Genomic DNA, 134663 nt, shown 5'->3' with positions numbered 1-134663 from the left:
ACAGCACGCCCGCTCACGGTCAGTCACGGGTATCAGTGGGGGAAAATGTTTTCCTCGCTATTGCCGTACCTGACGTTGGGTTTATTTTGTACGGAGGAATCTTCGTCTATTATTGCCCAGGGTGGTGTAAATTTTTTTCTGTCAACCATTTGTCAGCGCTCCATTTCAAATCATTTCTCGCTATAATTATCAATTGAAGCCGACGAAAAGTTATCAACCAACGGAACACAAATGAAGATGATTTGTTTGCGCTCGTAAACCTTTGGGCTGTTAAGTTAGTTTTGGACGGTATTAATTGGCTATCTTGGAGGTAGATTTGAAGATTGATAATTATCAAAAGAAATTGATTAAGGTTTAAATGAAGTAAAACCTGTTAAAATATGTGATTTACTTGAAGCATTATGTTTAATTTTTTTTTAAAGATATATGCACAGTATTTCGCCTTCTCGTACAGGAAGAGATGTATTTTTCAAATTTAACATTTTTCATTTGAAATTTAAAATGTTAAATCACATTCGAAGAGTCTGATAACAACCTGCCTTTCCCTTTAGCTTGAACCGCGCTGAAAATTGACTGCTCCGAAATCCTACTGAACCACAAAATCGGTGCACTATAATTATCGAATTAACATCCCCACCTTTGAAGAAAAAAAAAACACAACCCAAACCACTTCCAATGGCCACAGTTTCCCTCTTACCCCCTCCCGCACCACCCCCGGACCATCGGGAGTTATGAGAATCGATACTGTTATTTTCGTCTTCCACCGTTAACAAAACGTTTGCGGAAATTGAAAAATGATCCCTTACCGTTGTCCCCCGTGCACTCGTACACTCATTAGGTCGGGGAAAAAAAGGGAGCACCGGAGCATGGGAAAGATTCGCGTGTGGGATTTGCAATAGATTAGCCTTCTGCAGGCGGGTGAAGCAGAAACCCACCAGCTAGTTTCCCGCGCTACACTTGCCAGACCTACATTAGACCTGTCTAGCCTGTCTTGTTCGCGTTTTGGGGAATAGTTTTTAAAAATTGGAAATTTATTGTCATCACGCTCGTGCGGGGCCCGGCCGGGGGCTGGCAGGAAATAACGATCAAAAATCAATCTCCCAATGTCATCGTCGGTGCCTGTCAATCCGGTCCGAGCCGGAGTGGTGTAGCGAAAGAACCGATCGAGTAGGGCGACCGTTTGAGAGCAATTTGCTGAAGCAACGGGTCCGCAAACTAATTCGGCCTGCCGTTTCGGATGGATAGTTATCACAAAATTTGGGTTTGGTGGACCGAAAAAAATCACGAACTGAGACAATCTTTAATTCCGGTTGCACGTCACATATGAGCGGAGTTCGTAGAAAGGAGGCGTTTAATGGAAGCGAATTTCCGGAATTCAAAAAGTTCTGCCACTGTTTACCAATGCATGTCGTGAGAGAGCTTTCTGAGCGTATTTGAGCAGGACCCGGGGTAACGTAAATTTGTACCTGAATTTCTATTTTTTTGAGGGACCAATTTGCTGTTCCTAACGGACGTTTCCCACCATGACATCATTGCTAATAGGGGCTTTAGGTCATGAAAGAAACTAATGCTCACCTGGTTCATTTATCATCCCTATTTTGACTTAGAGCCTTCCTTGAGTAACACCGCAACAGGGAAAGATTATAATTTATCAAAGCTTACGCAACAGTAAAGCAGACGATAAACGAAGAAAAAGAGGGTTCAAGACAGAGCGCGTACAAACCAGATTTCGGACGAGCTTTCGTTCTACTCTCTCCGACCGGCAGAGCAGCTTCATCATTCACTTTAAACGTTGAAGATGAGGTGGCTTAGACTGGCATTAGTAACGGTAATCGACAGGCAATAATGAAGAAGGACAGATAAACAGAATTGAGATGTTGATATTGAACGCCGATTGACATGTAACTTTGGACAAACGAAGACCATTTTGATATTGCCAGCCTTTTTAATATAATAATTCGATTTTTTTGTTTCAAAACAAAACATTTTACTTGTTTCTTATAAAATATGACCAAGTTTTTTACCTACCGGCATGTACTTGTGACGTAATGGGAAACGGTCTGCCTTTCAAGTATGACTGATACTTGTTTTAACCTACCGGAGGTGCAATTCGTGCTGCTACCAATTGTTTCCACATTAAAATGAGAAATTTTCCTCACCGAAACCATATTTTATCTCCACCGTCTTTCACCGTCGGTCCGATACTATCGCCGAAATTAATACGGCGCGTGGAAAACAAAGCGCTGGGCGCTTGGAAAACACAACCGGAACACCGAGGAACCGGAATTGAAATGTTAATAAACATTATGATCGGCCGGAGGGAGAAACAAAACAAAACCAGAAACGAAACCAGAATTGAAACCATAACGCTCCAACGGCATCGTGATCCCAGGGAAGCAATTGCAGCGCACGACCAAATCAACCCGGTACGGTACGTTAAAAAGGGAAAGCGGAAAAGCGCGCCCGGCACGGATCGGAACACACACGCGCGCTCTCGATCTTCTCACGGCGGGTGGGGGATGAAATCATATTTCACACCTCACCAGCGTGAAATTGAATGCCAAAATGTCAGTTTGAATTTTTCACCACCGCGAAACCCCGCCGTCCCCGGTACTGAACCCGTGATCGTGATTCTTCCCCGCATGGGGCGACGGATGCTGATCTCGATATAATGCGCCGCCTGCCTGCCTCTCCAGGGCGGCATGTTTTTCCCGGGCTACAAATTGGATGCTGAAACAGGCCCTCGGAACGGAACGCACACGGCGGTGTGTTGCAGGCCATAATTCGCACCTGGCATTAATAATATCGTTTCGCTCGACGCCTCTGCCCGCGGCACGTTCGGCACGATCCGCCCGGCCGATTCGCGATTCGGTACGCGAAAGTGTTCCGGGGTGGCGCCCGGGGGAAACGTGCCCCGAACCGGAAGGAGGGAAGAGGAGGATGCCCAAAACCGGATAATCGTATGCATTTTGTGGTCCGCGAAAAGTTAAATGCGACCAAACTGGTCACCGAGCGCACGAAGGAAGCGAACGAGACCAAAACATAGTAGGATAGTAGGGTTGAAAAACTCAAGAAGAACTTTAAATCGAACAAAAAATCGTAGCAACTTTATAGTATAACAGTTGTAACGAAAATTTGGAAAGGAATGTAAATACCATAAAATAAATGTTCATTTCACAAAAGAATTCAATAATTTTTAAATACGATATGATAATGTTTCTCGGAACATCATTGTAAAAAAAATTCTAATGAATATAATAAAGTACAAATTTGGACTGTTGTGGAGGACACTGTTTTTCCAGATGCTTCCCACATTGTAACTCGTGGGTGTTGGAAACGGTTCAAGTGACCACCTGTGCTAATTTTACCCTTTTAAATCGACCCTTGCCTCCGTGGTGGCTATATCCGGAATAACTGGAATGGTTTTGAGTGCCAGGTCCGTGGGCCCAACCGGCATGAAAATCACGTGTGAACCACGGAAGAAACCGCCTCCGTCGAAAAAAAACGATCGTTCGAGCCGGGTTCGTCGCTTATCGCGGGTTGGAAGTGCAACCACAAGCTCAAGTCACTGTTGGTGGTGGGAGCTGCAGCCACCATCCTCTACCGGGCGTTGTCTTGCAGAACACGATCATCACGACATTCGATCGTGGGCCGGTATCGTCTGCCCCTCCTGGAGGGCAGCCGGTTCAGTTTTAGTGGACTTCAATTAGATCTGGAACGATCTGGACTTACCAGCCCCGCCCGTCTTGAAAACCGCCAAACGCTTCAGTCGGGAGAAAGTGGTCCCTTTGGTGGAGATTAGGGCAAGAGGGTAAACCCTGGGCCAGCTTTACCCAGCATTCGAGGGAATGACGTGCCGTCTGCGCAGGAAATCGATTTGATCGATCGGCACAGGGGGGCAATCCTGCAATGGAAAACATGGTGGAGCAGGGGAAACCCCTGCAGAAAATAAACACCCCCAGCAAAACGGCGGTTCCCATTGTGACCACAAAAGCTGATACCATCCCGGAGCGAACCGACCGGAAAATGGATCTCTGTTAAGCAGCTAATTTTCCACTTCGACGCCACACCTCGGGATGTGATTCCGTAGAGGTTTTCCAGCAGCCATGCTGTTTTTTTCACACGCTAAGAAACAAGTGTGGTTACGATGACATCTAATGAGAGTTATCAAATGGAAAAAAGTGATGCTGGCGCTTTGATGAATGTGAAAATGGAAAATCAATGCGGTTTGGTGTAGGATGTTTTGGTTTAAAGAGTCATTTAAATTAAATTTCTATCGGTAACCGGTTTCACATTTTTTGTTAACAGATTTTTACTTGTTTTCTAGAAAAACTTTCACAGATATGGTTTTAAACGTTAAATACAATAAAAATAATAACCTTACAAAAAATGGCCCTTTCCCTTTTACTATCACCACTATTACTAGTCGACTTTGTTCTACCAACATTTATTTTCCATCTTCCTCAATTTTCACTCAAGAAACAATAGAAACCAAACAAGCCTACATTAAATTGAAAGCAAACGAATAAACCAACCTTCTACGCAGCGCGATGAATTGACATTGTATCCGAGAAATAAAGATCATTCTCCCAACGCATTCACAGGGAAGCACGTGCAACATGCGTACCATAAAAAGCTCAAACAGGGCAGTATAATCATAAAATTAGGGCCGAGAGCTCCTGTAAATCCAGACGCCAGCCTGTTCCAGCCTGGTTCGCTGGTCATTATCAACACCGGGGTCGGGAAATGGGCAACCTGTTTCCTGCGTTTCGTTCGCTCTCAACAAGGTCGATGATAAAATAATTATCAATGTGTGGACCACAAGAGGAGAAAAACAAACAAACCGGGAACAGGCATTGTTTTATCCACACGGAAGAAATGAAAGGTGATTCAAATAGACCATTGTTACGGATATCTATTTGCGTCATGCTTTTGATTGCGACAGGAAAGTAAATTGTTTTGTTTCATGCACGAAAACACGCCTTCTTAAGAGGGAAACAAATTAAAAGAGAGACACATTTTTCGTGAAAGCAATGACTTGAAAACAAATAGAAATCTTCCTACGGAAAGAACAATCACGAACAGCGAAAATGAATTCAGTGTTCTTTCCTAGGTCTGTTGTTTCCTTCCTGATTGGTCTTTTTTTTGAATTCATGTTGTGCATCGTCATTGCGTCCAATCTTCCTCAAACATCCATTTAACATCGCGATTTCAATGGCAGAACCCTCCAGAAACGATTGACAGTGCACTACTTTCATGAAAACGTGTTATTTCCTCTGAACGGATGGGCGATGGAAACTCCAGAAAAGTTCACCAAATAAGAGTTTCAATGCTCCCTCAGCTTCGTCATCTCCGGAAACGATCGGTTAACAACCTATCAACCTACCTTCAGGCCCAACATCGGAAGAGGACAAAGGTCAGTCCAGCTTATAGTTGCTTTCCAGCACTCCCTTTGGGGCGGCACTTGCATTGCCGAAAACCGGAACGGATGCCACTACCCGGATGCCCCGGGATCGGCTAATCGCAAACTCCGCCCGAAAAGGTTAATCGATCGATTGGGGCGTGTGTTTTGCGCAAAATCTGGGGCCACGATTTGGACGCAACCCCCCGAAAAAAGCGCACTCGATTTCATCCTATCGAAACGATCGATCGCACGGCTGACACAGACTTCGTGCGAAAACGAAACGAACAGCGACAGGCGGAAACGGTACGCACAAACTGACCTTCACCTGATAAACCGCTCTTAAAACCGGTACGAGGGGGAGCGGGTGGGAGAGGGCACTTTTTGGGCAGCGGTTCGAGCGGGCGGAAAACCGTGTCGTGGCTGCGAAAAGATCTCATTTCGGGTGGAAAAAAGAAAGCGATCATGCGAACGGAAAGAAGCGCAATTATGCTTAAAACGCCTTCCGAGCCGGTGTGCGCGCACTCGTTCAATGCAAATCTCGCTTTCCGCCTCGCGATCAACTATTTGTGCGGTTTTTCGTTTTGGGGGGGAGGAAAAGTTTGAAGGCGAAAGGTTATCGAAATCGAATCGACCCTGATCGTGATGTCGTTCGCGTGATTTCCATTGCGTCCCAATCCGGTGCTCGATGGTTTCACTTAAGGCTTAAGCAGCGATTGGGAGCAAGTTCGATTTCGTTTTGAGTGCGAACCAAAATGTTGGGCCGAGAATGCTTGAGTGTTGGAGAAACTGTGGTTTTATCGTGGAGCGCAAACAGCTTTTCCGGTGGTTATTAAAAAGTGGATACAATTCTGGTTTAAAGCTATCGAATTGTATTCGAAGCGCAACAAAACTCAACGAGAATGTGAGGTTAATCGTACCTCACATCATTTTTCTTAATCATCTTTAATTCCCAAATCACATTTTGGACTGATTAATCCGTCATAACAAATCCCCCTTGCCTTGCACTTCACCCCATTCGCCTATATTTGACCCAAATTTGTCAATGTCACCTGAAGGAACCCCGAACGGGGTGACACCGCCGCTGCTGCCAATTGGACTGGAACTTTTTCCAACATACATTTTCTCATTTTCCCCTGCGACCGCCAGCCCGTCACACATCGCAGACAGTGAGCTTTAATCTGCTGACCCCGCGAAGGAACGTGTCGGAAGAAAGGGGATCGGAAAAATGGAAAGAAATGCTGCCCCATCTCTTCTGCATAAGGGACTACGAGTTTGGTGCAAAAGCAGGTGGAATTATCCAACGATGGCGTGCGAGGGGTGAATGCCAGCATTCGAAGAAACATCGAAATATAAATCGAACCCACCCGTTGACGTTCGAGTGATACGGTTTGAATCGGAGTGAACAAAACAAAAATGGAAAGGGATTCCAACCTGGGATCGCAATTTGTGGTTGCGCATATTTTAATGGCATCGATTTTGCATCCCTTTTTGTTGCTCCGCGTTCGTTGACAAATTTGGATGCGCTCTCGGATTGCGATTGTTCGCGCTTTTCCCTTTTCACACAATCACCCAAGGGGGGTATCTTCTTGTTGTTGAAAAGCGTCCAGGCAGGTGAACTCTTTATTGGCCAATTTGCAACGGAAGCGACCTGCCAGCGCCAACCCCCGGGGGTGAGTTTAATTTGGCCGAGACAGACGCCCCCCGAACGCTCACTTTCACGCACACAATGCGGCACGTGTCGTTTGCTGTGCTGCCACATGTAAGTGTAGCGAAATAGTATCAAAAATAATGGAAAATAATAAAAGAAAAACCTTTGAGGGCTCGCTCAAAAGGCCTGCCAATAAGTGAGTTAAATTGTCCGTTTCAGCCATGTCTTGTCGAGGTTTCAACCGAAAGGTCGCGTATTCGACTTTCACGCTGAAATGATGTTGTTTGATGACAAACATTGAATTGTGCTACCGTTTTTCCGCAAGCCTGCAACTCTATTGCTTCTTTTACGCGAATTGGCCGCCATTTAGGGAATCAAATCTCCTCTCAAGTAATAGCGTACAGTTTGGTTGACTTGAATAAATGTGTACGTTGAACGTTTTTACTTAGAAAATGATAATAAACTTCATCACCATTTGTTTTTATAGTATACATTTTTAAGAAATAAACATAATCGTTTCGTTTTATTCCTTGTCGTCATTACAGTGAGATTAACAAATGATGGATCCCAATGAAAGGGAGGATAAAGATCATTACTGGAGCTATTGTCGCAATCGTCATCATGCCAAGATGAGTGTCAATTATTTTCCCTTCGCTGCGTGGACATACGAAAACTCTTTTACCGGCCGACAACGATGTTGAGAAAATACCGCTCTTGGGCGAAATCAAAAACAAATCTTCATTCGTGCCTGATGCCTTCGGAAAGATATTGATTCATATTTGGACAGTTTTCTTTTTTATTAAGCACTGGCATCGCTTTGCTCACTGACCTTCCACCCTCCACACACACACACACATACACACGCACGGAGAAAGGCACCACGGAGAAAAAAGAAGGAGAAGAAGGAGCAAACCAAAAAAAGATGTATGTTTGAAACCACAAGAAAAACAACAGTCAATTTAGCTGCCTCCTCTTTAACAGTCATCATTACTCGAAATCTCATGCGATGTGTATGTTTCCATATTGTTTTCTGTGTGCCTTTTCCTGCCGATTTCGCTTCACAGCAGCTCAGTTTTCCCACAAGCGGGGGGGGGGGGGGGGGGGGGGGGGGGGGGGGGGTTGTTCCTTTTCTAGCGAGCCGGCCGGAAAGTGGAAAGTCCATTTCAATGCTAATGACCACGCGGAAACGGAGCCAAACCGATGCCGAAGCCGAAGCCGGCGCCGACCGCAGGCTCTCGAACTAACTCAAATTACCTGTCGTATCGGATTTATGGAGTGTCCATCGCGCATCCGCACGCTTCCGAACTTGCCGGGCCTGTGTCCGTGACTTCACTGGCGCTGCACGTTCCCCCCGGCCGAGCTGAATGACATTTTTGAGCCCCAAAGCTGACAACGGTGACGGCGAAAAAGGAAAGGCCGCACGGAGCGAAGGGAGCCAGCCGCGAATGGAAGAATCCCTTTGCAATCACGATGCAATACCCGTCCGGAACGTCACGTGACCTTTGGGGCACCGGCTGGGATCCATCCTTTTCCGCCCTTGGCGCCCTTTTCCCGTTGAGCCTTAGATCAAGGGCTCAGTTAAAGATGTTTTTTTTTCTTGCCCACCACCAACGACAGGCGCACCCCTGCTGGCTTATCCGCCTCGTCCATATCGTCTGCTCTCGACCCGCTTACCCTTATCTGCCCTTCAAGCAGTGCAGGGCTCGACCCTAATATCCGGCCCAGTGTGGGCTCAAGTGAGGGGCGGCTTGTTCACATACTTTTCCCATATTTCCCGACGCCGACCGGGCGTGCTCTCTTTTGCGAAGGACCAAGGGTGCTTCGGGCGATGGAACCGTTGAAAGTACATTCCCAGAAACGCAATCGTGCAGCTCGTGGCCGCAAGCGTCGTTCCCTAGTGATGCAAAGCGAGATAAGTGCGTCAATTGTTCGACGCTACATCTAAAAGCGATAAAAATCAAATCATAATTAAATGTTCATTGTAAATCACAAAAACGACATTTTTCCAATGAAAAGTTTGAAAAAGAACTTATTAAAAAAAAATACATTCGATTTAGAATATTATCGAACAAAAACAGTTCACTGTTTGAAACAATTTTACCATTCGAAATTTGCTGTTCAATATCCATATTTAAAGCTTACAAGGACAAGCAACAGTAAAAACATACATGAACGTAATACGTAAGAAAATTAAAACAGTTTGTTTAATTAAAGAGCGAGCAGCAAAGCGGTAGCATTGCGTCGGAGTACTTGACTTACGCAAGCGGTTCGTAATTAATTGCCAACTTGTTGCGCTTATTACACCACCACTTTCTTCTCGGCTCAGCCGCTAACGGCTGTTTGCAGTTTCATCCCGTTGCATCGCCGATGGTTCGGAACGGTTTATTTACGAGCCGAAAAGTGATCCACAGCGCGGGCAAACTCGGCAAGAGAGTGAACGACTAAGGCATACTTGACCACGCTGCGTCTAGACACACATATTAACACTCGGGAAAATGGGAATAAATTTATTATCGACAACCATTAGACGCGATTTCAAGCAATCGGAGCCATTCCGGTCCGTTGGAATTGATGATTTCAAGCACCGAATTGCTGACCGAAGTGGAAGCACTCATGTTGACCCGCGATGTGGAGAAACAGTGCCGAGAATGGAATGCTCAAAAATGCTCGTATCATCCTTCACTTCTTCCCAATCGAACCAGTAGCTCTTAGGAGGATAAATATAGTTAGATGAAACGCAGTGTGAACTGAAGATTGAAAAAATGGCTACGAAGATGAAAGCAGCAGCAGCATCAGCAGCTATAAGAGGACCCGATCAATTCCATGACCATGCTCAATTCTCGATTTCCGATATGCTTCTGCTGACGAGTTTCCACCGAAAAGTGGCGTAGAAATGGAAAAGAAAACATCCCACCTCGCTTGTGTGTAAGTGTGTATGTATGTGCGTGTATGTAGCAGGGCGTTCTGGACAATCGATTAAGCTATCGAATGGTGATCTATTACCGTTGCGACGGTGCTCGCAGTAACGGACCCGGATGAGTTTGCGAAAACGTTACGATCGTCCAGATACCGCACCGTTTGTCAAGATGCGCAAGATGAATCAAAGGAGATGATTCGGCAAACGCATCACAATGGGCTTGGATGAGTAACCAGCGACTAACGAGTTCTGCTGGGCTAACGACTTTATAATTAATCGGTCGAGCGGCCAGTTAGTTCTCAATGAGTTGCACAAAGCTGAAAGCAGTTGATCCAGTTCTAGAACGAGCTTGGACTTATGCAACTCAGTATTTGAGGTTATAATGAGATAACGACGTGAATTGTCAGCTTTCTCGACAGGGCTTGTCAAAACCCCATTCTAAATGTAAAAACACGACAAAATTACCAACCGATGAGAAATTATCGGTCTGAGTTTTTGTTTACTTTTTGTACACGACTTTGACAAGACGTGTCGAGAAATATGACAGATGAAAACCTAAATTGTCTTCTTTCAGTGCTAATATCAACCAATCTAAATAAAATGTCCCAGTAAAGGAACAGTTTGTAACAAAATAATTATTTAGTTTGTAACTTTGGAACGCGCTGAAATGTTTTAAGCAAAAAAAAAAATGCATTTTTGTATATTGGACCAAAGATTTACGGTCAAGACTCCTATTAGGAATATGGAAATGTATGTTCCTTGCAACTACATTTATTTTAATTCAGCCTTGAAAAGGTTCACCCGTTTCCTCTTCCAACAGTTCGATGATAAAAACGAAAGCAGCTTCTCGGACTGGATCACCACTGGGATACCGATCGAAAATAACCAAAAATACCAATCTACTTTCTGTGGTTGATGTTTTGGCTAGTGTAAAAACTCCTTCCCCGGATGAGACATCTGATCCGGAAGCACAAAATACCACCTCTGATCGACCCTATCCGGCCGATAATCATTGCGCATTTCAGCGGCCTTCCGGTACCGGCACCATGGAAGCGCTTCAAATTATACTTTCGCACCCGCGATCGGGAGGGAGAAATTGCGAAAATATGTTAAATCACATAAAATCGACATCTGTTCAACGTCGGTGCGCAAGGCACGTGCAGTCCTCCCTTCGGCGATTAAACATCGTGGTACACGGCTTTGGCGTAAGTAATTTGTCCCGCCGTAAGAAACATAGCCGGCGGGCAGATTCGGTTCATTTGTGTGCTTTTACTTTCACGTGTCAAAGATGATTTTTGTGCCACCATTGGTTGTAATGAGCGTAATTTGGGTGAAACATCGGCTAAACGCCCGTCGTTGTGCCGTTTTGCCGAGTCAAACCCGATCGCCGTCAAACACCGTATTAAGGGATGAAAACGGACGTCTCAAAATTAATCTACCCTTTGCCAGTTCGATGCTCATTTTGTGAAAACAAACGCTCAAGTATCAATTGGTAATGACGATGGGGGGTTTTCATTTCTGAAGCAAACCCTCAGAAGAATGTAACCATAATGCCAGATTAATTAAAATACTTACAGTACATCATTTCGCGGCATTACAATGCCCGAAGCCGGGTGGTTACTCCGAAGGCACCCCCTTTGTAAGGCGAAGGTTCTTCCGGTCCGCCTCGGGCGGAGGAAACAAAGTTTCCCTTTCGAGTTAAACGATTCGTTTGTTCGTTTTTGGGAAGCATCCACATTCTGTACCGCATCAAAGGGCTACCTTCGCACTTAAAGATTGCTTTGTTGGAAACATCTCTTCCCCGCCTCTTACCTTCACACTGAAACGAAACGAAAGCCCGCCAACGCATTCAACTTCCGCCGCGTGCCGCAACCTGGTTCGCTTCCATTTAATGACAAAACAAACAATTTGATCCACGGGAAACAGCGGGTTTTACATACGCTTTAGAGGGGTGGGCCCGGTGGGTTAAAGAGGGCCAAGGGAAGCTACCAAACCACAAAGCATTTTCACACTTTCTCTTCACGCGCAAAGAAGCGACGCGCGCCACCAAAATGACAGTTCGTGGTCGGTGGGCTGGCAGCTGCTAAAGGGCAATTGGGTGCTTCTGTTAAATCGGCGCTCGTCTTAGCTTAGAGGTTGTTTTTTTTTTCAATAAAAGGTTTTACGACTTCATGATCGAAAGAACCGGCAGGATAAACGGCAAACGCAAAAGGGTGTGGAAGTGAAAGAATTCCGCCTGTGGTGACACATTTCCGGCACGAACGCGATACTTCGCATCTCGAAAGGGGTAAAAAGAGTCGGTTTGTTAGCTGCATGAAACTACGCCTTTTTTGCTCGGTGTCCCCCGTCAAATCTATTTTTAGCATCTACATATCTACAGTAAGGTTGAAGTGAGATCTTGCAGCATTTTATATTTCATGAAATTTGCAACATTCCTCAACCTCCCACCTTCATTAACGGACGCGTTCGTCGTGGAAAAACTTCGTCTATCGTCTTCCCTCCCATCGCATATCCTCGATACAGTGTTACTTTCGCGTTTTCAGCCGAATTATTTCCATACAATCGAGCACTTTCAGCGACACTTTACGAGCCACTGTACCGCGCCGGGCTGGTGGGGTCATCGAATTGCAGGTGAAAAGTTTAAAAAGGAAAGTTTTGTACCAAAACTAAAACTGCTAAAACTAAAAAAAACTGTTCTCACATTAAACTCCGAAAGTTTGAGTAAATAAATGCAAATGGCTTTCGCAATGGCTTGTAAATGTGAATTTTTCACAAACAAACAAGCAAAAAATCAACTTGTCAACACACTATCCGGTGGTGTCTTAATTATTTAGTTTAAGTCGGTTTTCTAAAAAGATGCAATTAACCCCACAACCAACTAAGGTACTGGCAATATTCAATCAGTAAAACTGTAGAATTTGATAACCCTTGTTAAATAATATTTGTATATTATGCAAATAATGAAGACTTGGGAAAAATGATACACATGTATGTACACAAACCATTTTAAAAGAAAAGACTTGTAATTTCATAAAAGCCCTGTTTGAATGTTTTTACTATTCCACGTCATACTTCTCTGAAGCACCCATCAACCAAGTCCAATGCTTGTGCCATATTCAAATCGGGTTTCAATGTGTATGAAATTGTCCACTTTTTGGCTCCCGAAGAACACTTTCCGCATTCCATCGACGAACGGAGGAACAGATTAATTCCCTGCATCGCCCCGTTGTGATGCAAATCTGGACGACACTGGAAAAGCAGGTTAATTTGCACTCCACCGAAAGAGGAATGCGTTGGTAGGAGGTTATGTTTATTGTTTATTGTTTATCCGTAGAAGAATGGTCAGGATGGCTCCGAAAGCCGGCGGATCGATGGTGGATTATGCGTTTCGCCACCGGATCACGTACCGTAAGCACTCGAGGCAACTGAATCATCTGAAGTGTTGATGTCGAGCGGTTGCGGAGATGGAAAGGAAAGGAGTGCAATGTGGGGCCAGGGAAACGCGGGAAACGTAAGCATGGAGAGTATGAGCATGAGCATCAAATGCTCACGGTGGATCTTGCGAGGCAGCACAGATTCGCTCCATACGATCTTTTGCACTAGAAACTGATAACCGACGATGAAAAGGGAGGGATAGTGAAAGAAAACCTAGTAAATAAAAGAAGAAGAAAGAGAAAGAAAGAGAGGGAGAAATCAGAATAGTAAAAAACATCATTTGTGCGAAAACGAGATGAAGAAAGCGAAGAAGGAAGGAAAGGTTTGCCTAAGTGTTAGATTTTCTTTCCGACCAATGCTTTGTCGTCTCCCTCACGCTGTACTTAGATTACGTTTGAAAGCATGTATCTTTCCTCTTTACTCCGCCACACCACTTCTGCTTCCGCCCGTTTGGTTATCTCTTCGTAAGTCTACCACCGATCATCACGATCATCATCGTCAACATGATCGTGCGAAGCATAGTATGCTCGGAGATGCTGCTTGTTCGGCATTCGCTCAGCTAACGGCTCACCCATCGGCTTTCTCTCTTGATCCCCTGCACGCTCTCCTTCTTTCTTTTCTCCTCGCTCGCTTGGTCGATCTTTCTCCCGAGATTATGCTCCAAAGATCGTCCGTTTCGCGCACTTGCAACGTCTTACGTTCGACTCCCCGGGTACAGTTTTTCATTCATGAGCAGCTTCGTAGCTCGCCACCCGCCATCCACGGCGCCTCTTTTTCCTCCCCTTTACGATCACGAGTTCATTCGTGTTCATTCGCGGCTGCCCGACCGTTAGCCCCGTCCCGACAGCCGGGGGGAAAGACCGCGAACGCCAGCATTAGCGCCACTACCACAACCATGGTCCGACCGTTCCGTCCGGCATCATCACGATCGTCACGAGCATCACCATCATCATCGTCATCGTCAGCATCTGCAGCGTGAGCATCGGGCGCCGGGTAAAGCTAACGGAACGGACCGTGCGCGAAGTTCCCGGGCGGATCCGATCCGACGGAAACCTGGACGGTGGACCGCGCGCCTACCGGGCTTTCAGTTTTCCAGCTGTCGTTGGCCAGAGTGCACGTGCGCGCCATCGTTCGCTCCCGATTTTTCCGACACCACACAGAGTCGTTTTCCGTCGTTGTCGCCGTCGTCGTGCGAAACATCGTCACCGCGGCCAAGTGCAGCCGACCGGGAAAATCAACCGTGGCGCATTACGTTTGTCCCCTTTCGTCGTTGCGGTCGTCTGCCTAGTCGCGTTCGATCGTCGTGATCGGGAAAGTGTTTTGGGTTTTGCTTTTCCTCAAGCAGATCGGTGGAAAAGTGTGTCACTAGCATTCAGCTTACGCTCGTCAACGATTGAGAGGAACGGTAAACGGTTTAAATAGGAAACCCAATCTTGCATTTTTCTTTGCAACGAACGGTGCAAGAACACAACGGAAAGAATGTTTATAGAGTGCTAACGTGCGAATCCGTCTAACCACGCGTAAGAATCCAATCCAGTGAAGTTCCTCCACCCCAATTACGGGTACGGATTCTTCGATCTTGGCCGAGCGTTAAAGTGCGAAAATTAATCGTTCCCCGTTCTAGAAAGCTTGTATTGATTGAATACTGCAAGAAAAACAAACCCGAGCAACGGATAGTGGAAAAACCTACCGCGTTGGGTTAAAACTGCAAGGAAAAACAAATCAAATTAGCGTAAACAAAAAAGCTCGTGCTCAACGTTCGTAACGTTCGTCGGCTGCCTCAAACGGTCATCTGGAGAACATCGGCGCACCGCTACTTAACAGAACGAGGTAGGTGATTCGATGCAACCGTCCGCCGTTTGCCAATGATTGCAGGAAAAGCTCCACCCCGTAAATCGAAAGACTGCAGTGAATGTTAACAAGCGACGAACCTTTTTTTTCCTGCTGGCAACCTGGTTTGCCTCCGCCGTCCGCCGTCCAGTCCGTCGACTGTCGACACCGGGAATTATCGATGCGAACAATCTTAATTAATCATTACGACCATCGGTGTTCGGTGGAGGTCCGGAAGGGCCGATTCGGAAAAAAGAGGCAAATCAATTGCGAGCGCACTCACTAAAACCGATGTCGGTGCGATAAACCCCCTACTCTCTGGGCGGGAAAAGGGTTTTAAAAAAGAACGAACTGCCGTTCCGCTTCTTTTTTATTTGTGATTTCCTTCGACACGAGCGGCAGAACAATTACAATTATTAATTAAAGTTTAACTGCCGACGTTAACTTTATGAACTCGGGGCATGTAGCACATGAAGATCGTTTAGGGTGTGCCTTTGCGGAAAGCGTGCCATAAATCATTTGTGCAGGTCTCCCTAATGGACCTGGTATCATCCATAACCCCTCTCCAAAGGGCACATATACGACACACCAACACAATTATTCTATTGTTTTCCTTTTGTTCCATCCTGATGCATATTCTTCTTTACCGTAGGGAGGAAATAAAAGCTAAGGGCAAGTTATGGCACCTATCGCCTTTGTTTGGCATTTATTGTGTTTCATACTGTTTTATTGCCAAGATTAATTTAAACCAAATTAAACAAGTGTGAAAAAGGTACAATTCCAGCCATATTGTGTTTATCTGGATTCCAATACAACGCTTGCACAGGACAATGCTGTGGTATTCCTGTTACACGATACCTGCCTTTTCTCCCCCCCGGGGGAAACAAGAAATGATTGCAATAAATTAGCGCACGTTACATGCAGTGCAGAATTCATTCACTTCGATTCCCTCGAGCTCTGCACCACCTTTTTTTGCCGCGCTTCCATAAATAAATTCTCAGTTCAATCAACCATCGTTGCGCGGAAACGACCACATGTTGCATCGCAAAGGCCACCTGGACTGCGAGCGGAAAAGCTTGAAGTCGGGGCGGAGAAAAAAACCCAATAAAATAGAACCCAACCCGAGCCGAGCTCTCGTAGCTTGGCGATTACGTGAGCAAGTGGGAAGCCAGCGCAAAGCATCAAGAAACAAACAAGTAAAAACCGAGATCAATTTTACCAGCTTTTTTTTCCCCGACCCCTCCCGCACTTCGCACTCGTTCGCGGGCCACGAAGGTTGAACTCGATCTCGGCCCGGTCAGAATGCAGCCTCCAAGATGATGGCCTCCAAGATGGCTGTAAGGCAAGTCGGCGGGCAGGAAAGCAGACAACGGGCCAAGAATTCGCGTCAGGCGCGTCGTGAATAACACTGGGGAGGGGTGGGGCGTTGGCTTTATCGTCGTCGGTTTTCCCATTTTACTGCGCACGGGCGCACGGCAAATGGGCAACGACAACGAACGATACGATCGAACTAGTTGCAATTGGTGCCTCATTTCATGTAATGCGGTGGAAAATTGAGTTCTTTGATCGCACACCGGTGACAGTGTGAGCAAATCGCTCTCGCGAGCGTGTCGAACCGCACCGCGCTTCCTTCGCCCCCGGGGAAAGGTTTAAAAAAAACGGCAGCTAAATTCCCGGGCGGAAACGCTCGAGGCGGTAGGAAAAATATTGATCGTCTTCGAGTAGTTTTATCGATCGTCCAAGGGGTTGTAAAATTTGATACCAACATTTTTATGGGACCAATAAAATGGTTCCCTCAATGTGATAATGTAAATTAACTGACCACTTTAGCGTGTTCAGGTTTGTATATTTTAATATCGTTCCTTCACGTTTGGTGAACAATGTAAAGGGAAATGTTTGGGCTCTTTTAGCCAACATTCACTCCCCCCCAAGTATTCCGTTTCGCACCATTACCAAATCAAACAAATAAAATGTAATAGCACTTTCGCTTCGCATAAAAATCTCTCTGCCTAAATTCGACAACAGCATGCAGAATTATGCTGCATAATTCATGCCAACCACGAACAAAAATGTGCTTCCGACCGGTGTTTATTAACTATTCATTTCCCTGCGCCTAAACGAAAGGGGCGGGGGGAGAGGGTGAGGAGGGAAGCCCACTGTTAATAGACGCTCTCCATTGTACGGCCAGCAGCTTTCACCACTTTTCGGCAGCGGCCACCATAATGATCTAAGCGTTCGCGCAACAACTGCCAAAAGGGAGCGCAGCATCTGCGCATGCATGTAAAGCTGTCCGTATCGTCATAAAACGGATCATAAACTTGTTGCCACCCCGTGTGCGTGTGTGCCATCGTTCACCCCATGATGGGCCACACTGAATGGTGATTTTCGGCCGGGATCGTTCGCCGTCGAAAGCCTTGTTCAAATCTCATCACACATTTTAAACCACGTAAAGTGGCTCGTGGAGGTTTGGAAGGACGGAAGAAACGACGTACGTTTTACGCAGGTAAAACTCCGAAAAGGGAGGAATTCCAGATGGTACAGTACGGTTTTTGGTTGTGTTTGCTTCCTTTTCCCCCCATACGGCACCGTTTGCGAAAAACTCGACGATCGATTCGAATCCGTTTATAGGGGGGGTCCGCCGTTAATCATTTGCGGAAACGGATCATCGGTCTATTTCGTCCAGCGGGGCCCGCATAGTGCACGGGGCGGGCTCGATGCGGTAGGTCCGGATGGGATTAAAATGCGGCTTAATTTGCCTCCCAACAACACCAACCATTGAACGAAACCGCAAGCCAGGGCATGCCAGATTGTGCCACGGCGGTCTTAAGGAATAGAAACACAAAAATGGAAACAAAGCAACATAAGTACGCGCGGCACATTTGGGCCACCGGCGTAGAAGAGCATCGAAACTGTCCCCGTTTTGGCGGCGGAAGAAATTAAAACCAAACACACGCCGGAATCAAAAGTGCCGCCGGGAAAGCGCCCATGCTTTTCTTTTCGAACGAGATTAAATTGAATCACACCCCGCGATCGCACGGAAAGCGATTTTCCATGGGCAGCGTATTGAAGCTTTTGGTTGCATCTCAGCAAATAATACCACCGCGTACTTATTAATGGAACACTAACGAAATCGAACGAAAAGGATGATCTAATCGGAAGCCTTTCATCAAAGTGCGTGACGCAGGCCGAGGCAGCTCAAATGACTTTCCAAACAGCGTGTACCTGGTAAACTTGATGCCTTCTTTTCTTACTTACATTTGTTATTCGATGTTCATGTTTACGGTTTACGGATCTCTGACGGCATCGTTTACTTTACGCTCGATTAGCAGTTGCCCCCAAACAAAATCCACTCCGTTCCAAACGTTTGTGCGCCATTTCGGGGGGACTCAAACAGGCAACAACAAAAAAAAGCGGGTGCGAAACTTTGCCACCAAGTCCAAGGCTCCGATGCCAGTGGAACCTCAATTCCTCAAAGGTACCGCTAGCTTTATAGCAAAAGCAAGTATTAGACGCCAATGACGGTCTTGAGCTCGAAATAAAAAGTAAATGGCAGCTAAGATCGACTGTTACACTTCGGGGGCAAATTTGATGACCACGGCGATGGCGCATCGGGTTTAGGTTGGTTCAACATCTTCTCTCGGTTGCCCCCAATATTGTGAGCTCCGTCCCGTTCCCGGTTTTGTTACCCTGCCGTCCCTGTCCCCTGGTGAAGAACCGGGGGAAAACGTGGCCCAGATGATGTCAAAATAAATACATTCTCCAGAACCGCCGATCGTGGAACGTTCCCAAATTGTGGGACAGTTTTTGGCGAAAGTTCAGTACGCCACGCTGAAATGCGATTATCCCGATTCGGTTTCGCCGTCATACCGCCGATGTCACAAGAGGAAAAAAAATATGCCGCGTAAACAAACGCTCGGCAAATAGATCGCAACTCTGCGGACCGCTGTTGTTGGTTGAAAGGTGTCAAATTGCAGGCAAACAGCATATCGACCAGAAGAACAGTTACGTTAAACGATTTCAAACGATCGAAAAAGTTCGCAAAAAAGTCCTACCTGCTTAGGTTTTGTTTTTTCACCACTTTAACAACGTACTCCCATGTGGCCACTTGGTCAGTAATCGTTCGGCTTCGGATTCCGCGATGGCTTAGGGGATGGAACGGAAAGTAAATGAAAAGCAAACGAACGAATGACCACTTTGGAAATAAAAATTAAATCACATCCAGACGACATAAGCGAAGGTAGAAAGGGGGAGGGGAGGTTCATATTAATGAATAATTAATTTATTCTACCGCCCTATCTCAATGGTTTCTTTAATCTAAAGCGTCCAGCCGAAAGCCCTCAAGATGGACGGGAATGAACCGAATCAAATGAAACAACACGTGAGCATGCGGAATGAAAACATACTGAAAAGTCAATTAGTTGAATAAACCATCTGCCTAACTGTTCGCCAAACGGTTCCGGATGCATTTGAAATGAGCCGGGAAGACAAAAACCACCGTTGTCAAGGACCGACAATGGCTAGACCGCCACGCACCGGGAAACTGAGCGCGTAATAAATCTACACCGTTTTCCATTTGAATGCAAACAACCCGCGGTAGAGTTTATTTACTCCTAGCTAGCTTATTATCAAACAAACTCGAGCTTTACTTCTGCCCAGCTGTAATCATTATCACCTTGGAAGGTGCTTCCTCCTCTTTGTTGAATCTACCGGATGCACAAACAAGCGCATCTTGTGTTAGTGTCAATAAAATGTCATAAAATATTTCTCCAGCGGTGATTTGGGATCTTCCTTGGCAGCTTGATGTCTTCATTTTCATCGGGGGTTGGTTTTGTTTTGTTTGCTTTTGACATCAGATATCGCGGAGGTTGTGATAATAATGTACAGAAGATGTCTTGCACTGTTGACGGATGCGGTCTAGAAAGATGTTTCAACTCGAATCTTCCTGCTATAAATTAAATGATTCAACAATACGGTGCTTTCTTTTCTTCAAAATATAGTTTCAAAACCTGTTGATGCTTCCCTAAAGTCAACTCACCATCAGAACAATCTCGTGAGAAGCTTTAATTTATTCCTCAATCCAACGCTTCATCTCGCCAATCCAAATGTCATCTTTTACGAGCCGGAACCTCGTGCAATTCCTTCGCCATTGCATCCGTGGCGGGCAAAAGTTTTACGACTTCCAAGCTTTATCCAACCGAACAACCTCCCTTTCGGCACCGTTCCCGGGTAAAGCGAACCTACTTCCTGCCCGGGATCGTTCCCAGGCCAAATGATTCCTCCGATTTCGATGCTACGTTGCCGGGTGCCTTCTGCCGACCGCCTCCCCCAAAACCACCCACGGGGCGCTCATGACTGTAATCATGATGATCATGATCGTAAAACTCGTCTTTCCAATTCTCGCGAGCGCGCGCGCGCGCGCACGTCCGACTGGCGCAGGCTGGAAAGTCTGATAGTCTGGAGGAAGTAAGCAACGCCCGGGAAGACCCCTGTTCCAGCCAACACAACCAACTGCTAGGCCACGACCTAACTGCAAAAGTTTGGAAAATGGATGGTGGCACTGTCGGGAGGAGGGTGGGGGAGGGACGAAAACTTCGATCTAATTGCACTTCGCCCGCGAAATTGACCGCTGCCTTTGCCTCGATCCGATAGCCTCGGTCTGGCCCGGAGCGGGAGGAAATAATATTTCATTTTCTCCGGTTCGGTTTCGGGGGAAAATGGGAACCATATCGGGTTGGTTATCTAGCTGGCGTACACCAAACCGAGGTGCGGCTGTTGTATCCATTTTGGCTCAAGAAATAAAGCAGATTTCTTTACCTTCTAAGCGCCATTGGTTATCTCAAGTATAATACCTGAGTTTTCCAGTTCCAGCTTCAGTAATACCTTTGAATTTAAATTATTTTTCACACAAAGAAAGGTGGAAAAGAAGAAAAGGTCATTTGCAAGAAAAATATATATCACCATCTAGCCTAGAATATAATTTATGCCAATGGTTGCTTATCTAGCATCAACGCGTGCAGCCAATAACAAGCTTGTCATGAATTAGCCCTCCACTAAACGGTTACACAAATCGTAACAGGAAGCAAAACGATCTGCGTTAATGTCTACCCGTCCGGCAACCCCACTCGGCTGGAACGAGAAACTGGATGCGCCACTGCTCGAGAAAATAGCCCGCGGCATCCGAACGCATCGATTATGGATGCAATCACGAAGGAACGCATGGGATCGTTTGTTAGCACGCCTTCGGGGAGGGAGAGGAAACGAGGCTCCAAATTTATTGCCCCAATCGAACGCGACGCTCCGAGGCAGCAATGTTGTATTTTATATTTTCTTGACACCTGCGAGTGGGTTTTCCAGTTTTGGGCACTCGGAAAGGGGGCTTCGATTGGACATTTTCACCTCGACATTTGCTTAATCGAACGCTTCCCAAACACCTTCTCGGGCGTTTGGGTGAGCCGTCTGGGAAAGCATTGATGGTGACCGAGTGGTCGTCAAATCTGGATCCATTCCATTCGATTTGAATTTCATTCCAAAAGGTGGAGAAAGCCTTCAAACGGGGCAAGGTGCCAAGCGAGTGGCTTCTGAGGGGCAGCAGATGAAAAACGGTGGCCGTGAAAAATGACCATAAATAAAATACTGCCGCTACCGGACGCTGTTCAACTGTGAACCTTCGCTCGTTTCAAGAAAGGGACCATTCTCGTAAAACGCGTGAGAGCGCTATAAAAGTGTCTATCCTTAACTGATACAACGGCTTTCGGGAAGGTTCAAGGCCCCCATACGTTCGAACTTGACCGTGCTGGCTGGCCAGCTTTGCAGGTGTTTTCCGAGTGGGTCGCTGTGCATTTTCTCGTTGTGATTGATTGGAGTGAAGGTGTGATTTACTGCCAACCCGAGAAGAAGGGATTTTTCTTCTCGAAGACGGCGCTAAATGGGGAAAGCAAAAGTTCGACAATCTAGGTCGATGGAATTGGTCGTTTGAACGAGACGTATGCGTAAGTTATTTACTGGATTTATGTTGATTAATTCTCACAACAAGAATGTTTCAAACAAACAGTAAATAATATCGTACACTAAATTAACGAGGGAAATAATTGGATACTATTGAGATAAAGATTCATTAAATCTTAAACAAAACTTCGCCAACGTGATACAATTTTCCGTTAAAAAAATAACATAATTCAACAAAAACCTTATATCAAAAAAAGAAAAAGGAAGGTAAAATTGAACACGCAACTTCACTGACAGAATGACCAAAGAAAGTTACGCAAAATCTGGCATGGCGCTTGACATAATTCCATTGCAGTGCTCCATTGTACGGTTTGCATGCCTCTCTCGTCGGCCATCTCAGGGATTAAGGGGGTACAGTAGGAAAAGCAGATCAATTCGTTTCATCAGGTTCCTTCGGAAGACGCCAGAAGCTTGAAAAGATAAAAAAAGGAAAAAGAGAGAGATAGAGGAACTCCAGATGCAAACGCGTGCCGATGAATTAGGAATCGCATAGGCCGAAGTGGCCGATTGCGATCACATGGCTTTACTCATGGCGTCTCAACGCTGGCGCCAAGGAAGCGGAACTCCAACAACAAAAAACACACACATACACGTAAGCCTTGAGGCAATAAAATAAAACAAAAAAAACAGTCTCTGGAGTGGAGCATGACAAGTCAATTAAGCAACTAGAGTACGCAAATGGGTCTGGATCTGGAATGATGCCCCCGACGATCCTAGCATTGGATGTCTCTGCGATGGCTCTGGCATCGACTTTCCCTTCGGGTACGCACCTGTGCCGAGCACCTAGTGACGACGCGGTGTGGAAGTAGCGGTTTGATTTGATGCGTTCCTTAAACGCGATGGAAAAAAGGGAACGGCCTTATTGCCCCGACGTTGGCCTCTTCTGGAAGTGCGTACAAGATGCCATTTGGGTCGTTAGCGGCGTGAATGGTTTCGTTTGAGGTGTGCCATGTTTTTAATGATAACACTCATAGCAGGCTGTATCTAATAACTTTATTTGCGTCCTGTTTAGATGAACGCCAAAACGAAAAAAGAACTAAAAAGCGAGTTATGGGCTTTTCTGACATTTAGAATAACTCATTACAATGCTCCGTAAACAAATCCGAGATATTTAGAATAAATTTTCCTTGGTGTATGTGATTAACAACACATTTATTTCAAGATATGACACTTTAGATTGCTATTATGGACAGCAAAAATAACATATTATTGTAATTATAATACGCCGTAATGGAGCAAATGGGCCATTCAAAACTCTTAAATAATTAATACATTGTCTTTGATGTAATTTCCTAACCCCTTTAGCCTGGGGCTTATCGTAATGGCATCGATAAACGATGCGTGTTTTCCTCCCCCATCGAAGATTAATGGATACAGAGCGCTCCGATAAGATCTCCAGAGGTCGGTGTGCTGTTCCAAAAACTGACTACAAATTACTTTCCACCTCCATGCCGGCGACTGTTAGCCTAGTCGGTGGTCTCTTAATCTCCAAGACAGTATGACAAACCACAATTGTGCATTTCATCATCATCTTCATCAACTGTTTTTTTTTTGTTTTGTTCTTTCCCCTGACAGAAATAACACTAACCTATAATTTCGTTCTCTGTTTACTTTTTCTCTTTCGGTCGCAGGTTCAACACACGGTTTGGGTTGAGTGACTTTGAAGACCCAGACGGAACGATCACCGGCATTGTCTTACGACACAGGAACAAGCTTGCCGACAGATTTTAGATACAGCCATTTTATAGCCTCTTACGCCGCGGAACTAGCGTGGGACAATGTGGTACTGTTGAGCAAGCAGTCATAGCAAGTCAGTTCACCTTTTGCAACCCTCCCCAGTTCCCTCGGGAGCTGTGCAAAGTTCAAGTAATCTCCGCGCAACTGGAACGTGTCGCCTTAAGTCGGTGCATTTAGATTACGATCGAATATCGCTCGCCGACAAAGTCGAACCCCAACCCGCACAGTTTAGTCGACAAAAATGGTGACCTGTCAAAAGTGGTTGGCGCTGCTGCTGAGCGTGCAGTTGCTAGTGGTGGGAATTCTCGCAATCCCATCGGTGCCGAGCAAAGTGGATCCTGCGCAACGTAATGATGATGATGGTTCGGTGACGCCGCTCGACTCCGACACCGGTGACGATCGCGAGCTGAAGAGCGACGATGACGGGTACGATTTTCTCTCGATCGATCAGCTGTTCCTGAACAATCCACAGTACCGGCAGCTGATCAGCGATCTTCAGGCGCACACCTTCGGTAGTAACTGGCGCCGGAAGCGAGATGTGTCGGAGAATGAGCTCCCTGAGGCGTTGCGCAGTGAGGAGGCGCAAAGTTCACCCCGGACCTCCACGGTAGCGTCGTCGACGACGACTTCCACCGTGACATCGACCACGACGACAACAACGTTGGGCTCGAGTACGTCCACCGAAGCGCTCACGAGTGAAGTGGCGACCAACCGAGACATCACTTCCGCGGCGCCTTCATCCGATCTGCCCCGTGCCGAGGCGTTGACCAGCACCCCGACAAAGTCTGAAGCCACCAAGCCTTCCACCACAAGCGCGGCTACCAGCAGCACAACGGCGTCGACTTCCACCCCCATCCGTGGATCGACCGTCTCGACGAGCGCCTCCTACGGGTCGTCCGGTTCGACGGAAGTCCCAACGGCACGGAACGCGACCCTCGAGATGACGACGGCCGCCGCACCGATTCGAGCGAGCACCCCTCGACGTCTGTCGCACAAAAACGGCTCCAACAAAAACAAGAACAAGCTATCGGCGGCTGCTGCTGCTGCACAGGCCCAGGCGGCCAACAAGCCGACCACCAATGCTGGCGTTGGACCGAGCACGATCAACGTAAACAAGGTCAGTGTCAGCAGCAATGCCGTCGCAAGCAGTAGCAACGGCAACGGCAACACCGGCGGCAGTGGCATCAATGGCCCTCAGCAGACTCCACCGGCGGTATCGATTCCGGCTCCAGAAAATGGCACCGCCTCCGGACCGGCTGGGAACAACAAAGACAAGGTAGGATCTTCGATGACAGGGCAGTTTGTTTTTCCCCACTTCCCTTTTTCCTACCCCATTCGGTGTCTTGCCCAAAGCTATTAATCTCGCCACGCCGATATTACGTTATGTAGCCCCGAAGCGATCCGAGCACATATAGCTCAAGGTTCCGGGTAGTAACCTACAAGGTGAGATGGAACACGGTTGTGGAACACCCCGTTTTTTCCCAACAGCCACGAATGCCACCATCGTCGAGGCGCATTCGGTTCGGGAGAGTTTAACCTAATTTTCGTGCCCTAACGAAGAGATGACGAATAACCAGATATTAAAGCCACACCAGATCGTAGAAAAATAAACCAGTTCCAGCGTTTTCCCGCGCTCCAGATGCTCCAGACATATTTCGTTGAATGACAGTCTCAAAATATTTGGGTCCGGTGAGACACTACTAGAACTGTGGGGAACGGGAAAGCGTTGTTGATTGGATTGTGTACGGCAGGAGTAAAGACCCACAGTGAATTGCCGTTTTATGGACCGAGAGATTGTGTAAACATAACCTCAATAAGAAATATATGGTTTGCACTGGTACAATCTGAAGAAAAGTTAATTTGTGTGGTTGATATTACGCGATTCCCTTGGATAGAGGTGACAGTTTTATTGGTCTATACATAACAACACGGTTTTTATTAGATTAAACTAATCGTAGGCTTAGCAGTCAAGTGGCTATAAATTGTTTCTCGCACTGGGTGGAATTTGTTTCAAGTGCTGTAATTAATAGCAGCATCATATCCACTCACCGGTGGAGTGGTAATAAAATATAGAACAAATCAGCACTCTCACCCACATTACAATATCGGTCGGCGGAGGAAAAAGTAGGTTCCACCGTAGTGCACTATGAGTTGCGGCTAAATTTATAGCCCAGCACTCGAACCTAGCTCGTCCCGTACTAGAGAATTCACTTGCGTTCGTGTTGCCACTCTCGCCACCTCGTCTAACCGAGGGGCCAGTTTTGCTCAGGCCTCATTTAAACCGGCAAACATCAACACACCACCAGGCGGATAGCTTTCGTCGGCTCGGTACGATCTTGTGAGTAACTTACCCGACCAATGCCTTCCACTTCGGTACCTCGTTGAGGAACGGTTCCTTAACGGTTTATTCTCGGGCTGCATAAATCCCAAGCCGAAAATCTTATCCATCCCCCCCGCTGGTGGCTGTAGTGGATGAGGTATTTGCCGGCCAGTTCCATTAAGATCAACTACGCCGGCAGGTAATCCCGTAGGCCGACAACCAGACGCGATCGCACTGATCGCAACCGGTACAGTCTCCATTCGGCTCCAAGTCGACCCCGAAACCCGCGGAGTTTGCGAGTACGGAAGCATCGGAAAGGTTTTGTCCAGAGCGCGATCGCCAGGTTGGAGGAAGTAACCTTCGCCAGTTCGCGTCCGACTCCACGAAGTGGGACAGCTCCATTACCGATCAGCTGGGCAAAGGAAAGTGCCGCCATCACGCGATCCTCGCCGTAATCGCCACGATACGCTAATTAATCGCCCAACTTTCAGGACCGGGGCAAACCGGGCGTGTCCGTTGCCCCGCGAGCCGATAAATCTTCTCCCGGATCCTCTATCTATGAGGCGAGCGTGCACCGAAAGGAACACATCAATCACCATGATCTATCGGTCGGTTTGATCGGCGGTCCGGGTATTTATTGCAGGATGCACCATGTTGCCCGCCGGGAGGTTCTGCAGAGAACCGGAGCGAACCGTAGCAGGTCATTAGAGGGTCCCCCCCCCCCTTTTTCGAGAATGTCTTCCGCATCGCAGCGCAGAACTGGCACTTGGAATGCCACATCGCGTATAATGAGCCGTAGGCGTGCCATCACGGTCAGGACCTAGCCGCGGTCCAGCCTGGTCCGGGCCCATCATCTGGAGGGCCTACAGCGCGTGCGTCGAGAACTTTGCGGTCGTGCAAGAACAACGGCGACGCAGTTGTTCGCGGCACAATTTACGAGAGGCGTCTTTTAGTGGCCGGGCGTAATTTGTACTTAACAGCACTAGCGCCCGTTGAGACACCGTTAGGATTTGTGGTCGCCCTTGTCACTCTCTGCCGACCGCAAACTTGGAATTTGTGTCACTTGGCGGCGTACGTGGGCCGATTGTCCATGGCCGTAGGGGTGGGGGGGAGGGAAGGGAAGGTACCGGGATGCCCTGTTATGAAACGGTCATTATGCAAACGAACCGCAGCGCGTTGCGTTGATGGGCCATTCTTTGGGCCAGACCAGAACGAACTGGAGTTCGCTTCTCTTCCTTCCTGGTTTGGAGAATGGAATCGCACGGAGGCCTCGGAGGGCGTAAACAGTTATTGAGAGCTCCGGGCCAGAAAGAACTCTGCGGCTCGTTGGCGTAGGTCAATATTAGTTCTCCAGTGTGTCGCTGCTACTGTTAGCCATACATCTTCCAGATTCTCGTGAGAAAAGACCTCGCTCGGTCGTAAAGGACCCGTTTTATGTTGCCCAATAGCCCAAAATAATATTCTACCCTCCGCGAGCTAATTTATGGCATGAAACTACTGCAAGAACGGGGAGTTGTATCATAAAGCGTAAGATTTATCACTGAGCTTATGAATAAACAATTAGGGGTAGGAAAAATTCTAAACAACACGGAACAGCAACCTGTTCTAGGTTTGAAAAATGCGAATCTGAGGAAAACTTGTCCACCGGATAAGACATACTTAGGGATTCATTTATCTTCCCATTTCGTCTGAAGAAGAGTTGCGATAATAATGAGGATCAATCTAAAGCTCTTTAACGATTTGACTTTCTTACACAAAACATGCCTCCGATAGACACTTCAGTGGACCATGAAACCTTCCCTCTGGACGCACCGTTAGAACGATAACAATGGTTGCTTCTAACATGACCCCCGAGCTACCGTTCGTGGCTTCACACACGAGAACTTTAGCTGTCCAGTTTTGACAAACTACAACAAAAGGGAAAATATTACCTTCATTTCGAATTTGCCAAACATTCTTGAGAAACGCCTCTGCGGGCAGTCCGTGACTATTCTGTGAGTTCGGTGCGCCATCTCTAGTTCATATAATTAGAGTTCTCTGGTCTTTTACATCTTACTCGCCAATTCTTTAAAACCCCTCGCCTGTTGAGTGTATGGTGGTCGTTCTATTCTATTCTTGGTTTTCTCTCTCACTTGTAACAATCTTCCCTCTCAATCACATGCTTGCGCGCCGGGAACCGGAGCGAACGCTGGCCGGAATATCAGCTCGCGAACCGTGAATTTACCGTCCAATTATCGCCCGACTGGCCGGCCAGCGATGTGGACACAACGAAAGTGATGTGTAAACAAACGGCCACCGGGAGGCCGGACGAACGGGAACGGACAACGCCAGATGAAGATACGCATTTGCGAATCGACCGAGAACGCAGAACGGGAGTAATTGACGGGGCCGCGGAGGGGGGGCCCCCGGAGCTGGGTCCCGATCGGGACAGAATGAGGAATGACCCCGAGCACTACGGTACCGGTCTAATTGGATAATCACCATCCGCAGGAGCATCGGTAGTAACGTGATGGTGCTGAAAGAATCACATTAGGGCCGGCGGGGGAACCGGGCGCCCGGGGAAACCTACACGTTTGGCCCTCCACGGAACGATTTGTCGAGTAGTTCGGGTGGAATTGGGATGGGTACGAAATTAAGCCATTGGTGTGCCATTTGAACGCTCCGCTTGGGAGATACCGGGATACGCTTCGAATTAAATTTAATTAAACAAAATTGGATGATCTAATCAAGCCAGTACCGGTGCCGTGTCGTTCTGCCCGATTCCGGACCTGACCGTGGTATGGATCGGCGGTTAATCAACGTTCAGCCTCCCGGGGTGCGATCGAACATCACTCGGAACCCCCGCGGAATGGACGCTTCCGTCAAGTTCTCCACTGATCCATTCATTCAACCACCTTCAGTGGTAATGATCTTCACTGTCGCCTTTCGTCGGAGAAACTTAAGAACGGCGGGGTGAGGTACCGCGTAGTCATGAGCCCTTACGCAACACATTACCCGGGAGTTTAGCCACTGCAACGGCCCGGCTAGTACAGTTAGTCACAACCACGGTTGACAGTTCACGCCCGTCGCAAACGCAGTTCGCCACACCACGAGCGACGAATTTCCGGCGTTTCTCCCGTGCTTTGTCTCGACGGTGAATGCGGGCCGTAAATCCCGCGGCCGAAGGGTTTTCACGGAAAAACGCAGGAAAATGCTCGTCGCTCGTACGTGGTTCCGCCGGCGAGGGCAACTGGGCCGTTGGCACCATTTCGGTATCGTCACCGACGAAACCGAAGCATCAGTTCTGCATACACCGGTCCCAGGGGGTGGGGGAAAGGGTAGGGGAAGGTCTGGAAAACCTCCGTATGGGGTTTGGGCCCGCACGGGCTGCGCTTCCCCACACTGACACACTTCACACGCCACGGAGGTTGAGCATAAAATTTGACGTTTATCATAAACGCCCTTTGCGAGTGGGAACACTGCCACGGGGAGTGCACCAATAATGGTACCCGAACGTTGCACTCCCATGGGAAACCGACCGTTTCATCGGTGTTTTGCACCAGCAGTCGGAATGAAGCCATCGACAGCCGTTGCTTCCCTTTGTTCTTCAATGACTTCTGCCAACGAACGCAGAACGAAGTGGCCACGATCCAGTTTTTTTTTACGACAATTACAACAGCCCCATCAAAATCACGCCCTTTTTAATTAGTTCAATTTTGTAGCAGCGCACTTTCCCGGGACGTTATCTGTGGCTGTTAGTTAAGTTGAGTGTTTTGCTCGATGGGCGTGTTTAAAGGGCACCTCAAAGGTTGAGGGAAGAACCCAGAGGAGGTATAATAAAAGTCCACGCAATAATTTGTTATGTCAATCTTCTTTATGATGTCAATAAATTTATCGTGTTGTTCATTATTGAGATTAAATAAGAACCTTTTCATTTGTCAATTTTAAAAGATTGAAAACTACTTACGACTTCAAACATCATAAATTTGTTTTATTATTGTTAAAGGCATATAACAGTAATAAACACAACAAGAAAAAGACGAGAAACATGTGATAAAACCATCAAACGATTAGAACAATTCCTGACAAAGATTTATATTCATGCGCAAGTAACAGCACCTGAATTGTTCCACGGAACCGATACATTTCCGATAAGCCCATCATTGATGCACATAAATCAAATTAATCTTAACCCAGTGCACAAATCGAGACCGTTAAAGCCCCCCGCCCGTCGTGAGATGGCTTCATCCATGGAACCGCTAGGCATCAATGCACTTGTCAGCTGCCATCGCCTCGTGACTCCTGTCTTTTCTTTTATCGTTCTTAGCGGTAACAAACGAGCGGGAAGGTCGTTTACGTTCTGATCGATCGGCGCGGAAAAGAATGCCTGAATGAAAAAAAAAACAAACTGGTCGGTTGTAAACAGGGTTCTCGTGGCGGCAGGACCAGTTTCTGGGCCCTGGTGTGCGTGCTTCCCCCTATCGGTGTACCAACATCGATGCGCACCGACGACGTGCGCTTGCGCAACCCTGCGTGCTGCTGCGTGGTGCAACAAATGTTTCTGATTGCATCGGCTGGCCGGTGGGCTCGGTCTGCTGAGAGGAGACCACCGAGGCCTTCCGGCCGCTGATCGACACATCCACCACCGACGTTCGGCTCTCGACGACCGGCTCGGAACGTGCAGGCATCGCGCCCGCTAATAGCCTTCAAACTGCAAATTAATGCCGACCGACGGACGGCTGATGGACGACCGCCACGCCGGGCGATTCCCGGCTGCTCCGGGGTTCTTCGCCTAACCCGTTTTGGCAGCTCATGCCAGCGTTACACAATCCGCAAACCCACGGCAGAAGTTCTGTGCGATTGGCAGTGAGAGTCCGGGAAATACTTTCCGTTTTCCCGTTGTGCGAACAGGTTCATCAACTCAATCGGTAAATGGAGAAAATTGAATTTATCCACCCGACTTGCACGCAAACACGCATACAAATATAAATGGCTGTCTTCAGAATGGAGGGAGGAGAGGTGCGGAAGTTTAATGTTTTCTACGAATCTGAAGCATTAGAATTTCTCTTTCCACTACCTCCCTCGAGGGGTAGCATTCGATTTCAGTTAGCGAAATTATGAATCGGCTCATTGTGCCCGTGATCGAACCCCCTTCTTTCACTTTCCACCTCTTGTGTGATGGGAAAATTGAATTCTACACCGATCCGTTCCGAGCAACCCGGCTGACAGATGGATGCAGCTTATTTACGGTGCCCGTTGAATGATGAGTTTTCTTGGTGCGGCTTTCCCATCCCCGCGGGGACCAATTTCTTTTCTTTTCCAGGAAAAATGCTAATCATTAGCAATTCAAATGGCACAAATATGCGCTCGGTGCGCTTCGTAAACACTCATTCCAATCCATTCCGGTTCCCATCGAACGAATCCGAACGTTGTCGACGGGTTCGGAATGTTTTCGCAACAAAAAAAAACAACCCTTGGGGATGAGAAGTTGACGATGTCATGCAGCTCGCCGCGTCACCTAGGCTCTGCAAGAAGGGTTGATAGTAATGATTATAATAACTACGCGGGAAAAGATGGATGGGTTTATGTTTATCTACAGCATTACCGTTCCTTCCCCGCGGAACCCCGCGGTATCCTTGTACTTGCAATGGTGGTATTCTCGATCGATTAACTCGCACCGCTCGGATGACACGCCCTAGGAGGTTCGTCACCTTCGTCGCATCGAGCTCTTTCTTTCCTTACGCAACGACCACTCGTACCGGCTAAGTAAGCCACTAGTAGGCTCTACTACGATCGGAACAGTGAACGGTATGCAGAAATGATACCCGTTGCACGGCAATATTCCTTCCCAGCACGACAACCGTTATTACCACGTTGGCGATCGGGATGATCGAAATTAAACTTTAATGATGATGGTTGAAGCCACCAGCAGTACCGCTTGTAGATGATGAGGAGCCGGGTTCCGAAGGTGTCCGCACAGGTTTCGTTCGTTCCGGCCACCCGTCGGTTCACACCTTTGTCACCAACGCAGAAAAGTCAATCTTGGGAATCAATCTTCCGGCTTGAAATCTCGGAAAAATGATGCACAATTCGTGCAAACAATGGACGCTGTGAATTCTACTCTCCTCAAGGTGAACAAATAAACAACAAATCCAATGTGTTTCGAGCTGAGCGATGAAAACAAAACTAGTATGACGAGTCAAAAAAAAAGGTTTCGGATGCGCTACCGTTAACTGAATGTTTCTGCAGGGGCAAACACATTGTAAGAACGTTTTCCAAACAGGTTGCACCGTCAAGAATAAATCAATTATCCTCGTCTGCAGCTGTCAGTTGTTCTGCCACATCACAAACCAGTGAAGTGTCGGTGGAGTTCTTTTAAAAAATTACCTAGAATCTTCTCGCAGCATAACCTCAACAAAAAATTGAACCACGGAGGACGGAAACGGTCCGCCGTCCATTGCATGGAAGATTTTGCCATCCGTTGACACTTTTCACGCGCTTTTATGATGCTTTCCTACATCCACGCCAAATGGGCTGCTTTACGATTGTAACGGCCGGAGAGATTCTGCTCCAACACTCCCGTAGCTTAAACATTCCCGTGGGATAGTTTTCCGCAAGTAGTCTAGAATTCTGCGGAGTACCTGGGCGAACGTGCTGCGAATTAAAAAAAAGGGATGATTTTTACACCCCTTCAGCCCCATCTTGCAATGATTTCTATTGGCGGAATCAAACCATTCTCCACCAAGGCCATTGTGAGCTGGAACTTACGAAACTCTCCCAAAAAAAAAACGCAGTTCTATCGTCTGCCCGTGTACCATTACACCAATGACCTAGAAATAGTATCCGCAAGTAACACACCATAAAAAAGAACAGCTACACCTAAACCGTTCCGGAGCATTGCAGAAGAGAAGATCGCGGGCGAAGAAAAAAGCGAACGAATTTCCTCCACAATCACACGGCGAGCCATTGTCCGGCCCTGAAACGGTAATTAAAATGAAATGCTTACCCCGAAATGAGAAAAACGTTCTTGATTTGATAAAAATATGGGAGTAGAAGGGGGGTAAAAATACAGATCAAAACTGGTGCCTTTTGGGATTACTAACCCACCAACCGAAACAAACCCGTTGCGGTGTGGAGAAAATTCCACTTTTCACCCTTCGGAGTGTGGCAACAATGAAGCAACCGAAAAGTTGGCGCAACTTGGCGGACTTTGGAGCTTAATTCTCACCCAACAATGTCTGACGTTTCGGCGGGGAAAAACCCGAAACCCCGCTCCACCCCGAGGGAGTGGTCATTGTTTGGGTCGGGATAAATATTATGAACGCCTCGCAAAAGATTGCGCGCGACCCGACGAGAGATGCGAATCAACGTAAACGTTAGCCATTACTTCCACACTTCCAGCCCGGGGATCGGGTGCGCGATTAGGTGATTAAGATTAAGGTCAGGTGTTCCCAGGTGGTCGGTCGGAGCGTGCGGTGTCCGTTACGGGGAAGTTGGTCAGTATTTGGGCCCTCGGGCTGGGTAGGTCATAAAACCGGCACTCCATCGAAACAATAATCGACGCTTAACGCCACAACGCCAGGGATTGGTGGTTTTTTAAACACATTCACGCACGTTTTTGTTCTCAATCTTATTTCCTTGCGGGAATCAATTACGCCGTACACTTTAACGTAGTATTAAAATGGGCTATTAACTAAAAAAGTAAGACCTGAATAGATAACATTTTAAACATTGTTCAGCTCGTTACCAAAGAGTGACTTGATAGCTGTTCGAACGATAAGCGTCGAACCGCTTTTCGAATAAAATAAAACAGATTTTCCTCTAACCACGTCACACCCTTGAAAAGAAAAAGTAAGCTTACTCCAGTACCACAGATAAAATAAATGCGGGTCGATACTCATTTTTTTACTTTTTAAAGAGGGTACTCCTGACATTAATGCGCCAACCGTTAGCCGTTCGGTGGCAACACACCACAAACCAACACACATTCTGTACTACAAAGGAAACAAAACTCCGGAACGGAACTGATGTAACTTTCTATTTGAAGTTGGATTGCTCCCCTCGTGTTTAAATTGTCTGTGTGGCAAAGTCCGTTGCTTACTGATTACTTCTTCCTCTTCTTCCCTTCCTGCTGCATCAAACTGGAAGCGCAATTTGGTCGAACAAATCGAAGATTTTTCGGGTTCCGAGACATAATGCAATCAGAAGGAACGGCTTGAACGGTGGAAGCAAAATAATAGAGTCATGAAAATTTAAACTGAAGTGTTTGTTGATTTTTCCCCTTCCCCGTTACTTCCACAGGGGGTTGCTCGTTCTTATACCAGTTTATACGCGTTAGATTCTGGCACACAGAAGAATTCCCGTTTGGATACGAGATGTCTTTTTTTTCCCCTACATTCACGTTCTACCCTGGGAATAGGTTTTTGGGTCGATTTATCCAAACAAACCGGAATCTTCCACGGCCCAGAGACGCACCCTAACTGTGGTGATTATCGTTTTTAATCGCCACTCTTCAAATTAACGGTCCACCCGTCCGGACGCGACCGTGTGTGAGACCTTTCGGGTGTGTTGGTGTACGTATTGACCGCTACGACTGCATCGGTGGCCGGTGGATGTAATATGCTGCAGCTTTCCTCGCCTACCATTAGTGGGTCGAAAACATCTCGATTATGATTGGTTCGCTTATTTTTGTGGTCTCGTCAACTTTTTTTTCCCATCGTGAATTAGCATAAAATGGAAGGTAAAGGTCAGCCCAAGGCGCTAACGTTGGGGCTGCAAGTCGCTCCGGGATCTGGTCGATCGGGAACCTATTTGACTTCGTGCAGTAGGGTTTCCCCCCGGATCATTACAACGCTTATAATGCCCAAAGACGGTCCCGTCTCCGAGGGAGACCGAACTAATAGGGTGATAACGATCGTGTTTGGCCTCGGCGAACCTTGGATTATTCTAGCATAAATTACTTCACGCTGTGTCACGGACTCGGGCTGCATAAGGCTGCATTTTCCCTCCGCCAAACGCTGCAGATAAAACAAGAAAAACTGATCGCCCTGATCAATCGGGACAAAAAACCAAAACCCTACATTTGGAACCGTGTACCTGCCCTTAAAAGGAGTCCCTCCTAGGGGTATCGTTCGCCGCCGAGACCCTCCAGTCTCTCCCCCGGACGGCGCGAGATTAGCCACGATTAGGGAAACAGATTACGGGGCCGCACATTTTCCCGCCCAACTCCACCCGGCCATTGTTGCCCGCGGTGGAGCCTTTACCGAGCAAACCAACCGACCGACAAGAAAGCCAAACAATCTAATGACCTGGTTGGCGATCAACAGCTCGCGACGGCTAAATTCTGATGGTTTCACTCATATTTCCATCGCATCGCCCGGCACTTTTCCACTTCGCGGTTCATTTGAGACAAATGCCGTACCATTAACTTTCCACTTCGGCTCCTCCACGACACCGAACGCAGGCGCATCGACCGTTTCGTTCGCCCGCTGGCAGGGAAGGAAAACGGGCCTTTTTTGCGTACGCCCCCATCCCGGCGCGGAAAAAGGAAAACCTCCGCAAACCGGCCGGGTAGTGAAAGTGGATCTGCATAGTTCCCGCTAAAGCACCATCATCGTGGTCAGCGAATCGATAGAATTGACTCGTTGCGAATCCGATGCGATCGAGAGCAACCTCCCGGGGTACGCAACGATCCTGCGGTTTTAATCTCGTTTTCAGCCCGCAGGTTTGGCGGTCGGGAAAAGTGTGTTACGATGGCCAACGACCGGTGGAAATGGGCACGCGAACCGATTGGTCCGATTTTGATAACCGAACGCTAATGGTTTGCACAGTAAATCAAGAAAATGTGGTTTTGGTTTTCTATCATTCCATCATTTCGATTTCAAATGTTTGTTAAGGTTTCGATGCAACACACGTTCAAGGTTTTCTAACAAGACAACGACAGGTTGGATCGATCTATTCAACTGCGTACACTTTCCCTTCATCGCAAACTTTCGATCGAAACGAAACAGAACGTTGATTGACCATAAGTACACCAATCATTAAGCGGTTGATCGGTAACATCCTCCCCAACTCAATACTCCTCAAAATTCTAACACATCCACACGACACACGGTTTGAGAATTCGATCGGAAGTAATTTGCCTGCCATCGAAGAAATCAACTCCTAATTATGTAAATTATCGGAATTTATCCGCACCACACATCGTTCTACATCGAAGCATTGAAATCTCTCAGGTGATATTCACGGGGGACGATAACCTTTCGTGGGGGTATGTTCGCCGATCGCCGTACCGTTGCAAGCACCATCGATGCTCATCATGCAATTAATCGGCGAGAGTTCATTTGCCTGACGAACGAGTTTGAACTCTGGTGCGTGGAAAGTTCAACTGCTTCGTGGTGGAGTTTCACCGAAGCATAGAAAAGATATACATAAAGAATAATTGATAAAAACTGGACCACGAAGAAGCAACTGGCGGTTTCGTGAACGATAGGCAAAAATGGCCACTAAGAATTGATGTACAAAAACACCTGAACTGACCAAAGATACATATTGATGACATTAGAAATTAAACTTGTTAGCATATCTCAGACATAACGCTGCACAATAAAAGTGCAATCCGAATCCTCGACAATAAAAACGGCATTTACTGTCCATCGTTTATAGCACTGATGAATAAAATCAGCGTATCGCCTAGACCTAACACAAAATTTAAACTCACGGAAGACGGAACTGCCATCACTCGTGCAGTGCGGAACATTTCCATCTAATCCATATTCAAACGGCGAACACCTTGCAAACGGCTTCCATTTATTTGCGATTGATTTACGGCCGAAAGTGTGGAGGAAACAGCGCTGCTTATCCTTCCAAGTTCAAGGCAGAGTAGAAAAACAGGCGGCACCGTTTCGGACGAAAATCAGCATAATCACAATGCGAACGCGAAACCGCGATGTCGAAACGCGCCAAAACGCAAGGGTGGATCCGGAGGCGCCGTCGAAAGTCAAAGGCTAAACGATTCGTCTGGTCGATCGTCGACGGCGTTTGCAACATCCGTGACTGAACTGCAGAAAATGCCCGTTTGGACGTTTTTGTTTCCACACTTCCACATCTCCACCGAGACTTAATACCACCGACGGACGGCGCAGGTGTTGAGAAAGGAGAGGAAAACTAATGCAAGATTCATTTCTTCGGCATGTGGCGTCGTCCAGCAGCCTCCCGCATGAAGCTCCGCGCGATGCCAAAACTGGTCCCACCGGTTTCGACAGGTGAAAAATCAATCAGCGAATTTATCGTCTCGTCCGGATGAATCTTTGGTTTTTTACGCTTTGTTTTCACACCACTTGCTCTCACTTTCGTTCCCGTTCGCCCGCGCGAGGTTACGATCTTTCGGGAGATTTGGTTTAGCTTCCCTCCTACCAGAATGCCACAACTAAATCGTGCGCACTAGATAAACCGAAAGCTAAAGCCCGGGAAAAGCATCTGCTAGCCGGTCCGGCAACTGATTGCAGGCTAATGGAAGCGATGCGAGGTCATGGATTGCGATAAGCGCACTTTCCGATAATGCTGCACGGGCGCCATTAGCTGACGGGTTGAGAGTGGCTTTTACGCCCCGAATGCTGGACTTGAACCTGAGATTAGAAAAATGTACAGGGTATGGTATGGGTATAAAAAAAAGGCTCATCCGTAAAATTTCACTTTCACACTCACCAAAGAGCCACCTTTCGACATCTTTTTCTTGCTACTTAGTAAGCTTATTAAGCAACTACAATGTTTGTGTGGCCTAACGCACCCGGTTCACAATTTCTCCTACAAATTTCGTCAAACCCAGGGTCAAGCAATTTGTCTCAATTACTTCGCAGCACGCCGTCCTGCCTCAGCTCAATTAACTCATCATGATTTTTCCTCGCCAAACGAGAGTGAAAAGCATAAGTAATTGCACCGGATAGATTTGATCGAACAACAGCAACAATGTGTAAAATGTGGCATTCATAGACTTACATTCCATCGTGTTTGGAAATCGTTAAATTGAATTATCATTCGAATTAATTGTAAAAGCGCACCTTTTTTCACGAAATTTTTCACTCCATAGAATGTCTGTTTTCACTGTCGATCGGGTCAATCATACTTTTAGAAAACACCCACAATTGATGGTAAATGTTATCGCCCTCCGCTTGAAAAGGTAATTATTTAATTTACTTTCGAATTTTATCAGGAAGAAAGAAAATCACAAAGGTTGCTTTTAACATCAACACCAAAATCATTGCATTGCCACCCTTGCTTCATGCGAACAACGGGAAAAAAGAGTTCTGTTTTCTTCTCCCTTGAAACCAACGCACCCCTAGCTCTAGATCTCTCGTCTCGTGGTGAAAAATGTCTAGTATCACTTGGACCGACTTGTTGACACAGCTTCCGCCGATCGTCAAGCGGCAGGGCAGCGTTGTTGAAGTTCCGGAAAAACAAGCACACAAATAGTTCCTGGTTGCAGCGAAGGTTGAAGCCCTCTTCAGCCCCAATGCAGCTCGCGTTGAGGCAACTGGAATGGGTAGAAGGAATGCCCGGCAAGATTCCACCACGGAACTGGAAGTACCGAGGGGAAAACATGAGCAGGGGAGGGAAGGGTGAAGGAAGGGTTGTTGGGACGGGCGCCCGGTGGGTTGATTGATTGTATGACTGTGGGCGATTATCATTAAACTCAACGTAGCCGCCATCGCCGCCGTCTTCGATTGGCGCCAAAAGACTTCAACGATCGCGCAAGCGAGGAAATCATCCTCGTAGCAGAACCCCGGCGTGCCGATATCAGGGCCGATCGGGCGATTTTCTTGCGTCTATTTGCAGTCCAGTCTCCCTCCGCGGTTCGCCACTTTCACCCACCGCATCATCTCCCCCGGTCCCATATCGATGTTGGACCCTGCGTGTACATTTGCGTGGTCGAGCGTACCTTCCGCGCGCGGAGAGTACTGTTAGTTTTATTGTTCCAACGGACCCTGGGATGCGCTCCGCGGTACGTTAGACGTCAAAGTGTCCGCCGGCCGGTTGTGGTAGTTGTACCGCAGGCCAGGCACCTAGCACGGGGCTGCGCTTGCAAGACAGAAATTTAATGAAATTTATCTATTAACAAGGTATAATTCAGTTAGGCCAGTGGAAGTTGCCCCACGGTCCGGCCCCCAACACGGACAGAGGACCCGGGTGGCCGCAAAAGGGTTTTCTTTTTTCTTCCCTCCCTTTATTTGAACTAATCCACGCCTCTTTAATCTGTCTAGCGGTCCTACAATGTGGCTTGAAAGTGAAGGAGGCTCAATTTCATCGCCACGAACACTAGACACGCGGGTTTTTCTGCAGCTCGAAACCGAACGACTCCGATGAGCGCGGCTGAAACAAGCTGCCCAGCGGACCTAAGGGCTTTTCCGGAGATAAATGAAGAAACAAAATCAATTTAAAATAGAAAATCACAATGAAGAGTTCTTCAAGCGCATTTGAACTGCGTACAAGTAAACGTACTCCGCTCGGTAGCGCGGGTGAAATGATACACCCGAAAACTTTTCCGCAGCTTTCCGCGGGTGGAAACAAAACCCGCTCGCGAAAGGTCTTCCCTCCTCATCGGCGTTCCCTCTTCCGGATCCGGCCACTGAGCGAGTCGGTTGCCCAGGTTTTGATGGTAATTGACTCGGTAACCGAGCATCGGCCGTGCATTGAAGCCATCATGATGCGGATGATGATGAGATCATTAGCACCTTTCTCTCGTTCATTTCGTTTCATTTTGGGTGTGTGTGTGTTTGTTTTTTTTTCCTACCCTTTATCTTAACTTTAGCAGCTTTTCACCACCGCGTTTCTTAGATTCGGCACATCTCCCGGTGAAGCGATCTTACCGAGGGGAAGACGGGGCGCGGGATGGATTGAGCGAAGCATAAACCACGAAGCATAAGTGATGGCTTCGATGGCCGCATTGGCATCCAAATTTAAAAGAAGAAAATTCAACCAAAAGCCAGCTGTACTGCTTGAATGCTATGGGATGGGCGGTAAAAACTCCATATTAATAGCACAAACCTAGTTTCGTCGACTACCTTTGGGTAACTGACGAAAAAGGGTGGTTTTTTGCTTTAAATCCCTCTTCACACCGTCTGCGTTCCTACTTCACCGTCAAAAAGGAGGTAATGGTGACGAACTGCTTTGGAAAATGACGGCGCTTGGCGGAGCTCACAGTCGGCCATCCAAAGCCAAGTCCTCTTCTAACCTATTTCCGGTGGAGGGGAGAAAAAATGGTGCGAGTTCGACATAAAATGATCTCCAGGGAACGAAGCGAAGGCATTGATTATGCTCTAATGAGCAACGCAAGGGGAACTGTTGTTCCCGTGCGTTCGTTGGGTATTCAATTTAGATTTTAATTTACTGGATAATTAGGTTAAAGATGGATTACGTTCATTCGTTAGTTCTGCTGAACGCAAAAAATAAACCGAACTATTTTTTGTTTATTAAACATGAATAAAACGGTATAATTTAAAAATTAATTTCAATTTAAAAATTAGTTTAACAAGGCAAACATGTTCTATAAAAACTTATACATTGATTACAAAATAATGCAGAGGCCAAACGTTGGATTGCGTTACATAAATCATTATCCACTGCAAGTCCAGAAACAATTACGATTTAAAGCTAGCATTTTCCAGCCACATGATCAATTATTCAATTAGATCAGAACCCTGAAGGGTAACATTTATCTGCATAGAGTAATCTACGTGAAAGATCTGAATCATTTAAAGGGGAAAACATCCATCGGGAAAATAAAAGAGGGTAAGGGCGTTATCCAGTAGGAAACGAAACTACCTTAATAGGTGAACCCTGCACGTCATTATCGTTAAGAATCGGAATGAATGTGCTTTTTGTGGAGGGAAAACTAACGATCTGCCGCATCATGGCTACCACTTTCCTTTCGCTGGAATTACTAAAAATGGTACACCTCCGGATCATTCTTCTCCCGTTCCACCCCGTCATTCTAACGGGGTCTGATCCCCGTTTTCAATTTCTATTATTAGCACATTAGCATCTTTGCGCAAGGCTGATCTGAGCTTAACCCCCCTCTCCCCGTCCGTCAAGGGCTCCCATTTCACCTTTCCATCGCTGGCACTTTTCACTTTCAGACTTTCCGACGCGAGAGGAAAAATAAATCTTTATCCACCCGATCCTCCATCCTTCCGCCGAGGGGTTAGCGAAACAGTTATATCCTTTCGTCCGGCCCTCCCCTTTTTCCGCGTGATCATGCACTCATGTTTCATTTTTATGTTTCCTCCCGCAGGTATGCCATCAAACGAAAGCAAAATCAAAACGGGAGCGATTTGTTGTGGCGGGCGAGTTATGGCTCATAGGTATGTTTATGAAAAACCCATCTTTGTACGATCGCAGGGGAAGCTAATGGGAGGCCGGGGGTGGGGGTGTAAGTAGTGACGATCGTGGCAACCGTGGCGCTGCAGCGGGATTAGATTTCACCCTTTTGCGATCGGATACCAGGGAACCATTCTAGGCGCCCGATGGGCAGGAAAGCCATCATTAGCGAAAGCATAAACCGCCCCCTCCGTTTGGCTAATCCCCCCCCTCCATGCTTCCCTCGAGCGGAGATCGCGCCGGCGCACGTGCGTTTATTTCTTGCGTGCGCAAACACCAACCCGTCCCCTCAGGGGATGGCGATTTTTCTTACGTTTGCTCATTTAGATTCCGCGCGGCTTCCCCGATGCATAATTAGAGTGCAAACTCGGCTCGCTTCGAGCAGTCCGACGCGGGGGGAAATGCCGCGAAGGCCAAAGGGCTGCTGCTAAATTGTTCATTTAATTTCTTCTCTGTTTATCTTAGCCCGACCATCGGTTGCGGACGCTCCGAGCGCACGGTTGGAATGAAACGGACGGATTATGACCCGCTCCCCTTCCCCAGAAAGTAATCCCCGCACTCGCCGGTTGGAGACAGATGTGGGAGATCATTTAAGCAAAGACACAAACGGAAGACAACTCTCATTTTTCTTAACCCCTCGCCTCCGGCGCCCGGAAGCAAACGTGGTAGCAAACCTCAACAAATGCCACCGTTAGCGAGTCTTTGAAAACAATTTTAATTAATCCCTTCCGAGCCTTGCCTTGCTAGTTGCTGTTGAGGGACCAATTTCGCCCACGCAGCAGCAGCAAACAAACAACACACAGTACGGTCCGCAAATTAGGCCCGCAATGGAAGAGGTTTTATTTCAACTCGAATTAAACTCGAATCGCGGTGAATGCGCCGGCGCTTGGATTTAAACCCGGCCGGAACGCCGGTAACAGGGTCAATCGCGAGTGGAATGAGCGATCCGGTACGACACTGGGTGGATGTGTGTGACTCGCTTTTAATTGCTTTTACTTTTATCCTAAACAGCGTACAGCGTTTCGCTGGCAATTAAGCCCACTCAAAATTGATGGCGTTTGGCGCTTTTCTGCCATACCAATTTTGTTTAATTTCAACTGACTTTTGAAACCCCTCTCCTTCAAAAAAGGCTTCTTACAATCACAACAGAAACAAGAGAAAGTTTTAACCTATCGACCGGCGGAAATGTAGAACAAGCCGTCTAGGAAACAGAAATGAGGAGAGTGCAAGAATGGGTAATGCGTAGGCGCTGAACGGTGGCCACGAAATTTAAAAGGAGAAACGAAAGAGGAGGACCGGGAAGTGGGGGGGGGGGGGGACAAAAATCCAGATCGTCTTAAGTACTTCGAGTGACTGAAGTAATTCAATGGGGCAATTAAGAGTCCAGCAGCAGCTCGACGCACGCAAGAAAGTGACGACAGCCACTAAACGGGCGGAATGTAAAAACAACGGCACAAAACTTTCGGAAGCATAATTATGTGGCCTCCTACGGTGGACAGCACATGTGTGAGTTTGCGCGTATTTTCATCTCCCGCATGCCTTTGCCTTTTACCTCTCAGCAGGTCACTTGAACAAGTCCGATTTCTTGTCCGAGCGCCGCTACTTCGCGAGACAAAAGAAATCGCTCGATCTTACGATCAATGGCCAGGTTGTCCAGGTTCGCGGTGATATATCTTTCCCCTACCTCTTCCTCTACCCGCTTCCGAGGTGGAAAAGGTAAACAAATCGAGTGACACGTTAAATAATGTCCCCTAGACGTCGGTCTCTGTTCGAGCATGGTGAAAATGGTGATAAATTAAGGACTTGTTAAAGCTGTCGCGTGACTACGATTGCGAACGAGCACGTGCTGCCTGTCGTTGCCGTCGACGTTGTCGAGTTTGTTTGACAAGGGTCGCTGATTCATTTACAAGATGGAAGGGGACAAGATCGCTGAGTGAAGTGCTATATTTTGTTCAGTCGTTGTTTGAAAGATAAAATGTACACGTCGTTGTCAACATTTCTTTTACGCAAAGACGTGTTGATAATAAAGAAAAGTAATGCAATCAGTTTGCTGATCACTCTTCCACCATTGATTGAATTAAATTATCATATTTGCTATATTAAATTACGAGTTATGAAAATTGTATTAATCGATCGCATGTTAGGAAACCCTTGAAATCAATTTTGAAATGATGCGTGCGAAATCGTACAGCTACAGATTCCTCCCAATCACTCCACATTCCAACAACAATGCGGAAGAGAAAACAAATGAACCATACCTACAGCGTGAAAATCAAATAAATCGAAATACCTACGGCGCGCAACGGTTTCCGTTTGTTTGATGCCAAAAAGTAAACCGAAAACCAGAACCCGCAACCGTTAGAAGCGCGCTGTTGGCGCTCCCCGCCAGTGCGTTATACATTTCCACTCCGGTTTGTTGCTCCCTTAGGCCTGCCATATGATGGTTTTCATCTTCATTACACCCCATTGCCACAAACACACACGCGCCCTTCGAGTGATCTGCGAAAGAGAAAACGTACCGCAGACTGAACCCGTTTGGTGTTGATTTTATTTCAACCATTTTTTAACCAACCACAAGACTTACGCTTGTATTTATTTAATGTGTTTACCGTTGGCTGTGCCAACCTTCGAATGCCATCGCCGCTGACCTACCCGTCGGGGGTGATCTCCGGTTGGAAACAAACAAGTGAACGGAAAGTACTCTCGAAAGAATGGGAACAGTTTGTTCGATTTCGACGTGTGCAACGCTGGTCAAATGGTGGACTTTTAAGTTGTTTTTGAAATTTCCATTTCATCTCCAAATGCCTTCGCGAGCAAATCGATCGCCTTTGTTGGTGAATGTTTTCGAACTTCAATCACTTGTACATCGAAGGCGCATGGACGTAGACGCAGACATAGAATTAGCATTAACACTCGAGCGAAACACAGTAGCAACATTCAATCAGCACGAGGGTTATCGTACCCTTTTTCACCCCCAATGGTGCTCCAGTTGGCCGCTCAGGATATCTTCATCCCCTAGGTTCATCACCCGAGCGGCTCGATGGTCGTTGTTCTCGTACCCCGATCGTTGGAACGATAGCGATCGCAGCCGATATGTATCGCCGATGCTAAACATTACTTCCAATTTGCCGTACCGGCGCGATAAGCGATCGCACGAAACGGTGGAAAGCGTATTTGCAAACAGTAAACGCCCGCCAAGTTGGGCTGCCAGTGCTGGCCACCTTGGCGGCTGTTTGGCCGAATGAAACTTGTAGCAACAAAAAAAACCGAACACGTTTTATTTACGACGAATCTTCTGCAGAATTCTGAGGATTTGTTCCTTCGCTCGCCTTCATCAACAAATTGCTGCAACTTCATCCAAACTGGGAAAAAAAATCGGCACGCCATCGAGTAAATCAGAACACACACACACTTTCAGAGAGAAACGTTCGATATCTAGCCTTTGCCATATCCCGCCTCTTCTAAAAAGAATAGTTCTACCACAAGAATTTCCATTCTCATTCCTTCACCAGGCAATGTAAAGGTTAATGTGCGGTTTCTAACCAAAGTTACAATTAAATTATGGTGCGCGGATGAGGTGGGGAGTAAAATAATATAAAGAGCGGTAGGAGAGAAAAGGAACACCAATAAAAATGCAAAATCCAATACCATCGATCCATCCACCCGAAGACGGATTCTTGAGACCACGATCGAGAATTTCTACATACATACTTCTCCAAAGGGTCTTTTATGGGGTGAGTTCTTTGAGGTGGTGGGAGTGATGGTGGTGGAAAACAAATTGCTTTCCCCGAGGGCTTCAATCGGCACACGAACCCCGCTCAACCGAATGCGCCGTGTGGAACGATTTTCTTTAGATTAAAATGCTAGCTCGGTTGGAGGACCAAGGAGCTTCGAGCGGACGCATTCTTCCGTGGTGCATACGATTTATATGCAAAATATGCTGTAACAAAGTAGTTCCGTTCGTTCGGCTTTTTCTTTTATTCTCTTAAGCAGCGTTCTAGAGCGGCATCTAACAATCTAACCGAAGCCAAAGACGATCAAGCCCGTTTCGGTTGGGTTATTTGCATTGATTGACTGATTACTAAATTTGTGCTTCATGGTTTCGAAAGTATTGTCTAGGAAGTTTCCAACGGTGCTTAGTAATGAATTGCACCTTGCAAAAGAGATTTGTGTTTGTTAATTTCACAAACCATTTCCGTTTCATCCAGGAAATATATGGCGTTTATCCTCATTTTCCTTCCTTCAGAGAGTTTTTCTTTGTACATTTAATGATTCGCCTTCGTAGTCATAAAAATATCATTGCTTAATAACTCATTTATTTGTCACGTTTGAGTATGGAATGTAACCTTGCTATTCACCCCGCAAGGGAATAGTGTTTGACCCACTAAAAGAAAATCGTAAACAACCGTTGCCGAAGGTCGAAATACTGAGTTACATGATGAATTTTTATTCTTTATTCCATTGGAATTTTACTCTCGAAAAACATGTTTCGCAAATCCATTCAATCCATTCCATTTCGCCTCCGTTCGACCAAACTTTGTCTCGTTTCGTGCAGCAATCGGCCATAAATCAAACAATCAATAAAACTGCCAACCGTTACATGTTCGGTCCATGTTGACCCGTTCCGGGCATGATCATATTTTCCGTAACATCGCGTCATTGGAAAGTGGTTCTTGGAACTCAGTCGCAGCTACCGGCCGACTGGCATAGGAGATCGTGATTTTTATCATGCACCTGGACGTTCGAAAACGGATACAAACGTACCAAACATACCAGCTTAGCTTCCGAGTTTTCCCTCCATACTTCGTATCGTTCTGCGGTGAATGTTTCTTGGGGCAGCGGAAAATCCAGCTTCATATCGCTGTGTGGTAAAACAACGCCGGCGATAACCGAGCATCGCATTGTGTGGAGAAAAATTAACAAAAACCCCCATGAAACCGCACGAGGAGCCCGGAGCCGAACCAAATCTCGTTTGTTGCTCCAATAATGGAGCTATCGTTATTTTATGTACCGGCGGCTGTTTTCCCTCCCCGCGGAAAGCTTCACCAAACAAAACCGATCGATTGTCTAACGTTCTACGGAGTCCGTTCGCACTCCGCGGGAAAAACATTTATGTTGCGCCGCATAGATCCCGGCTCATTGTTTGGCACTCGAAGGAAAATGCTGTAGAAAAGGGCCCTTTCGGTTCGATTCGTTGAACGTGGGTGACGGTCGATTCGGTAAGGAAAAACTAAAAAGAGTTGGAGAGCAGAAAAATGGTTGATCGTTATCATCGCAATTGAAAATCATTGCTATTGGAAATAGGCTACATTCTAAGCGGCGAAGGGTGGCCCCTCCGAAGTGGTGAACGTTTATTAGCACCGCCATCATGCCGGAAGCGCCGCAAGCGACCGCCATGGATGCAAATATGTGCTCTATCCGGTGCACTAGCCGGTCGGAAGCCATGGGTAGTTGAGGAAAGTACAAGAATGGTCGGTTGCAAAGGGTAGGAAAATGGAATGGAAAACAGAAGCAAGAAGCACTTTGGGTAATCAACCGTGGAATGGCATGGAGAGCGATATAGAGTCATTGCACCAGAAGTCGTGGCGAAGCCAGACGGACCATAGTTGTGGTGGTGGTGTATGTGTGCATAGTGATTGGAAAACTGATCTCCTTTTTATGCGGCGGGAAAAAAGATAAATAAATTAGCATAGCTCATAGATATATCTTTCTCTTCGCGGGTCGTTGCCAGTGTGTGGCGGCACTCATCGATCGGCCCTCCGCACTACCACCACCACCCCCAACCATCATGGATGCCCATGGATAAGGATGGATTGTGTTTTGTTTTCCATTTCCCGCCACAACTCTCGTTTTTTTTCCACTCGCGTCTCCTCAAGAAAAAGCGATCGGTCGATTGTTTTACTTTGTCCGCGACTTTCGCGCGTTCTTATTAAACGGAACGTGCGGAAAAGATTACTTTTTGTACGGGACGAGATCAATGAAACCTAACCTCCCCCTCTCTCCCTCGTCTTGTTGGCAAAACATGGCGATCCAAATCGGAAGCTAATATAGTTTCCGCACGACACGGAAAAGGCGGTGACTTTGCGGTCGGCTTTTACTTCTGCCCGCACCAGGCAGTGGTGAAGATTGGGAAAAAATGGTAGACTGGTAAAGAAAAAGAAAAAGGAAACCCTCGGCAAATTGCTCCATTTTAATCAACAAGATTGGACGGCTATTATATTCTGCCGAAACTTGGCATCGGAACATGATGGACATGAATGTTAGCGCGAACATCTATAAGCCGTGTCTTTCGACGCCGTGGATCGTGGTTCCCGGGTTGTGTGCCATTTTTTTTTTTTTTTCAATGAAAGCGGGCCATAGACATTCGGTTGACAGAAAACCTAACAACAAGCCTCCTATCGGCATCATAAATCTTCAACCTGTGGTCCCTAATTGGGAACAGCTGATCGCCAAACATTTAATACGGTTGGCATTAAATCATTGCCAAACATTCCCGCACCCGAAAACATCGCCAATAAATTGAAAAACATTTTCTAAACCCATTTTACCAGATAAATAACGAGCCGTATGTTGCGAAACATTTCTCTTTTTCCCCGGACCCCCGTTACGTGCGATCTCGGCGAATGATTAATCGCATCTTTACCGCTTCGCACGCACATCGAAAAATGTGTCAGTAAGGTCGTTCCCAAAATTATGCACACACTTCGGCCACTTGAGCGGAGTTCACTGAGGGGCAGATTATCCCGCAATTTACGAGTTGAAGTTCACCGCCCTGATTGTAAGTCGAGCGTCGGGGCCAATTCGTCGGTTATTTATGCACCTTACGAGCGGGATCTCACACCAGGTGATCTTATCGGCGGTCTGTTTTCACGTTTTTCCCCAAGCCGGCACGCGGTAGCGCGGGACAAAACAAAGCGGAACGATTAAACACATGCCATTCCCCCCCACGGCAGATGCCGACGATCGCCGAAAAGCCCCCTTCACCCTCGGGTACGGAAGCTACTCGAGCTGTCTAATTTGTGTTTTCGCCTTCCCGCGTGAACGTGCGCGAAAACCCGCCGCTCGGCCAAGAGTCGGTCTACCGTCGGATGGTATTTGATTAATGGTTTCTTTGGCTGTCCGTCGATGCCGGGCGTGAACCGTTGGATAAGGTTGGCCGTTCGATGCCGTGCCCCTTCGTTTACCGGTGGAGAGGACTGTCCAGGGAGGCTATTGTTTTTCGAGCCGCGAGCCTTTTTGGCGGCACGGACGGCAGAACACGTGGCACCAAATTTGGCGTGAAAATAAATTAGCACCGGCATCGGACGGACTGCTGCTGCTGTTGGAGGGTCATAAATTTTCCCTCGACACCGCACAGGGATGGAAACAATCAGCAAACCGCGACGACGGTTTTACGCCCGTTTGGAAGGGACAAATATTTAGCAAACATCCGATTGGACGCGGGAAAATTTGAACACCGTTTTTACAGACACCACAAACGAAAACAGAAGGTTCCCTTAAGAATCACCGCATGGGACGATTTGCTTACAAGCGTGTTGGTATTGTGCATTCATCTCGAAACACCAGAAGGGGTTTTCTTTTGCTTCATTTTAGCTTCTTCAGCCAAGATGCCACTCGATGCACCTCCGGAACGACACTTGAACACGTTTGCCAACACTGCACGTCGAGTTGTTTACTTTTCCGCAGCGTAATGAAGCATTCGAAAAGCTGTTATGTTTGGGCTTTTACCGCGCCAGATGACTATCGCCGCGAAGAGACACAGTTTTTCGGCACTCGAATGTGTGCCACCGTGCTTTGCATGAGCAGGAAAATCACCGGCAGAAAATGTGGAAAGTGCCTGCCTACATTGGAGGATTTTGTGTGCGAGTACATACATTTATTGTAACTACAACCAATTGACCCCGAATGTACGGCGCGGTCGTACCGCGCATGTGGATCAGTTTGAAGTACAAAAACATGGAAATATGTGCGGAAGGAAAAGAAATTACAGAAAGCGACCGAAACAAACTGCTGCTTTGCTGCTCATCAGCCGACGAGCGTTGAAGTGGTGGCCCGGTGGCCAAACGGCACAACCGAATTGTGGGGCGAGAAGATCGACAAAGTGAAAAGAAGAAAATCACATCCTTAACGCATACCTTCGCCATCAATTAACCAGGCCTGACCGGGGCGTTAATTAATGGCCAATCATTAACCACCCCTAATAGACGATAATTTAGACATCTGGTAAGCATGACGGATCGGTTTTCTCTTACGCGCATTTGATTGGTTTGGTTTTTTCGTGTCTCGTAACACTTCGACCGTTCTCTTAAACATCGATATTCTACGTTCCCGAAGACACGCGGAATGGATTGCGAATGCGATTGTCTAGAGGTGACGACCAACACACGCTACGTTGCGAGGACACACCATCGACTTGTCATCAACGAGGGGACGAAGTTCAAGCGGCTAATTAAATTATCATGACCAGTCTCTCGATCTCTCCCGCCGGTCGATCGGTTTTCCCGAATGACGCCACCGGGCGCAGAGTGTGATCATGATTATCTCGACGATGACGATTATTAAAACACCGGCAAAGACTGTAATCTTGGGCTGATGAGTGTGTGATGAACGAGGCCGGATCGAGCTTCGACCGACATTTTATTTTGCTTCGAGCCTTCAAAGCTAATGGAAACCTGATTCTGTGCAGCGCCGAAGGTAGCGAAAGTAATTCAATCAATGCCGGGTTGTGTTTTTTCTTTTTGTAAAGGCAACTCTTACTCGCTCATTAAGTGCAGGCAATGAAGTTGTGGCCCCGAGGGTGGACAATGAAAGTAAAACATGAGCTGAGCACTGATTAGATCCCGAGAAAAAGAACACATGGATGTTAGTGGCTGGAGTAGGTCAGTTGGTTGATATCTTAAGGGAGATAAGACAAATAAATACGTCGTGCCTGCAGCGTTCACTTTCTTTGATCTCTCGCTAAATCACATGACAAATTAATACTCTGCATGATTATTAAAACCAGTTGGTATACTTGGAAAAATTGTATAGATGAATCAGGGTGAAACATTTGAAATGCGTCATTTTGATCTTTTAATGCTCGAAAACAAAACAATAAACACAATAATAATCAAGCTGTTATATGAAAAACTTTTCCCTGGAGATTAAATAACATAATACAATACACCTACACGATTTTCTTACAACCAAAACCAACCCTTACAACGGAGACTTCGTAACGAAATCTTACAATTGCAGCGAATCCGTTACATTCCCTCGCTCAGCCAATGGGAATGTGTATTATCGAATAAAAGTACACGCTCCGGAAGGCAGACGACACACCAATCGACGATCTAAACATCCATCCGAAGAGTTTAGTAACCTAACGGGGTCGACCACTTCCTCAAACTCACGAACAGTTGAAACATGTGGCATAACATCATCCCGGTGGCATCATAGGTTCACCCCCGGGACACACCGAGCCAACGGAAGGCACTGTGTCGGTGTCACACTGTCAACCCCGAAGCTCATTAGGCGGACACGATATCGATGCCTTCCCTTCGGTTTTCCTATCAGCAAGGGAAAATCATGCACGGTGGTTAACAATCCACCGGGAAAACTGCCTCCCACTGAATGACGGTACGGTGCACCGTGCTATACGTGGATACCCGCTTCATTTGTCTGACGCCATGCTGAACACGCCACCAGAATCGACCCGGGAAAAAGCACGGAAAAAAGCCATACTGGAATCTATTTTAGATGTTTTTTTTTCCTCCCCCAGCCGTTGTCTAACCAGACATAATAATGTTCCCTTTTCCGCCTATTTTATCCCGCTGTCTGGTGAGGGGGAAAATTCAAACCCAAATGGTGAACCATCCGCAAGCGAATTGCACTTCGCCAAACGAAAGACTTGTACGCCCGCGCAAAGCGACGAACCCATTTCCCGGGAACTGTCGACGAACGAAGCAGGGACAAAGGAAAAGCAACGACTGTCAGAAACTCGACTCGACGATGATCGTGACATTTGATTCCGTGGCCTTAGCACAATATCCACGCTACCGAGCCTCCGTAAGCCCGAACGAATACAACACCCACAGATGATGGCGCAAAAAAAATATGGCTGCCATAAAACCCGACCTGTGTGCCGAAGTTCAGTGGGTTGATTTGAGGCTATCGCTGTGCGCACACGATGTGCCATCCTTCCCGTCCCGGTGTGCAGATCTTCATTACGTGATCGCAGCCCGAGAACACGACCTGTTAACCAACCCCGACGGACGGGAGTAAGGCGTTGGTTTGCAGAGGAACGAAGGTTACAATGTTTGATTTATGAAGTATCCCCATTTTATCCGCGACGATCCGGCTGGCTACATGGATACGAAGATGATTCTGGGTCAACCAGCCGCAGGAGGGAACGGAAAAGTCTCTCCTCGAACAATGTTTCCACGGCATCGAAGGATTTTGGTGTGGGTTTACTTCATTTTATTACGCGTATCGCGATGCGGTTGCAAGGAAATAATGATTTGTTTTGGGGTTGGAAAATTTGCATACCATGTGTTGCGGTTTGCGAAAGAAGTATGTTGGAGGGAAATTTAATTTCTTTCGACGAGTTTATGCCTCATAAAATCTAGTGCATCGTAAACTCACATTGATTACCTTTTATTGTTGCCGTAAGTAATTGATTATTTATTAATTTATTTGATTGAAAAAAGAATCACCATCAAGCGGTGCCCTCCCGAAACAGGACTTTCGCCGTCGACGTCATTTCCCATTAGCTCGATCCCGACTCGATCGACCCCCGACATTGACACAGTAATCGTTTCAATGATACCGGTAATTGAGCCGCTATTGCCAATAATTTCGCGGTCTCCCGATTCGCCGGCTGGTTCGATCGTCCCTTTCCCGATCTCGTGCCCTGATGGACAGTTAATTATTAATTTCATGCCCATTCCCGCCCCCGTGCGCTCGCGTATCGCGACGTTATAATCACCGAACCAGTCCGGTTGAAGTTGGAAAACAGGCACCACGGACAATCACCGGCTAGCCACGGTGCAAACCCCTTGCGAAAGCAGCCCTCCCTCTTGCAGCTCGTTAAGAACTCCCACCAGAAACGGGAGCCGGGTGGGGTTTGAGCGACACTGAACCTCGTCTCGTGAAGGAGAACCGCTGGGACGCAAGGGAAAACGCGGCTACTATTCGCCCACGTCCACGCCTCGGGGAAGAATCTGCAACCGTTTGCAACGTGGAGTGGAACGGGTCGGTTACCTTTTTTTTTTGCGAAGTTTTTTTTGCCAACCAACTAACGGGCGTCGCTCATCGCTGGACGTGTTTTGCTTCATGTTGGTGGGCCATCTTTCCACCGCGTTACCTATTATTCCACGGTGTCAGTGTCTCGACGAACGGTAGCATTGTGGGAGAACGTTTAGCATCTGAAGAATCCGTTTCACGTAGGGTAAAGCCGACAGCTTCAGGCTTGATAAGTCACAGTAGAAAAGGCAACGGCGTAAACTGTTGCAAATTTTGGACACTGGTTTATTCATCAACTTCTTCTCGTTATGCTTCGACTTGGTTACCCGTGCTTTTCATTCCACTTGCAAAATGAACATCCGTTTATCCCAGACACTTATAAAACAATCAGTTTGTCGTTTTAATGAATGGAATGTTGTCCGAACCATCGTATCCCATCACAACATAAAATGCGCACCGCCGAACATGAGCCCAAGACTGACCCTTCCCGACGCATCCATTGCCCGAGCTACAACCAGGCAGGTTTTTCCCGTGTCAAAATCGCGGAAATGTAATTAAAATAGCACTCAAACGGTCCCACACACCTTGCGAGATAATATTTTTTATTACATTCTTTCGCCGGTTGTTTTTCTTTATAGCGCCGTTGATTAATATGATTGAATAAAATATTCCTCCGGTTGTGCAGGCGCAGGCAAACCGTTTTTCCTTCCGCACCCCGGCCGGGTGATAAAACCAAATTAGAATTACAAATTCCACCTGCCATCGGGGAGGGGGGTCAGAGGAAGAATTTTCCAACCCATTCTTCTGTCCATTTTCCCTACGCGTCAGCTGTTGTATGTTTGTACCGGTCGAGTCCGTTAGCGGAATGGACACTTGTGCGCGGACGAGATGAACCCGTTTGACGCAAGTAAAGCATGGCAAAAGGTTGAAAATGAAATCCGCAAATCAATTGCAATGTTGCTTCGTTGATTGATCATTCCTTCTTTTGCCTTTCGACCATCGCTCGGGCTACCACTTTTCACTTCCTCCTCTGTGTGGAATGTGTGGAAATGACATCGATCCTCGATCGCTTACGGCAACGGGTGACCTTTGCACTCGGCTGAGAAATGAGAAAAATGTCTTGCATTACAACCATCGGGAAATCGAGTGTGAAGGTTCTTGTTTATGTTATCCTACATGTTTTCACACTCACCTTGCACACTATCTCCAAACAAGCGTACGGCGATAGTGACGCTGAAGATCGCTGCAAATGTCAATGGACAAAAAGCTCGCGAAAGCTAGTTACGAAGCACAGCGAAACCAAAAAGGAGGACAGCCGGCCTCGGAGAGGGTCCATAAATCTTTCGCCAAATGCTGGTTTTGCTGCAAGGGTGCTGGAACCATCGGGCCGAACCAATCCGTAAGTCTTCCAGTTTTTCTGCAATGTACACGAGGCATGATCGGGTCGCCCGATCGGGCAACACCGCAAGGCAGCGGGCGTTAGGAAAAAGGGACACAAACCTTGACCCACACGGCTACGTGACCCATTCCCTGCGAAGGAACCTGCGCGAGCTCATACCCTCAGCCGGTCCTGATGGTAGTAATTGAAAATTGAACCGCATAAATTGTCCTTTCGCTGGCAGCACCGTGCGACCGGCAACGACGACTCACACGACCCCGAGCAAACACATCGGTGTAATTTCGCGCACTCCCCGCGTGCGCCCGGCACGGTTACATTCTCTCCCCGAGGGCGCGAGCATCGTCAAAGCACGGAAAACAAATAACCACCGAGTAAAATGTAATAAAAACCCAAGCCAGCAATTATCGGTACATGATTTGTACATCGTTTTTGCATTTGAACCATGATTTATAAGGAAACATTCCAGGCACGTACCGATTGAGGCTGTTGTTTGCGTTTTTGCCTGATAGAATCTACGAGAAAATAACGGATAGCATAAAGCATCGGTGGTTTAGGATTCATTGAAAATGTTTTTCTTGTGCCAACATTTTGTTTTTATCTTGTTTTTTACAAGAGAACCTAGAGAGATATTCTGTGTAAGATCTATCTTATTTAAAGTAAACATGTAAATTGCATTCACTGAGTGAAATTCTAATGCGATATGGATATACACACTTTTTTAACCGCTAATGGAGGACCTACGTACAAAATTTGTAAAACCATCAAGTTTAAAATGCTCCACAGAGTTCATTTAAATTCAAGCCTGTGAATAAAGTTCAAATCTCATCAACCATTATCAATGACATACTCTCGAAAGTGTTTAAAGGTGTATTCACTAAGGTGGTGTTTTAAAAATATTTTGCTATTATGCTAGAGAAAAGTATGAATATCCTTAAATCTTTTACAGCTTTGGAAATAGATAGAGAATTGATACAAATTAAAATTAAGATTTGGTTACAAATCGATTGCCAAGGCTGACTGCATAAAACTACTTAAATTTTATTTCCGTTTCTTGGAAAATTAGATTTCGTTTTAATACTCTTCACAAGACAACTCATTTACTGATTCTACCATTTTCTCCAAACCACTTTCGTTTAGATAGATAATATCTACCTAACCCGCGAGATTTTCCAACGGCCTTTCGCTATAAATAACAGGGCGCCCATCCTCGATAGCATAGTGTTAATGAGAATCCCTTTTCTTTGGTGAGAACATTAATGCACATCCCCCAACCACCCCCCCCCCCCCCACCCCCCCCCCTTCCCCCACCCGCCATTCGAGCAGGGGACGCCCGTGATCGCGTCATCGATAAACTAGCAGATCCCAGTGCAACCGCTGCGAGTGTCAGGTTTTACTTTCGAGGCAAGGTTTATCACAAATTTACAGCGAACATAACAAAAGGAAAAGTTTCCCGCCGCGCGGGCGAAAGGAAAAGATAACAATGTTTAAGTGAATTATGAACGAGGTGCTCGCCTTGCGCGGATAAACATGTTCCGGGCATGTTCCAGCCTTAGGGTGGAACCGCGTTGCTTCCGCTACAGTTCGCTTTTTCTCCGCTCCGCATAATTGGCTGTGAAACGAAAAGCGGGTTCTGCTTTAACAGGCAGCTCGTCGCGAATGGGGAATCCACGGCGACACGCATCTTAATCGGGGTTCTCATGATCTCGCCGCCTGCCTTGCCTAGCCTTTTGATTGCAAATGTGCTGATGAAGCTGTCGGCGCGACGAAACTCTCGCCCTCTATTCCGACACCAAAAGGGAAATGCATCCGATCTTCCCTCGGCGTGGGGTTTTGTCTTGTTGAGGTTTCCTAAATTTTCCCACCCTCTTCAAGTTCACACCGAGCAAGTCGGGAAGCCAACGGAACCAATAGTTCACATGCAGCGTGCACGCTCGTCGCTGATAATGCTCGCGGTGCCCGTCACGGAAATGGCACAATGAACTCGGTGCAACCGCGATTCACTCGTTACCTTGGCCCAGTGACAGTGATGGGAGCCCTGGACCGTTTTTCCGTTCGCCCGCGGACGAGTAGAAAGTGGCCAACTGTCACCGGGTACGACGTTGCGCGTTCCGGTTTGCTGCATTCGCCGCTCTTATCCTCTGCCATCGCAAGGTTAACCACAGCCCACCACCGATCGTCCGCATCGAATCGTGTTCCCTTTGCCGATCGTCTTTCGTTTGCTCGTTCGATCGATGGATAGGTTTCAGCAAACGGGCGCCCGATCATCCACACCATCATCAGTGTGGCCGTCGTCGTCCTCGTTGGGGCAGAAACCTCTCCTTATTTGTTTTCCTCCCAATGAAAAAAGACACACTGGCCTTACTGGTTCACTGGAACAATAGAAACACCATCATTAGTGGTAGGTAAAAAGCAGATCATCACAAGGCGCCTCAACTGATGATCATTCATTCACTGCTCCGATCAACACAAGGAGAGAAAAACCGACCTCGAAGTGGCCGGCATCGGCTGTGATAAAAAGTAGAACCGTAAATCGCCCACACGCTAATCAAATAATTGGTTAACGATCTGTCATTATGACACCACCGTCGATTCCTCCCGTCAAATGGTCGTGCCTGGCCGTCTCGGACCGAGTAAGCTGCTCAACCAGGCACGCTTCCAAACACCCAAACGATACGGCCGTCCTATGGGATCGATCATTTTGTCCATCGTTGGTTCCATCCGTTCGTTCGTGTAATTAATTAGACCCATGGCGTTAGACATCGAAAAGGTGGCTTCCGAGGTGGCTCCAGCCGATGCGAAGAGGAAGCGCCATTTGGAAGCTTCCGTACGATCGCCACCGGGCCCAGCGGGGTGTCGTAATGTGACGGCGGTATAAATCAATCACACATACCGACACCGACACCAACACCAGGCCGTGCGGGAACGCGGCCCTTGATGGCCTGCGGCGAGTTGGTGAGATGGCCACACCGGACGCACGGCTGTGGTCTGCCACTGCCAATCACTGTCACTGTCAGGTAGGCAGCCAGCTCCCGTCTTCGGAGACCTCATTCGAAGACCGTGGTCCGTTCGTTCGTCATTGTTGGTCACGGTTTGCTTCATGGAGAGTCCAGCTGGGTTTCCGCCGTACGGCCATGATCGCGGCCAATCGATCGGGGATCGATGTCGGCTCGGCTTCTCGGATCGATCGCTTCGGGGGTGTGAAATTTGTAATTTTCCACCACATGACGGCCAAGGAGGTACGCCCCGGTTCGTATTGCCTAAGCGATCGACAGCAGCTGAACAACGCATCGCAGTGTGACCGGCCGGACATCGATCGGTGGGACGAATCAATCTGCCCGCTGGCATTGAGTATTGCCGGAATGAGAGCGAACGGACATTCCATTCGGTTGTTTTGGAGCCGCATTCCTAGCCGCGATGCAGTGCGATGGTTGCTCGTGGAAATATCCACTACGGAAATGCCGATGAAAACGCTACGAAAATTCAGTTAAAAACAATAGATAGTTAGTAGAAGTAAACATGTAGAAGAAAGTAAATAGATTACTGCACAAACCTATGCTACTAGCCTTCCATTGTCAACCGGTCGAAGCCCACCGCACGACTTCTTCTCTGCTACCAACCGATGACCCACGACGTCACCATCGTCATCCTGTGTTCAACGTCGACTACCCTTAGCTTGGAAACCTACACCCAATTACGCAGCTCATTAATTAGCCAAAACATACCACGGTACCGGTGCGGACCACCGCATTCTGCGCTTCTCGTCCGGGGCACCGTTAATTGGCATTGCTCCCACCGGAACCCACCTCCGATTGTCCCGCGCCGTGCAATGTGTCATGCGTACGACCGCGTCCAACAAAGGTGGGCACCAAACAAGTCCAGCCTAGTCGTCCGAACGCGTTGCAACGGATGAGAACCGGCATTACCTCACGACAATCATTTCCTTTTTTCGCAATCGTTCCGCACGCACCGAACCGGCATGGACGGATGGTGTGTCCCCCGGTGGTGCCAACTTTCGCTGGTTCGCCAAGAAGTCCGCCAAGATGCTAAGTGAAATCTGGCGGCCCGAAACTTCCTTCCAACGGGTTGTACTGCCACCATTCCGGCCGCCGGATGCAGTTGAGCGTGATTTGTACAGTTGTGTCTTTTTTGTCTAAAACCTACGCTCACGAGTAGACGACCCCGGAGACACCTCAGTCAGTCTGGTTCTCTGCAGTATTGGCGGCAAACGGTAGATCAGGTTTGGGTTTATCATAGCAACCTATCACGCGCTCAACCCCGTGCACACAACCTATAGAAAACTCTGGCGGATGAAAGCGAAACCCTCCGTTGACCCGACACTCTACTTTCCACGTACTCGCGTAGCTGCTTCTCATGGTAACATGCGGGTTTTCTAGTTCCAAATGCGCGCATGTAAATCCGTACATCGATACGAGAAAGTGAAACCAATCGACCAACAGCAACAACAAAAAAAAGGCTTCGCGACATCGTTCCGTACCCGGTCGACTGTGGGAATCTCTGGCAGTCCCGCGGGCTTCCCATTCGGTTCAGGTTGCGTATGGGAATGGTCGGATGGCTTCATACGTGTGGTTTGCCCGTCTGGCGTCTAATTCCAGTAGCGTCTTCTATTGTAACTGCTGCTAATTGCTGCGCTCAGTTCGGGTTGAGTCTCCTATCCTCAACGGCGTCTCCGTGCGCGTATAATTAACTTGTGCATCTGGAAAAAGAAAAACAAAACAAACACTACCTAACCGCATGGGTTTAATTTCTAATCTCAGAACAGACCTCTACCACCTTTCTGCCCTGGACCCTGGTGGCAAATGCACGCCATGGAAAGGGAATCTCCCTGGCCCTGTTTCAACCGCAAGACGAACGAAACGAACCATCCCGCCGTTCGTTTTGGAAAGCTATCGTGGAAATGTGATTCTGGGGGTTGAACAAAATCCATCCCAAGACCGCACCGCGGTACCCGAAGCACACCAAATGCTATCGCCAACTTCGCGACCGGATGGTTTTTGGGTCATTGGTTAAGGGATTCCCCCCACAGGCACAGTGGAAAAGGGAGTACCAAACGCGTTCCCTCCTGAGCAATGGAAAAGCTAAGCTTTAGTTGATCTATTTTTCACGCCTCACTGTGTTTTTTTTTCTTGGCTTCGATGGGAGACTTGGGACTCTGGCAAGCTGCCGCCACCCTCTCGAGACTTGATGATGCAGTTTTTATTTTTGTGCACAGAATCACGCAAACCCGGACTGGATGATGGTATAGACGCACGCTTTAGTTTAGTTAGCTTTTTTTTTTGCTGGCTACAAATCATACCCGGGGTCGCTCGGGGAGGCAACCCGGTGTCAGGTCAGTAACGAATTTATAATGACCAAGTCGCAAGCCGTCGTGGAAATCCGACCCCGATGGGCGTGTGAAAAAGGAAAAGATATTGGGAAGAAATGGGATCACCCATTGACGGTGTAGCAGTTCCGCCGTTCTATTAAATTATCAGTCGGTGAGGTTTATTTTATTCGGTTATTATAGACCTCCTGCGCAATGATGAAGATCACGGAACGTGCGTCAGTCGAGGCGGTACGAAATCGAAAGCGTACGAAATATGAGAGGCTTAATGGAAGGGTTTTCCCTGAGTATGACTCACTTAAAAAACAACACGTTGGTAGTGTGTGATTAGTATTCGTCCAACTTAGGCTTGCACGTAAAACCAATTCAATTCAATTCCATCAATTTTGTTTGTTCAACTGAAGGTGTTTTTAAATCTATCTTGTTCCTTTATATTGAAGGTACCCTGCGTCAAAAGTAGGCTATGATACAAAATTTTATAAAAATCGTAACAAACCTCAAACTAATCGTAAACAACACTTGAACATATTAAATTAAATTTAAACAGGATACAAACCAAAAAGAGGCTTATATTCGGCATAGTTTTCTTTTCGGAGCGATTCCTTGAATATATAGTAATAAGTTGTTGTATTTTCTTCTCGAAGACTCTTCCTTTCCAACACAAGGGAAAGAGTCAATCACGTATGTATCAAACTTGTTTAATATGAAAAGCCAATGATTACAATGATAAAACATTAACGTTCGCCTAGCTTCGACGAATACCACAATTCGTTAAATACTTGTACGTCTGCAACCTTAAAAATCACACACACACAACCCCCTCAATCACTTGTTCTTCGAGAGGGTGCGCTGCTTTTCGGCAAACTCGACCAGCTTCTTTTCCACCGCCAGACCCTTGCGCTCGCGGATCGCATCCATGTAGACGCGCGCCACGTTCGTGAAGTCGGCCTTCTCGCCGTACTGCAGATACTCCTCCTCCGTCGACGGCACCCAGTACGGGTCGATATCGACCGTCTCCCAGTGGCTGAAGACGAGCTGCGGCATCGCCAGCCCGGACGTCTGCTTGCGGATCTCGGTGGCGAAGTTGAACGACTCGATCACCGGTATGACGGCGGTCACGTCGAACTGGCCGCTGCCCTCGATCAGGTCGGCGGACAGGATGCGGCCCTGGCGGCGGCCGATGACGGCGTACAGTTTACCTGTCATGAGAAGGTGGAAAAGATTGCATTAGTATTTTCACACTGAGTGAGGGGATCATTTTAAGACAATTATTGTAAAGAGACTTAAACTCTAACTCAATTATGGTTTTCTCATCAGAGAAAAATTAGTTATTAGACGTACCACATGTTGTGAGGCAAAATGGTTGTACCAATAAAACTTCATCGTTTCTCATACTTGGGAAGTTCTTCAAGAAAAAACCTTAAATAGCTTTCCCACCCGCATACAAATTCATCTGCGAAAACGATACACATAATTCCACGGCTCAATCCCCAAACCAAGACTACGAACAGAGATTAATCGATCCACTCCTCCACCCTCTTCTTCTCTTTGCAGACCGGCCTGGCACCGACGAAGTACCACTACTACCCGCACAATCAACACATCTACTTCCTGCCCGAGTGCGCCATCCAGCAGGTAGGTGCTGCCGCTTGGCTCCTTGGTGCCTTTCCCGCGAGCACACGGAAACGGAACCCGTTAGGAAGATAAAGCCACTGAAGTTTACCGAAAACTTCCACCTCATGTTCAGTTCTGATCTGAATATTCACCCACCCGTTTTTCGATCTTTCATTTGCCTTTCGGAATAGGTGTGCAACGCTGTCTACGTTCGCCTCAACTACACCCAGCCCCTGTGTGCCTGCCCTCCACGGTAAGTTCCATCCGGAATCGGACCATTCCGGAGCAAGCAGGTTTTTCCTACTCGCGCCTCGAAACGAAAGTATTCTGTGCTTCGCGCGCGGGTCATTAATCGACGTGACATGGCGCAATGTGTTGAACTACGCAACCGGGTTTGGTTTCGTCAAAGCGATTTGTTTTGGACATTGTTTTAAAGGTTGGGTTTTTTAAAAGCAAGGTGATTTTCCCACGGCGTACTAGAGGGAAGATGGGAATTGAACTCCAGAACAGCAATGACCTCTTCTCTCGGTAGAATCAGGTGCTCATGCCCAGAAGTCAAGTGTAGGGAATGAGATGGGTTTTTTTTCCTCCCCGATGAAGTTTGGAATGGAATGTGTCGAAGCTTAACAACGCTAACTGGCGTTGCTCTTTAAACGCCCGTTCTGGTGGATGGTTGATTATGTACCGATTACCAATCGGAAAAGCCATTGAACTGCAATCACAATCCCAAAGAGAATGTTCGAATCTTGAGAATCTTCCCCGAATTCCTCGGAGCTTGATCCAATTTAAGAACACCGCGCGGTTGTCGCCCCGTAAAGTTCTTTGCACGATGTCGTACGACGAGTTCATTCACGTTGGAAGAGCATGCCATGACGACGACACGGTCATCAACGGGGTGCGCGCATAAATTTACGATCGTTCCATCGATCTTCCAAGGGCCAACCTAAGGAGTTCGCATACACACGCCGTAGTCATGTAATTGGTTTTCACTTTCCGCACCGAAAAGCCATGACCGTGGCGAATGCGGCTCCAATGGTTCCAAGAGCCAACCATGGGAGGATCTTCCGCACCGAGCAAGGGGACGCTCGCTGATAGCAGTATCGCTGGATAGCTGGCCGTTCCGTTTTCTTTTCTTCGGCCGTTGTTTTGGTCATCCAACGGCGTCCGTTTACCGACGACTGTCAGCACCGGTGCTTCGGCTCCCGAGAGGTTGGTCACGCTAGCTGGCAGGCTGGCGTTGAAGCAATTACCCTCATCAATCATGCTTCGGAAGTTCCCCCTCCATCCCGTAACCCCGAGTTCCAGTAGTACTAGTACCGGTACCACTACTGCAGTACTACTCCCAGTGCTTAAGATGGTGTGGAGTGCTGTCTGTTTTATTTAGTTTTTTGTTGTCTCTCCTTCAGATCCTCTGCTCCTTCGCTTCGGTTCACATTGCAAACTGTGGGTATACTCCAAACCCCCGCGAGTTGAAGGCCCCGGCGTACGGAACCCGTTGTGTGTACAGCGCGTCTCATTATGCTTGCTCCGGCAGACTAAACAAGCTGCTAAACATGATGTATGACAGCCAGCGGACGACCGGGACTTCCCACGTGTGTGTCCCCCCCCCCCTCCCCGACCCTTTTTTGTGCACCCAAATCACCCACCCTCCTCCTCACCACACTTATGTGAGGCTTTGGTGTAGAAAGCGGTTTTTGCCTCCGATGCAGCTGAAGGGTAAAAACGAGGGTACAGTTAGAGTTTATTGAATTTCACCCCCCTCGCCCGTTGTCTTCGTCTGCGAGAACCAATAAATCTACACGGTAATCGAATTAGTGTCTCGGGGTGTACCACCTTCAGGACGTTGGTGGAAGCAACCACGTGAATGCAATGAACCTTTCTGCACCAGACCGTGATGCTATTACATGAGCAGCTGGCCAGGGTAAAGGAAGTACAATTAATCATGCCTATCTGTGTCATACACTGGTTCGCACGCACCCGGTCCGGGCATTTAGGCCGCATCGAAAGTATTGATATAGATACCAATGGTTCGATTGAAAAATTAAATAAAAATGCAATTACACTTGAAGAAGTAAAGCTAGCTACTAGCGTTGCATGATCTTGAAATGTAAAATAAGATCGAAGTAAACCATTACCGCCAACGAATCGTCGTGGCATGATCGCATTCAATATGTCTTCCTTTTAATTTTACATGCCCCAACAATAGTTTCCTCTGTTCCTTCGGTTCAATTCCTCGCGCGGGGTCGAGGATTCCAACATTAGTCCAACATTCCGTTCGTATGTTGCGTTTGTGCGCTTTCGCATAACTTGTAACCGATCCTCGTGTACACCACACCACTCGGCCACACTTTGAATGCGTCCCCTGCATGCCTTCACCCCACCATCCCCCCATTTCGGGACACCTTTTAGGATCGCTCTACGAAGAAAAGCCCATTTTGCATTGTAATGTTATGTTTATTAATATTACACGACGACCCGTTGTGCAACGATACGGTCTTTCTCCTCCCTGCCCTGCGCCAGATTTTGCAAGACATTAGCAATTTTATGACATTCCACCCAGTGTCCCCGCGTGTGCGGTGACCCATTCGCGGGCGGTTAAACCCCACAGGGATATAGGGAGATGGGGTGCCCTCTAACTGCTGGCACACGTATCTAATTAAATCACCGGAAAACACGACACACAACGTCATGGGGAGAGCATGGCCGGAGAGAGGTCGGTTCACAGCGGTGTTCTGGGACAATCGCCCCATGTGGTCCGTGGCCAGCGAGTGTAAGCGCGAGGATTTGTTGCGCTTTATTAGGTCCTCGAGACCACGGCAGACCGTAGAAGGAAAGGAGAGTTATTAGCCGTACGGAACTATCCGCGCGCGAGGGATTTATTCCGGCATATTAACTGTCCCACCCCGGGCATTCTAGGATGCTCTGCGCCCGGCTGGGGGGAGGGAGAATTCTTTCCCAAAGTGCAAGATGTGGACGTCGTGGGAAGGGAAACCCCTCACCCACCCCGCTAGGATTCAATTATGTTGAGATCTTTCAACGCCACGCCGGAGCGCCACGCAGAAGATCGTGAAGCGAGAAATTCGCGTTCCTCCGGTTTTCCCCGGGAATGTGGAAATGGCACGCTGTACGATAATGTTTATGTAATATGCAATATTCTTTCGCCCATCCGCGTACCCCCTGCGCAAAAGCGCGACGACACAAAGGGAAAACACGGATAAGAACACGATCGCACGATCGTTCATGACTCGCTGGGGGTGACTGTGTGTGTGTGCTGTTGTGGGACGAAGGGATAATGAAAACTGTACGGCGCACTGAACACGGGTAGCAGCCTCATTTCCCTGCTCGAGGCGTTGCGATTTAGAGTCGATGTTCGCTGTTCGGGAGCGGGAAGCAAAAGAAAAAGCATCAAGCAAGCAAGACCTAAGCAAACGACAAAAGAGACGATCATGATCACCCGCTGCACACCAGTCCGAGGGACCCTTACCAGCTTCACCTGCTCGAGCTTCTTCAGTTAGTAGTGAGTCCCGACCGAAGAAGTGTTGGTCGTTTTCAGCAAGAGCACGGTACAAACGCGCCTCGTGAGTAAAGCCATCATGTCGTTCCATTTCGCCGGCCAACGAAGATTAGTCCGGGACACCAACCGTTCCACATAATCCGCGTGTGGTGCCTGTTGCACTACGGTCGATTGTGTAAATATATGCTCGCCATTAGCATATCCACCGGTGGTAAGAAGGGTTCGCTGAACAATCGATCCTAACAGGAGCTTTTTAATGGAACCAATCCGCGGACGTGTCGTTAAGCATGTGGTTGAAGGAAAAATGTTCAAACCTTCGGTCCCCAGAACCCAACGAAATCATCTGGCTACTCTAGTTCCATCCACTGCGGTCGCGCATCGTGCCGACCCGAGCTAAAGATTGGACACTTTTCCTCGTGTTCGGCGATGCATCACCAATCGGAGGGCATCGATCTTGCAGGATTTTTTTTTTTTTGGGTTTTCCACCATGCCCACCTTCTCACTGATCGCGAAATCAGTGTGGCGCCAATTTCTACATGAACCGCCAATTAAACTAACCTTGCTCGTGTACCCCGTCTTAGAGCGGTTTATGCAGATACAGAAGATCCGCTGCGCAAGATCTTAATTTGAAACCGTGTTTAAGTCGCATCTGATAGTTCGCGCTAGATCGCACTGATCGTGCATAATTATGAATAATTAGAAAATCTCTCAATTAATTCAGTCGAAGGGTGATCACCGTGGAAGATTAATGCTGACGATGAAGTCGGAGATTAGAAATAAAACATACTATTTTAGTTTTGTCTTTTAGTGTATCGAGAGTAGTTTTAGCAGCAGTTCACGTTATATATTATAGCTTCTAAACAAGTTCTGAAAAGAGAAAACAACAGATACTCTGCGATCTGCATCAGAAGAATTAAGAAGGGATAAAAAACCTCATGTTCAAAATGCCACTAAAACCATTCCACCACAAAAACAAATCTTCAGATGTCACCTAGAGCGAATTCATTTCAGTCAAATGTTTTTATTTTGATTCGATCAAGAATGTTATTTGCAGTTTAAATATCTCGAAAGACTTTTAACGTATGAAAAATGTAATTACATGCTACTTAACTCAACAAATGAATCCATTTGGCTTCGATAAACATCCGACGTGCAGGACTAAACCAAACTTGAGATAAATCCTAAATTCAACAATATCTTGGAAAACCACGATAATCAGTTACTGGGTTTATTATTCTTTTGATTTTGAGGAAAAGACAAAAGTTCAAAACCGTAGATGGTACGCACCGTTCAAAACATTCTGCAATTACCTATGAAAAGCTAAATTGAAAACTACAAAGCAAACGACATTTAACCCCATCGAGCGTCGAATTGAAACCGGCAATAAAGCGAGGAAAAGCAATCAATTGCCCTTTACGATGCGAAAAGAGAAAACCCCCCGCGAAATGGCCAACCGTTTTTGCACCCACCCCGTCCGACGGGCAGTGCAATATTTATCATCAAATCCGACGACCCCCTTGGCAGCAAACCATCGTTCGGGGAGGTCTGTTAAATGCTTCAACCCATTGGGGAGAGAAAAAAAAAACAGGGGAACAAAAAACATCATGCCCCGTTCAAAGGGTTCCACAATTCACACATTTACCTTAATTAACATCCCGCCGACATCCCACATTCCAACCCAAGGGATGTAGAGAGAGAGAGAGAGAGAGAGAGAGGGGTGGGGGGGGGGGGGAGGGGAAACAAATGCATCTCCATCGATCATTTCCAGCGATGGCGCCCCACATGGCGCTCCGTCCCCGGCGATGTGCGCACACGTATGATCGAACAATTATTACTATTTTTATTTTACATTCACCCTTTTCCCGGGGCGCAAACATACACACACACACACACACCGGGGTTCGGGGTCTGTTTACATATGGCCTATTGGAAAACCCGATGGTGTCAGGAAAACTCGCGATAACCAACGGGGATATCGTTGAGTGGGTAAAATAATGGACGATTCAATGAAAGGAAGGAAGAGAACTGGCTCACACCCTACTGCGAAGGGTTTTTTTTTCGTGAAATGGACAAACCGAACTTTCACTCTATCCGGCCCTGGAAAAGGGAACGAGAGGACGCTCCAGGCTGCCAGGAGTCAAGCGAAGGTTAGCCCTTTTTCCCTCCTAATGATTGGAAATTACTATACAATAACAATCCAAGAGAAGGAGCTGCAGCTATATGCGAGAAATCAGGACTCATTAGTGTATCGCATCCGGGAGGTAATGTGAGAGCTGTGAAACAAATGACACATTCAATGAGTTAATGATGTTCAGAAACGGCCAAGGTTTGGTATTTACGAAAAGTTTACTTTTTTCTCAAATCAAATGAAAATCAGTTACATACATAATAACAACTGTACCATCTTTTCACTGATGTTGTTGATGTACTTATTTTTTCCATCCGTTTTGGGTTTTCCCTCAACTGATAAGGGGAAAAAGAAAATGTTTCTCAGCTTTCTCGATGAAAATCTTTCCAGCTGTGATCGGAAAATGGGCCCAGTTTTCTGTTCCGCTTCCCACCGTCGGCCGTGTGCGTAGCATTCGGTATCGTTTCGATCTCGAGTCGATCGAAAATCATAATCGAATCGAATCTCCCTCCCCCCCAAAAAAGCCTCATTAGACCCCCACGCACGCCACTAAGTAAAAGCACCTTCCTCCACCGTGTTGCGAGCGGAGTGTATGCAAAAATTTCACCCCACCACGTGCACGGGGAAAATTGAGGTTTCGATGGCACCCCACAGGGGCGTCGAACTGCAGCTGGCCGGACTGGGCGGACGGAAAATGGGCAAATGAAGCCGACCAAAATGTTGCCCGCGCCGGCCTCGGAAAGTGCTCGGAAAGCCGGGCCCTGGAAAACATTATTATGTGCACCGCGCCAGCGACGATTGATTTTAATCGTGTTCCATTCGCGCCCAATCAACCGGGTCACTGGGGTGCGCCATTGGCCGCCGTTTTGCTTCCGCCGGTGTGGTGGAGGAGAAATGTGGTGGTCCAGGTGTTTTGAGCTGGCTGAGCTGAAAAGTGATTAAATTTCTTCGGCTCCTCCCAAAAGGCTAGATCCATTCGATTCCATTTCAATTAAGATCGGTTCGGCTTGCGGGCAGGTATGGTAGGTAGGGTTTGCACATCAGTCTGGAATTAGGAGGATTGCTTTTTATCTATATTACACAAATATTAACATACGCTAATACGTTTCGAACGATATGTGGAAGCACTGCTAAGCTTAAGTTCTGCCAAAATGTAGTTGCCATATAGGAGATATAAAAAAAAAGTCTGATCAAAAACATAAACTGGCAATAAACGTTGGTGCGAACACAATAGCAATGAATTTTAAATCAAAGTATCCACGTTAATTGATTGCATTAGGGGGTTTTCATTATAAATCCAACTTTTATTTCTGCAGACCTTAGAATTGATGTCTTTGGATTGCCTTTTTTACGTTGACCTTGTTCCCAACTGCAAACATAAAACTGCATTAAACGAAGTCAAATAAAAACGCTTGCAAACACACTTGATTGATGAATTGATGAATTCGATTATTTATAAAATGAGTCAAACATCACTTGCTACGAAACAGGGGAGGAAACAAAACGCACACACATTAACTAAGTAACTTCCGCACCACCCAAACCCCAACGATCGTGGAAAGTAGAGTATGAAGTACAGAGGATCCCGACAAAAGCACACTTCCGGTACCCGACTTGAGGTCACGGGTCAGAACGACAACATGCGGTGGCGCCACCGGTGCCGGCGTATTCTGGGTCATGACATGTGGAATAATCACCACCGGAACTCCCTGCGGATTGTAGTCCGCCCGCATCGGTTGCACCGGTTGCACCGGTTGCACCGGGGGCTTCCGTCTCGTCGGCACCCCGCCCATGTTGGTCGACACCGTCTGACACTTGGCGGCCGTGCGCCAACCCTCGCAGATCTTGGTCGACGCGAACGTGCAGCCCATCTCGTAGTTCCACGCCCCGCTGGCCACGGTGTAGTTCACCTGGAAGCATTGGAACTCCGGCGGCCCGACCGGGTACGTGACGTTCCGGAGCGTCGGATTGGAGCCGGCCAGGAAGAGGTGGGTCGTGTTGACCATCGACACGGTGCAGGGGGTGGACGGGCTGGCCAGACAGATCTGGAAGTCGCCCGCCGAATGGCAGACGCGGCAGTTCAACGCGAGCCCTAGAAACAGTGGAACGCAAAATAAACCGATGAACGGATGAACTAACCAACTTGGGCTACGCTTTTTTTCCATCCAGACGGTTCCAGAAACGTACCACTGCCAACGAGGCACACTGCAACGAGCAACGTAAAAAGGTGGCCCACACCGACGGTGGGCAAAACCTTCAGTTCTTGTTTGTAAGACATCTTGTGGCGTACTGGAGCACGGTTTCTGGAAAGATGTACCTCTGAGATATGGGACAGAAAAACATAAACCCCAAACATACTAACACCAAACCGTTTTGTTTGTACAGCGGTTCTTTGCAGCGCCACGGAACTCACAGAAAATTAAAAAGACATGAATCATGCCTAACATGTTGATGACTAGATACGTCGAAAACAATTTGAAAATGTGTTTTTCTCCATACTCTTTGTCATGTATCCAATTACATCCGGTTGGAATGCAATTTAAAGAAAACACCGAACCATCAGCCTATTATGTTATGTTGCATTAAAAGATGAGATCGAACAGGAAAAAGGTTGCTTGGATTGAAAAAAAAAGCATGGCATGGACGGTTTGTTTAATGGGAGCATATTTTCAATGTGGGTGCGTCATATTCTAAGATGTAAACATTGCAAAAACCGGTAAAGATAAGAAATTAAAGCAGTAATATCGGTGTCGTGAGTAACATAACATCCATCATATTTATAATCTACTCGTAACTTAGTCAACGTTTGTTTACTACTGTTGACGGAAGTCTCGATCGATATCAATGTTGATAGATATCGTTTTTACCGCTGATGCATCATTTCTAAAAACTTAACTTTGTTTGTATGTTGTTTCTGCCTTCCGTGTGGGAAATCCCCTCAAAACCTTGAACTGAAAATTGGCTATCAACATACGACAAACATGTGTGTCTATACGGAATTAGTAAAAAGAGGACGAGAAAAAGAATACGGTGTCATGTTTGCTGTTTTTGAGGCCTATTTCGCTCTACATGAACAGACTGGATACCATATTGGCTGAAAAGATGCGTCCAAAATCTGCCACATCGTTCCTTGTGTTGGACAAATGAATAACGCAAACCTTTGCACGGGGTGGACAAACTCATTAACGGCACTTTGCACGTATCGACGATGGGATATCGCGAGCGATCTCAACGGCGATCAATCTTTCTCCAGAAGACAATTCCACTGGCACGTGAGGTAATTATTTTCTGCTCCGCTCATCCCCTCCTCCTCCAGGTACCGCGATCCGTGCTCGGCCAGCCTGAACGAAGACGATAACCACACGATCAAGCTCGTCGGCAACCAGCAGAAGCGAGCGATCACCCTGGCGAAGACGTGCGAGAACACCAACGAGCTGCGCGACTGCCGTGCCCCGAAGGACTGGTCCATCCTGGCGCTCCAGAACACCCGAACCGGCAAGTCGCACTATCTGGTCATCTGCAAGTGCCCACCGCACTACCGACTCGGTAAGAACGTCCCCCCATCCCCCACCTGGTCACAATTACACTCACATTAATCCGGACTTTTGTATTCCTCCCACCCCTCCAGAGGGACCGCTGGCGCACGATCAGCCCACCTACGCCGGCCTGCCCGGTATCAACGTGTACGGCATGCTGTGCGTGCCACCGGAGACCTCCAGCTACTATTCCTCCAAGCCGGCCAAGACGCCCGCCAACTCGTACAACAAGTGGAAGATTCCCTCCCGGCAGCCCGTCTCGTCGTACCGTGCGAATGCCGCCGCCGCCGCCGCCATCGACGCCGAGACGGAGTCCGAGTCGCGGACATACCAGAACGCAACGGACAGCACCACGCAAGAAGGAGGCAGTGACCAGTAGAGTGACCACGCCCTTTAATCCTGGTCCTCCATCAATCTTCGGCATGCAATCAGCATCTCATAATTTTTATCCCAATTTTCCCTGGCAGTGAACCCCACGCTGCAGATAGCTTAACAAACAACCACCAGCCCATCATCAGAGCCCATCACACAACGTGTCCCCCCCACATTTATTTATTGCGCCTGTATTTATTATTGCGAGCACTCCTACCGGCGACCGCCGCCGAGGATGCGACAGACTTTACTAATTAGTCTATTTTATTTATTGTACTGCGGACGAGAACAAATTTGCGGTGAACAAATTTACCGAAGCGAACACCGATCGGTGTTCGGCCAAACGAATTGGTGCGCGTGAATCGAACGGAAACGAAACACGGTTCCGGAACGCGCTCGTCGCGACATTTGGGAACCGTTTTTCTGTGGTTTTCGATTCACCCACTCAGCGATAGCAGCGCGTTAGCAGTCGAGCCAGAACGCGACAAACACTTTCCAAGCTCGAGCAAACGCTCATCTTGTCCGCACATCTTCTTCTTTTCATCGCTAACTGAGCCAAATTACGGAGGAAAAGAAAGTTAATATAAACGTCAGTCACTCACGCCACGCGGGTGGGATCGTGTACTCCACGTGCGCTGGCCACCGTTGCGAGACATTTGGACGCGCCGAAGAAGAGTACGAGGGTCCTTAAGATTTTAACATTTAATTTATTAAAATGTAACAGACAAAAAAAGGCAATTAGAAACCGCGAGTCCTCTTCCGAGCGGTTTCGCAAGGCTTTTTTAGACGCGCGCACAAAACCATGGCCACCAGTGATGGAAAGGACAAGATCCGGACAGGACGGGAACCCACCGGTGTATCGGTAGTCTCGAGCAACTTTACGGCGTGTACACGCTATTGCTACGGCTTATTTATTATTATCCTACTATAACGAGCTCCTTTTTTTAAATGTAAAGGTAAACCAACGTCAATCCCATTAAAGTCGGGACATTGCGAAGTAGCTTGGGGCCAACTGGGGCTTCCCCACCGTTGCACCTCCACGTGTCACGAAAACTCTCCGAGAGGGAGAGAGGGAGAGAGGAACCGTGTGAAAATGTGTTTTTAAAAGTCTTTTTTAACCGACTTATGTGTTTTTTTCTCGCACTCCAAAACAATACGAGCATTAATAAGAGCTGGAAGGCTGGAGCATCGACAAAAAGATGCTCCATTTTTTTTGTGTAAATAGTATTCCCAAAAACGGTTCGGTGGGATGTTTGAAGTGCTCCCGGACCGGAACCGGGGTTGAAGGTGAAAGTGAAAGATGGAGTGAAAGACGAGCGAAAACGATGGAGCGATATATTTATATTGAAGATTAAAAGTACGGTTAACAACTAAAGTAAACGAGGGACAGAAAAAATGTGGAAGTAAACGAAAGAAACTGAATTTTACTATCAGTTTTCTACCACTACGTAAGAATATGAAGAGAAGCAAACGGAAGAGAAAACAAACGATCAAATTAGAAACGAGAGAATAAAAAAAAACCCACACTATTTAAAAACAACGCTAGAAATGTAAGAGAAACGTAATGATAGTAGCAATATTATTAATAAAAAAAATACTAATACATTAAAAGCTGGTGTTGTTTTTACTTGAACATTTTGGGCCTAAAAAAAGTTGGTTTGGCTAATTATATGGCCAGGTCTTAGCAGTATGAACAAACGAGAAAGAAACAACGAAACCGATTGTTTGTTACGATTGTGGATACAAAACGTACAGTGTATGTTATTCATTTCTAGATGTAAGGTAAAACCGTTCTCATGTCGAAAGTGTATGCAACGGAACAGGACACATGCTACGGGCAGTTCTGTACAGGTGGCGTAGTTTACTGGACGTCTTCGTACCTTCCCGCTTGACGACATGTGGCAAACACGGAAAACGTGGGTCTTTCTAATACTGTCGCTGGCATTCATTTTCAGTAATGGCGGTAAGAGAATCTACGTGTTGAAATCATCTTGAACGAACGAGGTTAAGATCTTTATTACGACTTCAATATTTTCCAGCATACGGTTTGACCTGCGGCTTCTGCCAATCGTCGAATGATTACATCAGTTGCCTCAAAAACAATCCCGTCGAATGTACTGAGGCTCTCGTTAACGTGACGCATCTGTTGCTGGCCCCGCACAACCCATCGCTCAAAGCAGTGTCCCCGGGGCCCGATATTCAGTGTTTCCAGGTGAACTTTACCGCGAACGGTGTGACCAACTATCAAATGGGCTGCACGTTCGCCCGGAGCCACATCTGCGAGGGATGGACGGTGCCGAGCCAGTGCAGGATAGTGAATGGCACTGCTTCGCCCAATCCATCGAGCTACGGAGTACCGTCAGCGAAACCAAGCGTTAGTCCGATCCCTTCCACAACACCTGGAAGCAAGTATTCGACACCATCGCTCGGTACAAGCTCCAGGGCGACCCCACTGAAAGATAATGGAACTACAACGACAGTGTACCCAACATCATATACGGAAGGATTTTCATCAACTCCAAGGCCGGAGACATCCAAAGCGAATGTCGTTACCCTGCGTTTCGATCTACTTTTGTTGTTGAGCATGGTTCACTTATGGTGTCAGAATTTGTAGTCCTTCGCATGTTCAGCACTAAACAATCCATGCCTTTCATATAATAAATACGATGATGATTGAAAAACGAGGATATATGTTTTACATTCAAAGTACGTATACCTGTGTACAGAGAATTGCAGGTATTTATTAAACATGTATTCTTACAAGCGACCGCAGACAACCAATCCTTAATCGTTTAACTTTTCCAAACCACTTCACTTCTTTCGCCCTCCGCGCGCATTCGCTTTGACCTTACTCTTTTTGCCGGGACCTTTGCCCGTCTTTTTGTTACGTTTGTTTTTCGCCACCTCGGCGCGACGATCCTTCTTCAAACGCGGATCGACCACCTTAAACCGACCCTCAACACCCTTCGGGCGGCGCACCTTCTTGCCACTGACACCGGTCCTCTTCGCCACAACGTACGTGACCTCCTTCTTCTTCCCGTCCGCCTTTTTGTAGAGCCTAAAAATAGGTATGAGAAGAATGATTAGCATAAGTTTAAAAAATAGGAAACCCTTAAATATAACTCCGGCCGACTACTTACTTCTTGAGGAGACGAATCTTCTCCTGGTTCGTGTTGTCCACATTCTCCATGATCGTTTCGGCCTTCTTCTTGATCTTCTCCAGTCGCTTGGTCGCGTGACGCTTCTTGCGCGCCTTCGCCTCCATCACCTTCTTGATCGTGCGCACGTTGAAATCTTCCTTCGCCTTTCGATACTGATCGACCACGTCCTCCGGTACGGGCACCTCCTTGCGCATCGCCTTCGCTTCATCCTCCAAAAACCAGTCGGGCAGGAAGGTATCGTTGAACATGAACCGGTTCCACGCGGCATCCGTAATGTCCCGGCGCATCTTCTTCCCACTCACCAGCAGCTGCCCGAGCGCCAGCTCCTGTTCGTCGAGCTTGATCTTCTTCGGCTTGCTCGTCGGCTCGGAGGATACGATCTCGAAAGCACCGCCCTTACCGGACACCTTTTGCAGTGTAGCGTGCTTCGAAGGAGCCTTTGCCTGTCCCTTCCCTCCTTTATTATCATCATCATGCTTCTCCTCCTCCTCCTCCGAGGAACTGCTGCTATCATCGCTTGCAGATTTCTCATCGTTAACATCGTGCCGAGCCCGCCGACGAGCCTTCTTGCCCAATGGGAGCTTCGGTTGGGGTTTCTTTTTATCCTTGTCGGTTCCGAGGACCTTAACGCCCGCCTTCTGGTACGCCTCAATCAACCGGTCCACGTCGTAGTCCACTTCCTCGTCATTTTCGTCGAGTTGGTGCTTCTGGAACGCATCCTGTTCGTACCAAAGTTGCACCCGTTGCAGACGCTTGTCCGTCTTATTGCGGTCGTCCAGATCGGTAATAAGCGGATTGCGATCCTCATCATCCGACGGATCCACACGATCTTCGTCCTCCTCGAAACTCAACTCATCCTCCGAATCGAGGGCCAACCCTTTCGAATCGAAATTCTCATCCGCCTCGGAATCTCCGTCCGATCCGTCGGCCAGCAGCGTGTGGTCCTCAAACAGATCGCCTTTTGTCTCACTATCGACATAGACGTACTTTTTCTCCTTAGGGGCCTTCTCGTCCTCCACAACCAAATCCGGAGCTTGATCAAGTAAGCTTTTGAGCTCCGACTTACTGGCAACTTTGTTTAGTCGAAAATATTCTTCGTTCGACAGTTCCGTCGGTCCATCATCGCCCTTGATGACCATCTTCAGACTGAGCCTTTCATTCAATTTGGCGCGCTCTTTGTTCGCCTTCTTTCGCTTCCGTCGCGACTCATGCTGCTCCTCGTCACGCAAGGACGCTATCTCTTTGTCCAACTTTTTCAACTCCAACAGCTCTTCGTCATTTTCGTCTTCATCTAATTCCGCTCCCTCGCCCTCCGCCTTCTGTTTGTCCTTCGTTTCATCGGCCTTCGTGTCAGTGACCTTTTCAGCCTCTTCCTTGGGACCAAACTCGGGGGTGAGAAGCTTGTGCCACTTAAGAAGCTCCTTTAGCTCCTTCCGACCGAGGATCTTTATGTCCTTGCAGCACTCCTTCAACTCCGACGTCGTGCGAGGATGGTTGGCGATTGCGGCATCCTCCTTCGCGAAACGAATTTCCGTGATTCGGCTAAGCAGCAACAGCGGCTTCTCGTTCTGCAGGAACTCGGTTGCGGTAACGATTTTTCGCACGTCGGTTCCTTCGTACCCCTCGACTTTCGGTTTCTTGGCAGTTTTGCGCTCCAGCTCTTTCAGAATATTTGTCACATTCTCGTCCTTCGGTGTGATGTCTAGCTCCTCGAACACGTACTTGGAATCCAGAAACCGAGGATCGATCTTGTCCGGTGCTTTGTAGTACTGACATATGACGAATATTTCCGCAGATTCCTTACGCGAGGCGGACGGTTTCGTCGCGTGCACCTTGCGGAACAATTGCTTCAGCACCCAGATCAGGGCGTTGTAGTCCTTCGAGCGGAAAACCTTCGTGATGAACCAACCGCCCGGGCGCAGGAACTGGGTAGCCAGCTTGACCGCACTGAGCGTTAGGCACACCTGCTGGTAGGCATCGTGAAGCCAGTTCTTACCGACGTTGGGCGCACCATCATTCAGCACCACGTCGGCTTTCCATGTTTTCAACTCTTTCGTCAGATCCGACTTCGTTTTGTCCGAAGTAATATCGCCAATCAAGCTGATGCATCCGGGCACGTTCCGGATCGGGTGAAGATCCACACCGATCACGATGCTCGATACGGGCATATTCTGTTTTGCTACCTGCATCCAACCGCCCGGGGCGGCACACAAATCGATGCATACTTGCGACTGCTGCAGAAAACCGAACCGACGGTTCAGCTGGATCAACTTGAAGGCGGCACGCGACCGGTACCCGGATTCTTTGGCGAGCTTGTAGAACTTATCCCGCCGATCCTTTCCAACTTTCGATTTCTTTCCCATGGCTCTGCAGTATCGGGATTAATTTCACAAACGAATTAACTTCAATGTACGTTGAAAGGAAGTTATTTGCACAGCACAATACACTTTTTACACCAGAAACCGGCCGAATTTCCTGCGTGGTCGTTGTCGCTGTTCTTCGACAACAAAACCATGTGCTTCAGTGACAGAACACACTCGTTTTGACAGCAACCGAAGTAAACAAAAGTTTGACAGCACGGTTTAAAATAATGGCAGTGTTGCCATCAAACCGTTCACAATACGAATTGACAGTTGATTTTCAGAAAATAGAATTCAATTTAAAAAAATGCGTACTTACCAAGTACATCAGAGTTTACAGTTATGTTACAGCTGTACATAGGATGAACCAAACGTTGTGGTTGATTTTGAAATGCCTTTTTACACCCTTCCTTGACGGCCGACATAATTTGACCTACAGACAATTGAAAAGATGAAAGTAATAAGATTAAAATATTGCCTTGTAATCTACATATCATTAAGTTTACCAGAAAGAGGGCCATGAGAAGCAACTGATGCCAAATCGACTCCGACCGTAAGATCGAGCTCCCAACGGTCCACCAAAAATGCCACACCTTGCATCGGCTCATCACACAATGGACCCGCAAGGCTCGCCATTTGAAACCCGTTCAAAAACGACGATTCATATTGTTTGCGAGGGTCTTCTGGTGCCTCGGAGGGAACAGCTTCCCGCTCCAATGGTTCACTTTCGTGCCAAACAGAAGAATGTACAAAGTCGCTCCCGTTTACCAGTAAATTAGTGCCACACTTCTTCGGTCCGAATGACCAAATGCGATCGAAAGGGATTCTCTCTGGTAACAGGCCTTCCAAACTCTTTCGTAATTCAGTAATGGAATCTTGCAACGCTTGGGGAAGCGGTTGCTTTTCGTCATGTGCTCGGATTAATGCTTTCAGAACGGATTCGTTACGATTCAGCAAGTCCACGACTTCTTGTGCTAGTGGGACGGCTTCCAGCTTGATCGTGCACTGCCGATTGGGAGTTTGCATGGTAACGGTTTTATCTTTCTCACGATCTTTAGCAATTTCCTCTTCTGGATTCTCCTCCGATGTTGGGACAAACGGGACGATCGTTTCCTTGAACGGTACGATCGGTTTCGAGACGTTCAGCTCGATCCTCGCGTAGGTTTCTTGCAGGTCCTTAATGCATCGTTCGAGATGCACTTCACCCAGTGTTAGTAGAACATGCTCACCACTTTCCTGCACCCGAACCTGCACGCATGCATCCGCTTGGTTGAGCAATTTTAGACCGCGTACTAATTGGGGCATTTTTTGGATATCTTTCGGTTCGACCGCCACACGAAGGATCGGTGTGGCAATTAACGGTAGATCGACGAACGGTGGACAGAATCGTGAGTTGCAAAGTGTTGCTGTTTTGAGCACAACATTTTGCAACCCACCGATCCCAACAATATTTCCTGCAGGAACAAAGTCCACTGGTTCCAATTGTCGTCCCATGAGCAGGAAAAGGCTATCTATTTCCACCTCAATCAGATGTGGATTAGTAGTTGCATTGTCCGCCTCCGTGTGCATCGTTCTTGGATCGTACTTAGGCCCTATAACATACACCTTCGATCCTCTCCTCAGTGTACCACTATATACTCGAGCAAAGGCTAGGAATATTTCCGCTTCCACCCCATCTTCAACGGCTCCTTCATCGATGGCATTGAGCGTAAGGTTTTTCGTCAAACGTTCCAGCGTCTCTTTTGCTCCCGCAAGGGCACCATGTTCGATCGGAAACATTTTCGAAACAAACACGATCAATCGATCACTTGCCGCATCGCATCGCATGATGTCATCCTTAAGGGCGCGTGTTTCGGGTGGATAGGAGCTGAAATCAAACAACCGGGAACAGAGCAACTTCTCTGCTTTTATGTCGGTGATGCTAGTTGGATTCGGGACGATACGGCATATTGCACCGAGTAACGATCGTTCAATCGGCAACCAACCGGAAAGAAGATTCCTCACCGGCACCCGCCCATCGGCGTGTCGAAGATCGCGCGGATTTTGGGTAACGCCACAGCGTTCCGAAATTGATCGTAGCTTTCCCTCGTCGCGGTTTTCTACCAGCCCGTATATATTCCACAGATTGTCCAACACGAGCTGCACAAAAAGTGGCTTCCGTCCTTTCTCCGCCGCCCCGCACTCGATAGCTTTCCGTCGCGGGGAGTAAAAATAGTCGCCCCATAGACCGTTCAAAAGCTCCCCGGCGTCAGTAACACCGTCAAGTTTGCCTTGGTATAGTTTAGCGAACGTGGCCAAATCGAATGCCCACCCGTCGAGGGCGGAGCCGAACAGTACGTTTCCTTGCTGGGGAGAATAGTAGAGCACGGAATCGTCCGCCTCCTCCAGGGCAGACGTTTGGTCAACACCGGCATTGACTTGTTCTCGTGCTAGCACATCCGTTGCAAACAGATTGCCAACGACCGCATTCACTTGTTCCAGCACCTGCGTTAGGTGAAGATATGCTTCCGCCGGTTCCAACTTCTTTTCCAGCACAAGCCGATCAATCTTGTTCAGCAGCAGAACGGTGGACAGTTGTTCACTGTAGGCCTGCTGCAGGCAAACGCGAGTCTGTGGACAAACCCCTTCGACCACGTCGACGACTATGATGGCCCCATCGCAGAGGCGGATCGCTGTCGACACTTCACTGCTGAAGTCGACGTGTCCGGGGGAATCGATCAGATTTATCAGATGCTCATCCGCAGGTTCCGCTTCGCACGGCGTCTCTTCCCGATGGTACAAAGCGATGCTACTACTTTTCATCGTGATCTGGCGCTCTTGCTCGTCCGGTCTGCTGTCCATGTAGCGGAGTTTTCCCGCCAATCGGCTGGAGATGATTCCATTGCTTGCGATTAAACTATCTGCCAGAGTTGTCTTACCGTGGTCCACGTGTGCCAGGATACAGATATTACGCACCCGTTTTGCATCCGTTTGCAACTGTAGTAATTTTGATAATTCCACACGCACCATTTTGTCCACAATCTTTCGCCGGCGAACGATGAAATCTTTTTGCCACCGACAAAAATCAGCTGTTTACAAAACGCACGTGTTTATGTTTTTGTTTACGTTGCTCGGCAGTGATGCCAGATAGCGTCCGTGATGCCAGCGTGGCAAGAACCGTCAACGGTAGTTTTATTTTCGGATTTTACAAATAGATAACGAATAATTAACTTGCGATGTAATTTAATAAATTACTTTGCGAAAAATGAGTAGAAAACGTAAACGATATTTTGTCATCCCATGACACAACCCGCAAGAGCGTCACGTGGGCCAATTAAGCAAGTTTGAAATGCAATCGAAAGCACTGTCTCGTTTCTCGCTAGTGAGAAAAATCTCCGTAACACCGGAATGCCAGCAATTACTTGATACTGCATCCTGGAAGCGAACTCGTTACTCGATCTCCGTTCAGCGTCATGAGGGAGAAGTCTTTCCACAGCGCCTCCCCTTCGGCACCGGTGCGCAGTTCCGCCTGGATCTTGTCCCAAACCTTCTTCTTCGGGTTTAACGCCGGCACCGGATTGCTCGTGTTATCGAATCCTTCCACAATGATGCGCTCTCCTACCTTGGAACCCGCCGGGACTGCAAGCGCCTCGCACTTTTCCGTACCGGCCGCATACAGCACCAAACCTTCACTTTCGACGCCACGAATTTTCGATGCCTTCATGTTCGTCAGCACCACCACCAACCGTTCGCGGAGCTGTTCCAACGAGTAGTGAGCCACCAGATTGCTAACGATCGATTTCCGCTCCCCACCACCTATGTCCACCGTCAGTACGCACAGACTGTCCGCGTCGGGGTGCTTGATAGCGTCCAAAATTTGTCCCACCTTCAGCTCCAGCTTATCGGGAGTGTTCTCCCCGGCAGCGCCGGCTGACGGTGCGGACGCATTATTGGCGGATTGCGCTTTTGCGCCGCCCGGTGGTTGCTTACCGGCCTTGGTTGGCGCTGGATACGCACGCTCCGTCAGCTCCCGATAGTAGTCGGTATCGAAAATCTTTCGAATCGGTTCCAGCAGACGATTAATATATCCCTCGACGGCTGCCTTCAGATCGCCGGGATGCAACTCTTGCGCGGCAAAGCAGGCCTCCAGCTTTTCGTACTCGGCAAACACCATATCGCCACCGAAGTCCGGTTTCCGAGGAACAGTGAATACTTCACCTTCCTTAAACATCGGATAGACGACGTGCTTCACAAACTTTAGCAGTCCATTGTCCTCGATGTTGCCCGGCTCGCAGAAAGCCTTCTTAATTTTGCTCTTGACCTTCGCCGCACTGTCGAGCAGATCGATTTTCGAATCCTCCTCACTGGACGACATCTTTCCACCGGCCAGTCCGGGTATCATCGGATTCATAAGATGAATGCGCTTAGCGTAACCCAACTGCGGGAGGTACTTCTCGGCGAAGGTAAAAATCTTCCGCTGATCAATGCCACCGAACTGTGCGTCCACCTTGAGATACTCTTCGTCCAGCGCCTGCAGTCCCGGGTAGAGTATGCCGGACATCAACGGATGTTCGACCTGCTTAACCACCTCGGCACCGGCCTTCTTTGCGTCGTGCTGCGTCACAACCGACGACAGGCGGTATACGTCCAGGGTGTACTCCTTCGACAGCTGGTAGTCCGTTCCTCGCACGAACCGCAACTTTTCCAGCGGAACACCCAACGAGGTAAGCATTGCTTTGATAACCGCCTCGTAGTACTTTGTGCGCTCCTGCAGCAACGACCACGGTGCCTTCATATTGTCGAGGTAGGCATGCAAATCGGCGAATAAGATCGTAACCTACCGGAGAAAGGGAATTTAGAAAGTACAACTAACGTTTCTTTCCAACGAAACACCAAAGCTCTTACTTCACATCCCGCCTTCAGGAAATCGGCCACCTTCGACATTGGGACAAAGTAGGCGATATGAGGTTTGCCCGTCGTAGCCGTGCCCCAGTATATTTTAAGGTCACGCTCCTTGAGAACCGTCCGGAGATTGTCCTGCCCCAGCACCTCCTGCAGGTTGCGGGTGATGAGGTTCTCCTTTTCCTCCGGCGTCAGGTTGGCTGCCATAGTGCTGTTTTTCTTTCACAAATAACAGAAAGCCGAGGAAGGGCGAGGCAGTACTGTGCCTAAAGCAAACTTTCGTGCCAAACCGGCCACCTCACTGATCGGCAATATACGATCGAAAAGACTTGTTCGTACGAAAGACGATAATTGCAGCAAAAAAACACACGAAATGCGGTGTGTTGTCACAAACTGACATTTGATAAATGATAAAACATCGCGGACATTCATTCGACACGAACAAGTGACCTTCCCTTCAGTTGTCAAACAATTCCGACGCGAACAAAACTCAACATTCTCAGTTTTTTTAATGACAAATATCGTATACAAAATAGAGGAACGTACACAATTTGCTTTGTTTGGTGCACTTGCGTTTGGCATAGATTATGTTAAGAAATGAGTAGACCAGTGAAACGAGAAGTATCTGCGGAAGAAAACTGTCTACAAGTAAGCAAAACCAAACCAAAAACACACGTGTAAAATCAAATTGGCGGCAATATTTATGACCTCCGCACGGAAACCGGATCTTGGTCGTGACTCAGCGTCGAGTCCGCCGAGAACATCCACGAGTTCTAAAGCAAAGATAAAAAAGAACCAAGGAATGATGCAAAATCTCTTCACTTCATAACGTAAATATTTCGCAGAGTGCTGGTAAAGTGGACGATGGATTACTGGAAGCACGATATGAGTGTCCCATCTGCTACTGCTGGCTGAACGAGCCCATCCTCACCAAGTGTGGACATCGCTTCTGCCGAAAATGTATCACGGATTGGTTGAAGTGAGTATTGATTACGGGAGGCTGGAAAGTGAGCCCTACAATATATTCCTCGATTCGACATTCTCCGCCCACAGTGAGAAAAATTCCAACTGTCCCCTCGATAACGAACCGTTGGACATTAAGTGCGACATCTTTCCGGACAACTGCACGCGACGGGAAATATCGCAAATCAGGAAACCCTGCCCGAACTCGATGCGAGGCTGTGCGGGTCAGTTTTCACCCACCGAAATCGATTGCCATCTGCGGCAGTGCCCGTTCGCCATGTCCAGCCAACAGCTGCCGTGTCCGTTCGCTCGGGTGCACTGTAAATTTACGGCCCAAAATGAGCCGGCGCTCAATGCTCACATTGCTGCGGAATACCACCACCATCTGCAGGTAATGGGCAACACTCACTGTCTTCCAGAATTTTCCCCACCGTAACACGGAACCATTTTTCCCGTTTTTCCACTTCGGTAGCTTCTCCTGGACTCGCACACTGGCAGCAGCGATCGTTATAAATTCTGGGATCCACCAGCGAAAAACAGCGCCCCGGAGATGAGCTCGGACGATCTCGTGCGCTCGATGTGCGAACGGATCGTGGTGCTCGAGCAGGAGCTGCACATCCTCAAGATCAAGCTCTCCAAGCAGGAGGTCCAGCTCGCAAAGGTTAACCAGGAGGTAGATCCACGGTACAGTGGTGGGGTGCTGCTGTGGAAGTTGGACGATTTTAGCAACAAAATCGACACGATGCTGGCCAACAGCAACTGCATGTTTTACAGCGGCGAAGCGTACACGTCACCGCACGGTTACAAATTTTGCGCCCGCATCAACGTGCCACCGCGCACGAAGGACTCGATCGGGCTGCACGTGCATCTGATGCAGTCGGAGAACGATTACCATCTCGAGTGGCCGTTCAAGGGGAGGATTAAGATCACCCTGCTGAACGTGCGCGATCCGGACCTGTCGCAGCACGATACCATTATGTCGAAGCCGGAAATACTGGCGTTCCACCAGCCGAAGCAGGAGATAAGCCCACGTGGGTTCGGCTTTCTGGAGTTTGCCAAAATCAAAGACGTGCTCACCAAGTTCGCCGACAACAATACCGTCATCATCAAGATCCAGATGAACATTGTCTAGGCTGGTCGTGGTGACGGATGGTAACCGGGCGGGTGCGTTTAAACATTCCCAGTGTGCACCGACGAACTAGCAACGACTAGCGGGGTCACATGCAAAACAGAACCCATTCCAAAATCTCCCCAAAATTAGCTAGCCCCTTTTCTGTCTAGTGGAACTCTGTCCCCCATGATGTATCGGTACATTTGTGTATTCTTGTGCGTTGTCTTAGAATGGTAGCTACTAACCGTATGGGGTTTTACAGCCCCGGTAAACTGTAGTTTTAATTTTGCAGTATTAGGTGAACCGTACTTAAAGTCCGTGCCAAACACGTATTAATTTGTTTTAACAATCCGCGAATCTCCACCCCGCTTTATATGTGTGTATGTGTTGTGGAAAAGAAGAATTTCATGTCGATTTTTCCCGCCTCAATGGCTCTCTACTTAGAGGCTGTCCTAAGTCAAAAAAAACCAAACCGCTTCTTCACATTTCCGTTAATATGTCCCATTTTAGTCCTTCAATCCAGTCCGATTCCCCAGAACCAGAAACCGATGCGAGTAAAAATGAAAGGAACAAAATAATTCAACCGTAGTTCTAAACGCTTTTTTGTTGACAATTTTAGATGTTATATACAAGAGTACAGGAATTTTCGAACGTGATAGAGAACGACAAAGGCAGATAAATAAAAGTGTATGCTTAAACGTACGGCTTTCGGATAGCGCGCTGCTTTTACCGTTGATCCGAAAACAAAAACACACACACACACAAACTACCGTTCTATTTTCCCGTATGAAGATTGTAGTTCTATTTGACCGTTTTTCTCGTTCACAATATTTCTTTATTTGTCCGTGGTAATAAGTATATGTTTGTTTTGTGAAAAAATGTATATCAAGTAATTATGACTAGTCTACGGTTTAATTGTAGTTTCTGTTTTCCCGCGATCATTACTTTCCTTAAAAACATGACCCTAATAATGTTATTGTTTTCGTTTCCTGTAAATGTAATGTTACTAAATAACCAATATGTGTTCGTTCACATCCATTTGTATTTACGTTGCACAACATCTTTCATGCTTTTGCCCCTTCTTTCCGGCGCTCGCTCGTACGCGCCCGTCGTCCAACCAATAACCAGATCCAGGTTAAGCTTTGTTGCCTACTTCTATTTGTTACTCTGTTGAATGCCTTCAATGCTGCATCAGCTCAGCTGAAGTGCTGCTTTTGCCGAGTGTTTTCTCATTCGATTGACAGTTTGTAGTGGGAAATAAGTTGGATTGATTTACTGACTGTGACTTACCTTTCGACTTGAGTTGAGTTGAGATCTGTTTTTTAAAGTTTGTTTTTCAACCATGCTTGTTCACTATTCATACGTATTTCCACCGACACGATCGGTTGGCTTTCGATGGCCAGTTGCATTAATTTCTTTGTTATTTCTTTAATGTTCGCTTTTAATGGTGGTTAACAGTTTGTGCATATCTTGTGTTTGCTTTCACTTTCATTTCGTTCCAGTATTTTATTGTTTTCCGTTTCGCTTCCGCGAAGTCCGGTAGATGAAGATGGGCAAAAGTGTTGTGAGCTATCGATAATACAACGTCGGAGGAATATGTATTTATATCTATATCAGCATGTAGTAGCGTCTAACTATCGCAGCGAATGCACTAGCTAGCGGCGTGTGACGAGTAACGAGGCCTTTATTAATCGTGACATATGATCCTTGTGTTCCGTTGCCAACTGGCTACGGGCTTACAGCTTCTACAAAATGACCCGCACCTAACATGTACACACCGCGCTTCTACGATACGTTTTGCTAACGAGGTTTTTTCTTTAGGTTTAGGATTTTGGTTCTAGTTATTGGTTTTTACGTTTTTCCACCTCATTCTACTAATTGCAGCTACTAATACTTTGTTTTCACTATTCACTACTATTCCCCCCGTTCGCTATGGTTAATGTTTGTCGAACTTTGCGTCTTGTTTCTAATGTTTTTGTTTTTTGTTTGTTGCGATTAAATTGAACCATTTTGTTTTTCCTAGACACGATTCCTGTAATTTGTATGTTCGCTAGCGTCTGCCCACTAGGCATGCCATTGATTGGATAATAATGAAGTATTCAATGTAATTTATTGGTACAGTAAACGGAGTTACGTAAGAACGAGAACATTTCCTAAACCTCCGTCGAGCTAGTTCTCGGATTGATTCGATTCCACTGTAATCTGGGCATGCAAATTTGACTAACACAGTTCGCACAAACGTACTCCAGTAGAGCACACGTGCTTCACACCAGTTCGCGATGGAGACGCCTGGTCAGCGTCGCCATGGCGATGGTTGGCTGCGTGCAGCAGTCGACATCGTGGTGCGGGCTGCGTACGTAATGATCCCGTTGAAATTGGCATAAAAAGCTAGCCCATACATACGGTAATCACCTTCCGTGACTGGCCACTGCACTGTGCCGTACGATTGTTTCACTCTCGTTGTCTGTATTGATTGCATACGATTGCTGCTCTAGATGCTAGAGGGCGCGCACTTGGATGCGCCGTGGGATTTACCTATTGTTTTTTTTTCTCGATCTTCTCTAACCATTCTTATACTACTTATTTGCATTTACTTTGACTAGTCATGGACGACGCTAGGTGTTACTTATTAGTTGACTGTTCATTATACGGCGGACCAATAAATCTACGTCTCTTCGCTGGTGGCATCGAAGTGCGTCTTCATGTGGCCTCCGTTGCGTAAGGAAGTGCTTCTCTTCCCCCTTCTTTGTAATATGCATGTTATGTGCAAGTATATGACTGATATGACTAGATATAAATTGGCGCAATCCTTCGGTTTTGTCAATTTGTCTGATGATGTTTTTTGTTTGTGTATTGATGATGATGATGATGAATATGTTTGCCTGGTTATCGGTTCGTTATATTGACTATTTTTTTATATGGTTGCCACTCCATTTGGATAGGTTTTTTTTGCTCCAGAATCTTTTAGTACAATTTCTGTTACGTGCACCTCCCATTACACCCTTGCTATGAAATGGTACTAAGGTGAATGTATCCATCTCCATTCCTCCTAAACTATTTATGCAGACAAAATTTGAAAAAAAAAAACAACATCCGTATAAATTATGCACTCTATTTCTTCGATGTGTCCTAGCGATGCGATCGATGTTTCCAATTTCATACATTTAGTGCCCCCCATTACTAGATGCATTTGAGGGTGAATGGGTGTGTGTATTCTTTTGACTTCTTTAGAGTGCTATAAAATTTGCTAGCTTATTTCCGGCTGTGGGTAGTCGTGTTATTCGTATTGGCATGGCAGTTGTTCGTTATTCTATTCGCGTTAGTGCTGAAAGTCGAACGCACTCCAGCAAGGCAAAATGGACCGTGTTCCTGCAGCTTCTGAAGCGCGGTGAAGAATGCTGACTATACACCTACACTACACCGGTTTACTTTTTCTTTAAAACGAATTTACACTTACTACGGCCCAGAGTAAAGGATAGCGTGTCATAACGTGTCGTGTTTCGTTGAAGAGAGAAAAATGAGGAAAAATCGGCTGCAAAAGCTTACCTTTAGAGTAAGCAGTAGCAACAAACGTCCGTTGGGGACGGTTAACGAAATGCTTCCAATGGAATGACCTCGACTCTTAGTGAAAAAAAAAAACAAAAAGAAAATTACCGTAAACTAAATAAAACAATTAAAAACTTAAAGCTGGTATCAACGTATTATAATTATCCACAATAAAATATTACAATCCGGCCTTTCTATAACGAAAAATCATATGTAACAACGTACACAGCAGAAGGTGCATCTCTGGCGTACACAACCTGGAACTTATTTTATCTAAATCGGAACAGCTCGTTGGCTGCGGTTAAGCTGCTGGTGGTTCAATTAATTTTCTCTGACTCTTGTCTGCCTGGCGGTACCTTAATATAAACTTTTTCATCCGGTTGCGCAGTGCAGTGCAGCGAAAAACGCAGCTTGTTCGACTAGATTCTCCTCTATCACATCTTAAAAACAAATCGATCGAAAGCCGGCCATGTTGTGGGGAGGCCATTTACGCATTACGATACGTCGTGGTGTCCCTACGATTCCATCATTTTTTGTGGTTACTGGTTTTATTTTTCTTTTCTATGAATGCCCCTAAAACCCGCTCGAGTCGCGCCCCGAGGCGTCTTCGAATTAATTGAACTAACATAGCTTTCGGGCCATTCGAAAAAAAACGGCTTGATGTTGGCAGACAAACTTGCAAACTTGTTCCTAACGACAAATTCCTTTTGGTTGGCAGATCAGTCGACGAGCGAAAATCCGTTACGGCTCGGTAGTTTTTGTGTGCCCTGCTGTGTCGGCCACCGGTCACGCCAAGCTCAAAGCGCCGGTTTTTTTTTTGGGCCATTTCATCTTGCGAGTATGTGGTTGTAGTTTTTGTGTTTATGAGTTACTTACTTGGTATGTTATTTTTTTCAGTTTCAAACAATTGACGTTGGTCAGTCTCTCTGACTAATTTATTGAATTCTGTTTGCTGCATGGCTAGCGAGTGCTGCTTTTACGAGTAAATTACAGAATATTTTTAATTCTGTAGTAAGTCTGAATTTTACTTTTACTTGTCTGTCTGCTTCTTTGTCGTAGAGGACTACGCTGCAAGTCATACAAAACCGAATGGCTAAACGGTAGCTAAATAAGTGAGTTCCCTATCGAACGTTATTTGTTTCCTTTGTTTTTGTTTTCATTTCACTATAATTTTTATATATGGCGTGCAAAACTGTTTTGCATTCAGGGATTTTATGCCTTTGATTTTTGAATTTTTTAACTTTACCAGAATGTGGAACCTGATTTTATCTGAGTAAACTTCAATTCGGTATTTTCCTAATCATCCCGCTACAACCTGGCACATCCCGTGTACTTTTGCGTGTAATTCCTCTCAAACTGCATCTGAGCGGCACCGAAACGCTGCATGTAAAAGATCCGACAATACTTCGCTCAACACCTCAAATTGACTCCATTTGCTCGGCGAGCTCCGGTATGGGACTTTCGCTCAGGGGCAGCTGCATCGAGTGCGGGATCGAGGACGCGTGGGACGTGATCCATTGCGACGAAGGGTACAACGAAGGGCCAGGCGGTACATTCTGTGGGGGCGATACACGAACGAACGAACACTCACGATTGTGTTTGGTTTTTTGTGGGTATAATTTTTTTTTTTTGGTTCATGAGTTTTTGAATGTGGTAAGCAGAGATTTAATGACAATTTCGGTTTTAATAATGTTTGTTCAGTAGCTAGATGAAAATGGACAATGTTAATACAGTCTGACCGAAACTGGAACACATCAAAAGCTACGGAACACATTACTCATTTATCTGGCTTCACTAGGTGGCGCAAATCGTTAACTAGATAAGTACAACATAAAGGAACAAAACGAAATTTTTCAAGAAAAAAACATTGATAATACAAAAAAATGAGCGCACAGATTTCTACAAACACAATTTTAGTACAATATGGTACAAGAACTGCATCAAGCAAACTAGCAACGTTGTACGACAACGGTAAATAAAAATACTAAAAATTATTAACAACAGAAAACAAAACTAACCGCTAAAGGAACTAAGTATTCTCTACACTAAACTAGTAACTGAAACAGATTGACTGAGAGAATTAAAACCGGGCAATTTCTCTGACATTTGTTGAACAACAACGTAAGAAAACGTTTGGCTGTTTTTTTATGCTTCTAAAAGGACATCTTATGTTCGCAACGAATGCAGCCAATAGCAAACCTCTACCAGAGACACTATTATCTAGAAAAAAAAAATTGTTTGGGAAGCTGTTTCTTTTGGTCTGCGCTGCTTGTACACATATTTTAGCCTTCTCCTACTCGTAAACTATCGTACCCTGAAACCCTGAAAGCGGAACGGACTTGTGCGTCTACTACTATCGTCTATCACAACTATCCTCAGTAAAAGCTAACAACACACTAGTCTAGTCTTGTATCTTCGATGGTCCTTTTGGAGGTGTTGGGGGTGTTTCTATACTTGCTAAAGAACTAGTACAAGGAATACCTGGTGTAGGTGGACGAAAAACGAACGCTCGATTAGTCGGTTATTAGTCACAAACATAAGGGGACACACACAGACACTGCATCTACCCGATGCTTGGAGCAATACATTATCTACAGTTTGGGAGCATATGGAACGGGCGTCGGTCACACACACATAATGCCACTACATTTCAACAGCCCCCCTCTGGGTGTGCGCCCCAAATGATCTGGACGCCTCAAAAAGCTAACGATCTTCTCCCTAAGGGTGACCGGTTCTACGATGTGAACTATTTACTCCATCGCAAGGAGCGCAAGCGTTATCATGCCGGCGAGACACGCACTGAGATGAGAATGGACATGGTTGTGATGTGTTGATCATGGCATCATGGGCAGCAGCATCGAGAAGCGTGCGCTGGTTCTTGTCTACTTTTGTGTCGTATGTACCTGGTGGTAGAGTGCGGCCACGTTCCACGGACCGTCGCTCGAGGGCGTTCCCTCGCTGATCTGGCACGTCTTCATCGAGCTCGGCAGCGTGCTCCAGGAGCAGTGCCCCCGTTCGGAAGCTGCCAGCTGTTGTTGTTGTTGCTGTTGTTGAAGGTGGTGAAGCTGTTGCTGCTGCTGCTGCGAATGATGATGGTGGTGTTGATGGTGATGTTGAAGTTGGTGAAGCTGGGCGTACAGATCGAGTGAATCCTGGGATGCTTCCGTCTCGAGGATGGCCGTCTCGCGGACGGACTGCAGCGTCGGATAGCCGGAGTCGACGCCGGACTCGGCTCCCTCGCCGGCGTACGGTAGCGGCGGTAGGATTTGCGTTTGCTGTGCGATCTTGTAGCTGTGCTGCCGCAGCATCTGCCGGCGGCTCAGGCCCGCCTCCATGGCGCCCTGCTTCTGCAGGATCTGTCGCTTCTGCTGCAGCAACCGGTGCTGCATGAGCTGCTGCTGCAGCGGAGGCTTCTGCTGGAGCTGCTGGGCGGCGGCGGCGGCGGCAGCACTTAGCTGGTCCGAGCGGACAACGCCTCCCCCGGCGGCCCTCAGCAGGAGCTGCTGCTCCGGATCGAGCTTACAGCCGCCCTGCTCGGACGCTGCCCCCCCGATTGTACCTCCAGCGGTTCCCTTCACACCCAGCACCAGTCCGACGTAGTCGGTCACCTTGTTGTAGTACCCACCACCGTTCACCGGATCGAGTCCCCCACCACTGCTGCCGTGCGAGGACGATGAGAGCGGCTTCAGGATGAGACTCTCGAGCGGGTTCACCCGAAATTGGCTGTGCTGCAGCTGGCGTACGTTGATTTCGTCCTGCGGCAAATTGGCCTGGTACTTCACCTTCAGCTGGGCCGCTTCCTTCTGCAGCAGGTGTAGCTCCAGGATGCCCTTCGCTTTGCACGTCTCGTTCAACCGTTGGCTGTTGAATGCGACCGGTGAGTTTAGCGGATGATCGGCGGCGTTGATCAGACCTTGCGTTACAAGACCATCGCTGGCACGACGTCCTTCACTGAAATCGAGAGGAAAAGAAGAATAAGAGAGAACTAATTGAAACGAACCATTCGTTGGGAGAAGAGAAAAGCAAACCTACCGAAAATCGACCGGTGATCGGGTGATACTGCGATGGTCCCCATTGTGCACGTCCTGGTAGACCGTGTTTGCCCGTAGGAACGATCCAACCATCTTGTCAGACATGGCGTACACACACTGAGGTTGATTGATGCAGACCGAGCTCGTGACCGCACGGAAGGCAGCTGGAAGGGCACCAAAACAAAACCCTAGTTGTAATTCCATGCCAAAAGAAAACGGAAGCTGTCCACCCGGGCCACCTACCTTCATCTTTGACGGCAGTCTCGTACGCCTCCGTAGTGGCCGTGCAGGAAGGCAGACTACCGGCCAGCTCCGCGCAGTCGGACAAATTGAGATCGAGGCTCTCGAAGGTGGAAAAGTTGCTGCGCGACGAATCGCAGCTCAGATTCTGGCTCAGGCTCTTCGGGTGAATGTTCGTGACGACACCGCTGGACGAGCTGGAGCTGGCAAACGAGTTTAGCCGCTGGATGGACTTATCAATCGACTGCTGGACATCTTCATCTAAACATGACGGTGCGAAAGAAGGAAATAATTAATTAAGAATAAACTATCCAAGTAAACACTGCATCCGGTCAGTTACCTCCCAGATCGGTTTCGCAACCCTCATCGGTGCTGGAGCTGTACTGCGCCGTAATGGACGTCGGCTGGGGCGTGTGGCCCGTGGTCGTGGAGCTGGTCACCGCCAGCCCGGCCGGTTCGTAGTGCTGCAGGTAGGAGTAGGTTTGAATGTTGTTGATGTAATCCTTGAACGGCGGCACGGTGATGGACGTTTCGTTCGAGGTGGAAACGTTCGTCAGGTAGTCCTTGCTGAAACCGTTCAGCGGATCCGAGTAGCGCTGGGACTGCGGTGGAGGTGGCGGGGTCGCCGTTGACGCTGCTCCCACGACCGATGAGCCACCCGGAGGCTGGGGCTGTTGCTGAGATGAAGCTGCCTGATGAAGGTCGCTGTTGTTCACTGGCGAGTGTGATGGTGGTTTCGTATACCGGTTCGCTTCACCCATGGACACGGGACGCGCCTTTTTCGTGAGGGAGATGATGGGGAAAAGGAAAATTAAGAGGAAGCACAGTTAGTAAAGCCTACGAGTGTCTGGTAGAAATCTTGGAAGATGTACCCTCCTACATGATCAGTTTCTCAAACTATGGAAGGTTTCGATCGATTAGGATGCTAAATTACAATAATCACTACAGTTGATAAATCATCGTTACATCAAGCTGCCAATGTCGACTTATTCACCTAATCGATACAAACCCTAAAATGTTAATGAAGTAATAAAAAAAGGAAACTAATGGATGTGATTATTATAATCTGGTTTATTTCAATTTTCTCTACGTCTCTCTACAAATCCTGAGGGGTCGCGATAAAGTAGACCGCACCGTATCAACACAAGCGTTCCTATGTTCGGTGCCATAATTACCGCTAAAAGCCTGCAATGGCTCTTATCTCTAAGATATTACACGCAAACAACAGCTCCGCTAGCACTAACGGCAAACATAATCACGTCGAGATAACGGCCCCTCCCCACTACAGACTCCCCGTTCTATCATAGTGAGGTTAGGCTTACCTGCTGCAGCAATCGGCGGCAGTCTTCCGTGCTCTGCTGGAGGATGCGCTTGTCGATGTTGCTGGACAGCAGGCGGGTCGACGATATGCGATTGGAAAGGATGCCCGATTCACGCAGCACGATCGAGCTGGTTTCACGGGAAGCTGCCAGCGCACCGGCCACGTTTGACGATAGGGACGCCGGCAGGAGCCCGGTACCGGTCGGGCCGGTAAGATATGTGGAGCTGCAGTCACGCTCTCGCAACGATGCCAGCTGGTATAGGGACGAGTCGGCGAACCCCGAGCTGGACGTGTACGAAACACCCCGGAAGTAGGAGCTATCCTTCAACACGGGCTGCTGCTCGCGGATACTCGTGTCACGCAGCATGATTACACCGGTCGACATGGCGGGAAGGCCACCACCGCTGCCACCGGTGCTCGGTACGCCGGAACCCATCGGTGCGTTCAGCAGACTGTGTAGCGTTTCGGAGCTCTGGTTTATCAAACCCGAAGGCATCGCGGGCGAGATCTGCTGATGTTTCGGGGAACTTGATTGGTCCGCTCTGGCGAACGGTTGGAAACGGAAAGAAGGTAAAACATGTTACATTATGACTAAGCCCGATCATGACGCAACGCTTACTTGTGCTGCGAACTGATCGCCAGCTTGCGCATCGCCTGCTCGGCGACATTGCTCGGTCGGCGCCGTTGGGACTCGAGCATGGCCGACTTTCCGGGCCCGATGCTACCACATCCCGCCGCAGCCGCGCTCGCGCTTTCGTGCGACATCGTGCGGCTTTTCAGTCTTTCCAGGAGCAGCAAATAAAATGCTGTGTAGTGATCGTAGCTGTGCAGCTGATGACCAACAGGTGTGGGAGGAAATAAAACCATAAGCAACCCATCAATGCAAGAGTGCGAGAGCTAGAGCTCCCTCCTTCCCCACACTACCTTCAAGCTTTCGCGCGTCTTCAGTATGTCGATGCCGAGGTTCTGCATGATCTTCAGTATCTGCTCGTTCGGTTCCGTCTCGAGCGCGCTGACGTCACCGCCGGCGTTCCCATTGATGACGAGGCTGCTGATCTTCGGTGTGTCGATGATCTCCACCATCATCCAGCGGTGGCGCTTGATTTGATCGATCGAAAACCGGCGCGACGGGTCGAGCACGAGCATCTTCCGGATGAGTGATTCACAGTCCGAGCTCATGAAAAACGGGATCCGAAACCGCCCGGACAGCACGCGATCCCGCAGCGATTGCAGCGTTGATCCATCGAAGGGCAGAGCACCGCAGACCAGCACATAGAGAACTACACCCAAGGACTAGCGCCGAGAAAAACAGATTCAAATTAACAAAAACAATTTCGCAAACTAAGGACAGTGTCACCTACCCATATGTCAATTTCTGGCCCAGTGTACCGTTTACCCTCGAACACCTCCGGTGCGGCGTATGGCGGTGAGCCGCACCAGGTGGCCAGCAGTTCGCCCTTCTTGTAGAAGTTCGAAAATCCAAAGTCCGCTATTTTGATGTCCATCTTAGAATCTAACAGTAGATTCTCAGCCTGCAAGAGAAACACCGACGTGAATTGCACAGAATACTTCATCGGTGGATTTTGCGCGGTTTGCTCGACCAGCTTACCTTAAGATCTCTGTGTACTATTCCCTTATTGTGGCAATATTCTACGGCGGATAGTATCTGCCAAAACTTATTCCTAGCTGCACGCTCATTAAGCCGCCCGTACTTAGCAATATAATCTACAAATGGAACCAAGAGAATAAAATGAAACAAAATTAGGTATGTCTGGATGTTATGTCTTCGGTGCACCGGCGACAACGGTGGCCGGAGTGTCGGGCCACGCGAAACGTTTGATCATTCAAATCATATGCAACCCGAAATAGGGCTTAATCATGCATGGAACCTAATCCATGATTCGATCGTAAAGCAAAAGGTCAAAACTATAGAATCACTTCATGTTTGACTACTCGCTGCTGGCAATCTGAAATTCGGACATGGATTAAATTAACGAATCGTAGCTGGTTTGGTCCGGGGGTATTTGTTTTTTTTCCTCCCAATGTCAATTCGTCTGTCCGTCGCCAGCCAAGGCGTGTAAAATGAGCCTTCGTCTCAAAATCGTCTGGCCGCGGCCCGAGCTCTCACAATCGATCGTAGTCTTTATGACATCGCTAGTGCTCCGAACGCTTTTACTTACCGAAAATTTCGCCCTGACTAGCATACTCCGAGACTATGTAAATCATGCTCTGGGTTTCCATAACCTGGAGGGAGGAAAACCAACAAAAAAATAAACCGAAGAAAAGTTTAGTGCATATTAATTCGGTCTGCAGAAGGTACTCTAAGCTGGGCGGGCTACCAACCTGGTACAGCTTAATGACGTGCGGGTGGTCTAAGCGTTTCATAATCTCCACCTCACGGTAGACCTTCTGCAGGTTGCCAGGATCAAGCTGGGACTTATCAATAATTTTAATTGCTACCTGTAAGTAAGAAAAACAGAAGAGGTTGAAGAAAATACATGGAAGATACATTAATTCGCATTTCGGTGCACCATGCTCCGAGGTTTTGTCGTCTGGCTAAACGCGGTATAAAACCTAGTCACGTTGACCCTTTTAAATTCAACTTGCTTCGAGACCTTCCCATGGAAGGCGGAGCTAGGATAGGAAAACATTCATAAGAGCATCCTAAAATTCCAAGAAATTCATTATACTGGAAAACTCCCTGAAGGGATACCTACCAAGGATCCGTTCCAGCTTTCGCAACAGGCAAGAGCTCTCTCTCTCTCTCGTTGGAGCTCGTCTAGCCTTTCGCTTTCAACGAGGGCCGAGTCCTTTCGAAGAATAAACCCACAACCAACCCACCCCCTTGACCTTAGCAAGGGCTGAAAATAGTCCCGTCTAATTACATGCTTCTGTTCTTTGGGTGACAGCTTTGGGCGGTAGTTCTCGGCATGCTAAACTGGCCGAAAACTTGTCTAGCTGGAGGCGTTGCAAAACTTCAACAGAGTTCGAACAAACCTATTCGCCTACGGCGTCAATAGAACATTGATACACCAAACCTACTCGAACCGCTGGAAAATAAATAAATACAAACAGCGACCTTTGGTCAGTTCGTGCATACAAATAAATTGTGATCTAATTAGTCCCTAACGGCTTGTATTCGGAGAATAGTTTATCGCTTTCTTCCTCTCCGAGAACCTCTAAGAAGAGTCTGGTCGGGCAGTTCCTTGCGTGACACGTGTCACATTTACGCACGACAACGCATAAGAAAGGATCCGCCAGCAACGACAGAATACTTACCTCGTTTTTGGTAATTCGATGGCGAGCCAGCTTGACCACGGCAAAGTTACCCTTGCCGATCGTTTTCTCGATTTCATAGAAACCGACACGTATCGGGTCCTTACACTTGACGCGGCCACCACTGCCTCCGCTTCCGGCGTTCCCCGGCGTGCTGCCACCATTGGTGACTCCGGCGCCATTACTGCTCACTGCCGACGGTCGTGGCGGCATGCCCGGGCCGGACGATTCGTGACCGGACCTTCCACCCTTCGTCACTCCGCCGCTGCCCGAGCCGGCTCCACCACCGGCCACCACCCCACCATTGTGATGGTGCTGGTGGTGGGGATGATGGTGATGGTGATGGTGGCTGCCACTATTGGCACCAGAGGCGCCAGTCACGCTGCCAATCACGGACATTCCGTTGCTGCCGGCGGCGCCACTGCCAGTCTTATGGTAAAAATGGTACCCGTCCGACTCCACCGAGGACGTCGACGCTGAGGTTAGGATGTGATTGCACGGCATATTGTTCGTTGTAGAGTTTGCTGTCGCTGCGGCGGCGGCAGCGGCAGCGGCGGCGGCGGCGGCGGCTACCGCCATTGCAGCCGACGATGAGGAGGAACCGGTCGGATTGCCCGCTGCGGCGACCGACATGGCGGCGGACGGGGGCGCGGCGGCCATCGACATCGGCATCGGCATCAGAACGGAGGCGAGCGAGGACGCACTGCTGCTGCTGGTGATGGTGTTCGTGTCCAGTGTGCCATATTCGCCCATCGAGCCCTCGAGTGTCCCCTAGGTCCCGTCGGCGAGCGTGCTTCACTATCCGGAGGGATGCTTCGCCCGAAAAATATTCCTTCCACCCGGCGCTTGCCTCTTTGGTCGTGGAAGGGAAACCTTCCGATTCGAGGGCGACTGTCCGACAGCTGTCTTCGGGGTTGCACTAATTCAATCCACCGTTTTGGTCCATTTTTGTGTGGTTCAGTTCCAAATCTGACGTAGCGAAAAGAGAACAAGGATAGCGAAAACAAAACGAGGTTAGTTGGAAAGGTACCGCTTAATCGGAAGGAAGATTGATTGATTTGTAAATCCGATCAAACACAGCCACATGGCAGGGGGAAGCAAAACGACAGGCGGGGAGTGTAGTGAAACCGCTCACATTGACCCCTATCTCAATCACGATAGCACGAACTGACGGACCGGCTTAATTTGTGGCCGACTGACGTCATCAAGTCGGTTAGTTTTCGAAGGCTTCGCGGTAATTTGAATTGTTCACCCCACAATGTGCCAAGGTTCGGCGTGCGGGCAGTTCTTCGGAAGGGTCGCATAGTTACACCGTTAAAAATAGATAGTATATTTATTTTTTTTCGTGGGCGTCTCGGTACCCTCAACGTTATCGTTGATTATATTTTGTTTTCTGTATCACTTCACCACTTTCCTCAGCCAGGGGCAACGTACTTTACGGTTGGGGGTGGAGTGGAGGGGAGGGAAAATATCAGTTCCCCAAAGTTGGCAAAAACAAGTTACACGCTGCCGCTGCCGGCAGTTATCTTATCACGGGCGGCCAATAACACACAATACCTGCCCGAGCTGTGGTATCACTGGAAAACGGAAAAGAAGCGATGATGGCCAGAGATTGCCACCCGGGGTAGGCGTGAGACCGCGCGGACGGAAAGCCCACAGGTTACATGGAACTGCTTTCGCCCGAAAAACCAATTTGGTCGCCCGAACTGGATCGAACCGGGTTTGTTGCGTTTTTCGGGCCAACTCACGCGTCAGTCGTGGCGACAACACATGCACACGTCGGGGTTGCTAAAAGATAGCTTGAACCTTATACGGTTTCGAGGTATCACATTTCGGGGGTTGGAATTACCCGGCAGACATAAAATTGTACCTACAGACAAAAAATGTATAGAATATTTCGGCCAGCGTACTCTATAAACAACCCGAACTCTATAAACTATAAACTCTATAAACAACCGGAACATGTCAGTTTTCAAATCTAAAATTGGAAATTTGATTAAAATTACTTCCAAGCACTCAAACTGTTTTGAATGGTGCCTATTCTTGCACACAAATTTTGTTTCAAGCACACAGCTTAGATATGCATAATAATATCTCCACTTTGCTAATTACTATCCATAACTTGAGTATCCATAAAGAAACAAAAACCTACCACCTTCGTAATTTAGGCTACTTTATACAACACTTTATAACTGAAATCTATCGGTCAACCATAAGGTATTCGAACCCATAACCGTTGGCACAATTTTGAATATCTTGCCAACGACGGAGCCAACTACGATCCCAACTGCATCTCGAAAGCAGCAGAAGGACAAGCCAACGGTTAGTCATCGAAATGGTGCTCCGAATGTGAGGAAAACCGTTCAAAATCGATGCAGCATGGCACTTGACCGATCGACCGCCCGACCGGCGGCGATAAAATAATCGTTGCTTCATTTGCGTCAATGCCAATGTGGTCCATGTATCGGCCTCCTCCTTCCCCCGGCTATACCGTTTTGCCACTTTCCGAACGCCACCTTTTTGATGGCCACCTTTTTGATGGCCACCTTTGCGTGTTTCCAAGAAGTCCTACGACCGGTTAGAAACCTACGTTAGAACGCATGGCCAACGATGGCCGTCTTGCCAGACAGCAACAACGGCGCGCGAGAAAGATCGGAATATCGATTACGGGAGGAAAGCGATACCGTCTTTCACACTCCCAGCCCGCGTGTCACAGGACCAACGTTCTCTTTTTCTATACGCTGTGCTGCTTTCTTTTTTTCGCTTTTTTGTTTGTTCTGTCCCGGCACCGTTGGCAGCCAATTACGGTACGGCCAGAATAACAAACTGCGGCAATGACGTCGATGGCGGGTTGGGGTCGGCAGGCCTAGGCGGGTTGGGGGGGAATGTAGTGTACCGACAGATAACGAGAACACAAAAAGATGCCAAAAATAAATCCCTTCTTAATTTGGTCACTTTATCCCACTCACGGTTTTCGGTGGACATGACATTTGGCACGGCACCGGACCGTGCATTGTTGTGTCCCGTTTTTTTTTTCCTACTTTCGACGAGCAGCCAAGGATTGGGAAGGATGGTAGATGACCGAGAGGAAGTACGGCGAGAAGAAACGAGAACAACTCCCACACATGAGCATCGGCACGAACCAGCGTTATTTGTGACGCACCGCGGGATGACAGTTCTCCGGATAGCTTCGCAAAAGGACGAAAAGATGGCAACTGTATGTTCGAACTGTACCATAAATTACACCGTTACGCACGCACATTCGTACACCCACTCGAACAATTGATCACGCAATCGCTATATTCGGTTTGGTACACCAGATACCAAAAGTCACTGTACGCATCTAAGAAGGCTCCACTACAAGTATTCGGCTGGACACTGCCGTCGTCAAACGCTCCGTCAAGCGAAGCCGGCACTATGGAACGAATGCGGTTGAAATTTCAACACTCAACTCCACGGGGCGATCGTTCGGCGTGGATAGGGTTTTGTTTGCCGGCATCTCTTCGCGTCACACACTTCTCCGCGCAGCGCTCGTACAACAACACAACGACGTACCCCCCGCATCATCACGACGGTATACCACTCGAAGTACACATGATGTACACTGCACCATCATCACATCACAGCAAGCTGTGGTGGTGACTGGGAACCGGTGGAGGGGGGAGAGGGATATTAGCCGGCGCAAGATGGCGCGGGTTGCTGCGCGCGCACGCCACACTTACCGCTTAACCGCGTCGCCTCTCGATTACGTGCGCTTCCATACACCGATTGACGTACGTAAACGGTTTTAGCAGTCGCGGCACACTGCGTCACTGTATCCCCCGCACTACGGGTGTTGCACGCCATTCAAACACACACGCACACACGAGGAGGAGGGGCTACTGGTATGAGGGTGATGATGAGGTGCTTCTGCTGCCCCTCGACGAAACTAAACAAACCCGAAACCGAGATGGATGGAAACCGCGGAACGAGAACAAAAATGAAAAGAATATGGAGAGGTGGAGGGAAAAAAAGCTAAACACGAGAAGCCGGCAGTTGTGGATCCGCCGCTCGCTGCATGCACGTAAACATTCAATGCGCGATGGGAGATTAAATGTCCACCCGCGAAGGGTAGAGGGCGAGATGGGGCCGCTCACTCCACCCCATCGCCATCTTCATCGGGATGGCACGCAAAAAAAAAACGTAAAAAGCAAGATGGGGCAGAGTGTCAAGAAAGGTGTAAAAACGGCTCCGATTTGTAGGAGAAGGTGTTCCTCTATGGATTTTCCAAACAAAAACAAACTAAACCTTCCTTTCACGATTCGCCAGGCGACTTAACGCTGGAATCCAAATAGCAGCCATTATGACCGCAGCTCAATTTTCGATTTTTATACCTCGAAAACGGCAGAATATGTTTTCCAAAACAAAATCAAATCCCAAGTCAGTTTTAATCTAAAAAATATAAAATTATTTTTTAAAGCTAGCTTCAGATATTTGCTGAACTAAAAAGCATTCGAGCAAGATTGCAAAGCAATGTATTATACAGTTGACAAACCACTCCTTGGAGCAGTGCGAATCAATGATATTCTCTCATTAATAAAAATTCATCAAACATCAAAAATGTAAAAATAAACTTCATGTCCCGCTGAATAACGAACTTAACTTAAAGATGGTCCATATTTCGCACCTATCATAAGGTCGGTGTCTTCCCGCTCTATTTTCTCTGCCAAACGCGTCATTGCCTCGTTTTTGCCCCACCGAGGCATAGTGGACTAACCTCCCTTTCGTACAGTGTGGTTACGATTTGTTCAATTCAATTGACATTTCTCAGGTCAAAGTAAACGACGTTATTGTGCGACATGTGAGATGAATCTGGTTGGTTTTTTTATGTAGTGAAGCAAACGAGCTACGGAGCACGTGATCATCGCCACTTGCTATGCAGTTGGCTGCGTTGTCTATGGTACATTTTTTACAGATCGATACGTCGACTTTTCACTTAAACACAAACTCGACTTCGCCGGGAACATAATCTCGAAGCCCCGTTGTTGCTTCGAACTTTGTACACCGCACACGGTTGGTGAGGATTCCCGGCACATTTATTGGAGCTCACTTGGTAAGAGTAAGGCACTACGGCTTAAAAGGGGGAGCAAGGAAGGAATCTTCGAACGAATGTGTGTGTGTGTGTGATTGATTTTTTTTTATTTCGGGTTTGTTTTTGCAAGAGGCAACGGGCGTTGAAGAAGTACGAAAAAAAAAACCCCACGAAAAACAAGAAACGAAACTGACAGTGTACGGATGGGGGTAAGCCGAGCACGGGGGACGGCGCCGGAAACCGTTGGTTGGATTTCAAGCCTGGCCGCGATTTGACTCGCACGTCAATGTTTTTGGATCACGGGCCGAACATGTGCCCCACTGGCTGATGATGGGGCCCGAACCCGACAAAGAATAACTATCACCACTGGCGAGGCGGAAGAGAGGGCGAGAAGAGAGGCGGCAGAGGCAGAGAAGGAGCGAGAGAGGGAGGCAGAGATGTGAACGATGAACGTGACGGACATGGGGTGTTCTGTGTGCGCGGTTCCCATTTTTTTTTCATGCGAGACAACACACCGGTAGATTAAGTGCGCGGAGTTCCAGCGGCTTCACACGGGTTTGGTAATAAACATGATTACGTGCAGTAAGCGGCACCGGGGGAAGGAGTTTTACATTTGGCAAATTGCTTTGTGAAAGCAAATCTCCATCTTTTGAATGGCAAATGCAAAAGAAAGGGAATTATTGGAGCATGTTACTTAGAGTACGCTGTTCTGATACAGAAGGAATAGTATATGATGTGTGTTTATTCGCACTCCACTCCTGTTCCGAAGTCTATCCAACTTCCATTAGCACTCACGTGCCCAATTCACCCATCCACGACATTATATAATTTTCGCAAGAGGTTGAGTTGTGAAGGATACCTTCGCACAGTTGTTGGAATCGCGAAACCTACACCACTTCCAAACGTTTGAATCCTTAGATGCTCGGTCCGTGTAAAAAACATAAAAGCCATCGCCTACTAGGCACGCTTCTTCCTTCATCAAATCCCTACCTTAGCGTAATTTCTTAACATCAATCCTTTTTGCACAGCTACAGACTTGTTGAAGGCAAATGAGCAGTAAATAGCCGTGTGTGAATCATCGCGAAAAGCAAAGAGCTCTTCGGCGAGGAGTGAAGCACCAGGCACCTCCATGGGGGTGGTGCGAATGGGGGCGCATGGTACTAACCTTAAACAACTTCGCCAAGCAAGCATTCCAGCATTTCCTTTGGGGGGGTAAGTGGTTTGCCTGCGTAATGCCAAGCACGACGGTGGCACGATGTGAAGGAAACATTCAGGAGCGTGTTGGGAGATGCTGGTGAAGGGGTGTGTGGGGTGGATATTAATGCTGGGGAAAGGTTGCCAACCGTTCTCCCGGTGCTTTTCCCTCTTCACCTACGACAACAACATAACATGGCTTACTTTTCTTTTGCATTCGCCGGGATTTGCTTACCACCGAGTAAGAGTGAAGTATGTTGGTGGGAGGGTCTATGTGTGTGTGTGTGTGTGTGTTTTTGTTTGTACGTGTGTGGGTGGTATGTTCTATTGAAACTGTCAGAAAGGAAAACTCCGGACAGAAGTGAGTCAGATAGGCAAAAAAAAACTTTCGTCCCAGAAAGTGCAAAAAAGGAAACATGCCATGGGAAAAAAAACTATGAAACCTTCGCGGGTGAGTGAGAAAAAGCAACTTTTGCAAACATCACCAGTGAATGAGCGAGAAGCTGGCTGAATCCGAGTGTCAGAGCGAGACAAAAATGTAGGTGCAAAAAAAAGAAAACGATGGGAAAACATTGGGGGTGCGAAGGAAAGAGAAAAGAAGCTTAAAATGGACCGACTTGATACGCCGAACTAGTTGATGTACGCTCGGGGTGGGAGGGCACGGGAACGGAAAGAAAGGAAAATCGATTGCGTTTCGACGAGACGGTCGGTAATTCGTGCCATCGGGGCACCGGAAAAATGAAGCGATCGTCAACCGTGGGTGGGAGGGTGGGTTTTCGGAGACGGGTTCGCCAGGCCAGGCCATCCGGGCAGGGAAAGAAACATTCTACTCCCGAATGATGGAAAGTGATGATTCTGGGAAGTGTTAAGCATGGGGAATGATTTAAGGGAATGATTTTGTGCACGCCCCCGCTGCCAAAAAGAGCCCAGCGCGGAAAATTCCATCCCCATGCTGTGCAGCACAAAGCTCCAAAAGTGATTCTTTGAGGCTGAGGTTTTATAGATTTAGAAGAGAAGTTTGTACGCCATCTTTACCTAAGCTCTCATTCAAATTTGCAAAAATTGTGTTTACTGTGTTCCAATGTTGATCCATATTCATACGATAGTCACTAGCCCACAAAGAAACGGTGCTTTGCCTCATTGCAGACTTACAACAATAGCAAAAAATCTTACGACATAAACCTTCTCGTCACTGCTATTTCGTCTCGACACTTTTGTAAACGTCAACGTCACACTCCAGCTCACATTCCGAAAAATCACTGCCACTCACTGTCATGTCACCGTTTTGCCACGGACAGGTTCTGCCTTCGGACAATGAATGAAGATGATTTACCTTCTTGGTTTGCTGCTATCCAGAACGATCCTTCCTGAAGCTGCACGACGTTATTTCGAGGCGAACTGTGCAGCACGGCCTACTGCTGTTGAACGGAGTGATTGCAGACGTACGCCTATAGCACGTCGTACCAATTCCTCGAACGCCTGTACTCCAATTCCGTACCAAATTTTCACACACAAAATTGGAGAGAAAAACCCAACCACACACGTCACGGGACTGCACAAGTGCAGACCACAATCTGCGGACCAGACACTCCGAACCTCCGAGCTGTCTCGCTGGCGGACGATCCCTGGCCCTGGCACAACACAACACCGTGTAATCCTTGGTATCGTCCTCAGCACTGCACTAAGGGGTAGCTAATTGATGCTGGAGACCCCTGTACTTCACACACAAACACACAACCAAACCCACATACACACAGGCACACGCGAATTCGTTCTCTCTCACTCTGTGCGACACCCCCGTCACGTTAGCGGTGCGCGGTGGGGAGGAAGGCTGCCGGACGAGCTAACCGGTCTCTCTGCCAGCACAACCGATCTCCGCGAGACCCGACGGTCGAATGCTAACTGACACGGGCTGGAACTTGTAGGACTTGATGTGGGGCTGCTTCCCGGCGCCAACGGGACATAATACGGTGGCAGCGGATCTTGCTGGGGAACCCGCACGCGAGCGCGATTGTGTCTCTTCTGCTGCTGCTGCTGCTGCTGCTTGGCCGTCTGGTCACCGGAGTAGACAACAAAACGGTGTGCGGGTGTGTACTACACTACCGTATATTTACTACATCTACCGTACATGGAGCTACACGTGAGCGCGATAAAGCGACGGTTGGGTGCGGGGAGCAAGATCTTGAGAGCGCGAGATGCTCCTCGAACTCACATTGAAATCTCTTGCGCGTTCGTAGTAATCCGCCATCACTCTCACACAGCGCGGCTGCAGCTCTCCTTCCGTGTTTTGTTCTCTTTACTCGCATAATCCCCCCATGCTGTTGCTACCTATGCTTTTGGGTGGATTGAATAATTCCGTTACATAATTGGAAGAAATCGAGAAACATTAATTGATAAATAGATAAATAAATAAAATAAAAAAAATAATCATAAAGGGACTTACCATGAATAACAACTAGAACTTATCTTCACTTAGGTCCCTTTCTTAAAACATTTTTGATATGGCGAACAACATTTCTTCGTTCGAAAAAAGAGTTCCCTAATAATGACATTTAAGCGAAAAATTGAATAGCACATTTCCATTTAAACTTTGCTACGCTTAAACTTACATTTCAATATTTCCCTTTTTGGAAATTTTATCTATAACAACTCAAGAAAATATCAAATCACAATGGCTTCCACACACTTTTAAATCCACCCGCCGCCTTCACCGGCATCTGTTGGCATTTACTCGCGGTTAGTACGGGGTCCGCCAGGCGGTTGTTGTTCGGTTCGCTCCGGGGAGATATGTCCTCTTCCGCCCAATCCATCCGCACCCCACCCCAACCCCTACTCTGTCTCCCACAATACAAAATGCTTCTCTTGCTTTCTCCGCTACAGCAAGACCACCAACTAAAAGCGAGCTCTCAAATTTCACCGAACACGATGGAGACGCATGGTTCCTCTCTCTAACCTTGCGCGTCTGCCAGCCCATTGGGGAGGGGCTCGCCTCCACGCGGTCCATATCATCCCCCGCAAAACGGCCGGCGTTGACGTAAAAGGTAGAATTAAATCCCGCTCGTGTAAGAGTGCGAGAGAGAGGGTGGCTTTGATGTTGCAGGAAAGAGAGCCTCAACCAATTCCTAATGACGTCAGAGCAACCCCCGACCATCTCCTTGGATCGACCGGCGGCTGGCTCTTGCGTGCGGCTAAACTAACCAACGCCATCCCGCGAAACCGCGGCTAAGTGGTGGCGGCAAGCTGGTCCACTCCCTGCCTCCCCCCGTCTTGTTTCGGTTCCTTCCGTGCCCAATGCAAACGTTACCGGAGACGCACACACGCCGCACACGCGTTGCAGCATGCGCACTGAGGTCGTCCGAGGAATGCTGCGCCGCTTCTGATGTTGCTACCCTTCTCCGTGATCTCCCTCGAGCGTACGTACTTCGTTGACTCGTTTGCTTACTTAACGCCCCGCCGTGCTGCCCTCCGTCAAGTTCCGTTCCCCGGTGGAGCCGGTGGTTGACGTAAACGCGTCAACGTCGGTGTAAGCGTAAAAACATACAAAGAGAAACAAATTCCGCACCCACCGCGACCTTCCTTCTGATTATACGCCACGACTTGGGGTACCATCGGTCTCGGGGAGGACTTGGGTTGCAACACGGTGACAGTTTACGCTCGGAAGGGCAAACATGATAACAGTGGCTTTTTTAATGCTAATAACACCAACAGCAATAATAAACATTGGGAGACGGGTAGGGTACTCGACGAGGGTCATCACCTCTACCATCACCACCAGGGGATAATGTCTTTATGACTATCGCCATCGGCGCCCATCGGACTGGGTCTATACATGGCAAACGGTCCCCGCTGCTGTATGCGCCTGTGTTTGCATTCCGTTGTTTTAGGCTTTGTCTCGCGTGCAGCGCTCGTTCAGTTCCATGTGGGCTACGAGGTGACCAGTCGCTTCTCGCCAGTAAAAATAAACATTCGGAAGCTAACGCTGTTTAAATATAAATAAGGAAAAGAAAGAAGCATCCACTTTACATCTATATATATATAATGCACCACCGTCACGGCGTGTACTGGGGGGCATCCCAGCCTGTTGAGACACTTCACGGGCGAGTACGATGTGTGACAAGATGAGTAAAAATGGCACGGACATGTCCTGAAAAGGCACGGACGTGTTAGCCACCCCACATCTTTGTGTCGCCTCCAGCGGCTAGTTCTTCTTAGCGGCTCAAATACCCTCTTACTCCACCGCCGTCTGGCACACGATGGGAGAGGAGCAGGAGCAGGAAAAACATCATTAAACAAATATTTTTAGAGTTCATTCAACTGGTGAGAGATGGAAAGCGGAAGTACGATTTTGTAATTTTAGCCCCGGTTGGAGAGCGCGGTGGAAGTTTCTCGTACTGATTCGGTTAACCGCGCGTCTATGAGGCGGAACGTGCCATCCGGACCAATTTAGGCGTACAGTTGGTACGGTTATAGAAATTCTGGCGAAAGATAGTTTTTTTGCCTTGAAAAATTGAACTTTTTTATATTTCTAAAATCCTGGTATGATACGACCCTTTTTGGCCAGCTTTTGTAGCTTCTTGTTTTTCTTCTGAGACGCGCGCTCTTTAATATTGGTCGTTCGTTGCTTCTGTCGCTGGATCTTCTGCTGTTCGACCTTCTCATTACGTTCCTTCCACGCCTCTTTGGACTTTTTAATTTGCTTCTTGCGCAGCTCTACTTTCTTCGCCAGCAGCGCCGGATCGTCGCGCACCTGAGAAGTAAACAAAAATCAACCGTGAATGCAGGTACACATTTGCAAACGAGAACGGGGAAAAGTACCTTCTGTCCTTCAGTTTTAGCCATGGCCTTTTCCCATGCCTGTTTCTTCTTCACTTCGGCGTACTTTTCAATATCGCCGGATTCTTTGAGCTCGGTCAGATGTTTCTTGTTTTGAATAACTTTTTTCAGCAGTTTCTTCTTATCCGTTTCGATACCTGCAATTGGGAAAGTAGGCGTTAATATGAGGCGCATGCAACACGGTTTGTACCATAATCATCTTACCCTTCTTGGGCTTGTCATTCTCGTCGAGCTGGAATTTGGAGAACACTATTTTACCCTCGGGATTGAAGGTTGGGTCTAGTTTTTTCTCCTGCTTCACAACGAGCGGCTTGTGATCCAGCATCTTGGAACGCTGTTCCTCCTTCTTCGCGGTCATCATGCCAATCTTTAGCAGCTTGCGTTTAAGGGTTTGCTCCTTTTTTAGCTTTTTACGTTCCAACTTCCCACTATCGGTGATTTGTTTGCCTTTGCGAGCCAGTGATTTGGCAGTGATCTTGTTCTTCATAACATCTACCCGGGCCGCCAGTTCCTCGGCCGTATTGGCTGGTTTGTTCGCACCAAACTGGAGAGGTTTCACTTCCTTGTCTGTGTCCAACAAAAATTCCTCGAGGTCGCTATCATCTGCAATGCAAACGGGGTGTAATATATACAATTCTGTTGGCCATTCGCACAAACAAGCATGGCCGGCACATGGGTGTAGGTGGCGTGTATGTTTACCTTTCTTAGATTCCGGTATTCGGAATAGCTCCAGATAGAACTCGATGTCATCATTGATTTGCTGCAAATGTGTTTGCAGTTCTGATTCTTCCTTTCTACCCATATTCAGATGATTACGATACGACGAAATTTAACAAAAAACCACTTCAATTTAACACCAATTTCGCGAACCTCATGCCCGCGTGTTGTCAATAAAATTGTTTTGCCTGTTGCGAGCAGTGACAGATGTCATCGATGCCAACCGGCCGCGAAACACTAGCAGCACAAGAGCTGTACAAATGACATTTGAGAGACGACGTAACGAAATAAAATGCCTGTAAAATGTTCTAATAAATCGTTTTGTACGAATTAAAATCCTCAAATTGTATCCATTCTTGTCCAACTGTTAATTCCAGATCATAAATCTTTTCTAATTGTGCTTTGTGTTGACAAGCACGAAGCAGGCTCGCAAAAATGACTTTTCGATCGCCGCGCGAGCATAGAACATGACATTTGTATGATGCTTCAAGCATCGACTGTTTGTCAAAAATCATCCGAGTCATTGCAGTGCTGGTTCCCTTGTCTTCGTAGTGTACATTCAACAAATCCACGAAATTAGTGAAAATGATCGACACTGAGCTGGTAATTCCCGATAAGGTGAGTTGCAAAAGCATCTTAGCTCGCCAATTCCACTGTGTCATTGTTATCTTTGCATCGCTTGTTTGAACAGGACGAATCCGACACCAGAGCAATGAAGGATGCCGCCAACCCCTTGGAAGAGCCTACGGAGGAGGATCTTTACATTAAATATAAGGTAAACAGTGCCTCAATCAATAGTGAGAGAAGTGGTTAATAATTTGCATTTGCTTCTTGTTGAATTCTGTAGAAACTGCAAAAGATGCTCGAATTCCTAGAGGTGCAGGAAGAGTACATCAAGGATGAACAGCGTAACCTGAAGAAAGAGTATCTCCATGCACAAGAGGAAGTGAAACGTATCCAGTCGGTACCGCTCGTCATCGGGCAGTTCCTGGAGGCAGTCGATCAGAACACGGGAATCGTTGGTTCGACCACGGGTTCCAACTACTATGTGCGCATTTTGTCCACCATCGATCGGGAACTGCTGAAGCCTTCGGCTAGTGTGGCCCTGCACAAACACAGTAACGCCCTCGTGGACGTACTTCCGCCCGAGGCGGACAGTTCCATTTCGATGCTGCAGGCGGATGAGAAACCGGACGTACAGTACGCCGACATCGGTGGTATGGATATGCAGAAGCAGGAAATTCGTGAAGCCGTCGAGTTGCCCCTGACGCACTTCGAACTGTACAAGCAGATCGGTATCGATCCACCGCGAGGAGTACTTATGTACGGTCCGCCCGGTTGTGGTAAGACGATGCTGGCAAAAGCAGTGGCCCACCACACGACGGCTGCATTCATTCGGTAAGTTTCGGTGAAAGAGGACACAACAGAAGTATAGTGGATTTTTAATCGATTGATTCCTTTTCAACAGTGTGGTAGGTTCGGAATTCGTACAGAAGTATCTCGGTGAAGGTCCTCGTATGGTGCGCGATGTGTTCCGTCTAGCCAAGGAAAACTCTCCCGCCATCATCTTCATCGACGAAATCGATGCAATCGCTACGAAGCGTTTCGACGCCCAAACAGGCGCCGATCGTGAGGTCCAGCGAATTCTGCTCGAGCTGCTCAACCAGATGGATGGCTTCGATCAGACGACCAACGTGAAGGTTATTATGGCTACCAACCGCGCCGACACGCTCGATCCGGCTCTGCTGCGTCCGGGTCGTTTGGATCGTAAGATCGAGTTCCCGCTGCCCGACCGACGACAGAAACGACTGATCTTCTCGACCATCACGGCCAAGATGAACCTGTCGGATGACGTGGATCTGGAGGATTTCGTCGCCCGACCGGATAAGATCTCCGGTGCCGACATCAACGCCATCTGCCAGGAGGCGGGTATGCATGCGGTGCGAGAAAATAGGTGCGTATCTCCTTCGATCCGAAGATAGGAAGGGTTTACGAGATCCACGAATTCGTTTCATTTACCTTACCTTCTTTTACCCCTACAACAGATACATTGTGCTGGCGAAAGACTTCGAGAAAGGATACAAGAACAACATCAAAAAGGATGAAACTGAGCATGAGTTCTACAAATAAGTTAAAAAGGTCGCTGTGCCGCTGAAATCGTGTCCCCTTTTGGGAATAGACGATTCTCACCTCGTTCGGTTCGTATCCAGCTCGTTTAAATAAAGTACTATTATATCTTCGACTGTAATACTTCCATTTGTTTAATGTTCTGGAAAGAACAGAAAATAGAGGAATATCGGACGCATATCGTTGACGTTAATACATTTATTCAAGGATGTATACATGATTTTCTTGTTAAACATTGACTTGACCACGAGAACTTTCCTTCGCCTAAGCTCCCACTAACGTCGTGAGTGCGCACACCGACAAACGCATAAACTCTGTGCAACTCACTCTGAAACCCAGTAGCAGGACTAGTCGGGGTCTGTGTCGAAAACCAGACGAGCCCTTGTAACAGTTAACAGCGTATCTTAACTATATGCTTTGGCCTTTAACTTTTCCCCTCCTCTTTTTAGTCGTTTAATATTTGTGGCATTTTATTGAATGTAAGTTATCTTTATATCAATGGCGTTGTTGAGAAGACACATTTATAGACGCATAGATTGGGAAAAAGAATTTAAACAGCTTTAGTATCGGCTCACAGGCGAGTCCAGTACATCGATGGCCGAATGCGCATATAGTCGGGCAAGTTCTCGACCGGCCCAACGGCAGCAACGGCCGGACAACGATCATAGATGTATTTCATCGCAACGTCGCGAACATTCTCGGCTGAGACGCTATCGATTCTTCGCTCCAGCTCATGCAGCGGAACTCGCCGGTTGTAGCAGAGCATTTGCCGACCAATGTCCTCACAGATCGGCGTGGTTCCGTCCAGCTGTAGAAGCATGTTCGTTTTGAGCTGGTTTTTGGCGCGCTCCACCTCACTCTCGGTAACCATCGTGCAGAGGCGCATCCATTCCTTTTGTACGTTGAATAGCATGTCCTCGCACATCAGTGGATCGCATACGAAGTAGATTCCCCACAGGCCGGTGTCTTTGTAGCAGGTGTTGAACGACTGGTAGCTGTGGCAGAGACCATCTGTGGCGGAAGCTACGGCAAGCTTCGATGCACTATTGTGACCGCTTGCCTGAGAACGATCCCAGGTGCCGATCAGCGTGTTCGCCACCATCAGTGGAACATTGTCCTGATCGGTCCAACCGCATCCCTCGACGGCGATGGCAACGTGCGCCTGGGGTAACGAGTCATCCCGTACCCGAACCTCGGAGCCAGTGAAACGGCACGCTTCCGGCAGAGGACCGTTGCCGTCGACGGCTGGGCTCACCTCAGTAAACCACCGATCGGCAAGCTGGACGAGTTCGTCGTGACGCACACCACCCGACGCGGCCAACACGATACGTGGAGCCTTGTAGTACCTACGGATGTAGTTCTGCAGGTCCACCCTTCCAATCGACTGAATGTTCTTCGTCGGACCGAGAATGGTGTTGCCGAGTGGAGTACCCTGGTAGGCGGTAGCATGCAGATGATCGAACACCACCTCCTGGAGGTTACTCTCCACCTCCTGCATCTCGCGCAAAATCACCTCCCGCTCGCGCTCAATTTCAGCCAAGCCCAGCATTGGGTGCTGGACGATATCCGACAGCAGCTCGACCGCGTTCGGAACGTCCTTCGAAAGGCACTTGGCGTAGAACACAGTCTGTTCGCGAGACGTGTAACCGTTCAGATGAGCGCCCATGTTTTCCACTTCGAGCTCAATGTCGGTTTGGGATCGCTTGGCCGTACCCTTGAAGGCCATGTGCTCAAGAAAGTGTGCGACTCCGTTGTTAGCGTCGTTCTCGGCACGTGACCCAGCATCGATCCACAAACCGACGGTGGCCGTCGTCGAGCCGCAGTCTTCACTGGCAATCCGCAGTCCGTTCTCGAGGGTCGTCACTTCCGTCGGGGGAGCGTTTACCAGGGCCCGACGAAACTGGGCTCCGGGCGACACTTTGTTGCGACTGATCGACTGCTGATGGCTGTGGCGGACACACGCCCTCAAACAAACTGGGAACTTTCGCAAATATGCCATCGGAATCGCTCGAACCTTCAAAATCTGTAGATGATGCAATATGTTACTCCAAACTTGCCAACGGATGTCAAACCGAAAGTAGTAGATTGCCACAACCTACTACGACTACAACTGTCAGCAATTGTTAACTTTTTTAAATCACAAACAAAGTATACAACGATGAAAAAATCCGGCAGTTCAAAGGGAGGTCTCCTCAACAACGCCACACACTTTTGCACCGCATACTTCGTAATGCACATCAAGCACGCCAAAACAGTTGATGGAAACCGGTATTTTTTAACAATACAGTGCGTATGCGCAATAGAGGTAAATAATTATCTATACATTGTGTAAATTTACTGTTTGTAAATGTTAAATCGGTTATATAGCGTTATTTGTCCTCTCATACATGTTTCCTCAGTTTAATTTGGTTATAAAGTTTACTTGTTCTTTGCTCACAAATCTGCTAATTTATATGTTTTTATTTCAAAGTTTGTTGTAAAAGCTGCTCGTTAAACATCTATTCTTTGACCCGTCACGTTCTTATTGCGTTTGTGAAAAATGCTTTTCAACCCAGTCCGGTTTATTCTGCCCCTACGTTTCGCTTTTGTTCTCTATTTTCTGGTGTTTCTTTTCCAAATTGCTTATGCTTCAGCACGTTTCAACAATAACATTTCCTTTCGCGTCATTGCTACATCGTTTCGTTAAGATTTGTTCTTTCCTAAAAGCGGTTTTGTTTTATGTTTTACATACTTTGCTTTCCTTTTTTTAATTGAAGGTAATGGCGTTACGAAAGGATCCGCTTGTGTTCACGAAATCGCTTGTGTTTCTAACTAATAGTCACTTAAGTTGTGACCCGTATCTGACGGAGGCGCTTTATACGTCTTGTTTGTTTGTTTGTTTGTTTGTAATTTTGTTTGTTAGTTTGTTAGTTCGTTAGTTAGTTTGTTTATTTGTTTGTTTCTTTTTTGTTCCAGAGTGTCCTTCTGTCCGGTGCAGGTTAGCGGACAATTCAAATATCGTAATCACTTATTGTCTGTGCGTGGGTTAGTGTTGCCCAAAGCGGAGCTCGGATGCCGTCGCATACTTCCCGCTGGCGCTGCACCTTCGGTGGTTTCTTTCTCGTTCCGGACGCGGCCTTTGTTGAGCTGCTCCTGCTGGTACCCCTTCTGGCTCCCGGCTGCCTTCCCGTCTCGTCCAAGCTGACGCCGTAGCTGCTGTTCGAGGCGCTGGTGCTGGCGGTAGTGGCGGTGGTGGTCCCGACGGTGACGCCACTACTGGCACTGGAGTCTCGCGAACGCGATTGGCTCCTATCCACCCGCTCCAGCCGACTCAGGTTGGTCTCGCTGTGCGACACGGCCAGACGCTTGTGTTTGGTGTTGCGGAACCGCTTTCGCTTTCCGCGCACCAGATCCAGCACCGTATCATCCCGGTCCTTGCCGAACGCACCGTAGGCGGGCGTGGCGATCGTACCGGTGATGGTGTTGGTGCGCGCTGGTGCCAGCAGTCCGGCCAACTCCGGGCTGGGTGCCCGGGATTGGACCGGACTCTCCGACTGCTAGCAATGCTCGTTGTCCGTATCCGGCGGTGAGTCGCTCAGTAACATGTGGGCTGCTGGTGAGTCAAGCTACGGATGAAATGTGGATGGTACGGATAGTTAACAATACTATAAGTAGCGTTCGGCTTGACGAGAATTGAACCGAGGTTATGGGTTATTTACTCTATTTACATAAAATGGTTCGTTTCGTTACTTGATAAACTTTTTTAAATATTGCTACTCAACGCGTGAAAAATGGTAGCTGTAAAAACAGGGGTTTCTTGAGATCAAGCTCGTTTTTATCAGATTAAATAACTTTTTACAACGTTTAAAAGGAGACCTCTTTTTCGGTATCTCGATTTTTTGTTAAGTTTTTTACATTTTTCTTTAAAATATCTTCATCATAAATGCTTCATATATTTGTAAACAAATCGTTAATGATGTAGAAGAGCCTCTAAGCCAGGGGTCGGCAAAGTGCGGCCCGCGGGCCAAATCCGGCCCGCCAAATAATTTTATCCGGCCCGTAAGAATATTTAAGTGCTTCATACTAAAAACCCATCCCAATTTTTATCGGATTTGTTCACGACGTCAGGTTTAATTTCTTCCCAAAAATGAAGATGATAATTGTTTAACGAGGTGTTCCTGTTACATGTTTATCGATAACATTTTAAATGTTATATCTTTTACCACTTTTTATGCAACTTTGCTATTTAGAAAGTTCCACTCTCCATTACAAAGGGTATTACTTTGAAACATTGAAGCATCGTTTAAAGTATCCGGCCCGCGCCTTCGGTTTCTCTTTAATCATCTGGCCCTTTTTGAAAAACGTGTGCCGATCCCTGCTCTAAGCTATTAATTTTCGCAAAAATAAAAAGGCTTGATATATTTCTTTTCGACGATAATATTGTCTATGCCAATCCTGTCCGAAAGGAAAGTTATTTACGTGTTTGTTTGAACTTAGCTTATCTGGATACATCTTCTTACCTGGCTGCTGCAGTGCGTATCACTCTTCTCTTCGTAAACCGTGTCGAGATCGAGGGAAGGATATCCGCGGCTCAAACTGTCCCCAGACTGAAGCAATATTGAGCGTTGATTGTTGACTAGCCAAAGAAAGGGAGGAACAAGAAAAGAAACACAAATCCAGTTGAATAACACAAAGAGAAACTAATCTCAGGAAGGCAGTTTTCCTTTCACTGATAAGCTTTTTGAACGTTGTGCGGACATTCCGCAGCATAATGCAGGACACGAGCCGTGTTTTCATTATGGGAAACTCAGGACCGGATGCGTACGAGAAAGACGGACCCACCAATCCACTCCCCCGATTTCCCGGGTTTCATTGAAACAGATTGAATAAGCATTCATCCACCACCGTTCACCCTTTTGCGATGAACAGCATGCTGCCTACAGATATAAAATCACACAAACAGACAGATTTGTGCGAACACAGTAGCAAGGGTTTGGGATGGGGATGCTTGAGAAAATTATACCCTGTGTGTAGCTTTGTAACTTTAAAAGGACAACTACGATTCTGAACAGCGTTCCCATGAAAAGCCCTTTAACATTGAGATGAAACGAGAAACTGTCAGACCATTTTCACCACAAAACTTTTACTTGATCCTCATCAGAAGGAGCACTTTGGGAGGGATAAATTAAGTTTGGCTTAGGAAATGAAGTGCTTCTTGTGGTCTTTACGTCGCCCAAGAAGTTTCGAGTTGGGGCAGTACTATACTTTTCCTAAGTCACTTGAAACGGTACGAAAGATTTGCCTTGAAGAATAAAAAAACCGGTTTCAATCTATCCGAAATCTTTTCCATTCTTCACCGGAACCTTTAATCTTTCCATCCAGTTGGCGTTCGCTTTTGGGACACAAAGGCCGGAGTAACTTTCCCAGCGATAACGATTTCCCTGCGGCATTTGTATGCGGTTTCGGCCGAAGGTTCTTCATTTCATGCTCGACAGGTTCGCATTAACATTAACGATTCAAAATCCAATCGAAATGAAGAGCAACAGGGAACCCCTGCTCCCCCCTCCCTCGCCCCCCCTACTTCCTCTACCATTCGTCTCTCCCGGTATCCTTCGCCTCGGAAGTCTGTCCCTGCTGTATGCATAAATTCAGCATAAATGATTATGATTAAAGTAGGAACGAATATTAACAGAATGCTTTCCCCTTCGCAATCCATACCGTAACGTGTGCGGACACATTTCTTCCTTTTCCAGTACCCCACAATTTTCAGAACTTTATCCGTCACTGAGTGCGATATTTTCAGTTCCATTGACCGGGAGGATGCTTTCGGCCGCGAATGCGATGAAACCTGTTATTCCATTCCCACCCTTTTGTCTTGCCATGGTATAAAGTGAGTTTTAAAAGGATGATCATTGCAGGCAAGATCATTGTGTACATTCACGATTCTTCAATTGTGATCTTCTGAAGCACTTCAATGTTTGATGGAAACGAGCATTGTGCGTTTAGAAGCAGAAAGGTTGCAGAAAAAAATCGACGGACATAATCATCTAACCATAATCTTCTTAACGAGTCAAAATCACATCGAAAGCCACACGAAACCCTTGAAGGTAGAGCATTGTTTTCAAATGGATTGTTCCGTCAATTGTACTGAGTCAATTTTTTTTCTATTGATCGTTGAAAGATTTGTGATTTTCTGATAAAATAAAAATACTGTTTCATTTATTTAATCAATTTTTCAATTTGTTGTACTATATTGAAATAAAAAATTACGCTTATTCAATGGAGATAACTAAAAAAATAGTTTATAACTTCAATTAATACTTCTTTGCAAACTATCTTTCTGCTAAAATGTTTTACTTTCGTTTGACATTTTAAACATCCAACACGTTAATTTCTCTATTTCTATTTCCACATCACGTGCCTTTAAGGGTTCAGGCGGCAAGGCATCAGTTGTCCGTAGGCCCGAGGATAAGAAAGATAGAAAATGAATGGTCTTTTAGGATGGTAATCGCCAAAAGTCTCAATTCTCGTCGCAACTAGGCCTTTCCGTTTGGTTTTCCAAATCGAATGGAACGATAAAGGAAAAGAAAAGAACGCTCAAACGAACGAACTCTAGCTGCGCATTACCAAAAGGCACAATTCTGGCGAAACGCCCGCCACAACAGGAGTGTCGGTGAACTTTTGCCACCCTCTAGGATGTTCGTCTCAATCCGTGGTAGGAAGAGAATCGAAAAAGAAAGAAACGCCCCAGCATCCAAACACCATCTAATGGGAGTAATTGCCACTTCGTTAACGTAGATCTTCCAGAAAAAGACAAGAGCAAAAAGGGATGGGATGGGGGGGTTGTAGGGAGGGAGGAGAGGGATGAAAGGAACAGCTAAAAAAGTACACGAATAAACAGAAAAGGCGGTTGCATACCACGCCTTCCTGATTTAGGCTTCGTTAGGCCGAACCACATCAAACGGCGCCATACGACAATCCTGGCAGAGTACGTGCCGCCTGCCAAGAAGTGTGAATCAATTATTTATTTACTCATTTATTTATGTATTTACGCATTCATTACCGCAAGGCTGGGTTGGATCTTGGCGCGTCGTTTCGCTCCGCAGAACTTTTGCCAATGTGGAGCAAGAAAAAATCGCTAAGCAACTGGCAACAGCTTCCTTTCTTCTTCGTAGGTAAAGCTGCTCGCGACCGGATGCAGCCATCGCAGGGAAAATGGGAAATTCATACCGAGCTGTCGGGGCTTAGAATTTGTGTACAAACCACAGAAGCTTTTCTTTAACGTGCGTCTGCGTGTTTGTCGGTTTCCGCGCCGAGCCGCGGTATGTGGAAACCACAAAAGGGCCACAACAATCAGGCGTGTGTTTTCTTAACGAGGAAAATATACATTACTGACGCTGGTAGCAGCCTCCTGCTACATGAACCATTCTGTTTTTGCCCAGAATAATTGTCGTTGATGTTAAGAAAATAATTCCTATTATTTTTCAACCAACGGGAAAAAACACCAATCTCCATCTTGCTTCATTAAAATCTCTTTAAAGAATTAAAGCTATTTTGGCGAAACATTTCTACAATTTCCTCTTCTTACAAACCAGTATAAACACAATAAAACTAAAGAAAACCAACGTATTTGTTTCATCCTTAAAATCGTGCGGCAATAATATAAGTTTGTCGCAAACAGACACGTAGACTCCCAACTCCCCACCAAGTTAAAATAAAGTGCACGCTTTATGACCTTTAACACTGTCTGCCTTATTTCATGGCTGTCAGTGAAAGTCTAACTGTAACGAGAGGGTGGTGAGTTACGTGGCCTAAATAAAAGTGGCTTGAAAGTTTCCAAAACATGACCAAATATGTTACTAAGAATAACTGATAAACTGATTTAGATAACTAATAAAATAAAATAAAATGAAAGATTATAAATATAAGCAATTATATAAACTTTTAAGGCATCGCCATATGACAAGCTGAAAAATATCGTTATACAATACATTTTGCAGAACTTTTGCGTCTAACTACAAAACAATAAAAATGTGTGTTAAACAAGAGACCAAATGCTTTGGGGAAAAACAAAACGAATGCAATGTCTTGAAGAACCATTCAACGAATCGTGCGATTTTAATCCGATAATGCGCTTCTGGTGTTGGACGTGGTGGCATGCCGCTTCGAGCAAGCGATTAGATTAACTTTTGCCAGAACACGCTGCGTGCCGGTATTTGCAAGGATTTCCTCCACGGGCCTGGCGTGCACTGTTTGTGGGTGTTGGGGGCGTCGAGGTTGTCCTTAATCTTGTTTGTATCCATCTTCCGCCACGCGTTGCTAAGCGAACGCAGGAAGTCGAGCACTAGCGTGTTCAACACGAGTGTTTGCATACATTTAGGCGCGTTCGCAATGCTCTCAGCTTCAATTAGCTTTGTAGTGGCTTCGCAAGCGAAAAGCTTCACATTCATTTCCGTTGTTTATTTATCAGTGCTCCCCGCGGGGGAGCTGGTAACTTAATTTCATCTTATGTTACTGGCCGTCTGATAAACGACATTCCACACCGCATCATGAACGGTTGGTCCTGGTGGTCGTATTACGTTGTCGGCATGATCAGCGCTTGCTCGGTACTATTGTGCGCGATTTATTATTATCGTTATTTACGCACAACTGCACTTACACTACGTCTGTTACATTGCATGTCCTCCCAAACATACACACGCACACATACACACATGGAGGATACGGTACGCACAGATTGCGCTTTTATTTATCAAAATAAAGGATCTTCATTGGAGACGATAAATCTCAATAAATAGGCTCTCGGCTAGGGATACGGAGGACGCGTACGCTTCTTGCCGGGTACAGCGCCGGAAGCGTATGAATTATCTACCATTAAAAGTGATTCATGGCCGCGAGTAGCGTTCACACCACGATCCACCTACTAACGACCTATTAGCCTTGCTTACATCCTTTTCGGCGTCGGGCCAATTCCAGCCATGCTTTAAGGTCGTGTACTGTTTTCTCGAAATATCACAAATACATCACCGACCACTTGGTTTTGCAGGCTTTCGCTTTGAGCGCTTTCGGGCGGATGCCAGCGCTATTGGTAACAGTTAAACTTTCCACTCAACCGTCACAACTTTCCTCTAATCGTACTAAATCGAGAGACAACGGTCGCCGATAAGCCGACACGCCATTGACATTGACAACGAGACCCTTTTATCGACACCCTTACAGCGTCCCTTTTTTTTTTGGGTTCACGACCTTTCTGCACACCAGACCAAGATCTCCGAAGGGAGCGCCGTGTCGTTCCGTTTGCTTAACGTAAGTAATTGATTCAATTTTTGAACAATAAAAAAGAACAACTTTGACGCTGTCCAACTTTGGGCAGTGAAATTTATTTCATTATACCAGCCGGACTATGTGGCAAGGCCACAGATAACCTAACTCTCGGGTAAGTTTTCGTCTGTCGAAACTTGGATATTCAAGGCTGGTGGTGGTGGTGACGTTGGTTGGTACTACAGCCCGCTGAAAGTTGGAGAGCATAGTTTGCACATTCTTTACCATACCCCTCCCGCAGAGGTCTGCCTTCTTGTCCTGGCTACCAAGTTTTATGATACTGTATGGGCCACCCATTTTGCCCCCACCAGTCCTACCTCCACGACGAGCGAGTCATCATTTCCCGTTCGTGCATCTGCGTGTCGGTGCATCGGCAATTTGGCCTTCCGTAGGAAGTTATACGGCGGCAACATTTTGCCGGAAGAATTCGCTTAGCAGCTAGCAAGTCCGGGGCATGTTTGCGCTGGAATGGGATAAGTTTCGCTGGCAGAGCAAACTACTGACATACCGAACTAAACCCCTCTTCCCGTTCCGGCTTTCCGGCTCGGGAAATTTTCCTCCCTACCCTTTATCGACCACCATAGAAATAATCCCTCGTTGAACCTTCACCATCACGGGACCGGAAAAGGAGTAAAGCCAAGGGCAAGGACGCAAGCAGACACAAAAACACTCGTACGGATACAGGAACCGTTACGTCGTCGCCGTCGTTACGACATCGATGACCAACATTGAACCACCGTTTTCGAGTCGTTTTTATTAACTTCCCCAAAGAGTTGCCATCAAAGATGCAATCATGTTGAATGAATTTAGCCTTTATTTGGTGGTTACGATTCTCTCTTTTCGCTATAAATTTAGTTTTGCATAGATAAATATATTTGTTGGAATTGTTTTAGTTGAACATCATAGCGCTATTAGACTGGATTTGCAAATAATTCTACCCTTCAAAATTGTAGTGTAATTGAAAGTTTCAGTGTTCGATTGTTTGTTCGAAAGGTTATGTCTACTTCAATCTTAAGAAAACTAACTAAACATATAAATCTAAAAATTAATAAGTAATCGAATGGTTATAAACTACAAGTAAAAAGAAAACTTTATTTATTACAAAAATTAATGTCTGCTTTTTTGTGCACATGATAAATGCAAATTGACGTCTCAATCTGAACCTTGTAAATTATCACTGTCAAGTTCAATGCGAGTGTGAATGAACATCGTTTGAGAAGATTAGAAAGTGCCAATAATATTATTGCTAATTTTAAATAATTTGAAAAATTATCGTAACCTTAAAGAATGAGTTTTAAAGATTGTGTTTGTAGTGCATTATTTGTGCATCTTTTGTAGTTTTTTTAAACATAGTTTACGTGCCCATATCAGGACTGTTTCCGTTCAATAGGCAAATATGTTCAAACAAAATAATTTCGCCACTTTGTTGCGGGCAAATATTGGCCACCGTTCAATCATTATTGCTTTACGTCCCCCCTGTCTTTTCTCTTTCTCTTTCGTCCTTCACCCCCATGCTAGTGGCGGATACTTACGATGGTGGGAGTTGAAGCGTACGAGCGTGATGGTGTTCGCCTGCAGGTCGAAGTTACGCCGCCGGTCACGTTCGCGGGCTATCTTCGCCCGGCGGCGCAGGCAGCAGATGACCAGCAGGGCGAAGATGGGAAAGCCGACGATGCAGGACAGTATCGGTACGACGATCGTTTCCGGCGACACTGTTTGGAACGAGGGAATGGTGCGTCAAGTGCACTGATGGTGGTGGTGATGGAGGTGGTGCCCGCAGAACAAATAAACTCACCTGTTGGATAGATCAATATGTCTACCTTCCGGGCCGGTGGGTCGGTCGGCGCCCGTGCGGTGGTCACCAATGCCAGCGGTGGCGTACTGTTACCGTGGGCGGCCATTGAAGCGGCAACGTACGGGTGGCTCGGAGCGCTGACGGTGGAAACTGGACTGTCGGCGTAGGCTACACTCGGGACGACGGAATTGGCGATGTCTTCATATCGACCGGCTAATTTCGCTGACCGTGGCGGACCCGGTGGGTGGACGATCGAATCATCTCTGCCGTTGCGATGGTCGGTCTTGAAGTGGCTACGCTGGAATCGTTCGACCGTCGCACCATCGAACGGTAATAGCATGGTAAGCGAGGCGAGTACGGCAGTTTCGGCAGTTCCGGATCACCCACGAGACTGCGGTTTATTGACTTTGGCAACGATATTCATTACCCTTTCCTCCGAACGGGGTAAGAAGGGAAAAATTGGCCACTTCCCGGGGGCGGAAATGTCGAAAACACGCAAAGCAAACAACCGAATCACCGAAGACAAACAGTGCCCTTTTTTCGATTTCGTAAGCCAAACAAAAAGTCTACATTCAGGCGCTGCCTCGGACTCGGACGAATCTCACCACCTCCGCGGGGAAGCGAACGGAATGGATCGATTGGAGATTGGTTTTTGTGGGAGATAATTTTTCCCCGACAAAAAAAAGGACCGACACCGCCTGACACGGCCACAAAACCGTTGCGTTTTTCCGGCGTGGAGCTCAATAAATGAAACGCCACGATTGTTCGTGAACTTCGAACTCGAGCACTTTCCCGATGTCGCCGATGTCGAATCAATCAATTGTTTTATCGTTTCATTTTGGGCTGAACCAAAATGCTGCCACTACCGAGAAGCACCTCGGAAAATCGGAGTCTCTAACGGACTCTTCTCGTTTTCCTTTGGAACACGTACGGCGCCCGTTGAAACACTTCGGTTGATGATTATTTGTTGTTTCGAGGTTTTTCCCTAAACCACCGAATCGAGTGGGCAGGCGGGAATGGGAAACTTTATTTTCTTTCCCGTAACTTAACCACCACGGCACGAACGCACAACCGTATCACTTTTTACGAGCGGCCCCACGAAAGTTGCTGACACGCGCCGAAAAAAAAAATGGGCCCAACCCAACGCTCGATGCTCGTTCTACCAGCTACTGGGCGTCTCCATCACGTCCAGGACGTCCGCCGTTCACTGGGGCACACTTAATGGCACGAGATCACTTCCGTATTCACGGCACACACTCACAACTCGGGAGAGCTGCTAAACAAATGCACCGCACGAAACCACATGTGACCGGTGATTATCACGTCAGGTGCGGAAGCGTTACGCTCCGCGTGGGGAGGAGAGGTAACGGTACGCCCAACGAGGGCCGGTTTGTTTGTTGTTTCGTGCTCCTGTTTGTAACTATCGAGTTGGCGAAAGGTGAAGTGTACTTAAACTTTAGTTCACCCTCAACGCGCCACGGAGAACACGCCTGCTTGGATCAAGCGAACAATCAGAAGTAACTGCGTTACACGACGACGCGAGGATTGCCTCGGAGCCGTCCGTTCAAGTGGTGTCAGCTCAGCTGGTGGTCGGAATGGAAGTGGTGCTGGCGATTGTGCTTGGAATGCCTCCAACCGTCGGCTGGCGAAACGGAATGGAGAAGCCACAACGAAAAAAACAAAATCGATTGTAACACACGCGCGCCCAAGGAAAACGTGAAAATCTGTTCCCGACGTGCGGCGGCGAGCACCGAGAGTGAGTGAGCGAGCGAGCGAGAGCCGGACGGTCACCACATGCTCCGACGCTGGCGGCGGCCCAACAACTACTACCCAACTACTACCGCCACTCGCGCTAATGGTGCACGACCGGGTTTCGGTTACTGAAAGCGCTACTTCGAGCTGGTGGAGGCGCCCGGTGGTCTCGAGAAGGGGGCGAGCAAAGCGAGAGCGACCTATAACTAGCGGAATCGAAAGAGACAAATTCGAGCGAGCGAAAGAGATAGAGGGGAAAAGAGAGAGAGATAGAATGAAAAGATAGGCTGGACGAGTAAGCGAGAAAGGGTGAGGGTTTGTTACATTCCGCATCCGTTTGTAGCGATGCAGAACGAGATTTTCCCACCCGTCACTGCCTTGCGTCACCCCTTCCCTGGCCATTGGTTCCTTTTCTCGCACAAGGAATTTCCTTCGGCGTGTCGCTTGCCACCTTTCCAGTCAGCTTTCGTGGCGTCGGTGCAGTTTCCGTTACAGTCTGTTACAATTTTTGGTCTGTTTTACAATCCAAAAAAAATTTCATTTATTACACATTTTAGGGATAATTTTTAGTGGTTAAATTATAATTCGTAAGAAACAATAATATTGTAGATTGACAGGTTGGTTTTTGTATCAGGTTATTGAAATAATATAAATTTTTTTATCGAAAATCACCACAATACCATTTCAACTATGCAATTATCTAATCATAAAATTTAAAACGTTAGCTTCATACCCTTAGTTAAGATTCAGAACTTCATTTAATGTAGCACATAGATTACAATTCTGCCGAAGAAATAAATTGTGAATAGTAATATACAATACTTGAGGTTCTATTACCATTGAAAAAATTGTTTACCGAAAGTCACTGTTTTAAAACAGCTTTCTAACAGATAACCAATGTTCAATAGATGTATTCATAAGTCATAAGAGAACGAACTTGTTACTATTATTCAAAATTAATATGATTTTATACTTTGAAGAAATAAGTCACTTTGCATCTATTTAGGGCAAACATTGACCATAACAATGTGGTTGTTCAATGAATTCATCGTGCGCAGTTGTAGAACTCCTACTTTTAATTTCGATACCTGCAACAGAGGGAAAAAGAAAAATGATTTTGATTAACGCTCAATCAGCGTTTAAAAATATCATCGTCATCCGAATTTCATTGACTTTCAAAGAACAATCAAACAAACGAATAGCACTGTACATCTGCCGACTGTGTAATCCATCTTTCGGTGCTCACCCTCCCACCCGGCTTGCCACGCCGTTAGACCCCTTCCCAGCATCCGTTCCTCCGGCATTTTCCATCGCCTGTCAGGCTCGTGCCACTGGCCAGCAGTATCATTATTACAAACATCGGTTTTCTGCTGGGATAAATTGGCTTCGGCACAATATCCCGCCCGAACAGATGGAATGCCAGAAACGGGAGGAGGAAAAACGTGAAGGAAGGCCGGGTGAGGGGTGTCCGAGAGTGAGATACGCACACTAGGTGTAAATATGACTCTTTGGTTCGTACTGCTATGCAACCTTCCTCGACCAACCAATCGCGTCATTGGCATTTCAGTTAAGGATTGTGGTTTGAGCTATTTTTTCCTTTTTTTCTTTCTTTCCCCCCACCGTTGTTTTCCTTTTAGTTCATTTTATTTATATCCCACGAGTGTGTCCCAGTGTGTTGCCATCTCACTTTGTTGGTTGGATGGTTCCTTTTTTCGTTTCCCGTTACCCCCCCCTGCGATTTTCCACCATCACACGTTTTAATAAGCACCATCTCTTCTAACTGAACCGAGACAGTGGGTTTACAGGACAGAAAAATACAAAACCAAGCGTCACTACAATGGAGTTTCAAGCAACAAAGAGTGACAAAGACAAAAACAAAGTAACAGAGAGAAAAACGTCAACAGAGGAAAAATGGTTAAATATAGAAAGGGTAGTGGAAGTAAGGCGAAACAATTTGAAACAGGAAAATGGAAAAGGAAAGAGAGAGATTGAAAAAGAAAGAGAGAGAAAAATTAGGGAGTAAAAAGGATGCCATCACTTGAAGCTTGAGACACGATCAGTAACAGGAACCAAATGGTAGAAATATATGAATACAAAAACGAAACGAAGCACAAACAAGGGAAATCGCCTGAAGGCGAACGATGCGAGCCGGAAAACGGAAGGCAGACGAAAAGGCTTGAGGAAAATGGCACGATTCAACACGTTTTAAAGCGCGATGAATGGAGTAGAACGAGGCTTCGTGTTTTCCCGGAGCCCGATGGCATTTCAAAAAACATGGACATGTTTTCACTCAAAATTCATTTCCCTGTTGTAATTGAAAATGCGGAAGCAGTAAATACAGGTGACTGTTGTCAAATGCGAATACAAAGTGCGGGATGTTGTTTCTTTATGAAGAAAACGACAAATAGGAAGTTAAATTAACCTCAGCGCTACGTGCCGGATTTGCTGTTCAGGTTGAGCGTTGGGTTTTCCGCGTCTGGTTCGAGAAACCATGGCAACCTGAGCTTTCGAAGCCAGGAAGGAAAGGTTACTTGAGTGTAAAACATCATCATGGGGAAAAAGGACAACAGAACAGTTGAATAATCGACAGTGGGTTTTCGAGCGGGGGAGTTCTATTCTCAGAGAACGTCCGATTTTCCGGATACTGCTCTTCGATCGCGCCCTCGCAACTGATGCACGAGCAGGAAAGAAAGCTAACTCGTGAGACTAGTTGGAAGTGAACCGCTATATTCTAAGGACTCGTCTTTGTTATGCTGACCGAGTTTCGCACGTGAGCCGGAGCGTGATGCACCGAATGGAGGTTGTTATGGGATTGTTTGGAAAATCCTTCTCAAGTGATCTCTTGGCTCACGTTCTTTTGGACCCATTATATCGATGGGTTGTTTATCAACTAATCCCCCCAGGCTGACCTCATTCGAAAACAAAAACGCTTTCGTTGCTACTGAGAGCTTCCGGTAAAAAAGGAACACGCCTCACCCGTCCCCTTAGGTCACAAAGTGTCTAACAAGTAGGCTAATCAGAAAGTGATACCAGACTAGTAAACTATGGTGAGGGTAGTAGCTCACCCAAGCGACGATACGTCATTGTTTACTCACAAGCGTTCTCACTTGAAGCAACACAACTTGATACTTGCGAACTGACGCAATTGCTTCGGTCGTTTTACCGAGTGACTTGCTTCTTAATTTACTTATTTTTTCGCTACATTGTCACCATCGAATGAAATAAAACGAAACACACAACAAATACAAGAATAGCTAACTGGCCGGCTCTGGCAAGCTCAAGGAGAGGTTTTCGCTTCTGCTACTGGCAATGGCATGGCATAAAACAACTCCATGGGGAACCGGAGCGGGGTTGATAATAGGAAGGAATACGGAAAACGGGAGTGTGATGGAGCATGAAACTGGAAGAGATATGCGGCCAATCGACCGTAAAAAAGGACACAAGAGTAATGTTGACGTTGCGCTCGCCCGGACGGAAAAGACAAGAGGGAACTGCGGGATTATCCTGGCGTTGATGACGTACGGAAAGGATGTCAGAAAACGGAACCAAATAAAAGCAACCAAAGAAGTGTGTCATTCACGATCAGACTGGCAAGGAACAGTGAGGGACGATTTTTGGCAATGCTGTTTATTTTGTCTTACATCTCGTACCGTGACTTAAAAGTTTTAGAAGTTACTCATAAATTGTGTTTACGTTTGGCTACGGTTTGCAGTATATTTTCTGGATGTTTACTACTTTTTTCGACCAGCCTTATAATGATACCAAAACTGAAAATTGCTTTATTATTTTCGTCAAGTGTTCTTATATTTAATTCTGCAGCTGCTTTATGTCATTGCAGAAGAATCAAACTTTAAAAATTTACAAACTTAACATTCTATTTCTTCGTATAGAATATATTTTTGCTTACCTTTCACGAGTTTTTGAAAAGTAAACCATGGCAATATTGTCAAATCCGCTGATACAGTACTTATGGGTCAATCATTCTAAAACATAAACCCAACGAGGCCGTATCATTGGAAAACTGTTCCTGCAGGAAAGCCTCGTTGATTGGTAAACATGCTAGGGAAAATTGAGAGAAAAGGTTATTATCGTACTCCAACCATGCAGGTTGAAATTCAATTTGTGAAAGTTTGTCAACGTTGCCTTTAGTAGAAGCTTTCCGCATTGCAAAACAAAAATAAATAAATAAATAAAAAACAAGTAAATAGAAAACGGCAAGGTATGTTTGAAAGTTTTTTATAAATGTTTTTCCCTCTGATGCGGCGCAGCTTCCCGCAAATGATGTCACGGCGGTGGAAACTGTTCGGGGTGGGGATGATTGTTTGAAAAGTGAACCTTTACTTTTCTGAATAACATTAGCTCGTGATTCGCCACTTCGTAGCAACAATGGCTTCGCAAGGCTCGAGCTCGTCTAAAGGACCTTTTTGACTTTTCTGCACACACATAAATATTACTCCGGCCATTGTATCACTAGCCGCTCCGCTGGGAGAAGGATTGGAAAACGGAAGGAACGATCGTGCGTTGCACAGGTACGAGAAACCAAGCTCATGGCTCCGGTCCTTTTTCTACTTCCCATTCTTGAAAAGTCCTCCGTTTGAGGATATGCTTCTGCGGAGGGCAAACTGGAAACGGGTTTGGATGGCAATTGTTAAAGTTTTCCAGCTGGAAAAAAAGAGTTTTACCCGCTCAATAGACTGCGTCGCTCGTTAAGAGGATCCAGACGTTTCTTCGCGCGAGTTAATGTTGCTTCACCCACCCGATCCGCCATCACATAAAACACCGTTTCTTTTTATTTGTACAGAAACAGATGTTTTTTACCCCCTGCGATGCTTGCTTTTAAAGAAAAGCCCGATGGAAATCAATCCGCGCCAACTTTGATGGGGAGCACAAATCTTGGCTACTTGGAAAATGTTTCTTATGATGGAAAAATGCTTTGTTTCGTAACAACTCCCGCCAGCTGCGAGGAAAAGTTTAATGGTGAAAATTTTTACCATCCTTTCGCGAGTGAAACTAAACGGCATGTTGCCATGGCAACGCTATTTTCATAAAAATTTTCTACATAAAGATAGTTTCACGTGCAATGGTTGGTGAAAGGAAGGGGAAAATGTTGTAAGAAAGAGAAAAACGAACCCACACCATGCGCGGGAAGTGAGTCAGAAAATAAATTCCAGTGAGTTGCCACGAAATAAATTCCATCTCCAAAATTCGGGTTCTTAAATTAATTGAAGATTTCCACCGATGTTGCCGCTCGATTGCTAACACGCTGATCTGGCAGCCTGTTTATTTGTTCACACACTTTTCCCCACCCGGCCGGGACCGGCCGCGTCTTCCCCGACTCGACGATATGTGTGTCAAATATCCAAAAACTCATAACACCCGAGAGCGTAGCCGTTAGCAACTTTTCATCACTCCATTAGCGTCGCCGTCATCACGCCATCAAACGTCATTGCAGTCAACTGGCCGGATTTTAATATCGCTCCCAAGTGGTAACGCTTCGCGCGTTGTTTCCTCCATCTTCCACGTTCTTTCACTCCACGTTGTTTTTTCCACGTTCGATCGGGAAAGTCACAGCTTGTACGTTTGACGTCTATTTACCTTTCACCGTGGGGCTACTTTTCGTGCAAAACGCGAAAACGTACGTCAACCTGGGAAAACACACTGCTGCACCGGGCTTTGATGTTTGATGCGGAATTTCTTGGAAGGAAGAAAAAAATCAACCAGCGCTACCGAAAGTGGGTTCTAATTAATTAAGAACTTTATTCAACTAACTTGCAATCGCCGTTACCCTTCTGGGCGGTTTTCGACCACAAAGGCTGAGGCTCCAATAAATTATGTTAAATTTGAGGCAAATGCCGTTTTGTTCCTGTTGTTTCGAGCCTGGTTGGGTCTCCGAAAATTTCTCTTCCCTCGCAGACCTTTGCACAGCTATTTGAAAGAGGTTTACACTCATTTATTTGATTTGTTTGTTTTTTTTCCTCTTCAACCCGCTTTTCCACTGTTGCGTGAACACCCCAACACAACGGGTTCCGGGTTCTAACCTTCAAATTTATCGCTAAGTACGCTACATTCGACTGGCGCCCACCTATTGTTTGGTGTTTGGCCTAGTGTGAAGATAAAAGACGGGTCGCACAACGCCGGAGATCTCGGCGATTCATTCTTTTCACCCTACGTCGGCTTCGACCGAAATCCGAGCGAATTAGGGCGCTCCGATGTAGGTCACACACTCACACCGCATCACACATAAGCGCAATCCGCCGACAGGCGCCAGATTCATGGAAAACGGAACGTCCAAACACCTGTCCCGGGTCCAATCTAAAACCGGATCACCTTGGCCAGTTAACAATAGCTAAGGGTCTGCTGGGGGAGGGTGGGTGTTGATACAGGGAACTGGAAGAATCTCGCCCGGCATAGATTTTCTCATCAGTTGACATGTTTCTTGAAGACCAACCATTCTCCAACACATGCTGGCCCACATCCTCATTCTCGAGTTTATAGTTTTAAGGCGGCTTACAAAATGGAACGACCAAACATCCGAACAGAGTCAACCGACTGCTGCCTGGCAAGAAACCAGTATCTTGCTCGGCCCGGTCGTTGCGTCAGTGTAAAACCACACGGTACACATGCTGGTCCTTGCCCCATGGGGATGGATGTCCTTGCAAGTAGTTGGGGAAGGGTTTGAGACCAGCACAACTTCCAAGCAATATGTACGTGCAATATGCAACGGTGAGAATGCTGCTTGGTGGTGGCAGATGTCAAACGAAATTTTCGGATAGTTTCTCGAAGGACGCTGGCGCCTGAATGCCGCAACCAAGCCGGCTCGGTTGTGGCCTTCAGGACACGATGCACTGTTTGGACTCCTTGGCTTTGGTCATGACAGTTTCGGGAAGGAGCAGCACTAACTACAAACTGCACCAGATTCAATTAATGGTTTGTTTTACCAAATCTATGGTGTACAAGTCGGGGTACATGGTTAAGGGAGCAAAGATAAAAAAAACATAAATTAATTAGTAAACACTCCCAACACGTGTTGTCAAATGATTAGATAAATATTTCGTAAACTTAATTAAAGTTTATAGCAAATTATTTTTAATACAACTCATTCCTCAAAACTCGTCATAACATCAATCAACGAACTTGTCTCAAAACTTTTCTTTTATTTTTGATGATGGAAAATCCCAAGATTCCAACTGGTATTTTATGAACATGTTATCAACCCGACCATTCTTCTTCAAGCTTAGCTTTTATTTTATCCCAAATAAATTTACCGTACAGTGCACAATATAAGAATTGCTGACTTCTTTGATAATTTATTCTAGTTTATTTCAATATCCACTTGTTTTGATTTAAACTATTCCAACTAGTTGTTAATGAACGCTCTAGGGGCTTACTAGACTTGTTCCCTTTATGTACGCGGATAGTTTGTTCTCTTTTACAGGAGAGGGTATACTGGAACCACATTCCTTGAATAAATTCTGCTCATTTCTAAAAATACTTCACAATTTACAAAATTACAGTATACTTGCATATTTTTTTCAAATCTGGCTGACGCATTTTGCTTTTTAACACTAGAACTACCGGACCAGTCATTTTGACTGGTCAGGTACATTTTTAATCTCATTTATTTCTTAAGGCTGAACAATTCTATCAAATGTTGCATAATGCATAACTTTCACACATCCAATGGAATGTTAATTTTTATGTATTCAAAAATAAACTTTTCTTTTTAATATTGAAAATAATTTGCGCTAAAGTTTCAAGAATAAAAACCGCGGTAGTTCTAGTGTTAAATAAATAGTTGTGCTCTGAGATAGATCTTAATACTGACTCTTTAGATTTATTTAGATTATACTCTGACGGCAACTCCAATTTAAATCATAAATTTTCCTCTCTATTTTACATAATCATAAACAGACGGTTAAAGCATAAAAGAACCTGGTCACTCTATATTGCAATACATACCGCCCTTTACTAAACAAACACCCATTCGATCATGGGTTTAATTTAGATATCCAAAAAATGTTCCGATCCAATCATTTCGCCACGTGGGGTAGACAACTCAAACTATTTTCGCAAGTGTCAATTATCTCGCTACATTTCCTCTGTCGATAAGCTTAAACATAATGGCCAACAGAGCAGCAACAGTCGATGCTATCGTTATTTCCACCCACGAACGAAAAAAAAAGAATTCTTTTGCATACCAAAATGAATATTTATAACCGCCACGGGGAAGGTTCGAACATTACGTCCCCACCGCATAAAGCCAATCGTATCATCATTTCCGCTCGGCGAGTTAAATGACCTCCTCGCGATGCGATGGAGTATTGATTTTGCGTTGCACTATGAATTATGCAACTGCATAAACAACCTCACCATCCACTTCAGCTCGGACCATCGGCTGCCAAGTCGGATTAAGCCGCCGGCGGGTAGTTCCGGTCTCTGACCAGCATCGCGCGGTCATTGCTGAGCATTTCATCAGTTTTCCAATTATTCTGTTATCAACACTGATTTGTGCTCGGTGACATTTACGAGACGAGGTTTCCCCACGTGCTTCAATCGGAAGTGCGTTTGGGCCCGTCGGCATGTGGCAGGCAATTTAATGTCAATCAATGGCGCTTAATTTAAACCCATCAACATAATCGACGGTGTCGAGTCGGGGCGGGTGGAGAGGGAGGGAGGGCAACGTAGGCAGTCGCAATTCTGGCGTCACGTTTTGAGCAAATGTTTGCATTCGATTGACTTATCGATTGAAGTCAGGCCAATGTTTGTAGTATCGGTTCCCGTGTGCAGATGTTTGTTTTAAAATGCTTTTTTCGCTTTTATTTTTAACTCTTACGAGTCAGATCTTCGGTAGAACACGATGGTACCCGGTGTGTTTGTGATGTTCCTCCGGTCTGGGCGTATTGGCACGCGTGGCACTGTTGCGTGTAACGGGTGGCACAAGCACCGTCTTTCACGCAAATAAAAGCACGCACGGCAATAAAGCTGATTCACGACAGCCTTGGGAATCACACGCCACGACGGAAGCGGAAACGCATACCCCCGGCGCGGGGAATTAATTCACGGACCGAAAACAAAGTACAAACAAAAACGAAAGGAAATTCCGGCCGACGGCACAATTCAGTGATCATAACGCGCTTCGGGCGTGTTTTTCCAATCGGCTTCGGGCCGTTTGCGTGACATTTCCGTAGCTTCCCTAATTTTATTCCCTTCGTGAAATTCAGCATTTTTTTTCTTCTCTTTTTCTACCCGGATAAAAATTTGGCCGCCTTTTGCTGTAAAGCCAAATCACACCGCAGGGATCGGAAAAAAGTTTCACAAGAACAAGAAAACCCGTTGGTGGAGACATGCAAGGCTTTCTTCAAGATTATGGTAGCAAACATGACCCTTTTCAGCGCAATATACATTTTGGTAGTGGTTTTTTGTTTTCCACTGAAAGCAATTTTCCTTTCCTGAGACTTCTCGGTTGCATGTTTCTTGTTGCGTTGGACTCAAACAACACTACGACCGATCGAAGCAATCCACCAAATGAAAATTTTACTTACTTGAACGGCAAAAGTAATATGGAAAGAGTTATTTCAGATCGTTTGATTGAAGGGGCAAAGTAATTATCAACAGTTAGTTAATTTATTATACGTATTAATTATTTTAACGAAGTTATTATTTCAAAGTTTTATAAAATTGTCAAACAATTTTATGATCATTATTAAATAAGCATATTCTATTTTCCCGATTGAAAACTCTAGATTTTTATAGGCTTTTAAGAAATTCATATATCCGTACGAGCTCTGTTGCTGATTAAATTAATTTATAGAAATTAACAATTTAAGAGAAACAAATGGGGTTCAAAACATAAGGTAGATGAGCAAATTTGAAATTGTGGAATTATAAACATTTACTTTTATGTCAAGAAGATGACTTAATATAATATAAATTTATCACGAATGTGTGGGTAACAAAGATAACAGTAGTCAAAGCATCGATTGTGTCTGTTACAATATAAAGAACAATGACTATCTGTTTGAAAAAATAAGTATAAAAGCAAAACTAGGATCATTGTCATAATAATTTGTAGTTAATAAGATACGGTTCTAAAATTCTTGGTTAAACACTACATAAAGTGAATGTACGATAACTTGTTCAATCTTCAAGCTTATTATAAAAAAAAAGTTCTAAATGTTTGACAGGCTACCTTCCAATGATTGGTTTTCGGTGGATTATTCTCGTTTGCTTATCCTCTCCCTTCTCATAAGCAGCGGCTTCCAATTTATTAACACCATAAAGAATAGCTATTTCTTCACCTCATTTCATATTATTACCGATGGCACCCTTAAAGGTGGAATCAGCATCCCACCTGTCGGCCAAAACCTGATCTCATTTACATCCCCCCCACTCCTCCCCGTCCCCCACCGAACATTGGGTGAAGTTTTTTACGATCCCATTCCATTTTATTTTCCCCCCGCGTTGCAGCCCGCGCCTTTTACGGTTCCGGTACGTACGGTGAACACGGTGTGTTGGGTTTATGAACTGTCCCTTCCCTCCCCCGGTGGCGACAATCGGCCAACCCATCCGCTGCCTCGCGTTTGAGTGATGACGATGGGAAATTTAACAACAATTAGACCTACTTCGAGAGGGGGTTACTTCGAGGGAGGATGGTTGGTCAAATTTGTCGCGAAAATTATAAGCAATGAAAATCGAATTGCTCCCAATGGGCAACGTAGGAGTGGAGCGGTACGGAAAATTCCAAACATTTTATTGCCTCCGCCCCGCGCTGACCTTTACAAGCTGAGAATGTAGCAGTAAGCAGCTGTTTGAGTTTGTTTTTTTTTTCTTCACGACCCAGTTACAAGAAAATAACGTCTAACGCCCTCACGGCAGGATCGACGTTCTCCGCGCGCCATCGTTCGGTAGTCGAAAAGGTTAACTCCTTTTTAATGACGGTCTGACGTTTTATGTTTTTTTTTTGTTCACTTTCCTGTGCACTTTTTCCCCCTGCCCTTGGTTGTTCCATTTCGAAAGCGCTCCAGCTGAACGTAAACCATTTAATTCGTTCCCATCTGATCGGCGGCGTTGACGGGCCTTCGTTGCGCTTCAGCAGCACGAAACGCGCGCCTCCGTATGGCTCCATCTGGCGACGTTCTCACGAACGAAAACCGTAAACCCGTAAGGAAGTTGGGCAAACTCCACGGGGGTTTCCGTTTGATTGTTTTTTCGCTTTCGCTTTTACAAAGGATTTTGGCGCCTCTGTCGTTCCCTGCTCTAATGTCCCCACGACCTTGCCTAACGATATTCTAAGATGTGCCATATTTTGCCACCAGTTTAATGGTGCCGAATGTGGAGGAATTTACATGCTGACGTGCCGGCACCCACGAGGGAGCGTGCCCCGAAGCGCGGGCTTTATTGCTTGACGTTCTTCCACGCCGGCTGCTCTTGGACGCTTACCAGCTGCTTGCAATCAATTTCGGTCGAACAGGCCCACCCCCTCGGTGAGGTCCCTCACCCAGCGGCAATCTATCGGCAAAGGGCACGCGAACACATCGGTACACCGTCATCGGGTTTTGGTTCATCCTTAATTCTCAATCCGTCCCGAACTGGTTTTCCTGGAATTCGGAATGGATTCAACACGAACACGGCTGTCAAAGGCCTGCGCCTGCGCCATCTTGGATGAACGTTCACCTTTCGTCTGCCGAAACGAAATACGAATGCGCCCGACCGATCGTCTAGGGAGGATGAAAGCTCCATGTTCAGGAAAAGCTCGCACCATCCCGAGAGGTCTGGCCGGTCCGGTAACATCTATGTACACAGTAGCACCGTAGCGGGCCAAGGATCCAGATCGGGCCGTAGCGCTGGATCACCGTTCGACGTCGGTTTGGTGTTGTCACCGGTAACCGTGTTAGATTGTGCTCGACACCGAGCTCAACAAGGCGCTCGCCATCACAAGAGGGTGAACCGCGCCTTTTGGACGGTGGCTTGGTGGGCTCGCAAAAGAACAGCGTTCTGCCGTCCTCCAGCACAAACAAATTCTCCCACCGGGAGGGACGCGCGTGTGACCGCCATGCCGTTGGCTGTTTGAGTGCGTGTGTTTGTGAGTGCGACGAGTGTAGAAAAGCAGATGAGTGTTTGTTTGGATAAGGACGAGCGGATCCTTCCGGTACGGCAGGCGTTGGGATCCTTTTAATTGATTCTCGGCCAAGATTCCAGCCCAGCCTC

At 47.1% G+C, this 134663-nt stretch overlaps 10 protein-coding genes across 10 annotated transcripts; 3 read left to right on the top strand and 7 right to left on the bottom strand.

Moving 5' to 3' along the window:
• The first annotated feature begins 24217 nt into the window (after positions 1–24217).
• Positions 24218–43370, top strand: LOC131284414 (uncharacterized protein DDB_G0271670). Its single transcript, XM_058313267.1, has 3 exons — positions 24218–25252; positions 26788–26926; positions 43213–43370. Exons 1-3 carry the CDS (start codon positions 24218–24220, stop codon positions 43368–43370), a joined length of 1332 nt encoding a protein of 443 aa, XP_058169250.1.
• A 17065-nt stretch (positions 43371–60435) lies between these two features.
• Positions 60436–79307, bottom strand: LOC131288743 (elongation factor-like GTPase 1). Its single transcript, XM_058317916.1, has 3 exons — positions 76805–79307; positions 76618–76731; positions 60436–60812 (listed from the first exon to the last, which is right to left on the bottom strand). Exons 1-3 carry the CDS (start codon positions 79305–79307, stop codon positions 60439–60441), a joined length of 2991 nt encoding a protein of 996 aa, XP_058173899.1. The 3' UTR covers positions 60436–60438.
• On the bottom strand, positions 73575–76367 carry LOC131288744 (pre-rRNA 2'-O-ribose RNA methyltransferase FTSJ3). Its single transcript, XM_058317917.1, has 2 exons — positions 73918–76367; positions 73575–73835 (listed from the first exon to the last, which is right to left on the bottom strand). The coding sequence occupies exons 1-2, from the start codon at positions 76299–76301 to the stop codon at positions 73589–73591; spliced, it is 2631 nt and encodes an 876-aa protein (XP_058173900.1). The 5' UTR covers positions 76302–76367; the 3' UTR covers positions 73575–73588.
• A 202-nt stretch (positions 79308–79509) lies between the features above and the next one.
• Positions 79510–81431, bottom strand: LOC131286516 (tyrosine--tRNA ligase, cytoplasmic). Its single transcript, XM_058315477.1, has 2 exons — positions 81183–81431; positions 79510–81114 (listed from the first exon to the last, which is right to left on the bottom strand). Exons 1-2 carry the CDS (start codon positions 81384–81386, stop codon positions 79696–79698), a joined length of 1623 nt encoding a protein of 540 aa, XP_058171460.1. The 5' UTR covers positions 81387–81431; the 3' UTR covers positions 79510–79695.
• Positions 81432–81776: 345 nt separating this feature from the next.
• Positions 81777–83292, top strand: LOC131287485 (TNF receptor-associated factor 6). Its single transcript, XM_058316538.1, has 4 exons — positions 81777–81827; positions 82025–82158; positions 82233–82533; positions 82615–83292. The coding sequence occupies exons 1-4, from the start codon at positions 81777–81779 to the stop codon at positions 83272–83274; spliced, it is 1146 nt and encodes a 381-aa protein (XP_058172521.1). The 3' UTR covers positions 83275–83292.
• A 4824-nt stretch (positions 83293–88116) lies between these two features.
• On the bottom strand, positions 88117–96420 carry LOC131288525 (serine/threonine-protein kinase par-1). Its single transcript, XM_058317664.1, has 13 exons — positions 95671–96420; positions 94735–94851; positions 94572–94635; positions 94001–94116; positions 93753–93923; positions 93316–93684; positions 93011–93222; positions 92393–92933; positions 91411–91846; positions 91074–91331; positions 90832–90994; positions 89703–90750; positions 88117–88355 (listed from the first exon to the last, which is right to left on the bottom strand). Exons 1-13 carry the CDS (start codon positions 96418–96420, stop codon positions 88218–88220), a joined length of 4383 nt encoding a protein of 1460 aa, XP_058173647.1. The 3' UTR covers positions 88117–88217.
• Positions 96421–106457: 10037 nt separating this feature from the next.
• Positions 106458–107634, bottom strand: LOC131288014 (surfeit locus protein 6 homolog). The gene is made up of 4 exons (XM_058317111.1): positions 107465–107634; positions 106970–107368; positions 106748–106902; positions 106458–106679 (listed from the first exon to the last, which is right to left on the bottom strand). The coding sequence occupies exons 1-4, from the start codon at positions 107565–107567 to the stop codon at positions 106458–106460; spliced, it is 879 nt and encodes a 292-aa protein (XP_058173094.1). The 5' UTR covers positions 107568–107634.
• Positions 107635–107966: 332 nt separating this feature from the next.
• On the top strand, positions 107967–109722 carry LOC131289722 (26S proteasome regulatory subunit 6B). The gene is made up of 5 exons (XM_058319025.1): positions 107967–108100; positions 108174–108257; positions 108330–108880; positions 108951–109436; positions 109528–109722. Exons 1-5 carry the CDS (start codon positions 108068–108070, stop codon positions 109610–109612), a joined length of 1239 nt encoding a protein of 412 aa, XP_058175008.1. The 5' UTR covers positions 107967–108067; the 3' UTR covers positions 109613–109722.
• Positions 109723–110180: 458 nt separating this feature from the next.
• On the bottom strand, positions 110181–111608 carry LOC131284413 (mitochondrial-processing peptidase subunit beta-like). Its single transcript, XM_058313266.1, has one exon. The coding sequence runs from the start codon at positions 111606–111608 to the stop codon at positions 110181–110183; it is 1428 nt and encodes a 475-aa protein (XP_058169249.1).
• A 1537-nt stretch (positions 111609–113145) lies between these two features.
• On the bottom strand, positions 113146–121044 carry LOC131284411 (uncharacterized). Its single transcript, XM_058313265.1, has 4 exons — positions 120705–121044; positions 120442–120621; positions 114109–114224; positions 113146–113214 (listed from the first exon to the last, which is right to left on the bottom strand). Exons 1-4 carry the CDS (start codon positions 121042–121044, stop codon positions 113146–113148), a joined length of 705 nt encoding a protein of 234 aa, XP_058169248.1.
• Between the last annotated feature and the right edge of the window lie 13619 nt (positions 121045–134663).

The sequence above is a fragment of the Anopheles ziemanni genome, chromosome 3, assembly GCF_943734765.1.
Source record: "Anopheles ziemanni chromosome 3, idAnoZiCoDA_A2_x.2, whole genome shotgun sequence".
Classification (NCBI taxonomy): domain Eukaryota; kingdom Metazoa; phylum Arthropoda; class Insecta; order Diptera; family Culicidae; genus Anopheles; species Anopheles ziemanni.
The sequence above is the reverse complement of the archived record's forward strand: the minus strand, read 5'-3'. Positions and strand labels throughout refer to the sequence as shown.

Coding starts and splice junctions, on each gene's coding strand:
- LOC131284414 (XM_058313267.1), top strand. CDS start 24,218: ATGGTGACCTGTCAAAAGTGGTTGGCGCTGCTGCTGAGCGTGCAGTTG. Junction 25,253..26,787: donor CTGGGAACAACAAAGACAAG/GTAGGATCTTCG, acceptor CCCAACTTTCAG/GACCGGGGCAAACCGGGCGT. Junction 26,927..43,212: donor CGGTTTGATCGGCGGTCCGG/GTATTTATTGCA, acceptor ACCTCTCAGCAG/GTCACTTGAACAAGTCCGAT.
- LOC131288744 (XM_058317917.1), bottom strand. CDS start 76,301: ATGGGAAAGAAATCGAAAGTTGGAAAGGATCGGCGGGATAAGTTCTAC. Junction 73,836..73,917: donor AAGATTCGTCTCCTCAAGAA/GTAAGTAGTCGG, acceptor ACCTATTTTTAG/GCTCTACAAAAAGGCGGACG.
- LOC131288743 (XM_058317916.1), bottom strand. CDS start 79,307: ATGGTGCGTGTGGAATTATCAAAATTACTACAGTTGCAAACGGATGCA. Junction 76,732..76,804: donor TTCTCATGGCCCTCTTTCTG/GTAAACTTAATG, acceptor AATTGTCTGTAG/GTCAAATTATGTCGGCCGTC. Junction 60,813..76,617: donor TGTAAACTCTGATGTACTTG/GTAAGTACGCAT, acceptor TTCTCATGACAG/GTAAACTGTACGCCGTCATC.
- LOC131286516 (XM_058315477.1), bottom strand. CDS start 81,386: ATGGCAGCCAACCTGACGCCGGAGGAAAAGGAGAACCTCATCACCCGC. Junction 81,115..81,182: donor TCCTGAAGGCGGGATGTGAA/GTAAGAGCTTTG, acceptor TTTCTCCGGTAG/GTTACGATCTTATTCGCCGA.
- LOC131287485 (XM_058316538.1), top strand. CDS start 81,777: ATGAGTAGACCAGTGAAACGAGAAGTATCTGCGGAAGAAAACTGTCTA. Junction 82,159..82,232: donor TGTATCACGGATTGGTTGAA/GTGAGTATTGAT, acceptor CTCCGCCCACAG/TGAGAAAAATTCCAACTGTC. Junction 82,534..82,614: donor AATACCACCACCATCTGCAG/GTAATGGGCAAC, acceptor CCACTTCGGTAG/CTTCTCCTGGACTCGCACAC.
- LOC131288525 (XM_058317664.1), bottom strand. CDS start 96,420: ATGGGCGAATATGGCACACTGGACACGAACACCATCACCAGCAGCAGC. Junction 91,332..91,410: donor TTGCGAAACCGATCTGGGAG/GTAACTGACCGG, acceptor CGTCATGTTTAG/ATGAAGATGTCCAGCAGTCG. Junction 90,995..91,073: donor GACTGCCGTCAAAGATGAAG/GTAGGTGGCCCG, acceptor GTGCCCTTCCAG/CTGCCTTCCGTGCGGTCACG.
- LOC131288014 (XM_058317111.1), bottom strand. CDS start 107,567: ATGGGTAGAAAGGAAGAATCAGAACTGCAAACACATTTGCAGCAAATC. Junction 107,369..107,464: donor AATACCGGAATCTAAGAAAG/GTAAACATACAC, acceptor TTTGCATTGCAG/ATGATAGCGACCTCGAGGAA. Junction 106,680..106,747: donor CTAAAACTGAAGGACAGAAG/GTACTTTTCCCC, acceptor TTTACTTCTCAG/GTGCGCGACGATCCGGCGCT.
- LOC131289722 (XM_058319025.1), top strand. CDS start 108,068: ATGATCGACACTGAGCTGGTAATTCCCGATAAG. Junction 108,258..108,329: donor ATCTTTACATTAAATATAAG/GTAAACAGTGCC, acceptor TGAATTCTGTAG/AAACTGCAAAAGATGCTCGA. Junction 108,881..108,950: donor ACGACGGCTGCATTCATTCG/GTAAGTTTCGGT, acceptor CCTTTTCAACAG/TGTGGTAGGTTCGGAATTCG.
- LOC131284413 (XM_058313266.1), bottom strand. CDS start 111,608: ATGGCATATTTGCGAAAGTTCCCAGTTTGTTTGAGGGCGTGTGTCCGC.
- LOC131284411 (XM_058313265.1), bottom strand. CDS start 121,044: ATGCTATTACCGTTCGATGGTGCGACGGTCGAACGATTCCAGCGTAGC. Junction 114,225..120,441: donor ACGCTTCAACTCCCACCATC/GTAAGTATCCGC, acceptor TTCTTTGGCTAG/TCAACAATCAACGCTCAATA. Junction 113,215..114,108: donor ATACGCACTGCAGCAGCCAG/GTAAGAAGATGT, acceptor TTTCATCCGTAG/CTTGACTCACCAGCAGCCCA.